Source organism: Cheilinus undulatus, linkage group 3 (genome assembly GCF_018320785.1).
Source record: "Cheilinus undulatus linkage group 3, ASM1832078v1, whole genome shotgun sequence".
In the NCBI taxonomy this organism is placed as follows: Eukaryota; Metazoa; Chordata; class Actinopteri; order Labriformes; family Labridae; genus Cheilinus; species Cheilinus undulatus.
In genome coordinates, this window is record NC_054867.1 from 44,292,748 (window position 1) to 44,436,926 (window position 144,179).

Consider the following 144,179-nt stretch of genomic DNA (forward strand, 5'->3'; position numbering starts at 1 on the left):
TTTGATCACTCAAGATGCAAGCATAGACTTGATAGGACAGCATTCAAGGTATGCCATTGTTTTCATCAGCATACTTTCCACAAATTGAAGTATTAGAAGTGCAATTAGTGTTTTACATTCATGTTTTTTTATTATATATGTCTAATTGTTTTAGTTTAGAGATAATGAATATTATGAGTTAAAATGTAATTAATTTATTGTCTCAAACTGAGCTAAGTGCTTTTGAATTTTTGTCTACTAGACTAAAGCTGAGGACAGAAAAATGACTAATGTGACTGAAAGTACTTAACATTTTAATCTAAAGACCAGGACTATATTCTACATTAAAACCACCAGGGATCTTTATATTTTTAAAAACAGCCAGTAGGTGAAATTTACCCATTATTTGAGTGCATTGATTTTCACAAAGAGCAGTAATTGAGAACAAGTTATAAACCAAAGAAATTGAACTGTTTATTTACCACACAGAGAACAGGATCACTTTTGGATGATCTGTCACATCCAATATCCACTTAGGACTGATCGCTCTGTCCTGAAACTTCCTCACCACCAGATTCCTCTTTAGTCAAAACTTTGAGCAAATGTTTACATTTCACAATAATAAATGTCTCTTTTTGCCTGTGATATTCATTTTGAAGGTTGTTCTATGACTTCTGTTTTAGGAAGAGCAGCAGTAGAGAGAAGGTATTTCCATGGCAGCATCAATAGTTTATACTGGGGTTATGTTAAGCAGAGGGAAAAGCAATGCTTTCTTATTGGGTAAATTTTACCTACATGGCGGGAAAATGGACATTTTGAAAATCTTTCTTTAAAATTTCATAGATACAAAGTTAAATGTAATTACCCTATGGCTGTTCTGGTGTTAAAATAGCAGCTGTAAATGCACCCACTAGCCAGTCAACTCACCTGCAACCCTAGTTTTTTAACTCCTTGTATCAGTCCTAGGCTTTGTGAATGTGTCCCGTATCTGAGCAGTCCAAACAAACAGGTCACAAAAACTCACCTCCCATGCAGGTTTATCAAAAAAGACAAAAACAAAACAAAACAAAACAACAACAACAACAAAAAACAAACACTTGGGCTACTTAAACCAAAAAACTTTTTTTGCTGGCTGAAAAGATGTTTATTTCTGCTGCAAAAACTGACATGTACATTTGGACTTTTGCAGGACCTCCTTGGCTTTTACAGCCAGCCTCAAGTGGACACTTGAGGAACTGCAGTTTATTGCTACTCTATGCTGGCTTCACTTTTCAATACTGTGGGTAAGTGCTTGATTCAAATTCGGGGCCTCAATATCAGGTTAATTTAAACACTCTTTTTAATTTGGAAAAATACTTTACCTACAAAGTTTGAAAAATCTAAAATGTCCTTACAGACATTCAGCTAAAAAAAATCACTAAATATTTTCATTGTGTATGAAAGTTATTAAACGTCGTCTCTGTTCTGTTGTTGATTATGAAAATTATTATTATTTTCTTCAGTGAGGGAAACCTTCACAAAAACTCGCCAATTTCAAGATGCAGCCAATTCCCAAAACACTGCAGTCATGTCCACCCATTCAGGCTCGCAGATTTCATTACATTAGTCCTGTTATCAGTGCTGACCACCACTGGACCAGTTTCTGACTAGCTCATGACATGAGAACATCTTGCAGACATTTGTGCAAGGAGCTCTCCTGTGTGATCATTGAGGGAAAAAGCTCGTTTCAAGGCACACATTTTTGAGCTTCTAGTTGTCAATGTATTGTACAGTTCAGCTAAGATAAGGCTCAGTAGTGGTGGTGATTTGGCTCACATTGGCAACTCTGTAAGGGAGTTTTCAGTAAAAAAAACTTGCACCCTTGCAAATCATACTTTAGGTCAAGCTGTCTTTGTGAGATCTTTAAATCCTGGCTTTTCAACAGCACTTACTAGAGCCACGTCTTTGGTGATGTATTGAGATACTCCTGCCGTAATCTCGTGGCATGTTTTACAGACTACGTGTTTTGTTTGCTGTCTTCCTTTTGGAATCTGAACCAATACCAGATGACAGATTCAGTGCTGTAATCTTTTGGAACCACATCATCCATCTCCATCTCAAACGTCTGTCTCATAACTCACCTTGGCACTGCATTTACTTTCTTCACGATGATTTCCTCCCTCCCCTTCTCATACAAAAACATGCGTGTATGAAGGGCAGTTTTCTAGATGGTCAGGGGAGCCAGCTCTCTGCTCTGTGAGAGAGGCATTAGGAGATGAAAAAGTGAAAATAATGAGAGAATTGCATACTGCTGTCCCAAAACTTGCATGAAATTGTAAATTAGTAGTTTCATTAATTCTTTCTGTTAGCAAGTGACTATGGTATAAGTGGGTAAACGACCTACCCCAGAGACAAAGAATTGATCAACTTTACATCACAGATATAAATGCCACAAGGGAAAAGAAATCTTGCCTGTAAAAATTGCTAACAGCTGGCCTCATTAGTATTACAGCATTTTTGTTTCTGGTACCAGAGGCATCAAGCACATATTAGCTGATGATAATAAACAGAGTTTCCTGAAGGGTTCTAACTAACAATTTCCACATAGGATGACTAAGTACCACAGCTCTGACCAAAGCTAATTTCTTTGGCTAAATGTCCTCAGAAGTTAACTTTACCTTGTCTATGGTGCTGTTGTAGCTCTGTGACCCACTGACCTCCTGCTGACCCTCTGCTCTCTCTGCAGGATGAGACATAATGCTGATATAGTGATGATTTGTGACCGGGAGTCCGTGCATTGTGTTGTATTTTGAAAAGTACGCTTATGACTTCCTTTTTGATGCTTTCTGATCAATGGGAATTGATGCAGTTTGGCAGTGGCCGGCGCTGAAAACAGACATGCAACATATCTTGAACGGCGCTCTAGGCACTCGCCGCTGCCGGACTGGAGGGCCAGCTGCGGAAATGCTCTAATAGACTAGAGAGGGAGCGATGTGCACTGTAGGACGATTCATTGGCGGATCGCGGTGTGGTCGCTGTATGTGGAAATCTGAGGTAAGACTGATGCGAACCGTATTGTTTTTGTTTGCAAAAACCAGCCTCCAGTGGTCACTTTAGAAACTACAGGGTTTTTTTTTTTTTTCTTAGATAATTTCTCCACCCTGGAGGTTGCAGCTTAAACTAAAGGCTTTCTTTTACACATTATTTAAGGCTTTGACGTTCCAAACAGTCAGCCTGAGACCTCTTCCATATAAAAGCCTACAAAGGAAATGCGTTGTATATGTCACCCTGCTTCACAACTGCTGCAATAAACAGGAATTCTGACAAAATAGATTCTTATGTATATTTTCCTTGAGCAACTTGCAGCAGCGGTGTGAAGCAGCTCTCTCCTGAGCTGTCCAGTATAGAAAGTGAGGTTTATATTGATTTCAGATGGCAGACTGGGACTTCATTAAGTCAATTTAATTAAATGTGAGGCTCTTAATTCTGAATGGGAAGCACTGTTAAAACATAAGCAGAAGCAGTGCAAACCTTCAAATATTTTTCAAACTTTATCTCTGCTTCTTCAGTTAATTGGTACACAATAATCCCCAGGGAAATGTTCATCAAGCATGGATGAATGTCAGGATGTTTAGCTACATGTTTTATCAGCAGGCAGCATCATGTTAGAGTTAATGCTCCTTTACAACATACAGTGTACCTCCTGCTTGACTTTCACATTTTATGTTTAATTAGCAGACTCTATAATCTCTTTAATGAGGCGACAGCAAAGATCCGTCGCTCCTGCAGCTCACCCCACCTTCTGCTCTCTCTTGAATAATTCACGACTTACATGTTAGTCGCCTGTAAACAAAAAAGGGAAGAACTATTTTCCTTTTAATGCTACTGCTGCTGAATCTGCAGGAGCTTCACATCAACTGCTGCTGTAAAGAAAAAAAGAAAAAACAACTTCCCATCTGCCTCTATACTGCAGCAAAACCAGCCCAGGCAGACCGGTAACACCCCCTCACCCATCCTCCCCTCTCCTCCTCCCTCCATTTCTAGCCTCTCTGGTCCTCACACCTCACTGCACACTCAGGTTCCTGCAGAGTTCCTGCAGCAGAGAGACATAGGTTCTCAAATCGAGCTTTGTGAGAGCCACTGCAGACTGCTGGTTACCATCCTAACCTCTCTACTCATCGATCCCCCTCCACTCCTCTCCCACCACCCTCCTTCTCTGCCTCCTTTTTCCTCCTGCGTCTAATTCTCAAAGCTCAGCACTCCCTGTCCGCCTGTACTGAGGGGAAAAGTGATAGAGCAAGAAAGAAAGGAGGAAAAGGAGGAGGAGCGGTGTTGTTAGTGCGCCACAGAAAATCTAACCCCCTCCCTTCTGTACCCAATTGATGACAAGGAGGGTTTTTATTGAGTCCCTCTTCAGCCAATGAGCGAACATTGCCGGGAAATACAGCAGAGGAACTGCACCGGCACTGATGCTTGTGCTGATTTCAGTGTGTTAGAATAATGTTAATCTGTGTGAGTGTTTCCTTGAAGTGAACACACCTCTGCAGCATCAAGGAAAGTCCTTTTTCCTTCCAGGGGGGAGGTGACACTTGGACGTACAGCAGTGCTGTTTGTTTTGAGATGTCTTTAAAAAGTGGGATGAAGCAAAGTGCAGATTTTTAAGATACTGTTCTTTCTCTCTTCTTCCTGAGTCTCTTCTCTGCATCCACTCCTTCTTCAGGAGGCAGCACATCTCTGTTCAGGGTAAGCAGCCTTTTCTTTCTCTCCGTCCAAAACAGCATCATCGGTTTAATGGGTCTGTTCTGCGTGCCAGGTTGTCACAGAGGCACCTAGCCTCATTACGCTGTTCTGTCTGAATGAGAGGGAAAAAAAGCTCTGCATAGAGAGAGAAAGAGAGAATAAATGGCTCTGGGGTAATTAGAGCAGACAGTGTTAGCTGGTCGACTCTTGTTTTAATACAGAGAGTCTTAAAGTCAAAGCAAATCTGCAAGAGTGGAACTTTTACAGCATGCAGGTAAGTCCTCATGGCTGGTGCGTAGTGCTGCAGTATAATGTTACATATCAGAAACAAACGTGTGTGTGACGGGGGAACTTGAGCTGGGGATTTCTTGCACTTAACATACTAGTCAAGCCAGTTTTGATAGTTTCCTACTCCATGGATGCACAGAAACTGATTAAAAGTATGTTTGATTTTTAAACACATAGACATGAATCACCCTTTAAAAACATAAATAGTTTGATTTAAACCAACATGAATGGGATTTTTTTTACCCCCTTTTCCATCTTTATTTCCTCTCTGGGGCATTTTTTATAACAGCATGTCAGTCTCTGGATGGATGATGAGAGTCAGCTCACTGTTGTACAGTGAAAGCTCTCAGCGAGAGTGAATGTGTATGTGTGCAAAGTCAAATGTGCTGAGCCTGCAGGAGTGAAAGGCCCACATAAGAGTCTGCAGAGCTCACTGTGTTTATGGGAAACTGTTTCGCCTTAATAGCGATTAAACTAATGAATTTATACTATTATTACAGCCTTTCTTTAGCTGCGTTTCAGTGATATATCCACCCGACTGGCTGGAGTGGAAGGTGGTAGTCTCATTAACCTGCGGTTAAATGTTGCGCATTGGCCTCTGATGGACACTGATTACATTCTAGCCTGGAATTTGTTACTATGTCTTGTCATTTAAGCAGTATGCACTCTTCTTTTGGCCTCACGGATGTCTCCCACATGGATATTTCTCCATTTTTTGTCTTATTGATCACAGAGAACTCCATTTCCAGGCACAGATTTAGGTGCATGATGCCATAAGTTCCCGTGCTGATTATGATGCAGTAGTGTGAACAGAAAGGTGATGCAGTGTGGTCTTTGGTCCCTGGGGGTGTTTTGAGTACATGACGGGGACATTCCTAAGCGTGTGAGCCAAATGAGTAAATGAGGACTTCCTTTTTGGCATCAGTAGAGGTGAAGTGAGGGGTGTAGCTGCAATACATCCATACTCACACAGACGAATACTCATTCTGACTCATGCAGCTTCTTTAGCACTACATTCTGCTCTGTGTACCTGCTGTGGTGCATTAAGACCTGCAATGCATAGTATATGGTTGGATATAAGAGGTTTTCATGTATCAGACAGCCCAGTTACTGTACAGTGAATGTATGACCTAAGAATGATAAGATTAGGGCTAAATTTAAAACATATTTAGAATGTTTTCCCTTTATTTCCACTTGCATCACACTAAATAAAGCACTTGCATAAAAGACCATTTAAAGTTTACTATTTTATATTGTATTAACTGTGTTTTCTCTCTGTTTTTATCATTTTGCATCTAAAGCTTTGCCGTTTGTTTTCTTGCTGTATTTGCAGTGAGCAGGACACTCAGGGATGATTAATCATACTGCACAACTCTGCAGCCTGTGCTTGGTGTTTAGTGTTAAAGTCAGCGTTACATTTCTTTGATTAGACTAAATGCTAGGTAGGGTAAACATATACTGCCTAATACTAGCTCTTTTGCATAATGGCTTTAATAATCACATAATCAAAATACATCTGTGCATCCTCACAGAGCTACCAGAATGGCTGAAGCTTTGCGCCCTTGCGTTGTCATTCCCTGAGGCCAAATGTGACTTCTGCGCATACTTGTCTTCTCTAGGGGTGTAACAATATTTGCATTCATCCCAAACGGTCATGATTTAGAAGTTATACTTTCTGTCACACAACAAATACGTCTGAACGGAGAAAAAAGGCATTTGCACAAGGCCTCTATCCACAGCCCAATCCAGGTGGCGGTAAAGCTCGTAACAGTTTGCTAACTGCTTTACTAAACAACAAACAAAGAAGATGCAGGCACAGCAAAACCCAAAAAGAAGAAAATGTTCATACAGTAGCAACCAGCAAGAAGACAAGGCAGAGCTGCAAGACCTGTCAGGTTCTTATATCTCACCTCAACTTGTCTGTGCTGTTTTCACAACAGCCGCTGGATGTGAAAGCAGAGAGGATCGTAATGTTACTGATGCTAATTTTAAAGGCTATGTGTGGGTAGACAGTAGTAATGTTAGAAGTGCTCAAGCCTCATTGCAGTGTCCCTTCTCATGTTTACATAAACCAGTCTGTAGACTTTTAGTACAGCTTATTACTTAAGACCCCTACACCTGTTGCTCTTTAACAACTATGTGACCACACTCTTTATAAATCATAAACAGAGCGACGCCTGCGATCAAGTACAGGCAGACAAGTCAAGTACACTGATTTAATTCCTGACCATAGACTGTAGAAAGAATATGACAAAGCCTGTGTGACGTCAGCTGTTTGATTACCATAGGCAGACCCAAAGAGCTTTTGAAGCTAATCCGCAGCGGCTTCCAGATTGAAATGGCTGCCTCAACTGAATTTTGGATCAACCTAACAGCCTACTAATCCGACTTTCTGTCAGCTAGCTAGTATTCTGGTTGACAGAAAGGTAGCGTCTGCCTGTCAAGCTATCTGTCAATCAAATGAGATGTGCTAATCAGTGCACAGTGAGGATTTCCCTCAGTATAATTGAAATGATTGTAGTACAAAAAATTGAGCTAATGAAATATATTTGGGTTTTTTTTAACCAGGCTGTAAACCAGTTTATTTCTAAAAAAAAAAAAAAAAAAAGTCCTCTATGCATCATTACACCTCTGGTCTTCACCAAGCAATTATTATAGGTGCAGAAAACCAAAGCCAACACTACATTTTGCAGTACTGAGAGCGGCCACTAGAGGCTTTTCCCAGAAGAAGGTAAATTCCCATAGAGCCCCTGTGCATGTAGAGGCTTAACCTTACAATAGAGAAACCCTTTATAAACAAATGCAAAAAAATATACACAGTTTTAACATGCATGTAAGCTGTCTCTAGGTCTTATTGTAATTTTTCCTAACTTTTTCTACGCAGACGTTTTCTTTTATCAGCAATAAGTGACTGTTATAAAGTCAGTGCTATTCAATCCCTTTTTGCCCTGCAAGTCCGCAGTTCACAAGCTTTCTTAGTATTTTTCCCTCAAAACTTTTCCAGTCAGTTAAACTACAAACAGAATTTTGGACACTTATTACATATTCCATGTTTTCTTAGTAGAAAACAACATGGCTTAAGCCATTTTCACATGCACTGCTGAAGATTTTTTTCAAAATTTCAGGCTCGGTGCCCCTGAAATCTGCCAGAGCTGCTTGTTTATACATGCAGCTCACAGCATGAGGCTGCCACTGGTGGATCACTATTTATCAATGCTGCATGTATTTCTACTTTCCACTTCACAGTTTCAACAAAAGACAAGAGAAGAACACACTGGTGAGCAGAAAACACAAGGAAGTAGTTTTAAACTAGAGAAAGAGATTGCACCCGCTGTTTGGTGGTTGCAGTATATAAACATCATGGCCCATGAAACATTAAAGCACATCATTACAGAAGCCCTGGAAGGACATGCATTTATTCTGTTATACTTTATTTCCTTAACCTTGCATAGCAGATGGATACACCCATTTCCGTGTTTCTCACTGGTGACTCCATCTTGCAAAGCTCTTGTCTGAACCATTTGGGCCTGGTTAGAAAGTGACAGGACCAATCAGCGACGAGGGGCAGTGCTTTCAGGCGCGGCAGAGTCGTGACATAAGCAAGCAGCGAGAAGAGGCCGGTGCAGATATGGCGGAAGACATTAGCGTGGATGCTGCTAGAGCCTAAGTTGTATCAGAACTTGATGGCATTTCTTCATTAAAAGAACAAAGAACAGCAGTGAGCTGTTTTCTTTTCAAAAACGACAAAAGCCATGTACTGATATGTCTACAGGTTTGTGTTATGCAGTTCTGTATGGAGTTTGCATCTCGGTAACAGCCACGTCAAGTGTTTTGTTGCTCCGATTGGCCTGTAAAGATGTGACAGACGGAACGTTCATCCAATCACCCTCCTTTTTTCAAAGGCTCTGCCCTTTGCCGAATTCTGTGTATGACTGGTTTCCCAGATGGATGTGTGAAACACATCCATCTGGTGTCTCAGGTTATCATTTCCCACAGTAGCAGGTAAATTCTGGTTGTTTTCATAATACTCTAAGAATAAAACACACTGTCATGGGAAAATCAGCTTTGCTATCACAAGATGATGAGATAAATATGCGGAAATCTCTAGAAAACTGCCCAACATTTTTTCCAGGCACCTATTTCCATTGAACAGAGCTCTGTGACCAACTTTAGCATCATGACTCACCAGTTTAGAACCACTGATTTAAGTCACATCTATGCATATGCATCATTAACAACAGGCAGAATATTTGTTTCCATTCAGTTCCATTCTTTGCACATAAATTAAGGAAGGATAAAACATGATCTTTCTGTCCCACTTTGCATCCAAGCTTCATGTGCATTCAAACCTGAGTGACTTTGGCTGCTGTGGTTTCAGTCGGGACCAGCGGTGTTCCTATCCTGCTTGCACTGCTCACATCCAGCTCAGTGAGATGCAAATATTAGTTGCAGCAGGGAATGGTCATTCAGCGCATGTCTGACCAGGCCTTAATATTTAATAGACAGATCTTGCAGTTATACGGAGCCCTCTTTGAGAAGTTTCCACATTACAGCCCCTCCTGGGGAGAGGTGAGCTCGCCCAGAGGACTTCTGCTGCTTGATGGTTCATGAAATGGGATTCTTTGCTGCAGCCCATAATCCCATCCTCACTAAACTGAGCTCTCCTTCTTTCACGGGCTGTCGAGTGCATCAATGAACACAAAGCACACAGTTGATGTTTTCAATTTATTCTCTACAAGCACTAATGCTACAGTCCACACACTGATCCTGGTTGATGTAATGACACCGTGATATGTTTGTGTTCAGAGACGTTTTGACATCTGTCACAGCGGTGTCAGGGGAGATTTTTGGTGGACTTGAGAGGCTCCCCCTGAAAGTTGCTGAGCTGATGTCTGCTCCTGCTGCAGTGCGTTTTTTTTTTTTTTTGTCCATCAGCACAGCACTTCCCTGCCTGAGGATACACTAGATTTGTTTAACCTGCCTAGAGAAGACGGGGTGAATCATTATACGATTTAGTGTCCAAACCTCTGGCCGTTTTTGACTTCAGCTGTTGTCAAACTGCCATAAAATGTCTGCTTACCGATGCAACTGCAGTTTTTGTATCAGGATTAAAATGAAAACTTTGACCTGGTGGTTTTATTCCTCAGTGAGTTTAATAATTGCTTGTGTTGGTTTCAACCATTGACCTCCAAAATCTAAACATTTAATCCTTGAATCAGAGTGTACAGTTTTGCAAAGATTGAAGAAAACCCTTTAAGTATTAGTGAGGTATTGCTTTCTCAAGCAAGGGATGAACATGAGTCCCACTGACCTTAACTCCTGACCACTGACCTCTAAAAGCTGATCAGGTAATTCCTGAGTCAGAGTGGACATGTGCACTAATTTTGAAGAAAATCTCTTCAAATGTTCCTGAGATAATGTGTTTACAGGCAAAAGATGATCACAATACCCAATGACCTTGATCTTTAAACTTAAAATGCTGTAAACACCAAAACCTGCTGATGCATGATTGGTCAAAACAACTCATGTTACAAATGTACTACTAGCAGAAACAAGTGAACACACCCTGTGTACATGTGCTACTTTTGTTTTTAAGATTCTCTTTTATGTCAATTAAACTAAATATTTATATGATTCTGACTGCTGTAAAAAAGTCAAGTCAAACTCTGTATAACATATTTCACACAGAGATCAGAACAGTATGCCTACAATCATTCAGTTAATCAATTTTACTTTCAACAGCACTGATTCTTTACTTCTGTTATCTCCTTTACAAACAATTCTAGACCACACACTCTGTATTATTGACTAGGGTTGTAAATCACCAGTTTCGATATTTTGGACAATGATACGATATTTTTTCGATATCACAAAATCTGCCACGATACGATTTCAATTCAATTCGATATGGGGCCCAGGATCAATATCAGGCGATTTTATGCAAAAATTTCACATAGTTAGGAAAAAATAGTTTCTGCCATTAAATTATAGACAGGTCTCTGAATTTAATAAAAACATCTTTAACAAAAACAACAAATACCTGATTACCTTTAAATTAGGAACACAATTATGAACATTTATGTTAAAAACATGTTGATTTAAAACAGCAAACATTTTCAGTGCCAAACATTTTTATTTCCTCAAATCCTCAGATCATTCTAAAGCACCAATATGTTTTTTTCTGCAACTCTTTATAATAATGATCAAAATGTTTGGCCTGTGTTCCCATTTTAGATTTTTTTTCTTAAACTTATTCACACACATGTGGACTTCAATATACATTTCTGCTTTATATCAGCCCTTCATACTTTACCCAGGGGCCTATTATTGCAGCAGATAGTTCATTTTTGTAGTTTATTCATCTTATGAGATTTAAATAAGGTTAAATATGGGGCATATAATGTTATAGCAATGAATTATTATTATTATTTTCTTGATCATTGCTACCTTGATTTTAATAAATGGAGAGTTTAGACTGGAGCAAATTTTATTATAAAAGACGCTCTTGTGATGAGCAGCTCCATAACAAGACCGATGCTAGTTAGCATCTTGCAGCTAGCTTGTTGAGGACACTGACTGGGGCGGAAACTGTCAACAGGTGTGGTGAGGGGTGGGTTTAAAATAGCAATGAAGCATCGATTTAGAGCGATGTTTTGACTTTCCATCGATCTGATTGGATCATTAATCAACCAATCAATATATTGATATACATCATGAATCAGTACACCTCTATTATTTACAGTGACCCAGCATTGATTGACTAGGTTTGTATGATTTTGTGGCATAATATTAGTATAAGCAGATGTAAGTCTTAGGAGTGTAAAGGTACGTGTATTCGTACCGTACCGATTCGGTACAGACGTGCACCGAACAAATACATGTGTAGCCAAGCTCACATACAGACAGAAAAGCAGAGCGCAACTCACACTGTCCTGACAACCACAGCAAACGACAGCAGCAGCCTGAATATTCCCAGTAAAAATGTCCTGTTTAGGGACACTTTGTGGTCCAGTAAAATACAACAGTGGACAAAGACAACAACACTAGCTCTGACATTTTTCAGGAGCTGTGTCGCTAAAAGCACGTCGTCCAGCGGACCAATCATTTGAAAACGCTCTACTCAAGATCGCCACTGTTAGGAGGAGGAACAACAAAAAGTCTCACCAGCCAGTTACGAATTTTCTATTCTTTAAGATCTTTTTTTTAATGACAATTGTGCTCTGGCTCTGTGAATCAAATTAACTTTACCTTCAGCTATCAGCCTCGGAGGAGGGGGGGAGAGGAGACTCCTTCATGTCTGCAGCTGTGTCATAAGTAAAGTTATCCTCAGATTTCACAAGGCTCTAACGTCTTTATCCGCCAAGATAGGCTGTGAAAAGTTCTCCAAAAATTTGTAGTAGGTACCATTGGTTAAAAAAGTAATCCATTGCTGAAGTCCGTGTTGAAATCAGCAGGAAAGACGCTAATTTACATATTTAACAAGCTAACGAACGGTTGTATAATGAGGCGTTCAAGTTGACTGGGAAATTTTAGTATTTAAAGAATGAGTATAAATATGTCAATATTTCAATTTAAAAAACCTAGTAAATCAAAAATATATATTTTTTACTAATATTTTTAATCATTGAATAACTTTTGGAAGGAGGTTGCTGAATTATTAATAATTTAAATGTAATTTAGACAGCCTATGTATTTTAATACAATTTAATAAAAAAGATAAAAATTAAATTCTATTTATTTGCTTCAATTACCGTACCGAAAATGTACCGAACCGTGACTTCAGAACCGAGGTACGTACAGAACCGAAATTTGTCTGTACCGTCACACCCCTAGTAAGTATTTCTGGTAATTACTACAGCCAGTATATCAGCTGTACACATTGGCAGAATGTTTAACTGCACCACAATGCTTTATTTAAGGCAGAAAGTGCAAATACACCATAATGCATCATCTATATGCCAGATTGCTTGAATGCCCCATAATGCATCATCCTGCAAGGTGAAGTTGAAGACATTTGAAAATACAGAATGACATGCAGCTTTGTAAATTCAAAGAGAATTTCAACACTTTTTTTGGCAATGTATATCTCAACAATCAGTTGATTGTTAATGAAAAAAATCATAAAATTAATAGACCATTAAACGGATTGTTGTATAAGCTCTACTTAGAATGCACTGATTGACTTTTTAGACAATTGAATGCCAATATCTGACTGCTGAAGCAGCACTAATCAATATTTTGAATTAGCAATAGATCACATGAATGCTTGTAGTAGCTGAGATACTGTTCTTGGTGTCAAACCTCTGTTGACTCTGCAGGGCATGTTTTAATGCACAGTGAGAGCTCAGTGTGGTGGTTTTTATGTTGTGTAACAGTGGTAGTCCGGTTCCCTCTTGTAACTTTGATCAGTACTATTTCCAAGCAGGAAAATAAAACCATAAATGTACTGTACACTACTCTGCAGGCAGATCATGTATGCACGGTATTTTCATGGTTAAATAAATAATTCATGTTTTTAGATAATTATTGTAACATACTGCACTGGTATGCCTCTTACCTCAGTGTAGACTGCAGACGTCAGTGGAAGTTAAAGCTCAACCTCGGTATTCTCATACAAAAGAGGATCAGTATTTTTCAGCAGATCAATAAAAAGCTTTTCATTGATGAATTGGTATGCTTAAGAACCAAAATAAGCAGCAGAAGTCAGCTTAGCTTGTGTTCTTTGTATATCCATCCACATGCTGTAATGCTGTGAAGAGAACAAATGGAGAAACTGATGTCAGAGGACATAAAGGAGCATTTCAACTCTTTAAGTAAAGTTGGGGCCTGTTTCCACAGACATTTTTTTTTCCATTTGCTTATTTTCAATACAAAACTGATACAGTTTCAGCAGACAGCATCCTGAGTCCAAAAAAACTCGATCGGCAACAGCTGGGGTTTTTTCAGAGTGCTTACTGTACCCAAGGTTGAAACAGTTAAACTTTAGTATTACTTCTAGTGTGGGCATCAAGAGGCCATTTACCTTAACCCTCTGACGACAGACAAGAATTGATGCAGCTTATAATATTTTTGATAACTTTTAAACCACAAATTGTAGCCTCTTACTTTTTTTCCTCTTGGAGGTCACCGTTTCACCTTTCCAATGACTCGACCCATGTCTCAGCAGAATTATTCTTTATGTAACCATTCATTCATTATTTGATTTTTAGGCTATTTAACGTTCATTAGATTATGAATTTTATTAGACCAATCCTTTTATAGTTTCACACACACAATGGAAATTGTTTTTCTAGTTAGTAATTTAGGAAAATATTAAAATCATAAAACAATAATCAAACCTCTTATTCGTTAATCACCAGTCTGATATAAACTTTATTGACCTCATGACGGATCTAAGACATGTTTATTAATGACAGACTCCTGCTGTCAGACTATAATTCTGAGTGAGTATTCTCCAATGAGAGGGCGTGCTGTTCTGTAACAAGATTTCTAGGAAGCCTGCTCTTCGTCCTCACTCATCTGTTCTCAATTCTCTGTCCTCTTTCTCCTGTCCTCTGTCCTCTGAGAACTTTAAGAACTTTGGGACAGCCCTTGAAATGATGGGTCAGAAAATGCTTCGGTTTGACAGAGGAAAGATCATTTAAGAGACCTAAAAAATATCCCATGTCTCCTCTTTCTCACTAGCCAATCAAAACCTTGAAGAGGTGGGATTTTCTGGTATATGCTATTTTTACCACTCTAGCAAAGTAGTGTTAGCTCTGGCAATCTATTTAAATCGAGTCTTATCCTTTTAACAGACTGTTACATAGTTTAAGTCTAATTTTAGTCCATTAAAAGTTCTTACATTTTAGTTTTTACTTTTAGTCGAGGCATTTATTTTCTGAACTCATTAAACCATGTCTTAATAGTTCTTGCTTTGTGCACTGGGGCACAGTCATGTAGGAATAGAAAAGGGCCTTCCATAAACTGTTGCCACAAAGTTGAAAGAAAAGCATTGTCCAAAATGTCTTGGTATGCTGAAGGATTAAGATTGGCCTTCACTGGAGATAAGGGGCCTAGGCCAAACCAAAGAAAACAGCCCCATACCATTATCCCTCCTCTACCAAACATCACAGTTGGTACAAGGCAGTCAGGCAGGTACTGTCAAACCCAGACTCGCCTATCTGACTGCCAAACAAAAAACAAGATTGATCAGTCCACAGAACGTACTTTCACTGCTCCACACTGTGCACAGCTTATGGGCTCACATTAATGCCAGTGAAAGTTCAGAACTCTTCAGCTATGGAATCAGCGGAGTGTTGGCGACTTTTACACACCATTCGCCTTAGCAGTCATTGACCACACTGTGATTTTATGTAATCTGTTTTGTGGCTGAGTTGCTGTTATTCCTACACACTTCCATTTTCAAATATCCAGCAGGGATGAAATTTCACAAACTGTCTTATTATGTAGATAGCATCCATCACAGTACCACACAAGTTACTGAGCAGAAACGGCCCATTTTGTATCACCAGTGTTTGCAAATGGAGACTGCATGGCTAGGTGTTTTTTATATAGTCCCCTTAATTCAATATTTAACATGTGGCCAAATACTTTTGTCTATATAGTGTACCTTCTATGCACAGTGGGAAAAAAATCATGCATTGTTAATGTCCCAAAGTCCAGCTCCAGAGTTTTCATCACCTTACATATCTATTTTTTTGCTTATCTTAGTCTTGTCTTCCTCAGAGAAAAAAGGAAGTAGACAAGCTTTTTTTAAAAGAGAAATTGATCTGACTTATCTTTTAGTTGGTAAAGTTTCCAGGTCTACACCTGCTGAAAGTGCAAGAAAAGATTCCTTTGAGTTCCTGGTGATTTTTCTGTAATGAAGTAACATGTTAAGCCCAGAGAGCTGTTTAAAGATGACCTTATGGATCCTTTACAGCTAAGCAGAAGTCAACTTTACTAACCTAGCAACTAGGGCTGGGCAATTCATCACAAATTAGATTAAATCGCAACATCGCCCACTGCAATTTTCAAATTGCAGAAGATGCAATATTTCTTTAACCTGAAATTTGTGTCAAAATACCAGATTACAACTTTTTTGGCATTTTCTTCATTTTTGTATGTTTTTCTTATTGAATTCGAGAATGACATAAAAATGATCATCACCTTCATTACAAAAACTCATATCTGATTTGCAATATGAGTAAAAATCATCACAATAACTTATTATTGTTGAGCCCTTCTTTAATGTAATATTGGGTTTGTTTTAAAATAAAATGATTTAATGCTTGTGTTTGTTGGAAAATACATAAGGTGAGGAACTTAGAAATAATCACATATCAAATCGCAGTCACAATATTGGGGGACAAAATCGCAGTTAGATTATTTTCCCAAATCATTCAGTCCCACTAGCAACAATAAGCTGGTGAGAATGGCTCTCAAACTAAGGCTGTGGGCAAGCCAGCCCAAAAAGTGCCGTTAATGGACTCAGGCTCTGAAGCCTTCTGTTGGCTTTAAGAAGTTAGGGTAGAAATATATGTTTAGAACAAAGAGAAAATTACACTTAAGTTTTTTGTATTGGAGGTCCACTTCCATTGACACTAGCAGGATGCTGACAACACTGGAACAATCAGCAGATGTTACCTTTAAACAGGGATGGCCTGCAGACAGGTTACTTTATCAAACATGCTGCAGTGTGCATGAAATCTCGAAGTATGAAGTGCTTCTTTACCATCAGTGGTAGACACTGCACTTGAAAAACTGATTACATAGTGCCCTCAGCTGGTCATAAGGAGTCCTACACCCTAAGCAACTGAGATGCAGAGGCCTGAAAACCGGGGCCAACAACACTAAATGGGATTTTTGATGATGAACTAAAAGTAAAATTAAAAGTCTTGTATTGCCTTTAATGACACGTAGAGAGGGCCTGCATGCCTTTTTGTAGCTTCATGCAGAAAACAGAGCTGTTTTTGGGACTTGCTGATGACAGGATTTCTTAATGATGCCACTTTGTCTTCTCCTCTCTCCGCACTGAACCCTTGACAGATTTAGAAATTTACTGGAGCAGAAAGCTGCAGATGCCCAGAGTGACACATCTGTTTCTTGTTTTTTTGCTTGCTTTTGGACTGTAGCGACTTGAATAATACAGCTCCAAAGTTTCTATACCCACTTCACTTTATGTCTGTTTTAATAAGGCACAGAGGATGGTGAGAAAATGACTGCTCACTGTTTAATTAGGGAGAATCTTGAATAAAAACTGATGGTTCTGCAGCCGGAGGAAAGAGAGGAAATGTAGGAAGTAGTTGCAAAAAGATCAGATAATTACTTAGTGAACTTGTGTCCCTCTGGCTCCTCTTTATTCAGTGTTTTCTCCACCATAATGCCCATAACGGTGCGGTACGACAACACATCCGCCACTGTTGGAGATGTATTCCCTCCTCCCTCCTCCCTCCTCTTGATTTCTAAATGTCACCCTCTCTCGGCCTGATGCTCACTCCCTAAATGCACCAATATCTCGTGTGAGACTGTGAGGCTATTTTCAGCACCATGAGGAAAAAAGGGAGCAGGGTGTGGGTAGAGGTTCAGATCTGTTTGTTTGTGTAAGGGGTGAAAGTATAGGACAAACATTCGGTGCCTATGCTAGAAGGAAAAAGCAAACTGTTTCCTCTGGTCACACTGAGAAGTTCCTGCAAAACATTGTACCATCAGCTCCAGATGACCATATTTGACAAATGTATGCAACTTACTAGACTGCAGTTATTTTCCTGGTTTCAGTTACAGCCATTTATGAGCTACAGAAAAGAAAAACAAACTGAACATGCTTTGTCTCAGTATTGTAACATGAAGAATACAAGGTCTAATTGTCAGAGTCTCAGAGTTTCATATACAGACCTTTGTGGCTAATAATTCCCATTTTTTTAATGATTTGACCACCAAAGGGATATGATTGTTGGCGTTATAGTTGCAATAATTTGCCTTTAAGCTCATGTTCAATAATTATGTCACAGGGGAAATTAAGAGGAAAGATGTTGTACAGTTTATTGCTTTTGTGAGTTTTACTCTTGTGAATTATTTTATTTTCAAGTTGTCTCATGATGTAAGTGGATGGAAATATACTGACATATTGATGCGTTGATTGTTCCAGGTGGACAAGTTTGCAGACATTTGGTTTGTGTGACCTTTACAGAGTTCAAAAGTATCTGGAGAGCTTGATTAATCTGACACACTGGATAAGCTGTAACATATCTATTGCACGGGATATATTTCACATACATGTGGGCAACCACCCATTATCTGTGTTTGGGAATGGTAGAAACTTTGGAAAAAGTAGTAGGCATGCACAGCCCAGTAAGTATTCTGCATTAGGGATGGGAACAATTAATCGATGATCGATTAATTGGTTTTTAAGAATTTGGTCGATTACTGGGAATTTAGTCGATCTCATGTTGGCATTTAATAAAGAGACTAAACACGTCTTACTCTGCACTGCACAACAATATCTACCATCATGACATTGTGAGTGGGTTTTAACAAAAGCAATGAGACATCTTACCCATCAGGGCAAGAGTACCTTGATGCAGACAAGATGGCCGACATACAGCCAATCCATACCAGAAGTCTCAACTGGAAGTCCATACGTCTAAGGTTAGGCTTAGGCATTAGAGCCCGAGTGGTTGGGTTCAGGGGAAGGTGATATATTTGAGATCCAGCACCAAGAGTTAGGCTTAGACTGACAAACACTGACAGCTGAGTCCAACATGAAGAAGAAACTTCCGATTGGGACTTACGGCATGGATTGGATGTATAGGGACGCCCATGTCGGCCATCTTGACTGCAGTTGGGTCCCTCTCCATCAGGGGGCGATTTAACTTAAGGAGAGAGGGAGAGGGCAAATAGAAGAAGTACTGGAGCAGCGCAATGCATTATCTCAATTTGCCTGAAATGCAAAATGAAGAGAGTGAAGCGAAGTGTGGTATGGTACTATTTAACTATTTAAAAATGGCAGCCAACTGAAGCTATTGTTTGATGTGGTTGTTTTGGGGTTTGAATAGTTTTCTTGAGATGCTTACAATTTTTTTTGCGCATCCCCATAATAGGTAATACAATAGACCATGCCTTGTTTATGTTTAAGGCTTTCAAAGGTTGAAAATAAATAAATCATTGAGAAACAGACTCAGTTACCTGTTTTTGTTATGTTATGTTTTTATACATACATAATGATTAATCAATTAATTAATCGTTAATATTATAGATATTTGAGTTGGCAGGTTTCTTCCGAATGCCCATCCTTATTCTGCATAACTTGAGTTCGACAAGTAGCTGCTGTTGTTGTTCACGATCAGTGGAGCCAGTTGATAAATCAGACTCATGCTGAAGTGAGAGATGAGCGAAAACTTTCCTGCTCAGAAAAACTTTCAGTGTGATTGTTTCTCTTCTTTAAAGCTCGAGTATGTAACATTGAGAACCGTGTAGAATCAACTCTACTCCCCCTCCTTTCCTGTTCTTCTCCGTGTTTGAGCTCCCCAGCTCTGCCCCTCTTCTCACATACCTCCTCGCGGATGAGCATGTCCACTGTGAATCGAATACTGGCAGTGGCAAAGCTCTCATGGAGTGATTTTGCTCCGCTTTTCCACTGAAATCAATGGCCGAATTACAGGCAAGAAAACACCCTTAGCATGAACAAATTCTACACAGGACAGGACACCGCTGGTAACTCTGCCATTGTGTCAACTTCTTACTTAGCTGAGAGGCAGAAGTGCATCTACTACCGCGGCCAATAGGAACGCTCCTTCTGACCTGAGCCGTGATTGGCTGTAAGTGCTAGCCTCCTCACCTGTCACCTTTAGATTTGAGTCTCGACTTCGGAACAACCAGGAACCCCGAGGATCTAAGGCTGCGGGTTGGCTCACAGGGGGTTAAAAGTTCTTGTATATAAACTGGAGCCGACCTTTCAGCGCTTTAAAAGTAATGAGTAAAATCTTAAAATCAATTCTAAAACTAATGGAAACCATATGTAAAGATGCTAAAAGGAGGGGTGATGTCTTCTGTTCAAACCAGTGAGAAGCCTAGCCGCTGCATTTTGTACTAGTTGGAGGCGAGAGAGTGATTTCTGGGAGATACCGGAGAGGAGTGAATTACAATAATCTAATCTGAAAAGATGAAAGCGTGAATTAGTTTTTCCAGGTCCTGTTGAATCAGTACTGTTTTTATTTTGGAGACAGTACATAATTGATAGAAGCAAGATTTTACAACTGATTTTATGTGATGATCAAATTAGTTATTATTGTCAAGTAGCCCACCTAAATTTCTGCCGGTGGGTTTGATGTTCGTTGCTGCTAGGGGACCAAGGTGGCTGTTGATGGATGGGGAGTAGTGGGGATTAAACAATATAATTTCAGATTTTGCGTTGTTAAGTTGCAAGAAGTTCTGAGCCATCCAACAGTTTACATCATTTAAACACTCTATGACAGCAGCTAGGCTTCTAGGGTCCCTTATGGAAATGCCACAGCAGTAATGTTGGCTTGACTCTCAGTAATTTGTTGTTTAAGTGTAAAGTAGACAATAGTGGAAGAACTCAAAGGCAGATGACTGAGCTGTGAGAGTTTCATTAGCTGTTCTATTTCATCTGCTCTGCTTTGGTCCCCATAACTAGATCATTCAGAATCTGGATCTCTAGCTGACTCTGCATCTTCACTTCTCATTTCTCCATATCAAATATTTCCTTGCAGTGGGCTCATTGCTGCAAATGGTGACTGCTGACACTGATCATGCTCACATCTTGCTGGAGAGGTTGAGTGTAGTTTTACTGCAAAGCTGAAGCTGTGTTTTCTTAAAGTTAGCAGAAGCGTGAATATTAGTGATTGAACCTTAAAATTCTTATACTGTAAAAGTTAGAAAAGTTTAAAGAAATAAACTCTGAATGCTGAATTTCATTATGTACATATTGGCTCATTGTGGCACAACCATGCTTTATTGAGTCACATAAATATAATAGTACCAACCTTTATGTCCCCTTATGAAGTGCAGCTGTTTGACTTAAAGAATGCAGTATCAATCTGTAGAGAAATGGTCAGTGTATAGTTTTAGTCATTCATGTGTACACCTCCTAATTATGAACTAATCAGATGTATAATCAGTCAGAATAACTCACTGGGTCACCTTTTGATGTTTGTATGCAAAACTTGTGCTTTTCCTGTTATGACAGTCAAAATAACAGAGGCTTTTTTTCCAGCCTCATATCAAGGGATATGATTTTGTACATAAAATATTCAACCAATTAATTTTAATGGGTGCTTTTGTTGCTTAGAGGTTTAGGGTAGCTCTCTCCTCATGTGTCTTGTCATCTCTTTACTCATAAATCTTTCATGGAGGATTCCCAAAGAAGTACATCTTTGAAGCTTTTTTTTTTTTAATTTCACAGTCTGGCTTATTTCTTGATTTTCAGAAAATAAAAGTTACTGATGACCCTGAATTCTTTTTCGTTTTCTGTGTTTTTGTTGTCCCACAGCTCTAATAATGATGTTTGTTTGCTTTGTTGATAAGCACATATTTGGAGCTTATCCTTTCCTTTAGCTGTCTTTTAAGCTGCTTTACCTCTGCTCACTTAGTAATTCCTCTGACAGTGAGTGATGTCACAGCCCTACCATCCTTTACTCAGCAGACACACTCAGTAGCATTATCATGGCAGTAACTCAGTTACAGTGAAAAGCTGCTGTCAAAGCACAAGAGTTTGTATTTGACAGACATCCACCCACTCAGCAGCATCTTAAAGAAATGTAGCCCCAGTATGCACTTTCAGATGAACATATATAGGAAGCAAACATACTGGTGCTGAGATATATAGAGACCAAAAATCATATCTCTGTGTTTTTATCTGAATGGCAATGCATGATGTATATCAATATTTTTTCTCCGCAAAGAAAAAAAAACAATTGTCTAAAAATCCTATACACTGTATAAATTGTCCAAAAATAATAGAAACATTTACATATATTGAATTTGTCAAAAAATGTATGCTCTAAAACACCATGTTTTCAATGTGATAAAATCTCTTATTTCACTGACCAATGGTATGGAAAAAGTAAATAAATATCAGTCATGTTTGTAGCAAAAAGAGACACAGCATCTGCACAAATACATTGGCAACATTTGGAAAAGTGGGTCTAAATTACATAAATATGTTGGCAACATGTGGCAATGTGAGTATGAATGACGCAAGTGTGTTCGTGTCAATAGGCAAAGCCAATAATAATTGCAGGGACACATTGGCAATATTTGGAAAAGTTGGTTGAAATGCACTTACAGCTTTGCAACAATTGGCAAAGGGAGACAAATTGTACAAATACATTGGCACATTTGGAAAAGTGGATCAAAATTGCACACATGCTTTGGTAATATTGAAAAATTGGTCCATAGTCAGGAATTATTGTGGCAGCAGTGGGCAAAGTGAGTATAAAATGCAAAAATACATTTGCAACTTTTAAAAAAAAAGTGGTCAAAATTGCACAAATACTTTGCAAACATTTGGAAAAGTGGGTCTAAATTCCACAAATATATAGGCAACATTTGTAAAGTGGGTCTAAATTGAGGAATTCCTTTAGTAATGCTTGGAATAGCATCTAAATTGCACGCTCGTGTTGGAACCATTTGGAAAAATGGATTGAATTTGCATGAATAGGATGGCAATGTTTAGAAAGCAGGTCTGTCTTGCACAGCTAGGATGACAACATTTGGAACGGTTGTCTGAAATAAAAGATTACACTGGCAACATTTGGAAAAGTGGCTCTTAATTGCACTCTTATGGTGACAACATTTGCTTATGGCAAAAATTTGAAAGATGAGTCCAAATTGCACAAAAATATTGGAAACATTACATAAAGTGGGTCTAGATCGCACAAAAATACCATTTGGAAAAACTGGGTCTAAATAGCACAAATATGTTGCCAACCTTTGGAGAGGGCTGAAATTGCACAAGTCTTTTGCCAATGTTAAGAAAATATGTTCATATTGATGAATTATTTTGGCAGTGGTTGGCAAAGTGAGTATACATTGTCCAATGCATTGGTAACATTTGAAGTTGGACAAATATGTTGGCAATGTTTGTAAAGTGGTTCTTATTTGCACAAATAGGTTGGAAACATTTGGAAGCAGGGTCTGAATTGAAGAATTTCTTCTGCAACATTTGGAAAAGTGGGTCAAAGTTGCACAAATGAGTTGACAGTGTTTGGAAAAAATTGCCGGTATTGAACAATTCTAGGGGAAGCATTGGCAAAGTTTGTATAAATTGCAAGAATCGCTGGGTAACCTTTGAAGAAGTTGGTTGGTTTTGTATAAATACTTTATAAAAATTTGGTATGGTGGGTCTCAATTGCACAAATATGTGGGCAACATTTGGAAAAAATGGGTCTTAATTGCAAAAATAGGCAGGTTATGTTTTCTTTCTGTTAAAAATGAGTAATAAAATACGGTGGGTTATGTTTGGGAAGCAAGTTTATTGCATGAATAGGTTGGCAACATTTGGAATGTGGATCTGGATTGAAGTATTTCATTAGCAACATTTGGAAAAGTAAGTCTAAAATTGCATGCTTGTTTTATGAACATTTGGAAGTAGGGCTAAATTTCATAAACACACTGGCAAAATTTATAAAAATTGTTCCAAATAGCACAGATGTGATAGAAACACTTGGAAAATGGGTTTAAATCGCACTAATATATATGCAACATTTGGAAAAGGGGGTATTAATTGCAGGAATATATTGGTAACATTAAGAAAAGTTGGAGGAACTGGAAAAGATCAATGATTTTTCCCATTCCTGGCCATTTCCACCTACTTTTCCAAATGTTTGCCAATGTATCGTAAGCAAGTAAGAAGGAATTTTTCTGCTGTTTTTTAATATTAAGAGAAATAAATTAGTCAACTGTGGATGTCTAGGTCTCCTATTTTTGCTCCTGTTATCACACAGGAATGAATGCTTCTAAATAGATTCAAATAAATGAATAAATGATAATTCCCCTTTAGACTAAATGACCGATTATCTTGAGGTCATTAATGATAATAATAATAATTATATATTAGGCATTAGGTCTGGCATCTATTATTCTTTGCCTTTCTAAAATCAATATAAACTCTACTGATGTAAAGGCATTGTCTTACCCTATATCACATTTAACAAGACATCACTACATCTTAAACCTTGATAAACTGCCCAGTCCTTACACATACAAAAATAAACAGCATCACCCTGTTGACCAACTGCTTTTTCCAAGACACCCAGACACTGCAGCTGATGCACGGGGCCAAACAGAACCATATGGTGCGTTTTGTTTCCTGTTGTTGACGCTGCAGTTTAATGGGCCAGAGTGGAGCTGGTCCCTTAAGTGTGTGTGAGTGTCTGTGTAGAAAAAGAAAGTAGAGAGATAGAAAAGGCCAGAGAGATAGAAGTAAAGGATGAAAGCAGAGGAGAGAAAGAAGTGAAGCATGTCAGGAAATGGATGAAGAGTGTCTGCAGCTGAGTGTCGGACAAACTGCCTTCAGCTTTGTGTTTCTCCGTTACACCCCTGCATTGCAGCACTCCCTGCAGGAGCTTAGAGGTTGCAGTGTTTTTTCCACATCCCCTCTGCTGCCTCAGAGGAGACAAATCATCTCGATCAAAGTGTCCCGGCACACTTTGGCACCAGCTGTTCTATGCATATGTTTGATATCGGGGGGCTTTGATAGCCGTTTACGTCGCTCTTATTGACGTCCCAGCACAGCACGGTCCTGGGGCCTGACTCATCCTATTGAGAGGAGAGTGGCTCTAGCAAAGAGAGAGGGAGATGTACTCATTCACAGATTCAGGGAAGAGCTGAGTTGGAGTATCCCATGATGCACTGGGAGTCCAAGTGAAACCATCACACTGCACTAACAGTTCTTTGGCTGCATTGCGACCTTGCACTGAAGTCTGCTGAGCATAAAAGCTGCTGAGTCAGGAGGTAGTGAGTTATTGATTCTGGTCAGGAACATTAGCTGATTAAACCTGGTGACCACGCTCCAAATGATGAGCTATTATTTTCAGAAAGCACCGACCTAATCAATCACATTTTAAGAATTTACTTTATACAAACAAAAACTATTTCTTATTTTTCTTGATGCATGTTTGTTAAAATCTTCTGACATTCTAAGTCTATAAGCCATTATTGTATTTGATGTTATCTCAGATACATTTTATAAACTATATTTAATGAGCAGAAGAGGAACAACAACTTGCATACACATTAAATGAACATTTTTATAGCAACACGTTTACTTGGAGGATGATCAGATGGAAGTTCTCTCTGTTCCATTCATTATGGGTCAATGAGAGCTATAAAATATGTCTTAGTGAGCATGTGCTCCTCTGAGGAGTGAACTACATAGTCAGAGCTCAACATGCAGCTGTTGTCGAGTCAGTACACAGGTGCTTTTTGACCACAGGGGCGTTCCTCAGGAACTAAGAATCTTTTTAGGAACTCTGTGCTTTTTGATTAGAGAGACCAGGCTCTCTTTCCCCAGAACTGTGGGGGGTAGGGCTGCAGTGCTCAAAACTTCTGATTGGTAACCAGCCAACAATGCTGCTGACTCAGAGATCAGTGATTCTCAACTCATGAAGCATCAAGACTGCCACCTCCCTAACCACAAATCATGACTCAAATTTCTTAAATTTTCAATCATAACCAAACAATTTTAATGAAAAATTGGGAAGTTTGGACTTGAAGTAGAACAAAAGATGCAATGGAACAAAGAAATGGAGGTATACATTTCAAAATAAAGCATATTATGAACTAACTGCTACACATTTTTACCCAGGCAAACATCCGGGAGCCACTGAAAATGGCTTTGTGACCAGCTTTTTGTCCCAACCCACCAGCTGAGAAACAAAGTCTTAGATGACCACAAAATGTCTTCAGCAACCTTAACCAAGTCCATTTTCTAAGTTTTTATAAAGCTTTGGATAAGCAGGGCCTAGATGACTGAAAACATACAAAGATTTGATAAGATAATGATAATATATAAAATATGATAGTAATGCAATAATAATATTTTTTTACATATAAAACTTTATAGAGATTATGTCTATTCCAGGACCCGGAGCTTTGATGACAACAAAGATAGAAAAGATGTAAAAAAGAATATTCTGATTTAAATTAAAACTACAAATACAGTTTCTGCCTAAAAAATATTGTTACAATTATGTTAAATATTAGATCTTTCGTAACTGAATTATTGTTTTTGATTGACTGTGATGGTGACTTTGTCTTCCTGAAACCTGGCTGTGTTATAATGCCTGATTTACATCTTCCTGAAACTTTAGTCCTTGGTTCACAGACAATAGCTGGCCAAAGGAACAATGTAGTTCCTGGAAGAGAAGGTCCGTTGACCTTAAGGAGCATCTCTGTTGTTGGTAAAATAAACTTTTTCTGAAAGTTGTCAGGAGAAGAGAAAAATCATCTTTGTTAGCTTCTTTGCTCTTCTTTTAATGAAGCCTGGCGTTGGTACATGGAGGACATGGCAGTCATACGCCTGGTCATTATCAGCCGACGGCCAGCTGATCCTTATTATCGCTTCCCAGCTCCCACAGCCAATCACACCTCATATCTCTAAATACAGCGGGGTATTTAAACACAGCATACTTTTCATTAATCCCTGTTTGCACTAATGCTGATGCATTAATGCTAACCCTGCTACTGCAGGCAAAGCTTAACCTCCTCCACCCCAGCCTCCTCCTTTATAGCATAAAGCTTGCTACACCCTCATGTTAAAATTCATGCTACTATGGATGAATTGATTTTGAACTGTTATCGTATTCAATACCGTTGTCATTAATGTATCCATCCATATGGAGGTTTCTAGCAACACACTGCCTGGACGGTCAAAGCATGCTGCTTGACTAACCCAGGGAGCATTTTAGAGCAGAGTCTTCTCCTCCAAGTAAAACTGTATTTCCATTTTGCAATAAAATGGTAAAATGTATGACGAGAGTGTTCCTGACTGAATAAAGAAATGTTGTCAAGAAGTGATGAAACTGCCACTATAGCTACATCAATGTTGATCTCTATACCAGCCTCTTTTGTATTCAGGCTTGCAGCTTATCTGTGGCTGTAGCTACAGCCTCTTTCTCCTTAAATGGCAATGATTGGCCCGGCCATTTTCTGACTGGGAACAAAGTGTATAAGCTTGAAGCTTTGTGAGATGGATCCGCCTGATGTCAGACATGGCGTCTGACCAATCCATCTGCTCCGCAAGGTTAGCACACGAATGAACGCCTGAGCAATTGTTGGTTTGTTGCTTATTTAAGGGCACTGCTTGGACCAGGGATCCCCCTAGATCCCAACCAAAATCACTACAGGATGAACTAAAACCTCTTGTTTTGAATTATATGGAAGCTAAGCGTCCATAAATTTTTCTTATTCCATTTTTCCAGCCTAAGAAGTCTTTCTTTGGGTGTTTTCTTCACCTATGTATCTCACTATCTCAGAATAAACAGGTTTTCCTTTTGAAGAAAGTAAATATCAGTTGATTTCTTGAGATAACTAAATTTATGAAAAGCTTTTTTACTTGCAGTTTATCAAATCTTGAGATAAAGCTGTATTTAACATGATAATCCAATCCAAAAACTGGCCATCTACCCCCAGGGGGCACAATGCCATGACAGGAGGAGCTGAACAGTTGATGACTTCAGCACTGCAGTTCATTGATGCCACCTCTGATTTAACAGTGTGGTTGCAGTTCTATTCCAAGACATTGTCTACATTTTGGATTAGAGTGGAAAAGGAGTACCCACTGGTACTCAGGAGAACTCTGGCCACATTAATCCCTTTTCCAACTTCCTACCTGTGTAAATTTGGGTTTCTACTGTTCAATCAAGACAAAATATAAATCAAACCTGGACACTGAAAATGCATTGAGTGTCAGTCTCGCAGCTGCATTTGAGATTTGAGAATACGTACCACAAAAGCCCACAGTAGTCACTGAAATTATTGAAGGACTGGAAATAAACATCTGAAAGACATTTACTTAGTTTTTATTTTCAGGGAATTGTCTTCAGAGTGTGAGATTTTAATCCTCCATCTCAGGCGATGGTTGTAGTCACTTCTACAATTTTGAGGTTTTATGTTGCAGTAAATTTTTAAACAAAATTGAAACTTATTCACTAAAATTGTGACTAACATTGTGTTTGTTTTAGGTTAAGTGTACCCATTAAGCCCACCAGAATTGAAGTTCATGTATTTTTCATAGATTCTAAGATGGTTTATAAACATGATCATTTGTTAAAATGAAGAATTAATCTCTCATTTGAAAGTATATTTTTTACTTATGCATATTTCAAAGAACAAATTAAAGAAATTTTATGAATAAAGTCAAAAGTCTGGCATGGGCTTATATGTAACCGAAGCACCATTTAAGCCCATCTGTGTTCCTAATAAGCCCACGGCCACATTTATTGACAGAAATTTAAAAAATTCTTACATATTTTAGGTAGTAAACACATATTAATGCAGTAACATGCTATACATGTTAAACACAATTTATTTTTTGAACTTGGATTTAATGTTTGGCTTGTAAAAATGGACCTCCACAAACATGACTAAGTAGGCCTAAAACTAATTTTCAATGGTTTCAGAATTTAACATTTCAGTGAACATTTTATTTAATATTGACAAAATTTGATTCAATATTGACAAAATGAAAAAAAAAAGTGTTTGTTTTTAAAAGTATTAAATGACATTATAGTGCATCAACAATATCTTATTGAACTTGGATTTAATGTTTGGCTTGTAAAAATGGTGATTTTAGGACAGTTGCTGTAATTCCTCCTTTTTCTTGGCATTTTTTCTCACTGTAAACAAATTATTATGCAAAATTAATTGACATAACGATTCTTTTGAGCAGTGTGTGATCTGTGGTGTACTGGTGTTAATGAAGTTAGTGAGGTATAACAACATCCAACACAGGATTACAGTGAAAAGCTATCAAACCTCAAAATGTCATTATTTCCTATTGAAACACATAAGATGTGCTTAAATGGTTCTACAGTGACTACCAGGGAAATAAAGATAATATGTTCTCACCAAATATCTTGTTCAAAGTTAGCTTACGCTAGCTGTTTTTTGGGTCACTGTACCATTTAAGCCCACCTTGGAAAAAAGACATTTTTTGAGAATATTTCACCCACCCAAACCATTTTCTGTGTCTTAATATGAAGATTTATGTAAAATGAAACAGAAAACACTTAGTTTGTGTACTTATCATTTTTAATCCTTAAGCAGTGTGTCTATCAGTAGGGCTACATGTATTGACTACTGATTCGCTCGCTACGCTAGCTAGCATGACTCATCTTTTCACATAAAACTAAATAGTAAGAAATGACAAAAAACTACCTGTTTATACACAAAAAACAAATCAATAATCTCTCAAGTTACATAATATGAATGTACTTAACAAGTCAGTGGCTGAAAATAGTTGAAAAGAGGTTCTTTCTGAGGGGTCCCAAAACACCAAAGTTTTGAGGCGACTTTATCTGAGCCTCCTTGAGACTGCACGAATATAGGCGAGCCTTATTCAATATCGACAAATGTGATTGGTGTCAAACAAAAACTGACATATGATTAAGAAATTGTGTGATTGGACAAAATAATGTATAGCATTATACAGGCCCCTCTTTTTTTTTTAAATTGACTTCAAAGTTGCAAGTGGGCTTAAATGGTGCCTGGGCTTAATGGGTATGCTTCCCCTACTTCTTCATATGTTTACTCATCGAAGTCGTGAGCAGGGAGGGGTCTCAGCAAAAGGGGGTCCCAGCTTTAAGAAAGTATGTGAACCACTGATCTGTAGGCCAGACAACAGAATCTCATGCAGCCATAGTCCGAACTAATGAGGTGTGTTTGGTCTGTTTCAGTGTCTTTTTAGAGCTTTTGAGACCGAGGAGAAGAGATATAGAATTTGAGAAAGAACTAATATTTGCTATAACAGGAAAATAAATTGAATAAAATGTGTAGATGTCCACTGAGGGCTTTCTTGAATTCATTCTAAACTTAGTTCTGTACCAGGCATCTACTGATCCACTCCCACTACATTAATGGTTATTTGTTTGGCAACATTTCTGTCCATTTTTTGGTTAAAATTTTGTTTGAAAATGCATTCTGTTTAAGTTATAGTCTCCTTTAAGTTATCTAAGTCACAGTTGTTGCCAAGGTTTCTCTTTGAATCATGCAAATTTACAGTGAGTGCTGCCATGCTTTGCAGAAGGGCCATTATGTAATTACTGTCTATAGAAACTGTCCATTTAAATAGCTCTGTTGACCAGTGAACAGAGTCCTTTTGAATTTAAACCTCAGAGTTTAAAAGGTTGTCTTCTTTGTGAATTTATTTAACCAGTTTGAACATCTGTCTAGACGTCTTTTGTTCCTCCGTCTGTCACTTTGTGCCAGTAATGTAAAAGCCTCTAAGGTGTAAAAGAAGAGCCTCTGAGAAAATTTGGCTCCATCTAAAGTAAAACAAATCTGCCTGCCAACATCTTTTAATCTGAGTCATTAACATGATTAACTCAAAGAAACCTCTGCAACCTTGACACTGCTGCTACATCAACACATTACCTAAAATAACAAACTGTTTAATTTTTAATCAACAGTTTCTGTAAGGAGTGAACAAATAAGGTTTTATAAGTAGGTCTAAGAGGTCCTAGAACATGGATCCTGTCACGTCCTCACATAATTAAACTTTTTCTAAATTGTTTTCATGTCTTTTCAGATGCAGTAAGACCAGAATACAGGAACAGGTCCAGAGTAACTTTGGTTCAGCAGTACATCCCACCATGTTTGATTTAATAACAGATATTTAAAATTGTGAGACATGTCCAGCTATTTTTTAGGTTACGGTCTTTCAACATGTGAGAAGATCCGATTAAAGTTGATTTTTTAGCCTCCTTTTAAACAGGTAAACATGACAAATGCAGTGCTGCTCACTACAGGTAGTTAATAAAAGACTTAGTAAATAAAAGACTCACACCATCGGTATGAAGAAGGTAACAATAATTGGGAATGGTGTTGGAAATGCTTCTTTAATTTTCATGAAAATGGTTGTTTATTCAGAGTGTAAGGGCTGAACTAGTGGCAGAGAACTCTTACTGTGTGTTACAGCCTACATAAATATGTAAAATCTGTGCTACAGCTGGGTTTTTCCACAGCCTGATGATGCTAACCTGGCATGCTGGATAGACTTTCACGTTTCCATTGCATGTAAAATGTCTTGCATCCATCTGGACTGCCCATACTCTGTGTTTGGGAAGGGCAGAAAGCGTTGAAGAACATTACGGAGGCAGACTGAAAAAAACATTCCGTCTGTCTTGTGTATTATTGACCAATCAGAGTGACAAAGCATATGACATTAGTGGGCATGTGCAGCTCCAGAGTGAACTTGCCACAGTAGCTGGTTGTCAACTATTACTGGAATCAGTAGGTGAGACAAATTCATGCCATGGCCAGTTTGGAGAGAGCAAAAACATTTTTCCCATCAAATAAAGCTTTTAGTACAGTTCTTTGCTCTTCTTTTGATAAAGGAATGTGGTGCAGTTTTGATCAAAACGGAGCATATCTACATCAGCAGCCCCTGTATATAGACTTTCAGTATTACTACCGCCTCTTTCTCCTCAAATGACACTGATTGGTCTGGTACTTTCTCAGACTGGACACAATTGTATTTTGGAGTCACAAGATGGATCTGCATGATGACAGACATAAATTAAGGCCTATCCATGTGCTGTGCTACGTTATCAAGCTGCTCAATGCACACTGATTCTTGGAAGTCAAAATATTGGTTGGGAATCACAAGGAATGGATGAAAGTCAGTATGCTGAAGTTGTACATAGATCTGCAGGTATCATCAGAAAATCTCTAGGTACATTGGATATGATGCTGCCACTTAATGGAAAAGACTTTTTTTTTAAAGGTTGACAGATTTACCTGGCATAGAGGGGCTTGATATCACTATTTAGTCCTAAAGACCTTCTTCCACATGCTTTTCTAAATGAAGGCCTTCAAGAGTCTTGAGGTTCACAGCTGTTTCATGGTGGCTGGGTCAACAATCTTGGATCAGAAGCAGTATCTAACGGCTGCCAAATTGTTTTGGCTTAAGTATGTTTTTAGAGAAGGGCAAATACTTAAGTAGGGTACTTTACCTAGCTGCAATACAAGCTCTCCTCTATAAAGTGATATTACAAGTTTCTAGAAATACTGCCTCTGTGGTTAGTATTTATGTTGATTTTAGCCAAATATGTAAAGTTAAGTAGCTAAATGACTGCTCCCTGTCTTAGCCAGGACACTCTTGTAAATAAGATTCTTGATCTCAGTGAGGTTTTTCCTGGTTTCTTTACACTTGCATTGTCTGACTCTGCTCTTACAAACTTTCGATGGAGGTTTTTAATCATTGTTTGATGCCGTTTCTCTGAGCTTTTTTCAACTCTTTGCATTTATGTGTCACAACTTCTGGGACTCAGAAGAAGCTCTTGTTTTTTACTTTCCATTTTGACTGTTTTGCTCAGAACAAAACTTTGACATCTTGATAGCACTTCACCATGCAGAAGCCATTTCTTGCCTCCCATGTGGAGGTCCTGGGTGACATGCCATTATCTGCAAACAACATATAAACCTGTGTAACGAACAACACTGTGTACTACTATGCATAAGCTCTTATGGCTCCACAGTTACCCAGGACCTTATCAGTACTATTATCTGTTCTGCCAGCTTCTTTCCAGGCAAATTTAGGCTTACATCTTCTAACTCTGTTCAACAAGAAGAGAATCATTTATCCCTGACTGCACATATATCTTTAAAAAAAGGGCATATTATGAAAAGCATGCTTTTATTTTTTGCACATATTTTCTGGAGTGTCTGTGAACCCACAAAATGGGAATAAGCGAACTTAGTCCTTTAGCTGTGGTCAGTCTATGTCTGAAACATGAAATCTCAGGGTCTTTGTGCCCATTATTACATTACTTTGAGCCACTATAATAATGCCTGCCACTTACCTGGTATCTCCACCCATAGATCTCTACCCACAGCCATGAAAGCACAGAGCTATGCTCTTGTCTGCACACCCCATGGAAGAGAGGGGCGAGGGGAAAAGGAGCTCATAAGCATCAAAGAGACAGACCACAAAGCCAGCTGTTCTGAGAAAGGCTCTTTAGAGCTGGTTAATACAGGGTCAGAAACCTGCTCTGGGCCTTGATCCATATTATAATTGACCAAAGCCCAGCACAGGCGTTTCATTTAGACTACAGGAGACTGATAAAGTAGACATGATGTGCCAGCTTAAAGCACTGGAAGTTATCCAGTGTACTGTAGTTAGTTGTATGTTTTTTGTATAACAGATCCAGCAATACAATCTACAGCTCTACAAAAACAATCTCAGGTCTAAAATTGCAACCAGGCAGCTTCGTCTTCCTAACTTCACCCCTGTCCTTCACCTTTTCAGATCCCCTGATGTTTTTGACATGCCCACTCAGCGCTCGCTTTCATTTTAGTTTAGTGTCTTGCAAATAGATAGCAAGGTCAGTTAGCTCATTAACACTCTCAAACACTCACAGAATCAGACAGAGAAACATCCATTAGGCTTTACAAGAAAATTGTACTGTGAAGGCCACATTGAAAAGTTTAAGTTAAACTTTTTGGGTTATAATGCTTGTAACTGTTACTTTTACTAAACTTGACAAAGCTACTGAATATATATGCTGTACTCACAGCTTTGTACCACATCTGAATTTAAAGTGGGGTAAATGGTTTGCTGTGTGATGCAGCATTTTAATGTGAGATCCCTGCCCCCTGCTGGCTGAAGCGGCTCATTGCATTGTAACCTGAAGTAAGAGGAGCCACCTCACACTGACTTCTGACAGCTGCTGGCTAACCATGAGCACACAGGAAGGTATTTCCCCAAGGAGACAGAGAGAGGAGAGGAAGAGAGGGAGGCATTTGAGGAGAAAGCTGGGGAATAGATTGAAAGCTGGAAATGAAAGGGGCTCAAATGTGTGCTAAAGTGACTCATGAGGGACATTTACATGCATTTGTCAATTTGAAATGCAAAACTGATGTAACTTCAGGATATAGAGCATTAAGTTTTTAACCAAAATCTTCACATAATACATGTATTTATTAGTGACAAATCAGCTGTTACATATTGTAACTGATCTCCCATGATCACTACAGCTGTATTTATGTTTGTTTTGTAACTGGAGATGATACTTTGCAATCCACTCACTTCCAATTATCATTGACAAGCCTCCTGAGGGATCATTGAAAGGCAGACAGGTTGACCTAATCATTCACGGTGTCCGTTGTTCGTGCTGGATGCCTTTAACGAGGGAGACTCTCTCCGGAGGGTTATATCACTCTTCTGAGATCAATTTTTGGAGATCCAATTAATTGCATGAGCTCAGTGTGATGCTACTGTGTGGAGCTGATGTAGTAAAGTCAGCACAGCCCTAAGAGTTCCTACGATCTCGCCCCTCCATCTCTGATCTTTGCAAACGGTGGCTTGACTCAAACACAGCCCCTCCACCCCTAAATGCTTGTGCATATTGATCTTTTACAACTGGCCTCCAATGCTAGACCAAAGAGTGGCGTGCTGCAATCAGCTGTGTGAGCAGCATCACAAATAAGCTTGGAGGGAGAGAGAGAAAGAAAGAAAGACAGAGAGAGATGGAGACAAAGAGGTAAAAAGGCTGCGTGCATGAGCAGGGAGAGATAGAGAGAGAGTAGGGAGGTGTGTGTGGAAAATGGGGGAGATGGTGAGCACTGGGAGAGGAGGAGGAAGAGGAGGAGGAGGAGGGGTGTAGTGCTGCAGTGGAGAGAAGTGAGAGGAGACTGCAGTCTCTGCTTATGGGAGAGATCAGACTATGTTACCACAGCTCTGAGGGACTGAAGCCCATACAGTTATTGATATTGGATGGGCCTCCTCACAAAGGGGAATACCACATCTGACTGGTGAGTTCTGTTTCGAAGATCTTTATTAGATTAAGATGCAGTTATGTGGCTTGAATAAAAAATCAAATCGCACTAGAAGATTGCTTTTCCTACAGCATCTTTTCTGCATTTTCAAACTAAAAGACTCATTGAAAACTACAACAATGCAGTGGTTTTCTTTAATACCTGAATACCGTTGTGAATCAGGATGTGTCACTGCCCTTTTTCCCTGTTGAGTGATGCTGGCCAATGTTGAGCTGTAGAAATCAGGCAGATAAGGACTAAGTGCTAATTACATAAAGGTAAACACAAGGCTTAAACAAATAAGGGAGCATATAGACCTGTCCTGAGGTGTTTTGCAGTCCTAACCACCCATCATTTGAATGCAAAGAGAGGAATTTGCTAAGTTTTGGAAGTTAGAGAGCTGACTTATTCCTGAGTTGGATAAGGAGTGCAGGAATTTTCTGAAGTTTTTGCTCATTTTGTGTTTTATTTGCTGCAAATATTTCTTTTGCAGGCATAAAGTTGTGTTTTTTGGTGGTGTGTGTGACTTGCAGCTAAAATTGAATCATAGCCATCATACATCACAGCAGAGGAGAGCAGTCAGCATGCATCTCATGCCCGTACCCACTGCTCAGGCAATGACTTGACTCTGGCCCTTGTCCAATTTCTTATTTGATTGGATGGTCACCTCAGCTATAGTCTGGTTCTGGGCAATTCTGGACCTCTGATGGACACTATCAGGATTGCTTAGCAACAATAATCTGCAGGCCCACAGCATACAGGGCCTCTCTCTCTGCTCCTGTTATACTATATGTGAACCGCACAAATCTGACCACATTTCCTTTACCTTGCAGCAAGAGTAGTCCTCCCTCAAATACTGGTGCTGGAATGCAATACTTATTGATCTGTTTCCTGTGAGTCACAGAAGATGTGGTTACATCATGAGTGCTGATAGAGAGGTCTGAGGTCTGTAGCTTTACTGACATGTTATGATACAGATGTCCTCACAGGCACTCTCAGATTGTCTGAATTCGAAAAAGAAAAAGTCAGCAGTTAGAATTCAGTGTAAATTGTCCTTATTTGATATATTAGCTCTTCTGTAAGTGTTTGAAACTTTGAAACCCTGCATGTCTTTGTTAAAGCTCGAGAAAAGAGATCATTGATTTTTTTTTTTTCCCAGTTTCTACTTGAACATTTTTATACGTGCAACAAGAAATATAAGATATGATAAAATGATAACTGGTTAGTGAGACAGAAAGATCAGGTACTGTGATAGATGTGAAAAGACAAGTTCTTTTTCATTTTTTTAACAACTGTATAGTAAATAGTTTGACTTAGGAAGACTTAAATATTTAGTGGAATGAGCAAATTTGCTTTAAATCAGTATCTCTGCATGCTTGGAAGACTTTCTCTCCAATGAGCTTCTGAGTATCAACACATTACACCTTCTTCTACTTAATAAGGGACTGATTTGCAAAGGTATAAACAGTAAATTAAAAATATTACTTTATCTGTTGACTGAGTCACAGTTGCCCTGAGTGTCTGTATAGGAGGTCCAGAAATATTAAGTTTTGTGATATCTCAACACTGTCTCCTTTTTGTAGCACTCAAGAAACTTCATGCAAGTCTAGCAGCTTTTCACAATAACATATCCAGGGCTCGAGACGGCTGTTTTGGCCTGTTATTCAAAATTCTCTAAAGTACAGGAAGCCATATGTTCTTGCTCAAGGTCTCCACAGTCCATCTTAGCATCTACGAGCAGGCTTTTGATTGGGGATGCACATTCATATCAGTATTATATGGGTATCTACGGAGCCCGGGAGGTGACATGAAAGTGTTTTTTTTTTTAATACAAATGTGCAATGTAGTATCTCGCGCGTGCGTTTTATTATCTCGTGTGTGCGTTTTATTATCTCGTGTGTGCGTTTTATTCATATCTCGTACGTACGATTTCTCAGCATCTCGTGCACGCCTTTTATTTTCATGTCAGTGCGAGATACTGACAAATCGCACGTACAAGATATGAATAAAACGTACGCACGAGATACTAAATCGCATGTACAAGATAGTAAATCGCACGTGCGAGATAATAAAATGCACGTACGAGATAATAAATCGAACGTGTGTATTTAAAAAAAAAAAACAAAAAACATTCATGTCACCTCCTGGGCTCCGTAGGTATCAGCAGGTGTTAGCTAAAAAAAGTGAGTTATTGTGTCAGCAGATATGGGAATTAATGCCAATAGTTTGGCTATGAAATCTGTTCTAAATATTAGCCACATGAACCAACCAAACAGACCTGCAACAGCCAAAGTCTTTTTCTTCATTTATCATGAATATGAATATGATTGAATATGATTATTTATTATGACATGTGCTGCTGACCTCTTGGCCAGGTCACCCTTGTAAACGAGGTCCCGATCTCAATGGGTTTTTATCTGGTTAAATAAAAGTTAACTAAAGATAAATTTTAAAAAATCATCATTCTTTACTCCTTAATGTGTGTTTTAATTTGATGGCATTTGTTGATTTTTTCATCTTCAAACTATAAATTGTGTGTTTAAGGACTTAGTTTTAGGTCTAAACTACATTCAAATATTGATATCAGTATTAGTTAAAATTAATTTGTAAATATTGGCATATCAGATATCAGCAAAATTCCAGTATTGTGCATCCCTAGTTTTGCTCATTCTGTAATTACCATCCACATTAAAAGTACAGTGTGTAACATTTCGCCTAGTAGCATTTAATGGAACAAACTTGAAAAATTAAACATAATGTTCATGAGCAAGTCTGTTTAGATTAGTGTTATTTCACAGAATATATACAGTTGTTTTATTTATATCAGCTTTGAAAAGGCTTTTATTCATACATAGGGAGTGTCCCCACAACAGACTCGGCCATCTTGGATTTTTGCATCTTGCATGTTACTGCAGTACCAGAGAAGGGACCAAATAACAAATGTCCTTTTTTTTAAGTTACACTGGTTTTGGTCACGTAAAATGAGCTTTGCCATCTAGAATCTGCCTGTCGGATGTCACTAACATTCCTGATTTTACTCACTGTACCTTTAAAGATTTGGAAAAATTAACACCAACAGTAATTAATAGATAAATGGATTAACTGACGTTTACCCAGCTCTGCTAATTTGGTTTTCTCCTGACAAGCCATTGATTGAAGGTGAGCTACTTGCATTTTCCCTCTTAGGCCACATTTACATGACAGTTTCATGTGTCTGAAAATGAACAGTTCTGAAAGCGGGCTCTAGAGTGGAAACTGGAGAACAGTGCCATCACTGCTGTTGTGGAAACTGGCAATAAGAGTTCTGCTTGTGCCGCTCAGTCCCAGTCAACATTTTCTTCAAATTGAATCACTTTGTAGTCCAAGGTTTCCTGGAGTAGCAACCTGACCTCATCATCTGTTCACACAGACATTTGTGCATCAACCATTTTTGTATGTTTACAGTCCAGCTGTGCACATGCTTGTGTTGTTTCATTACAAAGTCACACTGCCAACTACTGGCCTGGCATGTACACTACAGCGTTTTTCAGTCTTTTTTGCACATACTGTGTACCAAAATGCAAAAAGAAGTGTATGGTTGTCATCAAAATGTTGGAGTGTAAGCATGAATCCTTTTTGAAATGTAAACGAAAACTCACAGATTCTATAGTAAGTGTATATATGTATGTTTTAATTTCTCCTAAATTTTGTGCAACTTCATTCAACAGCAAAGACTGGTGGAGAGCAAACCAAGATACATGTGAGCTATGATTTTAAAAAATCTGGGTTATTTGCCAATAGGGGTGTAACGAGATCTCGTGCCATGGGATCTTGCGAGATCAAAACATCACGAGATGTCTCATCAAAGTGAAAATCATCTTGCGGGATCAATATTGACCTGACATCAGGAGCAGCAGCTCTCCTGACAGAAAACAAAACCTAACTGGAAGTTATTAAAGATCACAACAATGCCATGGACACTTTAAAACTGTTGGTTTGCCAGCTCCGACCCCCACCCCTCCTCCGCGTGCGCTCCTCGGGCCGTATATGATCTGCAAATGAATAGTTCATTATAACCATCCGAAATTATGAGATGCTGCTGCTTGAAACCTGTGAAGTCTTCGCGAGGTCGTGTATGCGCCCAGACTCGCTCATAGTGCCGGTATCTGTGACTTTGTAACTTTGATTCAGTCGCTGCTTCGTCATGTCTCCTTCTCATCTCATCGTCTGCCAGTCACACATCCATCAGCTGTTGGCTGTGCTATCATCAATCAGAAGTTTGACATGAGTAGTGAAACGGGCTGTTGTATACTGCAGGAGTAAACTTAGCATAGAAAAACAAACTCAGTCTGAGCACCATAGAGTCCATTGTTAGCTCCAAAAAGCGAAGTTCTAGCTCCAGTTAAACACACCCTGTTTTTTGTCTGACAGCAGACAGAGCAGAGACACACACTCGCTCACCAACGCACACTCATTGACGTAAACACTCATCTGTGTGTCGTGTCCAACATTGTTAAAGCTCATATGAGACAAAAAGACCACAAAATGATCAAATAAGCTATTTCTCTAAATTACTGTAAAAAAACAAACGTGTTATTGATAGAAATATTTCTTTTGAGTATTTTAAACATGGATGTCCTTAAAGAGGGTACGAAAATGTTTGATTTTGCTGATGCAGCTGTGTTAGGTCTGTTGTAAATAGTTTTTAAATTACTTTTAAAATAATCTAAATGCTTTTTTTGGTATTATTTTATTATCATTGTAGCAATGAGTGTATAATGTAGTAAAATAAAGATGTGATAGACTATTAAAATGAAAAGTTTGATTTGAAGAGCATTAAAATGTACAGTTTCAGCACAAGAGGGGTTAGTTTAAATATTTCTGAATAGAATGCTTCGCAATTATGACTTTCAGCTGCATGAAGGACATATTTTCCTCTCATAAATTTTTTTCCAAAATTAAAAAAAAGTGTAAAATCTCGTCTCGTTTCGTGTCTCATGGGCCCAAATCTCATCTCGTCTCGTCTTGTGACGAGTGTCTTGTCACACCCATATTTATTAATGAACTCTCTGTCTTAGTATTCTGTTGTTACAACCTGATCAAAACTTTTTTTTTTTTTTTTTTTTTTACATTTTTTATGATCAGAAAAACATCACTAAAACTTAAATGAGCATATTGTATTAGAAATTGGAATGATAAAAAAACATTGCAAAATACAGTTTGTAATTCTTTCTTTGTTGCTTTGGCACTGTTGAAAATCAGATGAAAATTTTCTGGCTTTAAAAACTAAGATTAACTCATTTTTCCTGGGAGCAATAAAACTAAGGTGCTCTGAATAACTGTTAATATTTAAACACTCATGCGTGATTTAAAATGCATTTATGCTGAATAGTGTATGCATTTTCTTTCATGTTTGATCTTCTGTGTTTCCGTTACACGCCTGCCTGACTCGTACTTGTAAGGGCAGTGATACTGAGCTGTAAAGATTAAAACATTTCATGACCTTTTCTGACAAACCGTTTTCTTCCTTTCTTCACCCTAAAGCAAAAACAAACAAACAAACATAGGGATGCTCTGCTGCAGAACCAGTAAACGGTTGTAAACTTGCCAATTATTTGTCAGCCTCATGTTGAGCTGGTTAGAGGCATGAAAGCATAAAGACTGTCCAGCTCACTCACTATGTTCATTACTGAAAAAATGATTCAGGCTGCTTGAAGAAATGCATGATTCTGCAGTAACATTAGTCTTGCTGATGGAATTCATCCACTAAATTGCTTTTGCTCTAAATGTCTCATTAGTGTGATGTTGCTGTCTGCTTTAAGAAATCTAATATACGACAACAAAGAGAAGCATATTTCAGTCTCTGCACCAAATTATATTGCACTGATTCTAATTTAATTCAAACTGAGTCTGTGCCACAGTTGTCAAATGTGTCCAATTATCTGCAACGTATGTTTTTCTCTGTTTTGTGTAAAAATAGCGAGCCTCATTTACACCAGAGCTTTCACACCTTCCTACTCAGCAGGGAGTCTCAGCAGCAAGCTGGTCATTCATAGTTTGGTTATGCATGGAGAGAAGAAACTGAATATTGGCAGAACTTGCTTGTTTGAGGCTGTGAGGAGATTTGACTGTGTCAGCTGTTTGCAGTTGGTTGAAGTTCAAAAGAATTAAAAAGTCAAGCATTTAGAAATGACACCTGTTTAATTATTTGGTTGGTGTGGTGTTGCTGATTTGATTGGGAGTCACAGTTTTACTCAAACAAAGTTTGGGTGATTCCATCTATCCATGAATCAGGGACAGATTCATGGATAGATGGAACTTTTTCACCCTGGTAAGCTATGAATTTATACCAGACTTTGAATCTAGATGCAGCCCATGGGTCAAAGACATCTGATCATCCTGCCAGACATAAAGGCATAACTAGATGATACCCTAGTTTTTTTGAATCTCAATCTTTTGCCCTGTAATAAATTCAGAACAACTTCAGAAGGTGCAGACCAACTATACAGATTCAGTTCAACTGGAGATGTGCTGCCTGTACTGAGTCTTCTCAATATAAAGTTCATTCCAAGTGGATGAGTTCTGAAACATTATGTGCCAGTCTACATTTTTCTTTAAATGTGTTTTTGAGCAAATGAGGAAGAAAGACTGTAAAAAATGACTCTGCTACTAACAAAGATTAAAACATAATTTTATGATCTGTTGTAATGCAACTCAGTTTAGTAATGACATATGTGAACTACATTGCAGACTGTAGTCTCTGTTAACAGACTAATGCTCTCCTAAAAGACTTCAACCTGTATGCAGCTCACAATGGCATGCTCATTGCTGTTTTGTTAAAAGCAAACACTTGTAATGGGCCTGTGCCCTCGGCTGACATTTTTTGCATTGCCAGTGAGCATAACCTTAGTTTTGCATCTTTTTTTAACAAACTATTACTGTCCCCTTTAAACAATAGACATCTACTTTCTTTGTAATGGCATTTTTTTAAGTGTGCACTTAATGTTTTCTTTTATTCAAGAAAATATCACCAAGAAACTTTGAAAATTATGTAAACTAGTAATTTCTTGGCATTTGCAGCAGCTGTAGACCTGGAAACTTTATCCTTGAAAAGACAAGTCAGATATGTTTCTCCCCTGCCATTGCTGATGGCAAAACTGGTATTATACGTCCCTCCCCATGTTAATTTTGATTGGCCAGTGAGGGAGAAGTGATATTGTCAAAGACAGAGCTCTTCCATGAGATGGACTTTTTCTTTTAACTGAGAAAAAAAAGCAGATGCACAAGGTGTTTTTGTGCAGGACACTGAGTGCTGAAGAACCGGGTGGACTGCATTGTTTTTTTTTGTTGAAAATAAGTGCTGCCATTGCTAAAAACGGCAGCTATAGACAAAGGCCCTATAGGTCATCCCTGTAATACTGGTTTTAATCAGGCTGGGGTCCATAAATACAGTTAATGGGCATGCCAGACTCGCAGAGAATGTGAATGGACTCAGGTAGGATCAGGCTGGATATTTTGAGCCCAGCCTAAGCTCTGTAGCTCTGTTGTGGAAGAATGACCCCAAGAAAGAGTGAAATAATACTCCCTCTGGGTTTATTGTTCTCAGCTCTGTGCTTACATTGGTGGGATTGCATTTCCCTGAGCTTGTTTATGTTTCTTTAGAAGCTCCAAAATGTTTCACACATATTTTTTCACATGAACTCCTTCACCAATCTTTACCCCTGCCACTATTATGGGGAAGAAAGTTGGGCCTGGCCAGTCAGGGACGCTGTATGCAGAGGCAGAGTTCCATCGATAAAAATAAGATTGACTTTGAATCAAAGGACTTTAAAACCAAAGAAAATACTTTGTTTGGTCTAAAGTTCAATGAAATAGGAACCAAATCATTTTTTGGGATGCAAATCTGAATGGAGCTCAGCTTATCTGAATTGAGATCAACAGAGGTCCTACCAAAGGCCACACTTAGTGTGAACAATGAGGAAGGGTTAGGTGGGGAGGTGTGGGCAGCGTGCCCAAAGCATAGTGGAGGTATGGTCCTGAAATGCATTTTCACAAAGATGGAAAAGAACTGTCTGCTTGCATATACTACTATCTTAACAAAAAGCAATGGAAATGGTGGCTACCTGGTTGTTTTGGCTCCCAAATGGCAAATGGCAGCATATTTGTATTTTCAGAACATTGGTCTCAATACAAGGTTCTTTTCCCTTGTTTGAATTTTGAATTAAATTGCCATTTGTTTGCCTTTTCCTTGTCTAGTTGCTAGTCCAGTTACTAGCAGCTTAGTGCAACTAAACTGCTTACACAACCTACTAAATTAATCAAGGTATAGGGTTTTAAGTGAGAGACTGGATAACATATTTGCATTTTTGGGAGAGTAAGATGAGATTCAATCGTAGTCCTATGTCTCCACTCTAAATTTGAGGCTACTAACTGTAGCCCCTTGGCTTTCTCTCCTTATTGTCCATTTTCTTTATGCATGGCATTTGTATTTGTGCATCCTTGGGAGACATAGAGAATACCTGCATGTTATCTCTGACAGTGTTATTGTTGAGTGAATTGTTGAGTGTTGTGTGTTGGCTGCTGCATGTGCACTGTGTATTGTTGTCAAACTGAATTGCCTTTGGGACAAATAAGGTTGTATTGAATTGAATTGGAAGTTTAACAATCATTTTAGCTTCTTTTGAAATCTTTAATTTATTAGAGACTTAACTGATGTATTTCATAGCAAGTTATTTCCCTGATTTGCTGTCTTTATTCTTAGCTGTCCTGGTGTACCATCTAACTAAACAAACTATAGATTTGTTTACAGTGTCTGTCAGTCCTTCAGCAGCTGGCTTCCCGCCTCCTGTTTTCCCGTGTCTTTCCTGCCCAGGTCTTTCTCTCTGACCCTTTTGTCTTGGCGGGTAACTAATTCAAAAAGGGAGAGACACTCACATCTCATTCTTCATTATGACAGTAAATTCTCACATCATCAGCATAATGGATGACTTTACTTCATTCTCATGGCTTTTATATCTTTGAGGATTTCTAAGTTGAGAGTTTTTGCCCATTTCTAAACCAATTTTTGTTTAATCTCTCACTAAAAATGAATATTGCTGTTGTTATGACTCCTTTAACACTTGTTTATGCGTCCACCTATCTGTCACAGAGTTAAGATGTTTTAAGCTGCTCTTGATCTCCTCATCTGTTAAACTAATGGGATCATCTTAATTTATTAGTCAGGATCTCCACACCAGGAATAAATCATGAATGAAGATTAAAAAAGCACTTTAGTAGCAGTGAAAGAACTCATTGATTCAGCTCTTTTGCGCTGTTGGGCATTTTTGCTTGAGGGTATTGTTTAGAGATGATTTGGTAAACAAGCTCACTGACTCTTTTCCTTTCTTTTCCCTGCTTTAAAGGTATAGTATGTAACTTTTGACTCTGTAGATGTGCTTTAGCACCAGTCTTTCAGACTAGATGTCGTTGTGGTGGTTCAAAAACATGTGCTTTGACTTGTCGTGTTTGGCAATACTGCATTTAATGATCTTAAGTGTGTTGAAGCATTTAAGGAATGTTGGTTTTAATTCCACTGTGGGAAGAATGAACATATAAATACTGTAGTCACTTTTTCATATTTAAAAGCTCAGTGTCTCTGCTCTTCCCCTCTGCTGAGCTTCAGAGACTTTTCTGACTTTTTATAGCTACCTGAAGGCTACTTAAACACCCGCCATCTTCACAGGCAGTGCTTCCTCTATGTGAGGCATCTGATTGGCATCACTTGTCGCTACCACTGAGACAAGAGAAGCTGCATGGGTGAAGATAGATCAGTTATCAGAATGATATAACAGGTACGTATGGGTCGGATTGGGTGGCACTTGGATCCGGATCCAGACTGCGGTCCTCTATCTAGTGACCTCAGATTTAGTGTCATCAATTAGCCTAAGCATGATGTTGGACTGATGAAGAAAGCCCAAATACCCAGAGCGAACCCAAACATGCCAAGGAGACCATGGAACTTAACAAAGAAAGGCCCAGACTGACTGTGATTTGTATTAGGACCCTTCTTGCTCTGAGGCGACATCTTTAACTGCACTGATTCAGTTCTTGTTTATCTGACATGTTTTAGACCAGTGGTTCTCAGCCTTTTTTCCATAAAGTCAACCCTACTTGTATATAAGAAAAACTGACACCTCCAAGACCCATACCAAGAAAAATAGTGAGACTTTACTGTTAGAACTGTTTCATCGAAAAAACCTAAGAAAATAGGTCTGCATGCATGTTCTTACAAAAACTATGTAATGGTTTTAGTTGATAAATTCAAATCTATTTTGACAGCCGCAGAGTAGACAAAGCCCCCTAGGGGCTTCTGGATCCCAGGTGGGGAACGGGTGCTTTAGAACAGGCAACGTCTTTTCTTTGGTTCTGGAAGTTAATTCGTTCTCCTGCATTTACAACAAGAGTCAGCCATTGTGCCTCAACATTTAGCATCCCTGAGTGGGCAAGGCTACCTCTCTCAATCCCCACATGGTTACAGGGCTAACATTTGGACAGGAAGGTGTTCATGGGAAAACAAAACATGTATGAAACATGTCTGAGCTGCTGAGTAAAAAATAAACAAGCTGCAAGAAGTACTGTCCAATCAGTGTGAACACAATGCTGATAACAACAAACCCAGAGAGGGCTTTACTTTAAAGTCATTATTGAGCATTACACAACATTAGGATACACACTTGATATAGGTTACATTAATGTTTAAAACATCAAATACTATATCATTCACAGGTATTGGGCTAAAGGAAGTAGTTAGGTTAGGCTTGCCTAAGGATTACAACAAAGGAAAGATTAGTGAGGAAAGATCCTCTTTCGGTATCTTCAAATTTTTCATCAGACTCTAAGTGGGGCAAGCTTTCATCCTTCAACACTTGTCTGCATTTGACAACTGAACTGTTGGTGTTTTTGTGTAGATTTGCCGCAGACATCCAATATGCCAGCTAAGCAATAATTGGTCTTTTTATCTGTGAGTTTGAGTCAAGCTGAGACTCTGACTGTTCTCAGAACTTGTCAGGAACTCCAGTCCTGTTTGTTATTTCCCTCAGGTCTCCTTTTTCTTTATTCTCTTTATGAGGATGAAGTAGATTCATAAAAACCCTGGAATACCCTGTCCTTTATGCTCAAGTTAAAACATTTTCTAATCAGCAGATAAATATTGCCTTGGTTTGCTTTAACCGCAGTGAATGACACCCACATGCATTTTTCCAGTGACTTTGTAAGCAATTTTCAGCCTCTGACGCTTATATTCTGTCTGAACACACCTCAAGGCTCAAAACAGCTTAGCATGCTGTCTTTAGGGAGTCGTGTTTTAATGTGAGGGTACCAGCAAACCACAGCCAAGTTGTAGCTAATAAAAGCAACACTAAATCACTGCTGTTTATTAAAGGTTAATGTAGGAACAATTCAGCGTATTACAATTTGACACTGTAATTCATGTTGATAAGGAAAAAAAAACAGAAGACACAAGTTCTTTGGATAAACATTATTATGCCTTTGCTAAAATGCTCACACTGACTCAAGGATGACTGTTTATATTATCTAAGGTCAAAGGTCACAGTCTTTCAGCTCCCTTGCTTGTGAACACAATATCTCAAGAAGACTTTGGGAGATTTTCTTAAAGCTGTGCACCAAGTTTCACTCTTACTCAAGGATGAATACATTAAAGTTTGGGGTCAACCTGAAATATTTCAAGAATGCATTGATGGATTTTTTTCAAATTTGCCACAAAAGTACAGCTGGATGTAAAGCTACATTAATTCGATTTTGAAGGTTAAAGGTTGCTGCAACCTTCCGTATTGTCGCAGTGAACTTGCACCCTATTGTAGCCCCTTAGCAGCCATACTCACTTTACCCACAACCACTTTCACTCTCTGGCAGCTGTGGCTCAGTGAGGCTTGAAACTGCCAGGTGGTAGTTTGAGTTTCTTTTGGAGGCAACAACCAGCTAGCCTAAGCTATTCCTCCATATTTACAGTGACATCAGAGTAGCATCAAATTTGCTTTTTCTCCTGGAAAGTTGGTAGAATTCTTTTTTTTTTTCCTGTAGAAAGTTAATATGATAAAAAAAAACAGAACTTGTCATTTGGGGCTATTTTTCAATCTTCGCCCTTGTATGATTGTCAGTATTGATGCTAAGTTATGCAGGAGGTTTATTAGGGCTGCTTACTTAATCTGCTTTTACTGATAAATATTTAAATGCATGACTTTGTATCTTTGCTTATACTAATTTTACTTGTCCATTGCTATATTATCTTGATGTCACACCTCCTTCAGAAAAAACATTGCAAACAGGCTGATATGAGCTAAACAGCAACAAGCGTCTTCTGATCTTTCTCTCCTTATGTCTGTCCAAGACCATGCTCTGCTCTGTAATCAGAAAAATCTGTCAGTCCCAGGGCTAAAGTACAATAATAGAATGACAAAAAAAAAAAACAGGAAACAGTGAACTTACATACATATATTGTCTGCACACCCTTCATGCTTTGCTTTTCATTTTTAGTAGTTACCACTGATTTAACCTGCAAATATAAATCATTGTTTACTGGTCAACATTGCTGCCTAGTGCTGTGTGAAATATAGAAATGTTAGTGGATGGAACAGCCACAGGACAAAGTCCAGTGCAGCTGATAAGGTATGTCTTTGTGTTTAATATTCAGAGTAGTACTTTCCTGAAATATGAGCCATAAGGACAAAATATATGCACTGCAAAGATCAAGTGAAGATGAAGTACTTCTCCTGGCATCATGCACTTTTGAGGTCATGCCAATTCACACTTTGACTCATCATATCCTGTCTCTCTCTGTCTGATCTGTGTGTTTCAGGGACGCTGCACCTAGTCTTTGACAATGAAGTTCAACTTGTTCAGAAAGCCGCAGGCTATGGCGGCAAACGAGCCCACAGGTGCCACCACCGCTACCATGGCTCCCACTGCCCCTCCGGCTGTCATCTCAACATCTGTGCCAGAAACCTCTGGCTCCAACAACACAGAGATCAACAAGAATGACATGTTCGAGGAGATCAAGAGCAAATTCTTGAATGAAATTGATAAAATCCCATGTGAGTAATGCTGCAGTGCAGCCTCTCTTTCTGCTAAGATTCGATTTACTTCTAAAAGTCATCAGTGCTGCTGTTAAATCTCAGTTTTCTCTTTGTTTTCTGAAACCCACAGTGCCGCCCTGGGCTCTGATTGCCATCGCTGTGGTGGCCGCATTGCTCATCCTCACCTGCTGCTTCTGCATAATCAAAAAATGCTGCTGCAAGAAGAAGAAGAATAAGAAAGGAAAGAAGGGCAAGGATGGCATAAACATGAAGAACATGCAGGGTGGCGAGGTATGACACTGTGTGCCCCCTACATGCTAAAAAAGCTACGTTACCAGGCTGTGCTTGGTGATGTTTTTCCTTTTTTTTATTTCAAATTCAATTAAAAACTAAAGCATTTATTGTCATGTATTAAAGCTATTGCAGTTAAAATGTCTCCAGCTAACCACGTTTGATCTCTTACCAGCAGCTTTTGTAGCCCAGGCTGTAGAGGACACAAGGAGAGCTCTCTTCCCCTGCTTTTATTCGATGTTGTTTTGGTGGTCGTTTAAACGTGTGACGTATTCCATTGTGGCGTGTGGTGAAAAATGGCACACTTTGTTAAAGGATGGCAAAGAAAAATGAGCACTACGAGTGGAAAGTTCCTTCAAGTCTCACAAGTTGCAAGCACAAAAAGCTGCCTCTTATGATAGATGAAGGCATGAAACCTCCAGTATTATTGAGGGATTTTGAAAGCGAAGGATGGAAAATCAGAGGATGAATGATGGTAAAAAAGTTAGTGATTCAGTCAGGGATTAATCATAGATCACCATGACTGCAGTGCCTGTTAATTAGATCAATCAATTACTTGTGTCCACATTGAGAATGTATTATCCTCAGCTGAAAACAAGCGTGTCATTTCTCATCATGATTGTGGTGGTGGTGGTGTTGACTGCCCCTCTTTTTGTAGCGTGTTTGGTGTCTTGTGAGTTGAATCTCTTCCTCTCTCTGCTCTCCTCCTTCTTTTTGTTCCCCGCGTTGTGTCTGTCTTGTGTGTGCCTCGTGTTTCTTGACTGTGGTGGACTCCCGCTCTACGGTAGGTGGATAGCTCACGGTGATGCTCTCTGACCCCCCGGGGCGGAGGGGGGTTTCATGGAATGAAAGTCTTAGCTTCCTTGGCTCCTTTTTTTTAATTTCTTTTTAGCCCTCCCCAACTTTTGATTTTTGTTATGACAGCTTGAGAATGTAACAATGGAAAGCTATGATGTGCTCCATAAACCCCAGAGAGGAGAGTCTAACCATCTAACACATTGTTCCTGGGACAATGTATCTGTAACTCACACCAATATGGAACGTATTGGACCAAGAGATGATATGCAAGACACTTTTAACACTATTAATCTGTGCATGTGATAAAGGGCATGGTTGGTTGTTTGGGAGACATGAAACGGTGATGATAAACTGCATGAAGAGCCAAATATCTGCCAGTTTTTCTCTTTGATTGTAAGATACAAGAAGGAGGTTGGATACAGAGACTCTGAATGGCCTGAAAAAGTAAGAAAAAGTTTTCAAAGTCAAGGCCACCTTTGCAATTAGGCTTTAAATTAGCTACAATAATAGCACTGCAGCAATAGGACTCTAAAAATTCAAATAGCTGGCTGTGCCCTTTAATCCTGAACAATTTCCTGTAATAATGTTGAGCTGGAAAAGAGAGGCATTTTTTTGGTGCCACATAAATTTAGAGGCAAAACACAGCATGCATTTGGTCTTACCTTGAAATATGAAAGTTTGATGCAGGGTTGAAGAAAATAGCAAATTGCAATCTTGTAAAAGCTGTAGGTTGTATCAAACCCATCTCCTTGCACTAAGTACTCTGTCCTATTTGGCTTTTATTATTTTAATCTGCACTGGCCTTCGCTCTTGTGAGCTAGTTCCTTAGGGGATTTGATTGAAACATTTTCTCCTTGTTCATTAAGTGAAATCAAAGCCCTTTGAAAAGGGATTTCTACACTATTACTTCATTTAATCAGATTTTTTTTAATGCATTTACCGCCCCTCTTAGTGGAACTAGCATGCAAAGCCTCTACTGACTCTGGCTGTCACTTACTGCACAAGCATGTTGAAGAATTGATGCAAAAACACTGAGAGGACACGGTGCACAGATTTTCCAAAAAGTACAAATAGGTATTGATATGGTACCAATGAACAAATCATAAACCCCTGGTTATTATCACCAGGGGCTGTGCAGGTAAGCAGTAACCAAAACATGTATCTCCCATGTTAAAAAACTCCTGGAGCTCCAGTGTCTGTGGCATGCTGGCTGTTGTGGGGAGCCCTGTTTTGGGATGAGTGCTCTGCTGACTTTTTAACACCATGTTTTGTCTCGTTAACTTGACCACAGAAACTTCAGGATGACGATGATGACGAGGGAGAGACCGGACTGACAGAGGAGGAGGAGAAAGAAGAGGAAGAGAAAGAGCAGGAGAAACTGGGAAAGCTGCAGTACTCTATTGATTATGACTTTGAGAACACAAAGGTCTGTGGCCACTTTAAAAGCCATTACACAACCTTTTTGGAAGCATAATGGATAGTTTAAGATCTGTGACACGACAATGATTGGTATTTGAGTCTGTGGCTCATTTTCTGATATTTTTAAGCCCATACATGCAATTTCACAGTGCTCAAAAATACAAAAGGCACCAATTAGCTTTCTTTCTGAGCTAGATATTTAAGGCATGTGTCCACAACATCAATCACAAACTCAGCTTTAGAGCTGCACGCATCTCACCAGCTGTTACTGATGGTAGGCTACAAAAGTTGACTTTTGCTTTACTCTGTGGTATCCGTAAAGCGTTTTTTAAAATTGCTCTGTGCTTTGTATTTCCTTTTTTGAGGAAATATCGTACAGAAAGCATGAAAACAATCTTAGGAACCCTATCCTGACATAGACAGCAGCATTGATTTGATTGGTCAGTGAGAGAGTAGTGACATCAACGAGCACAGCGGCACTTTCCACCAGGCTGCTGAGAGCTAAAAACACTGGTATATACTAGCTTTGTATTGAGAATGAGCACTGCTAGCACTCAGATCATGGGCTGTAGACACAGGCCCTGAAAAGATTGTTTGCTGAATATAAAGCAGGTAAGGTAAAGCACCCTGGTTTATAGAGCACCATTTCTACATACAGCAATTGAAAGTGCTTTACAGAGCCATAAACAAGGTATCTAGAACATCCAGAGCTTCAAAAGACATGACATGAAGTAAAAGAAAGACATTAAGATGTAAACATATTAAAATACCACATCAAAAGCTTTAATATAGTAGTATAGTCAGCCTTGTAGCTGGTGTCCTGGAGCTTGATAAAAGTGTAGCCGTGCTTTGCTCAAGCTGAGATAACAGTTAGCTTGCACAATGCTAAACAGATAGACATCATTAGCTGAGCACTGTGCATGCAATGCTAACAGCTTAGCCAAAGCTGAGGGGGGAAATGTTAGCTTAAAACTGTTCAAGGCTGAATGACTTTAAATTTCTCAGATCTAACAATATGAAATGAACTGTTAGTCATACTTTAAGCCATGTTTTGCTTTGTGTGATTAAACGTACTGGACTAATGTTTAGACTGGACAAAGCTAAGCAGAACGTTAGCCCTGCACTTTCTACACCAAAAAGCTTGAAATCTAATGTGTGAGGAGCTGGTGGTCAGAATAAAGAACAGCAGAGGGCAGACTGCTGGTTCCTCATCTTTATCCTACATGAAACTAACTGGCTGCCAAATAGATTACTGCAAAGACGAGACTGATAACAGCTTGAACGGCTTTTTATCTCACTAACCAACTAAATAAATAATGAATTAGATAAAATCAGAGATAAACCCAAAGTATTAAACTATTGGTCTTGCTAATTCTGTCATAAGGGGTTTATGAATTCACTAACCATGCAAGCATCAGATGTTGCATCACATTGTGCAACATTACACCAGCACTGTCCATGCTGCATCAGTTACACTAAATATTTAATTCCCTGCTTATAAATTTCCATTTTCCCTCATTCTGTATGACATCTGATGCTTTTATTTTGAAGGTAGAGAAACAGAAGTGTGTTGTTTTGTATGGACAAGCTTTTGAAGGCAGCGAGCTAAATAGTTTTGACTCCATGTTGATAGACCACAACATTTAAAGCACAGAAATAGATATTATTCCTGCACCACTATCATCACTTTGTATAAATAGATCTGTTGAATGAGAAAAGTGGAAGAAAATGAAGGAAATATTCCTATCTGGTGCCTGGTCATCTACCTCTCTTCTTCTTCATTGTCTATCTCAATGTAAGCGGAAGAGAGGAAAATAGAAATGGGGGGATGGGGTAAAAATGGTGCACTGCACCATGCTGCCTCGCTCTGCATCATCTCCAGACTGTTAGATCACTTCAGTAGGAAACAGTTGAATTAGGCTGATTTGTGGTGCTTGCTCACATTGCATGCTGTTAGGACACACTGTGAGTCTTATCACTTCAACATAGTAGCTGCCTAGAGAAAAAAAGGAACATATTCAGCAAAAATCCTCAATTTCATCATTAAAATAATGTTATTCTCACTGGCATGTGGACTGTGTGTTTCATTAAATGAAATAATGAGGCTGTAGGTGCTGAATAAAAAGGAAAAATCTTTATTAATAATCAACATAAAACAGCCAAAGGATGATTTTTAGGTGCATTGTGTCTTTGATTTTCCAGGCGCAAACATTTCCTTGAATTATCTACTCAGAAAGAATATAAATTTGTAACTGACAGCTTTGTGACACAAAAAAAACCTTTTGACATTCAATATGTTTCCATTGGAGCAGGAAGCCTGCAGTGATTGATTGCAAAGCTTAAGTTGTCAGATAAAGTTATATAACTCATCCTTGCAGCAGTGACCCTGAAAGAATGAAAAATTTCAACAAACTTTTGATTTAATTTAGCGTGATAAAACTCTGCCTACCCTTCTCTGTCCCTTACTTTATCTTCCAGCTCACAATCGGCATCCTTCAAGCCGCAGACCTCATGTCCATGGACTCTGGAGGAACTTCAGATCCTTATGTCCGAGTTCTGCTCCTACCTGACAAGAAGAAGAAGTTTGACACCAAAGTCCACAAGAAAACGCTGAACCCTGTCTTCAATGAGACTTTCGTATTTAAGGTAAGTCTTGTCAGTTTGTGACTGCTTCCACTTCCAGACTTTGTTGCAGAAGATGTGTGCAGCTATCTTTCAAGGCTGCTCTGTTGTCAAATAAATCGATGCAGCTGTAAACAGAAAAATATCAAACATGTATGAATGATCCTTGGAGGGTGTGAATTTACATAAGCTGCAAAAAATCACCATCTTCACCACTGCCAGTGTGTGAGTGTAACTGCTGTGTGCTGCCACAGAGTGTATACTCACTGGGCTGTGCAGCTCTGAGTACATGCTGCTCTTTCCTTTCCCGGCTAATAAAACCCTCTGAGACTTAACATGACTCTGGTTCATGCTGGAAGCTTTTCCTGTCTGAAAGTTTGCTGCTGCAGAAAAAAAACACTATCACTGGGCCTCATCCTCCAATATCTCCTGAAGATATTTCTCAAATTTGTCCTTAAGTTCAAAAGAAAAACCCACACTGAAAGCATGACACATTCTTAAACTTCTCACTTGTGTTCCTAAGTTGATGAATACTGTGTGCTCATAAGGTGGAAGCACATGTATGTTTTTCCTTATTAGCATGGGGAAACACCCCTTTTATGCCCATATAAGGGCATGAGGCTGCAGGGCTGTGTGTAACCACAGAAGGCTCACAGAAGTTAGAAGAGAAGTATCAAATTCTGTGATCTTGTGCAAAGACGTGTAGAGTATGCAATCACAGGCTTGTTTGAGGGGATTTTAGAACTTAATTTAAATGAGTTATCCCTTTCTATGTTTTAATATTGCAATATAAAGTTTAGGCCACTCTGCTTTGGTTTCAAAACAAATTCCTCTAAATAAAGGCTGATGAAAGAGGCCATTTTTGAATGAATACTTTTGTGAATACTTTCCTCTTTTCTTCTTTGACATGAGAATTTTTAATTAATTTCAAGTCTAGACAGATGTCTGCGAAGGACAAAAGCCTGGATTTCAGTTGGCTGCTGCAATTGATGTTGTTCAATACTGTCCTTGATTTATAACTCAGATTACAATGTGACTCAATTTAAGTTGTTTTTGTAGGTCATTTGTGCATTTGTATTGCACAGCTTTTACTCATTCACAGATTTTTGGTGCTGCAAAAAATGTGAAAAACTGATGTGAAGTTAATGCAAAATCTTTAAAGTCATCTTTACCTCCTGAGACCTGAGCTTTTGTTTGGAATGCATTTTAGTTGCTCCCAAATATTTGGGATCAGTAGGACCTGAATTTAAAAGCTCAGCCTTGTCTTTGAACAGGAATTTCTTGGAAATTTCCCTTTCCAAAATCCACATAAATCTCCTAAAATTGCAAAGAAGATACCCAGATTTTGAGTACAAATTTTTAAATATATTTTCAAGAATTTTGTCATAAAAAGTACCCAAAAAATCTGTAAGTTGTTCCCAAATATTTCAGTGAAACTTTATCATACAGCTTAAACATTCCAATAAAGTTTTTTCTCAAAAATACCCCTGTAGATTCCTGAAAATTTTCAAGCAAACCCCCCCACCCCCCACCACCCCCTACATTTCTTAGCAAATTCCCAGAAAACAAATGCTTTCCCCAAAATTCCATGTTAATGACAAAACCAAACATCCAAACATATTTCCAGAGATTTCCATTAAAAATCTTTAACAATTCTGAGGACCCCCCCTACAAATAAAAAAACAAATAAATGTCACAAATTTCAATGAAAAGCCTGGAAATGTCCAAATACCCCAACCATTCAAAGAAGAAAAAAATTAAAGCAATTTCTCCAAAACATCTCAAACCTTCACAAAACTCTCTAGAATATAAACAAGTCCCCAAAATTTCTATGAAAATACTTGAAGATTTTTAAACAAATTTTCTGAAATATGCAAACAGAAAAAATCTGCCATCATTTTATTCAAGTTATTTAAACTTCAATGGGAATTGAGGCCAATTTTCTCAAAAGTTCTAATAGCAGAAATGATTTCTATGTGGCAGAAAAGCCCAAATGTAATGTCCTCATATGTACATGCTGGGTCTCAGACGGTTAAACAAAATTAATCACTCCTGACTTCACTCATACAGTCATATCATCTAAAAGAATAAAAGTTTGTGTATTTAAAAACAAATTGTCTTTCCATCAGATTCCCTATGAAGAGCTCGGTGGGAAGACCTTGTGCATGTCTGTTTATGACTATGACCGATTCTCCAAACATGACGTTATCGGTGAGGTGAAGCTTCCCATGAACACCATCGACCTGGGACGGCCGATAGAGGAGTGGCGGGATCTGGAGAGCGCAGATCAAGAGGAGGTGCTGTCAAGAGTTTTTAAATTCAGCTTTATGATTCAGCAATATTTCTTTAGAAAAAGTTGAAAAAATCTGAAAGTTTAATTCCAGAAAATAACCAACCGAGGTAAAAACTCTGACTCTCTCTGCCTTTGAATGTAAAGCCTTGAAATCCTCTGAATCCAAATAGATCCTTTCATACTGAGAAGATTAATTAAACACCTTCATTTTATCCTATAATAAAAACTGCAAGGCATGTAGTGGACAGAATGTAAGAGTTTTTACTGAATACATCATCCTAAACTGAAAACATGCAGCATTCTCTTTGGCTGATGAGCATGTGTGCTTGTCATGTCTGTCTCTTCTCTCTGTGCTGACCACTCAGCCTGAGAAACTCGGAGACATCTGCATCTCCCTCCGTTACGTCCCCACCGCTGGGAAACTCACTGTTTGCATCCTGGAGGCAAAGAACCTGAAAAAGATGGACGCCTGTGGGTTATCTGGTAAGAATGCTACTATTATTAAATTTGTCAGCCACTGGTGTTTATAACCCGTGTACCCTCTGACAATGTTTCACGAAAGAAATGGCTGGATTTTGCAAGATTATTCAACTACTAATAGGGTGCAAGACAGTAAGTGGAATGTTTTTTAATACTCTCTTAGGCTGTGTGATGAACCAGGCATAAACTTCACTCACTCACCTGAGCAAATTTGGTCTCTCACAGCCACTCTTTTTGAGTATTGAGCTCCAAAAATGCTGAAATATAAAAGCAAATAATTTTACATACTGTTGGTAGACAAGCTACACCAAAGACATCAATAGCAAGGCTGTGGTTTAAGCCAGAAAGCATAGCAACATGGGGATAAGTAACTCAACAAATCAATATCATCACAGAAATGTTTGATATTGATTTGAGAAATTCTTACAAATTTTTCACATGGATAAGTAGTTTTTTTACCAACAAAAACAAACTTATTTTAAAGTTTTTTTTGTGCAGCTTAATACAAACCATCCTACCATGCATTTGGACATCATAGTGCAGAATGGCAACAATAAAGGGGCTGCACTGCTCAAGTCTGCAGTGCCCCAATAAAGGGCACTCAAGTTACACAAGGTACCAGTCCTAGCCACCGGAAACTCAAGAAAATACATTGAAAACACTATTTGCACAATTAAAGTAATAAATAAGTGCAAATGATGGCAGGTAGAATCATTAAGACCTAAAACATTAAGCACGTAGAAAGAATGGTCTGCACACTGTGACTCACTGTAAGTATTTGAAGATGAAGACAAGCCTTGGTCCTGAGAGCCTTTATTAGAGCAGATTTATGTCGAAAAGGGAACGCCAGAGCTTACATCGATTTTGAACAAAGCATGGTTGAGCTGTGACATTGCAGTACTCCTGGGATTCACAATTGTAATTCCACAAGGCCAGAGCCAATAAGTACAACATCTTTGACAAACAGGAAAAAAGAAATGTGAAAATAAATAATGTTGTTGCTCTGTCCTCACAGAGGACATAATAGCTGATAAATACTGCAGGAAAAGGGGGAAAAGAAGTTTATGTTGATGTTCTTTTCAGATCCCTATGTGAAGATCCAGCTGCTGCAGGGGGGCAAGCGCCTGAAGAAAAAGAAGACCACAGTAAAGAAGAACACCTTGAATCCTTATTATAATGAATCCTTCAGCTTTGAAATCCCACTGGAGCAGATGCAGGTATGGCACAAACCAAACCAGCACACCTCTAAGATAGGCTCATCAAATCTAACTGTGAGCAACTCAGCACTTTTTCTCCACTTGAAGACAGAGATGGCTCGCTGCTAAGCACCACCCTCTGTAGCTTACTTCTCTGTTAATTAAAAACATGAGGTTTATTTACTAAACAATAAGCCGATATGATAGTTTTGTTGTTAAATTTCCCATAATGCGGGTGGAAAGCTGTTAAAATGGGCCTTCTGTGTTTGCCATGCAAGTTATCCCAGCAGGCTTCTAAAACAGCATGGCAGACTCAGAAGTCAGAACTGCACTTTTTAGTGCTTTTCGGCGTCAGAATCAGCTTTATTGGCCAAGTACGCTCAAGCAACAAGGAATTTGACTCCAGTTAGTGTTGTTCTCAATTAACAGGACTAAACATTAAATATGAAAATGAAAAGGACAGAGAAAAATATACAAATTTAAAATTTGAATGTGTACAAGCTCTTTTGGGGTATTTTCACTAGTATATACCATTGCTGGTAATTGAAAAAAATAACCAAGTTAATCACAGAAATACACTGTGATTAATGATGATTAATCATATATTGAAAGAAAACTACTATTAACTTGCATGTTTTTTTTTAGATAAAAGAAGTACAAGTATGGTAAACAATAGTTTTAGATGTTATGTAACATCTCAGCTTAGTTATAATGGTTTGTAGATTACAATATCTTAACTCTCTGAGCAATTATATCCTCGAACTGCAAAGATAATCAACAGAGAAACACATCAAGTACAAAATAATGTCTGCTGCAAAGTGAAATTAAACTGCTTGACATGAAGCCCCTCGTCTTCATCAGTGTTGGTGGGTCTGAAGTCTAAGATCATTTACATTAATTACTTCTCCCTCACAGAGCAAAATTCAATGATGAAATCAAAACATTGGTTTTACTGTTCAGTGGATACACCTTATGGAGAGCTGTTTTCAATTAACAGTCATTCGAAAAAACAGAAGTAAACAGTGCAGACAGAGGAAGCTGTGCAGCACTTTTGTGCCATTGTTTCGATTGATTGTCCCCTGGTGGTAGAATTTAATAAACTGTGCATTTAAAGGGCTTTTAAAGTCATTTACAGCTATACTCAGATGTTTCAACTACAACAAAATCAAATGTTCTCTTTTACTGTTCAGAAAATCTTGGTGGCGGTCACAGTGTTTGATTACGACAAGATTGGTAAGAACGACGCCATCGGGAAGATCTTCGTGGGCAGTAAGGCGACCGGCCTTGGCCTGAAGCACTGGTCCGACATGTTGGCTAACCCACGCCGCCCCATCGCCCAGTGGCATGCATTGCAGCCAGAGGAGGATATCGACGGTCAGCTGGCAGCCTTGAATGCAAAGAAGTAACATGCTCCACCAACCAGCTAATGCACTAACTCAGAAACCTAAGCCCCGCCCCTACTTTGCATGAAAACCCACGACTTACCAAATGACAACTCGTCATGAAACCTGCTCAGCAAAAAAAGAGACGTCTTAGAAACCCGCTCACTATTTTTAAGCATCACATCTCACCCATTAGTGAGTGCTGGGAGGAGTGGCGTTGAGTAACCGGGTGACTGGTTCATGAGTGATCGACTTTTGGTCTTTCTTTCTTTGAAGAAACTTTGAAACTGATTTTTAGGGTGCTGACACTGAATGAGAAGAAGAAAATGCTGGAAATAAAGCTTTAGTTTAGTTTAGTTTATAGAGCATGCTTTACTTACCTCCCCTCTTCTCCATACTTCATGCCCAGTATTGTAGCTTGCTATTAAGTGTGCTATAACTTGCAATAGAAAGTACTGTAGTATTGGGTTATTTCTTGCATAGAGTCTGTTTAAGTCTATAAATGCAAAACAGATTTGAGAGTGAATGAGATAAATGTCACTAAATGCTGCAATTCATGTTGCAATATATTTTCAAGAGAAATCACTTTAAACGATCGTTTAATCAGCTCATGTTTGAGAAGGAGTATGTAGAATAAACGGTATGGCAGGGATGACACAGTGGTTCAGTTTAAGTTGCTTGTTTTCATCTATGCATTTAGGGACAAACACATTTCAGTGTCTTCTAACAAATCTGATGTAGGATAGGAGAACAAGGGTGCCTTTCCTGATATGACACTTTAAAGAATACACTAAGCTCCATTGTTTTATTTTGAAGGGAACCTTAGAGAGAGTAACTAATTCAAAGGTAGTCAGGGACACTGTGAATGTGCCATCTGAGATCTGTACTGAGCTGTGTGACCACTTGGATGTAAAACCTTACCCGTCTGACGGCAGAGTAAGGACACTAGAAGGCTAACCAATGATGTTCAAACCAACTATGACTATGCTTCTTTTGAATTCTGCTGTTGCTTCCTAAAAACAGTGCCATCTAATGCATTTTTTATTTTCATATCCATGAAAAGAATACATTTTTCCTTTTTTGAATGTGGTAGTTTACAGAACATGCTGCAGTGCACTTCAGTGCTTGTGAAATAGATTCAGGATCACAGAAAAAAAGTTTTTATAGAGAATTGAATCTGAATTGTAAGTTGTAGCTGGCACTTTTTAAGAGAACAAGAATTCACATAAAATTGCATATTTGTAAAGTCTCTACAGGGCAAATGCTTCATCAAACTTAGTATATGATAAACATGTCTGGGATCATTTGCTTGAACCAAACAGAACATGTATCATGCCTCGCAGTATTTCATGTCGTTTGAGTCGTTCAGTCATCAGCAACAAGCTTTGTAAAGCTGGAGAGACAGACTACTGCAATGTGGTGGTGTTAATACATCATCTCAGACATACAGCGCTAGAGTGATTAGAGGGAAGGAGGCAAGAAATGGCTTTGGGATTTTGATTTTTATATGCAACAGAACACCTAACTGAATTTTAACTGACATCTTGCAACCCTTCATTTAAATAGATATTGTTACTGTTGTATCTCCGTTTTTATTGATTTTTCTATTCTATAATAAATCAGTGCTATTGGTCACCATTGACATTTGTCAGTGGATTTTACAAATTGAAAGTATGAGAACTAGCTTGTGCCTCAACCCTGTAACTCCCTTTGATTGGAGGACCTTAAATGATATTTCTATTCCTTTTTTAATTGGTCTCTAACATTGTAACTACTCGGTTGCTCAATCTTGGTAAAATATTAATTTAATGAAAACATACAAGTAACTAACTATATAGAAAAGCATGATACCAACTATGACAGCACGGTATTTGGTTTACAATTTTCCTGAAAAGTGACTTTTTTGAAGATTAGAGGCTTGCACACAAAAATGATATTTGTCTTGGCACATGGCATTTAAATGCTGAGCAAATATAGATATACCATTATTAAATGATGCAAAGGTTAACTGGTCATTTTTGGATCTAAGTAAAAAAAAAAAACCCTAAACAGTAGAAAATTCACCTGTAAAGTTCAACTTCAAAGTTAAAGCTGCATTAAGTAACCAGCCTTCAGAGTTACTATACTGATTTCCAAACTTTTGCACTCATTGGTACCTCTGCCATAGCTCTAAAACAGAAAGTGAAAACCATGGCCCAGGGTCCACCTGCAGATCATTTTAAATGGACTCACAGCAGAGTAAATTTAAAATGAAATATGTCCAGTTGGGAATGCCAGATCTGCTTAGAGTGTGACATTAGACAATATGATCGGCTTTACATTGTTATGATGACGTTGGCGATGTTGTGATTGGCTGTATGTCAGAGAATGTAAGCAACTAGTTTACAAAAACTTGAAATAACTTGTTTGATTAAAAAAATTGATATGTATTAGTACATTATTTAAGCAGAATTTATCTTTACATAGAGTATTTGTGTGGGTTGTGCCATGGTGGTTTTGTATAATGTAATCAGTTCAGCATTGCTAGCAGGCTAACATTGCTAGCACTGAGAAATGAGTGCTATGAATTTATATTTCATTGGTGTTTTTTTTAAATCAGAATCTGCCTTATTCGTCAGTTGTGATTAAATGTACAAGGAATTTGACTTAGATAAGCCGTGCTTGCTACATGCTAACAGTTAAACAATAAATTTAGATGTGCAAGCTTATGGTAACAACACTGCAGTGATTGTTCAACACAACTGCAAAAACTGCCACAAACACACTTTTGTTACCTCTCTTGTGTTCTGCAAATCACAACCTGCCATGTCATTATGCCAACATACAGCCAATCATGCTTTGTAATATCACTGGTGCTGCTGTGTTTTGTCTGTAAACAAACATTTTGACCAGATTTGTTTACATGCTTTTTCATGCTTCAATTGAAATGAAAAATGGCTAACATTTGCAACCAAAACAATAAAATCTTGATTTGTAACGCCCCTATGAATAAAGATGAAAGGATTATAGAAGCAAATACCAGCATGAGGTGCCTGAATTTGCTCCCCTTACTGCTCTCTCCAGGTCTAAGTTTTTCTTTCAGAATTTCCAATTACTTAGCATATCCTAACCTACCTTTAATTAATTTTACCAACTAGAATACAGCAAAGATGAGGTATATCAAATGACAATGTCAACCCTGATCATTTTCTTTCTATGGCCCTTAGTGAAAGAAGTGTGAACACCCTTGAAGGAGGGTGCATTGAAAGGTTAGAAGAAATTTGGAACACAGAAACTGATATGAAAGAGAGAGAGAAATGTTTAATTCCCCTAAAACAGCATGTAGGAGCATAATGGATACAATAGGTTACTGTATTCCCATGATAAACAGTAATCAGTACAATAGCTTGGATCTGAAAATGAAGAAAGTGTTTAATGTTATAGAAATGACCAGAAGCAGCATCACTTCTCACAGAATTTACTTTTAAATGATTAAAAGTGTACCAAAACATTCAGCTCATTCAACTAATAGAAACACTCGTCAGCATCAAGGATGATGTTAACAACAGCATGTCAAGTGTTGCACCTTTGGCAAATCACTCTAGCTTGTTAAAGGCATTTCAATAATTATACACTTGAATATATATTTAATATTAAAAACAACATTATAAATCAGAGTTTAAATGAGAGACATAACTCTTAACATTATTCTGTCTAGATCTCTGACAATCAGCGAAAGTTAATCTCGATGGCAGAGGGGACTTTAAGTAATTCAGAACACATGGTTATTCAAGTCCTTCAATCTGATTGGTATTTAAAGTTCAATTATAAATTAGGGCTTCAGTTAAATTTTAGAACCAGGCACACAGTTGCAGATAAAATCCAAACTATTACAGCTGTTTTTTGCCTCTATAGGTAGTCGTCAGAAGTAAAAAAATGTTCCTGCAGAAGGATGAAAAGCAGCACACTGATTGGTCCTTCACAGTACTACTTCTTCCTATTGTTAACATTATGCATTGCGCAAACTCTTGTGAATAGGCTACAGCATGTATTTAAAAGACGATGTAAATAGTAGCATGTTTTGAAGAGGAACCATGATTATATTGTGTATGTGTGTTTGTGTTCTGTGTCATTTTTTGATAATAAAACAAGAGTAAAAAAAAGAGTATGCACTGACTGCAAACTGTGTATGTGTTATTGCTGAATGAGATTTAATGTATGTCTGAATTACTCATGTAAGGATTCACGGGTTTCTTTAGAGCGAAGGCAGGGTCACATTGTGCAATATATATGTAGAAATAACCCTTCAGTTGTCATAATAGTGCATGATTGTGTGGTTTTCTGTCACTGTATGTGTCCACTGTGCTAAACTGGATTATGCTTGGGCTACAAGTCATGTAATAACTATAGTTTGTCTCTGCTTGAACTGTCTTTATGTCTATTAAGGAGAATATTTGCCAGCTCCTTGATTTTCTATCTCAGTGTACCGTAAGTGTTTCCTTTATTTACTCCTGCCAGAAGTTGATTACTTTTAAATACAAGAATTGATCGACTTGTAGCCCCTCTTTCTTTACCTCATTGAGTTTTACCTTCACATCTCATTGCTTTTCAAATAAACCTACCCTAGCGTGTTACACTGAACCTTTCACATGAGAAATGAGTCAATTTACATATGACAAACAAACGTAACATTTAACTTTATCATAGTTTTATCTATGCTGGATTATTTATTTGAATTACTTTCACAGCATATTAAGGATGCAGCAAAGCCATCAATAAACTCCTCATTACATGGTATCTAATGAGTGAACACAGTCACACTAATGGATTGCAATGAGATGAGCCGGTGTTGTGTCACTTGTGCATGCTCTGAAGTAATGATGCTGTGTTTACCATGACATGTTTAATGTGGGGATTATTCACTACCTTTTGCTTTTAGAGTCAAGTCAATTTACCATCCACCACATTTACACAGTGCCCATTTTCCTCTGATGTCAACAATGAAGCTAGTGTTGCTATAAAGTATCTAGTGCTGTATCCCAGGTTTATAAAAGCTAAACTAGGGGAATTTTATAAAATCCCCCCAAAGAAGTAGGACTTGTTGTACTCAGCAAGAATATAGAGTTTATCTGAATAGATGAAGGGCTGAATTTAATCACCCATATGGTTTGGACAACATTTCAAGCTCCTATCTTATCATTAACTAGCTTAAGCACACACTAGGGCAGTGTCCAAATTCATATTCTTCATACCACTTCTACTACATACTAAATATATATTAAGCTAACAGTTAGTTTGCCATTCCACCATAGTAAAAATCCTGATATCACTGCATCATGTGACCTCTTTCCATTCAAAAACAAAGTCATTCGACTAAACAGTTATTTTAACAATATTTAACAGGGTTTAAAATGCAAACCGATATGGTTTATTTTTAAGTCACTATAGTCTGAGAGCCCAAATACTTTATGGGTGAGTCTAGTACGACCAGTGAACTTATGTGTCATAGCCTTATTAAAAATTGTGGCCAATCTAGTTTACATCAGGGATTTCTTGCATACACAAAATAAGCATGCTATGAATTTGGTTGCACTACATTATCAATTTGTTGTCACATTTTACACAAAAAGGGTTTCAGACCACCAGCCAGCTAAATTTACAGTGTTCCCAAACCAAATACTGCTGTAAGTATGCTGTATTACAGTACCCTGACTTAAGTGCAGTACAGAGCGCTTAATCACAGCGGGAAGTGATGATGGCAACAGATGTTAGGCAATTATAATCAAAAATAGACGGCTATTTTCAGTCACCATTAGATTCACGTAACCTGTATTTTATGTTAAAATTATCTGCTTAAAGAAAATGTTCTTGTTTGGGGCTTAAATGCCCTTTTCTTGATTGAAATATGCTGCCGTTGCTAGCTAGCTAGCAGATGCTAACATAAGCTAGCGTGCTATCATGCTAACAGTACAATAAATGCTATGTCACTGATTCAAAGAGTCCATTGTTTCACACCCAATTCTTGGACTTTTTAAGAGCGTTAGTAGAATATCGGATTTGAAGTTTTTTTTTACGTATGCACTAAAAATATAGTATTTATCACAGAACTATGTGATTTGGGACACTGGTAATCTAGCTGGCTACAAAACCGTAGGCTAGCTTACACCACAACAGGCCTAGTGCCTACTTATTGTAAAAACCTTTTTGACATTTGCAGACTATTTCAGTTTTATTAACATATTAGGATTCATAAGAACACTTTTATTTGAACAGCTTACAAACCTTACAAGCCATTAAAATTAGCTTAAAGACAACAGTGTAGCTAGCCTACTCACAGGGTGATATCAGAGGAAAATGACAGCTTTGTATATTCAGATATGGATCATTTTTCACACGTACACAGGACATGAAGAGGAAATAGCATTGACTTCATTTAAATCAATATGTTAATAGATGAATAATGCAGCACAGTTTAATTATATTTATAAAGTTCACATTAAGCTAGCATAGTACTCATTTTCAATATTTACATATTTTCCCCTGGAAAACCAATACTCATAGAGTATTGTAGCAAATGTTTGTCATGAAAACACATTGACAGTTTACTAGTAACTGCTATCTTACAGCGTCTTTGTCATGAACATGGAACTAAAAATATGGGAAAGGGTTTCATTGGACATAAAACATACCCAAAGAGTCAGGATAGTTTAAGGGAATTAAATACTCTTATAAAACATTTTAGGCCACCTTTAAACGATTTTTGTTGTTGTGAAAATTGTAAAAACATGATTTAGCCAGTCAGAACTTTAAGAAACAAAGCCCCAACATTGCGGAAATTTTATTGTGAAGAAACACCTCATGCCACCTTGTGCTAACATATGATTAGGGTCATCCCCTCTCATCTTCATGAACTGCCATTTACATTCTTTTTTTTATCTATTTATAAAAGACAAATTTAGCCTTTCTGGTCCCTATTTTTCTCTTAATAACCTATATGTCTGTTCTCTGCGATGCAGGCAACAAAATCCTTGTCTTCCTTCCAAAGCCATCCTGAGCACAGAGCAGACCCAGACAATGATATTCACAATGCAATACTGCCAACCTGCTGCTTCAATAATTGTGTCTCTAGTCCTCCGATGTGAGCATAGCCATGATACAGAACATCCAAAGACCTGATCCCCATCTGCGCCATCATTCAATTCATCCACTTCACAAACAACACAGACAACAGAAATGCCCAAAAGTCTTTCTTGTTTTTGTCTTGTTGTAGAGGTGTGTCAATAGTTGTGCCTTTTCTTGTGATCTGCATGGTTAATTTACGTATTTTTTTTGTTTGTTTGTTTTTTAGCAAAAAAAAAAAAAAAGAAAAAAAGTGGGATAAGAGAAACAACCGTAAAAATGTGCTCATAAATCACTTCTGTGGAACTGAATGACTCATGGGATTAAAATGATGGGATGGTTGGAATACGTCTGTGTGTTGTCAAACTGTAATCATAGGAAATAAAGGCATTTTAATTAGCCTGGTCCGGTGTGGTGTGTGTATAAGGGGCTGGATGGTGCTTTTCCACATAGGGACAATAGATGGCATCAGACACCAAATGCTATGCATTATTAGACCATTAAACTTGGCCTTTAGGTCCACATCCATACTTTTTCACATGGCACCGGCACAGCAATGGGAGCCTTCTGTGGTTAAATCTCTTGCTTAAGGACATACTGACATGTGACTGCAGCCCTCACAGTCACCCTGTAAACACTAAAACCTTCTCTCTTTATGTACTGCAGCAGCAAAATTATCTTGCTTCACATTCAGATGATTTAATCAGTCCAATTTAAAATTACACATCCAGCACTGTAAGACGTAGTTGACATTTCTTATAGTGATTTTAATTGCACTAAAGTTTGTTCTAGAAGTGCTGCACATTATAACAGGACACATTACTGTGACAGTTAAAAACACATTAGCTTATCAAATGAAATAAATACTCTGCATAAAACACAATACTTATTCATTACAAAATGTGTTTAAGCTCAGCCTACAGGCTGGATTATAATGCTTGTGATTAAAAAAATGATACTCTTTGTACAGTGCATGTTTAAAGAATTATAGTTAAGTACAGAAATAACAGAAAGCTCAAATGCAGGTTAATTCACGGTGCATATCATTCTCTAAACACCTAAACTAGTTCCTTGATGGTGAATGGGGTAAGTGATGGCTGCTCGTGTCAGTCTTCATCATCAGTGTGTGAAAGTGGGGTGAATGAATAAATGTGACCTTCAGAGTAAGAATAAGTCTTTTGCATGGTCAGACAAGTAGAAAAGTGCTATACAGGCTGAAGTCCATTTATCATTGATATTTTTTAAGTTCCTTCTTTCAGTCAAAACAGACTCGCCTTAAGAGTATCCTCCTTTTCTGTGAGAGAACACATAGCTTGAAGTAGAAATAATAACCCATAAATAATCTTATCTTTTATTTTAACAAAACCACTAAGTTTCTTCAGATTTGTCAGCTGTCTGCAAACAGGATTGACTCTGTTCGTTCTCTACTCGTTCAGTCTTTTCTACAGAAGCTTAGTGACACCTAGTGGACCTTTCCGCAAACTGCATCATTCAGAACATCAATAACTTTGAAACAGTATCTGTTAAAATTATGGGTGAGTGACAAAAATATTGAACTTTTTTGGGATATTCTAATTTTTTGAGATGAACCTGTATCATAAAGATAAATAACAAAATCAGCAGTATCTTAACAATAGACCACATATTGTATCTGAATTTACTATGACATATAAAAATAACAATAATATTCCTAAATAAATATATAATGAAGAATATTGTCCCATATTCCTCTTGATTTAATTAAAAAAAAATCTAAATAAAAAATAACATACAGGACAAGAAGTTCAAGAGATCCCTCAGATAAAATCTTTTTTCTTTGAAAATTACAAGTATTTGCTCTTAATTTAAACTGAAGTAAAAATAAAAAATAAATGATAAAACTAATCATACAATGCGACCAGACACGACATTTTACTTTGAAAGTTAGAAGTATCTCCTCCTCATTTAATATGAAATATAAATATACACAGAAATTACATTAAGTGCGACAAAACGTGATCATTTACCTTAAAAATGAAATGTATTTTCTCTTCATTTAATGTGAAATATAAACTTTAAACAAAAAGTAAGGAAATTTGTGTTTGGTATATTATTTTTTTGTTGTAACAATGCTTCTTGGCAATAAATTTTATACCGTTGGAAAGCCTGTTTATTAGCCTTTTAAATGATGCCATATTTGTAAGGATCATGCATTTGTGGGATGAGCAGCAGAGCTGAGTATGTGGGTTGCGCCCATGAAAAATGTGCCAAATCTTCTCTGCCAATGCCAAACAGCTGATTCTGCCATTGACTCTTGTTTGGTGTTTGGTGGACTGGATAATTGAAGTTTGAAGAAACAAGGCATATTTATATATTTATTAATTTAACAAACAGGAGCCTCAGTAGTGTGTGGAAGATCCATACACAGCTACAACAGCCTGGCACCTCCTCCTCATGCTGGTTGCCAGTATGGTCACACACTGCTGTTGGATGGCATCCCATTCTTCAACCAGCATTTGTCGTAAGTCAGCCAATGGTCACTCTGGCACCAACAGCACACCTACCCACTCTTGGGGTGTTGTCTTCTTGGGACACCCACTTCGCGGGCTGTCTCTGACATTCCCCGTTATATGGAACTTGGCCTTCAGTTTGGAGATGGTACTGGGGTTCAATCCAAACAATGGCGTAACTTGGTTTTCTGGAACAGCAGCTTGAAGTTGCCCAACCAACAGGCCCTATCCAGATCAGTCAAACGTGGCATGCCCATTCTTGAAGCAGACATCTACTGACCACTGTAGCAGGGCCCACGCTCACATGTGCTGAGAATCAGGCACCTGATTGGCAGCACATGGGGGTACCAGAAGCTCAAAACAAGAGTCAACAGCAACAGCAAAATAAGCTGTGTGGCATTGGCAGAGAAGATTTGGCACATTTTTCATGGGTGCAACCCACATACTCAGCTCTGCTGCTCATCCCTCAAATGCATGTTCCTTACAAATGTGGCACCATTTAAAAGGGTAATAAACAGGCTTTCCAGTGGTATAATATTTATTACCAAGAAGCATTGTTACAACAAAGAAATAATGTACCAAACACAAATTTCCTTTATTTTCAAAATTAGAGCAAGGGTGCAGGACATCCGTATGGTCTGTATGGCAGAGGTCTGTTTGTGGTCATTCTACTTCTTGTTGTAACCCCTTTCTCCATAATTAAGTTATAAACACTGGTTTTAATAAGTCATAAAGTTTTGGGGGGTTATTTTGCAAAGCTGTCAGGGAGCTCGCAAATTAGACTGTCATCCTCTCTGTGGCTAAACCAGAAGTCCTGTGCTAAAAGTTATGAGGTAAAATAAGGTTCATTTTTTAGCTCAATGACTTTCATGCATTAAGGAGTTTTTATATTGCGGTTGAGGAAGAAAAGCCTGTCATTTGTGACATCATACTTCAAGGTAAAACTCTTAAATCAGAGCTGACTCTCCCACCATCCTGAAAAATGTAGCTCATCCATCATCCTCGGTCCCTGACAGCCCCAAGCCAATTTTCAAGGTCTGCATACGGAGTGGACGAAATATTGCGGTTTCCATGGTAATAGGTCTTTGAAATACCGGCAGTATTTTGTCTGTTTAGGTATGCAGAGGTTTTCTTTATTATCAGAGATTTCTCCTGGACAAATGTGCTCAGAGTGAAGAAAAAACACAGGAAGTGGTGGTTTTGGCACCTTTATGTAGGAATGTCTTCTGAATATACAAAATGAAGTTTAATTTAATGCATTATCTGTCCAGGAATGTGTCACTCAGGTTGATCCAGTACAATAATTCACATTTATAGCTGATGTGAAGTGTAATCATTCTCCCAAGTGTTACAACAGACTATGGAAAAACAAAATTACTGTAAAACTATGTACATACATTCTACCAAAGGGCAAAAATATGGCTCCTGGTATCCATCACACTTCGTCTTATCTTTCCTGCTTTCTGTCTCACTTTGACAGTTTAGTGATGACCCGGATTAAAGCGCCATTCTCGTCCTTCAGTCTCTGGTTCTCCATCTTGAGCTCGGCTTTGACCTGAAGAAAGAGCAGCACATCACTAAAGTGGACACAGATGTAAAAAGCATGCTGTTCACATCCTGGAAAATCATATGATTGGAAGAAATGCTTAATTTTTAAGAAGTTAAAACATCACATTGTTACATTGATGTTCTACAGGTATACTTTACTGTGTGTATGTTATATTTTGTGTGCAGTCCATCTTGTTTTGTGTTTTTACAATGAATGTGCGTTTTTGTAGTATTTTAATATGCAGTGCATCATATCAAACTTACTTGGCTCAGTGTAAAAAAGTAATTGCCCTAAACCTAAAAACTGGTTGTTCCACCCTTGGTGACAACAATTCAAGCATATAACATCAATTCAGGCAGGCCACTGAGTTTTGCACTGCCATATAATTGAGATAATCTGATCTCACATTAGCTGTTATCCGCTGACAGCCAGCTGATTCGCTCTCGGTATGCTATTGGCTAATTGCACTCATGCTTCCATAATTGAACTCTTGCTTTGGTTAAGCTTTGCTGCTCTCTCTGTAAGCCACTTTTTGCGACCCTCCTCCACCCCAGCTCCTCCTTTATTCTGCTTCTGACTTAATCAACATCTTTCTGTTGTCAGTGATGCTTGCTCTGCTTTGGCTTTATTGCTGCTTCTCTCCCTGCCTTAGGCCTGCCTTGTAGGCAGGAGTGTGTGCTGTTCCTACTTGATGCCATCCACATAGGCTCATGGAGGGGCAGAGGGATCCCAGAACAGCCACACCGCCAAATGTAAATAACAGCAAATCAAATAAAGAAATAAGTATAACCGCAAATCACATGTGTTACTTGACAAACTGTCCTGCAAGAAAGCTTTTGGATGAGTCTTTCACATCACTGTGGAGGAATTGTGGCCCAAACTTATTAGCAGAATTGTTTGAATTCAGCAACATATGAGGGTTTTCTAGCCTGAACGGCCTGTTTGAAGTCATGTCTCAGCATCTCAATAAGATTTGAGTCCAAGCTTTAATCAGGCCACTCAAAAACCTTTTTCTTTTCTTTTTAAGTCCTTCAGTGGTGGACTTGCTGGTGTGTTTTGTATCACTATCCTTCTGCATAACCCAAGTGTGTTTGAGCTTGAGGTCATGAACAGATGAACGGACATTCTCTTTCAGGAATGGTGGCAGAATTCATTGTTCCATCAATTATGGCACAGGTTCACATCCCAAAGCAGCCCCAGACCGTCAAAATACTACCAACATGTTTGCCCTCCTGGATGAGTCGTTGATGCACTCTTGGATTAATTTAGGTAGGCAGGCCACTCCTGGGAAGGTTTACCACTGTTCCAAATTTTCTCCATTTGTGGATAATGGCTCTCACAATGGTTTGCTGGAGCCACAAAGAATTAGAAATGGCTTTGCAACCCTTTCCAGACTAATGGATGAGTTTGTTTTTTATCTGTTCTTGAATTTCTTTGGATTGCAGTTTAATGTTATACTTTTTTAGACCTGGCTTACTTTACTTTGTCAGACAGGTTCTATTTAAATTATTTCTTGATTCAGCAGGTCTAGCAGTAATCAGGCCTGGGTGTGGCTTGTGAACTCCTCAACAAACTTCATTTTGTATTTATTTGGGATTATCTTTGTGTAATATTAGAATTTGATGATCTGAAACACTAAAGTGAGACAAAAATATGCAAAAAAAAAAAAAAAGAAAAAAAAAAAGGAAGAAGAAATCAGGAAGGGGCAATTTCATTTTCCCTGCTTAGCTTCATGAAGAAGTGTCATGTGATCTGGATAAATGCAGACAATGTTTAGAATAAAACAACATATACACATGGGTCTGAGTGACACACAGACACAATTGGACCAGACTTTCTCATTGAGAAAAAAAAAAAAGTAACAGTGCTTCTCTGTTGTATTGAGCGTCTATTTTCAGAGCAGCTCCCAGTGTTTGTTTAGAGCCCCCATTCACACACAACAAAAGCTTTTTGTTTGTGTCCTCTTGGGCATAACACAGCCGACATTTGTGAAGGTTAGGCCGTAGATGAATCCTGATGGCTCACTCGCTGCTGTGTCAAAGTGCTCACACATTCCTCAGGCAGCGGAGCAGAACGGTGACAAATGATGTCAGCTGAAACATGTACAGACAGAGCAGCTCACACCACGGCTCTAAGTCCCTCAGACACTTTGCACTGCTCCTGTTTGTTTGTTTGTTGTTGGTCTCATGTCAAATAACCTTAGATTTCCCATGGGTCAGAGCGCTTTATATATTATAAATGTTTTGAAATTTCTGTACATAAAAACAATGGAAGTGACAATACAACCCCAATAAGTAAACACTGATATAAACAGAATTTGAAGATGAGTTCAGTCGGCATCAAGGGAGCACCAAAGTCACATCCAATTCACGCTAAGGAGTAAAACAAACCCTTAATCCCAGTACCAGTGAGCTGCTGTGTGGCCTTCTGCATATAATAAAACCAGAATCTTTTATATCTCAGTGGGATCCAAAAAAAAAAAAAGAAAAAAAACATCTGATGAAGCATTTGGGGCCCAGACTCAGAAGGACCACCAGAGCTTACCACAGACATACTCCCTCTGAAACTGCTGATGCTGCACCAATCCATCCATCAATCTCCATTTACCCTCACTTGTGAACAAGACCCCAATACTTGAACTCCTTCACCTAAGGCAGAGACTCACTCCCCACCGAAAGGAAGCAATTTTCCGGCAGAGAACCATGGCCTCAGAACTGGAGGTGACTTTTGGCTGCTGAGCCAAACCAAGCTGTGCTGATTTACCTTTCCACCCCCAGTTTTGCCAAGAATGGTCCTGCCCTAGAGCAAGGCCAAGTTAGCCAGCCCCAGCTCCAAGCGTGCTGCGCCAACATCAAAGCAGTTTCACAGGGTGTGATTTTAAGTTTTATCCCTAGCTCTGCTCGGACTGACTACAACTCTGTAACGGTGGTGGTCTAATGCCAGCAGTCTCTGTGCAACTGAAATGTTTATGACACATCAAACTCAGGATTTATGTGCTCATACTGCAGACCTACTGCAGTAATTGCGCCTAAGTTCTCACCCTGGCGAGTGAGATCAAGACGGACCATGTGCAGATCCAGGATTACAACTTTTTTCTGTACCTACAAAAAACCAAAAGTTTGACCCTTTCCCCTTCTTATAGACAAATAAATTCTATAATTTATTAATTGGTGCTAGTAAAGCATGCCGATCCTGTTGCCCAATCCTAAAAAAAAAATAAAATTGTGTTAATTTTCTGTTATCTAGAGACCCTTAAATCAATCATCAGAAGACTTTTCTTTAACTTGTATGTAAGAAAATTCTCTCTTTTTGATGATGAGCATGAATTATTGTTTGTTTATTGATCACAGAGAGAAAGAGAGAGAGACAGAGAGAGAAAGAGTTGGAAAAGAGCGGTGAATGGCGCTGTCAGTCTGTCAGTTTGATTTTTAAATGGGACATATTATGCAAAAATCACTTTTTCAGGATTTTTTAACCAAAATATATGCCCCTTGCCTGACCACAGTCCCCTCACGCTCCAGAAAAATCCATTCCCTCCTTCCATCTCTTTTTCCACCTTTCAGAAAATATGAACTGAAACAAGCCATTCTCAGATTTCCCCTCATGATGTCATATGGGGAGTTAGAGCCCCCCCAAGGATTCTTTAGCCCTCCCCTCTTGGAAGAAAGTTCCACCCTCCTCTCCTGATCAGCTGCCAGCTGAGAGGAGGATCAGGAGAGCCACATCCATTAAGCCATATCCATTTCCTGAGAGGGGCGGAGCCAAAGAGTTCAGTCAGATTTAAAGCCACAGACACAGAAACATCTCGTTCTGAGTTGGACTGAAACAGAGAAGTTTTAAGACATGCAAAAATCAACCACTGGAGTGCACTGAAGGCTTCCCACACAAGAAGTCCCGCCCCCAACTATGACACAGTGCCAACCGTATCTTTACAGAGAGATTCAGCCTCGTTGGGATGCTCTTTTTTATACCCAATCAAATAATTCACATGTTTCATAACGTTTCAGCTTTTTAGGAAAGGAGTTGCATATGCACAATAAAAAAAGACTGAGCAAGCAATGCCATACCTTTAACTGCTCCTCCATATCTGAAATCTTCTTTTTTAAACTCCAACTTTCCTTTGAAATCAGAGGAGATGTCATGGATTTCAATTGGTCAAATTAAACAGAGAAAATGTGATAAATAAGAGTACAATTGGTGAGGTTTTACCTTCTTTTCTGCTTCAAGCATGTTGGAGCTGCTGTCTCCTGGTCTTTCCTTCTGCAGTAATGAAATAATATTAAAACAGATTTCAGTGCTTTGTATAAGTGATCCATTATATATTCATTTGTTTTCATTACAGTTACAAATGTGGCTAGTGTTTAATATCCAATAAACCACGTTTACACACAGAAGCTCACTGTTCTGAAATGTTGCTGGCAGCCTTCAGTAATGGATCTGCAGCCTCCTTTAATGACTATAATTTTTCATGTCATATTACACTTAAACCTGATATCATCATAGGGATGTACAGCAGATATTTCACCCCGTGCTGGCATGAAAAACACAAGTCAATTCTGATGATTATGACTGTCAGACACCTGCAAGTACACTGTAGTCACATCCTCCATTTCCCTCTGCTCTTCAGAAATCCAGACTGACAGGTTAAAGAGGTGACTGTAACTGTACCTACCTGTGCTCTCTCCAGCTGGTCCTGGATCACGGTGAGTTCCTGTTTGCTTGTCTCAAGTCTGGACTTCAACCTCTGATTGGTGGCCAAAGCCTTTTCATACATCTGTAAAACATGCACTGGTTAGGATTTTCAAGATAATATTTGATGGTTTTCACAACACACAGACCAACAAAGTCAGTCACAGGCATCTTTCAAGTGACAGGCCTAGTTTTGAATTTTTGAGCCTGGGGCCTTTTTTGCAAGGAAATTACTCAATCTTTTTTTTTTAGATTTTGCTTGGTTCATGACTTTGTGCTGTCATTTACATGCTGCATTGGATAACCATCATATTCACCAGAGGTTCACGTGTGGTTTTGACAGCAATCTACCCAAATTTATTGAATGGACTAGCATGATTATGTCCTGATATTACAGCCACTCTGTGGATGAAATACTAGTGTTGAAAGATGAAGCTAATTCGTAAATGCAAAAAGCTGTAGTTCCTGCAGTGTCCACTAGAGGCTGACTGTAGAAGCACTAGAAGTCACATACACACCCCATGGTAAAATAGCCTATTGATTTTTACAGGAGAAACAGGCATGTTCAAAAAAGATTTTGGTTTCAATGATTCATGTTTTTACGGGCACACACTTTACAGGAGATGAACTTTAATAAAACTTGGCTTTTGGTTTTAGGAAGAATCCAAGTTCTGCCTGATTAGGACCATGGATGCTGTGACTGTAAGCCAGCAGTGTAGCTGTTCTCAAGGAGGTTAAGGCTTAACTCAACTTCTCCTTTGTATGTTTCTACAATGACCTAAAGTTAGTGTGAGACAGTGTTTTTTGATATGGTAAACACAATCATAATAGGGGACAGTCTTTACCAAAACACTAATGACTAATGCTGGTCTTTGTTATTATAATACAGAGACTACAGAGAGTACAGTCTAGACCTGCCCTATCTGTAAAGTTCCTTTATAATTTTGGATATGTATTGGCACTGTATGAAGACTGATTGATTGATTGAGTCTTACACTTTTTACCAGTTGTGGTATGAACATGATTACTTTTTGCTATTTCTATGCAAATCTCATGCAATAAGAGTGCGTGCACTAAGTGTGGCTAACATTGTTCATTAGTATGTGCTACTCTGTGTACATGTGGACTATTGTTGTTATTGTTCTAAATGATCACTGTTAGACAATTTTCCCATAGGGGTCAGTAAAGTGTACTGTAGCATAACACATTGTATTATATCATAGTGTATCCTTTTGTATTGCACCATATTGTTTCGTACAGTATTGTTTTGTATTGTTTGGTATCATATCATATTGTATCATACTGTGCCATATCTTATCGTGTTGTATTATATTGTGTCCTATCTTTTTGTATTGCAACTCATTGTATAGTTTCATATTGAATTGTGTCGTATTGTATCATATGTAGCGTTACATAACAAGACAACATATCGTGATGTAACATATTGCCCCCCACTAAGTCTATCAAACTGACAGATGAACTGGAAATCTGACCCATAAACAAAAATAGGTGGGAGTCATTTTCCAATGAGGGGTAAGTGAAATAAAATATTTTGATTTTCCCTCTCACACACAAACCAAAAGCCCTGAAACAAAATGATCTCTTTTTCCTTAAACTCAAACACAACTAGAGAGAGCCAACTGATGGTGTTGACCCTCACACACTCAAAACCCAACTCAAACTGAGCAGCAGCCTGCTCCCTATATAGCCTCCCAGCCCTGCTGATTACCAACAGCTCTCAGCTGGGGGCAGCCACCTCAGGTGCACCAAGTTTACCTAAATGAGCAGGGTGAATTCTCACTGGGTTTTGTAGGGAAAAAACTAATCTAGTTTCTTAAAAATCTAAGAATTCATAACAATATCGTGATGTAACATATCGTGATGTAACATAACGTGACTAGGGCTGGACAATTAATCAAAAAATTAGATTAAATCGCAATATGGCCTGCTGCAATTTTTAAATTGCAGAAGGTGCAATATTTCTTTAACCTGAAATTTGTTTTCAATACCAGTTTATAATTTTAAAATTTTCATGCAATCATCCACAGGCAATTTTTTTCAGAATAGTCTAAAAAATCCTCCTTTTTTCTACGTATTTCTCATTGAATATGAGAGTGACGTAAAAATTATAACTCCCTTCAATACATCAACTCCTATCCAAGTTGCAATACGAGTAAAAATCATCACAGTTAGATATTTTTGAAAAATTTTCAGCTCTAGTTTTATCTACTATTTTGTTGGTTATAATATATAATGATTTGTTGCTTGTGTTTGTTGGAAAACAAAACATAATATAAGGAACATGAGATATAATCGCATATCAAGTCGCGATTGCAAAAATGGGGGGGAAAAAATCGCAATTAGATTATTTCCCCAAATCGTTCAGTCCTAATCGTGACCACTCCTGACATCACATTGATACACACTTAATGCATGTCTAAGCCCTCAAAGTGCTGCTAGCATGGCTGAGATGCTTTTCTTGCATTGATTTATTAATGTGCCTTTTAGCATATGAGCGATTTTTAGAAAAGCAATACAATATTATGATGTGTTATCTTGAAAATTCAGATTTTGATATGACCTGAATATCTATTGCTAATTTAAGGGGAGAGTTGGAAAAAGTTATTAACATATGATATCCTTTAATCTCCCCTTTATTTATCAAGATAAAGGCATTAAAAATAAGGCAAAATAATCAATCAAACTTTATTTATATAGCACTTTTCATATAAGACAATGCAGCACAAAATGCTTCACAAACAGAGAAATTAAAGGAGATAAAAGGAAATATGACCCTAACCCACTCCACCCAACCCTCTAACCCCCATCCCCCCTTCCCACAATCCATACACAATATTGGCAAATACATCATAGATAAAAGACACAACAAGAACAGGAAGTTACCAAGTAGGGACGGAGGAAACGCAATCTTAAAGGTTTAAAATGGGGAAACTCTGGAGGGGAAGGTTAAAGTGTAGAATAGAATATTAAATGAAATAAAAATGAATTTAAATGAAATAAAATACATTAAAAAGATGCTGAAATATGAAAAAAACACAAAAAGGTGACTAAGGGAAAAGCTCAAATAAGAAATTAAAACACTTAAGGAGAACTGGGTGAAATATGATTAATAGGATAGGATAGGATGACAGGATAAATGACTAAAAGATCATTCGAAGTTAAAACAGAAGAAGATAAAACCTAAATCACTAAAACAAGTTAAGATGAGGATATTAATTTTAGGTAAAAGCCATCTAAAAATGTAGGTCTTGAGTCTGCTTTTAAGGATAAGACACTAAAGGTTTGTTAGTTAATGGCCAGCTAGTCTTTTTTACTTCCTTTGTTCTGGAAACAGAAACTGAAGTCACATGCATTTTTATACCAATGCTAGCTGTATCACTTACCTTTTTGTAGTCGTTGTTTGCAGTCTCCTCTTCTGCTTTTTTCCTCGCAGACAGTCTGTTCTCTCTGCGTTTGAAGTACGACTCGGCGTGGTTTGTGGATGTGTTGTTGGAGCTGTCAGAGGTTCCTGACGAGTTCAATCTGACAACAAGAAGAGGTATTAGCTGTACAACACTCATGATTGACTCAAAGTTTAATATCACAAACGTATTTTCTCCCAGGTGATGATTTGATATCTTGATGTAAATTAAATCAGAGGATGCTTACCTAGACAGCCTCTCATGCTGAAACAGAAGAGAAATGTTTTACATCAAACCAAAGGAAATAAAAATACAACAGCAACAAAGTATTGGTTCACTGAAAATCAAACAGACTTGATCACTGGGTTGACAGATCTGGGAAGTTAAATATGTGAGCAAACCCATAAATTAAGCATTTTAAACCCTCTCTCTGTGTAATAGCTGAAGCATGCATTGGTGAATCACAATGGGCTTATTTTATAAGATGTAACTCATCACAAAGAGCATTTATTATCTTTACATCCACTTAAAAGCAAACGTCAAAGACTCTTTGAAGTGACAGCACCATGAACTCTTCACTGATTTTTTCTTCTGTTTTCCAAGAAAAGGTTTATGGCAGTCTCAAATACCAAGCCAAGTCAAAGAAGGAGAGAGGAAATGATCCTTAAAATAAACTGACAAGCACAGATAACTAAACACATCCAAAAATGGTAATAGCTCTGCCAGTGGCCCTCACAGTTTGTTCATTATAGCCTGCTGACGTTGGAAGAGTTCGAAAGTTTCCTCGATGAGAGATTTTTAAGTGGCAGAGCAGAGGAAAAGATAGCCAATTAAAGCTAACACTGCCTTAAAAAGAAGAGAAATGTGGCAAAATAAATCACAGTGAGTGACAAAGATTTATTTCTGATACCATCAGTAAGAGTCAGACAGAGTCCATTGTGATAAGCAGATCTGTATTAGTTACAAAATAAAGACTAAGTGTACGAGACAATGTTGAACAAACAGTCTGGTTGAACAGCTGTAGTGCTTCTTGGAACTGAACTCTCTGGACCTCTACTGTTAGTTAAAGCACTGTTCTTCCTAACTACATTCTTTTATTCTGTGTTTTTGGTGACAATAGTGAGGAGTAGTGTCTGACATAATGGTGAAAAATCTCCCCTGATATAAAGTTTAATTTGATTTATATCTATACGTAAGACCAAAACACAGCAGTATGTGACAGCCATCGCCTTACCTTCCCTAGATGGGCTCTACCCACACTCTCCTTTGTTCTGAGTGGAATCAGCTGTTCTGATTCAGAGCACCTGGGCATGGTGCTCTCAGGGCATGAAAGACCAAACCTTTTGTGCTGCTTGATCTCTCTTCATGTAGTCCAGACCCACCCTGACCAACACAGCCACTTTTACTCATTGGTTTAATTTTTATACTTAGAATTTACAGTCAGTTAGCGTGTCCTCAAATTTGTTATGCCCCTTGAGTGAGGTGATGACAAATATGATCTCTACTGTAACATACTGAAAAAAAATAAAAAATAAATAAAAAATCACTGTATTCTTGGTGCACTGCGACAACATTACTTTTTTACCATAGGCCTTGGTGATTTTATTGTTATGCAAAGGTAGGCAATTACATGTGGCCTTGTTCACCATGGGACCTCAAGGTAGAAACTTGGAAAATGATTTCTTTGTTTTGCTTTGAAACCCTATACCAGGGGTCATCAACTCCATTTTCACAAGGGCGCCAGGTTTTTCTTGATCAGCGCTGTGGGGGCCGGACATTGAAATAAACCGACATAAACTCGTCTTTTCCCTTCTAATTAGCATACTCTTGTAAAACTTTTATTTCCTTACAAAAATAAATGGAACTTTAAGCCTTTAACAGTGAGATTATTCCATAGACTGTAGAAAGAATTGGACAAAGCCTGTGTGATGTCAGCCATCTGCTCCCAATACGCAGACTCTAACTACTTTTGAAGCTGATCCCAAGCGGGCTCCATATTGAAATCGCTGCCCAACCGAACACATTAAGTGCGACAAAACGTGATCATTTACCTTAAAAATGAAATGTATTTTCTCTTCATTTAATGTGAAATATAAACTTTAAACAAAAAGTAAGGAAATTTGTGTTTGGTATATTATTTTTTTGTTGTAACAATGCTTCTTGGCAATAAATTTTATACCGTTGGAAAGCCTGTTTATTAGCCTTTTAAATGATGCCATATTTGTAAGGATCATGCATTTGTGGGATGAGCAGCAGAGCTGAGTATGTGGGTTGCGCCCATGAAAAATGTGCCAAATCTTCCTTGCCAATGCCAAACAGCTTATTCTGCCATTGACTCTTGATTGGATAATTGATCACACTGATGTTGGATGGCATCCCATTCTTCTACCAGCATTTGTCACAAGTCAGTCAGAGTGGCTCTGTTGGTCACTCTAGCATGAGTAGCACGCCCACGCTGATCCCACAAGTGTTCAGTGAGGTTGAGGTCAGGATTACAGGCCATTCTCCTCTAGACCAGTGGCTCTCTACCTGGGGGTTGGGACCCCTCTTGGGGGTTGCGAGACACTGAGAGAGGGTCTTCACATGCCTTAATAAACCTTTTTTTTTCTCAATTACAGGTTTTCCATTCTACACTTCTGCCATTTTACCAATTTCAAAACATATTTGCGACATAAAATCCATTTTTGTCACTTTAAAACCCTTTCCACCATTTTTTATCCTGCCTGTTTTTGCCACTTGTAAAACCATTTCTTTCAACGTCCTGCCTATTGCTGCCTCTATAGACACATTATTGCCACTATTAACCACTTGTTAAACCACCCATTTCTGCACATTTCTGCCTATTTTTCTGCCTCAGTTACAGTTCAAACCAATTTTTCATCTCATTTCAAGCTAATTTTCCACCCACTTTTACCACTGTAAATCCCTTTTCGGCCAGTTTTTAATCCCCTTTTACCACTTATTATGCCTGTTTTTGCCACTTCAACACATTTTTTTGCCATTTTTATCTAATTTTTGGCACTTCTAACCTATTTCTGCTACTTTCAAAATCTATTTTTTTTGCTATTTTTTCCCATTTCAATTTTGTTTTTAAGGAAAAGGATTTCCATTTTAAGAAGTGTATTTACTTTGGCACAACAGAATAAAAAACATATTTGTTTATTTGATAGTTGTGGTTATGCAGGTTAAAATATGAACATCACAGCTTAACTTTACTGTTGACCATTTACTGTTGATTTTCCTGACCTCCATTGCCCCCCAGTTCGGCTGGGCTCCAGAAAGCCCCCTCCTTTATCTGCCCTTTTGGATGGCCTTGGCTGCACATGACTATTCTATAATATGCATGGCTATGTTCAACCACCTTCAGGTACAGTGGGGCTCCCGGTCTCTTGTACCTTTATTTTGGAGGTAGTCTCTGATAAACCCCGCTCTGTTGGGGCAAGAGTTGTCATCACAGAGGATAGAGTTCGGCCCTTGACTGTGGAGATATGGGATTTCCACTGATTGCAGACATTAATCTCCCTATCTCTCTGCATTGAGATTGCCTCCAATGATGACAAGCCTCATTTTCCAGCAAAGGAGATGCCAACCCACACCATCACACTGCCTCCACCAAAAGATATTACTCTATTAGTCAAGCAATCAGCATAGCGTTCTCTGCTTCTTCTCCACGTTTTGACCCTACAATCTAACTGACAGAATCTGGTCTCATTGTTGAACATAACAGCAGCCAATCAAAATCTGATTCTCAGCACCTGGGGGTACCAGAAGCTTAAAACAAAAGGTGAGTAGCAACAGCAGAATGAGCTGTTTGACATTGGCAGGGAAGATGGGCAAATTTTTCATGCACACAACCCATATACTCAGCTCTGCTGCTCATCCCTCAAATGCATGTTCCTAACAAATGTGGCACCATTTAAAAGGGAAATAAATAGGTGCTCCAATGGTAAAAGATCTACTGCCAAGAAGCATTGTTACAACAAAGAAATGATCTACTAAACACAAATGTCCTTACTTTTTTGTGCTAGTCCACAGTTCACTGCCCCTGTTGCCCACCCCGATGATCTGATGTCATAGTTTTTTTTTAAATCTTGACAATAACTTGCAAGGTATTCTTGTTTTTTTTTAAATATATAACTTCCTCATTGGAGCGTGCCTCTAGAAAATCTATCGCTTAAATTGCCAGGTAGCCCTAACACTTTTCCCAATCCCTCCTTTCCAACAATAACTGGGACACCCCTACTCCTGGACGTAAATTTGCAAAACATAGGAGAAGGGCTAAGTGGTAGGGGTAAGGAGTGAACTGGGTCTGAGCCAAAGTGTTGCCTTATTTAGTCTCTTAGCTGTCTGAACCCATGCTCTCTGTCTTTAAGGAAAACGAACACGTCTTCCTTTTTAGTGTTAATATATTCATCAATGCTAAAAATCAGAATGTATAAACTTGCCTGCTGCAATCACTTCTGCATTCATTAAAAAAGTCCAGTCAGTATGTACCAGATAATTTTATCTTGTTTTGAACAAACTTCTGAGAAACTACGTGCAGTTCCATTTTACGTTTAACTTTATTTTTTCAAGTGTAAACTTATTGTGACAGTCGCATAATCTCAGACAAAAAACAGACTAAATCACATACACAGCAAGTGGATTTCTGTAAAAAAGGTTTAAGTTACAGAAACTATGTGTAAACACGGCGATAGGCCTCTGCTGAGACATTTACAAGACCTCTGGATCTTCACCAGACTCTGATGTCAGCTCCTTTAAGGCTCTCTGTGGACGCTCGGCTCTGCTCACTAAATGCTCATTAATGATATACAGTGTGCAGACTTGGGGAAAGCTCTGGTTTAGATTAAGCGACATCCCTTATAAACAGATGCTGATGGAAACTTTATTTTTTGTGACATTTGTCCAGAGCCTCTGTCACTGAACTCTCTTCCAGCTTCTCTCTATCCCATGAGGAACTTCTTCTCTGCTGACCAGTTATTCCCAAGTGGAAAATGTGAGCTTCCCCGAGGACTCTCCATGAGATAAACATCCATAAATACTGCGTCTGAGTTCCCACAAGCCAGTCCTTACTACTCCAGCCCTCCTTCCCTCTGTTCCCTGTCATCCTGTCTTTCACCCTCTGCTCTCTTTCTTTCTCTCTCTCTTCCTGTGTGCCTCTCTCAGAGTCACTCTGTATATTTCCCCAGTGGATTCTTAGTTCACATAAACAGAAAAGATTAACAGCTTATTACAACTTTGCATGGGATCTTCTTGCAAGTTTTGTTTCTTTATGCAAATCAAAATACAGTTGAGTTCAGTTTATTAAATTAGATGTTGAGTTGTGAAGAGCGTTTTAAGACATGTCAAGGTCTTATGAGTGAGAAAAACATTATCTTTGCTGTTGGTGGGGTGACCAGGGCTGTACTGGGGATCTATAGCCTCCCTGTCAGGCTGCTTTGGAGAACAAAGCAGGGTACTAGACTTCTTTTTCAAGGGCAATTTTTTAAAATCCAGTCAAGTATAATGCCTACAAAAATTGAAATCAAAATGCGTCTGTAAGGGCAGAAACCACATTATATCTTTTCAATTCCCATTTTCACTTCCTACTTTCAGAGCAGCTGACCATTTCGGTGTTTATTATTATAACCTGACACAAAACATATTGCATGTGATATATCTCATATCCATGTGGGCAACAGCCCTTACATGGTGTTTGAAAATGGCCAAACCTGTACAAAAGGTCTCAGGTTGCCAGTTTACCTCAGTAGCTAGAGCAGGCAGCCGCATGCAGAGGCAGAACTCAATGGTCCTCAGATTGACTCCCAGTCTTGGAGCTGCTTAGTGCATGTCTTCCCCTTGCTCTCTCTCCCCATGCCCCCTGTCTTTCTTCAGCTGTCCTACCAAAATAAAGGCAGTTCACTATCAGTTCTTTGCTCATTTGATAAAGAAATGTCCAGCTTGGATTAAACTGCCGTAAAGCTGCATCTACACTAATCTCTTCACCAGCCACCATTGTTTACAGGCCTGCATTACAACAAAACCACACCAATAGCTGCCTAAATGCTCAAACAATGCTAATTAGTCCGGTCATTCTCTGACTGGGAAAATGCGTTTCAGATTGGAGCTTTGTAAGCTGGATTCATCTTACGACAGACATGAAATCAGGTCAATAAGCTTTGCAAGGTTAAAAATCATAGCTGGAAGTCAGTTTGCACCAGGAAGTCATGGACCATCTGGGCATCTTCTCCAGTTATTTAATATTTGGAAGCAGAAAACAAGATAGCTGACAGTGATAAGACAACCGTTGACGGCTGAGCCTGAGCTTTGGTCAATGTCAGGTTAATGGGTTAAGCATGGCTAAAGTTACCTTGGATGGACGTCTTTTCCCACTTTGTTGAGAAACTCACAGAAGTTTGTACTCTGTGGTCATGCCCAGGAGTCTCCCACTGTCTGCTTATGATAGCATGGATTCTGGGCATTTTTAGTAGATTCTTGTTTGAATACAGAGCTGCTTTAATAGACAGATTGAAGACTCATGAACTTAAACATGGAAGAAGGAAGCTGTTATGGATTGGAAAGGAAATAATGTGAGAGTAAAAATATTAATGTTTGATACAACATTTGAGAGGCATCTGGCTGCAGACCTCTATGGTGGGATGTTTTGTGCTCATCTGTTGCAGACCTCTGCAACGGGGCGACCTTGACCAAGGGGCAGAAAGTGACGTACTAACCCTTACTGGGTTTTTCCATTGTTTGTGGTGTGTTATTTTTAGCTGTACTTCCCTTCCCCCTACCCCTTCCCCTAACCCTAACCCTAAAACTCTGGGTTTTCTGTAGTTTGGAGTGTGTTGAATTTAAATTCACCCCCCTCAGTAGGAGTTTCATTTTTATTCATAAAATTCTGCTGTTGTGAAAAATAGCCACTTGCTATAACCTCTGACAGCACGGAGAAATATTCAGTATGTCATTCTGGGTCTGGCTTGGGTAATGAGTGTCACTTCCCGCCCCACAGTCGAGGTTGCCCCGTCATAGAGGTCTGCAACATATGAGCCCAAAACGCTCCCCATAGAGGTCTGCAGCCACATCCTTCTATGCAAACTTCAGATGCCTTCTGAATTGTCTACTGAGCTGTCTGTAAGACATTTTTAAGGGAAATGAGACATGAAGGCATAGGGGTGTACTAATTTAACATCACCAGGGTTGCAGGGAGACACTTGCATGGCTTAACCAAGGGATGTCAAACTCAAGGCCCGGGGGCCAAATCCGGCCCATGGTACAGTAATACCCGGCCTGCAAGATCATATCTTATTTTTAGTATAACTAGCCCACTGGCATGAGGTCTGCAGATTTCCTCCAATAAATACATGTAAATTTAACCTTAATAATTTGAAATATCCTTGTTATGTCATAAAAATCAGAAAAAGTAAAGACTAAAGATAATTAGATAAAAAGCCAAGAATGAAGGAAAAGAAGTTAATTTGTTTCATTTCATGTTTTCAATTTTGCATCTCACATGACAACCTACACTTGTGATTTCTAATTTTTCTCATATATGTCCTTTGCAATTCATTATTTAGACTTTTTATCTCATACTTTAAGATTCACAATTTTAAATTTTAGGTCATATATTGACCTTTTAACTCCGATTTTGAATTTTATCTAATTTTTTTACAATTTAAACTCCCAACTTCTACTTTTAATCCCAAATTTTTACGTTCTAGACTCACAATTTGAAATTTAGACTCACATTTTGACCTTTTAAACTACACAGGTTTAAACTAATACGTTTGACTTTTTATCTCAGATTCTGAGCCTTTAAACATAACATTTTGGCTTTTTTTTATCTCAAAATAATTTATCACCATTGTTTTTTTTCATTACCAGTGAAAATAAGGTTGACCTTTTATGTTTAAATGTTGACCTGTTAGGCTCTCAGGTCAGCCCTAAATTCTGAATCTGGCCCCTTCTCTGGTTGAGTTTGACACCTCTGGCTTAACCACTGTGTGCTGTAAGGGAAAATAAAACAGGATAAATAACTATCAAAAAAAATAAAGTGCACTACTTGTGAAGCTTAGTTAATTATGATTAATGCGATTAATCCTGATTGCCTTTAGAAAGAATAATACTGACAGCCTGTGCTTGTATGGCTGGGTTAGTATGAACTCTTTGTGAATATTTTGTTGTTTATTTTAATTAAAAGCAATGTAAATTGCTTCAAGTACTTCTCTGTTTCTCTTTACTTACTTTTGCTGGTTTTCTGCCACCGTAATACGATCTACAGCTATGACGTAATCATGGCATTTAGTCCAAAGTGGTCAATTTAACCCTCCCTAACTGTCATCTAGCAACAAAAGCAATTGCATTAAAGTTTGTGTTTGTTTTTATGTTGCTTAGTATTAAATTACACAGGGGAAAATAGATTTCTGCGGCAATTCAGCAGAAAATATGCAGAACAGAATTAAAAAAGAAGAATAAACTTGATTATCTTTGCTCAAATTTGGCAGAATTTTGTGAAGGAGTTTTAAAACATGATTTCAGAACCACTGGGAAACACAGATGAGCCCTTTCCCAGTTTATCTCTAAGAAATATAGAAAATAAATAGAGACCAGTATATATCAGGCAAAGCGGTTCATGATTAGGTAATTGATAAAAGAATAAAAAGATGTTAATTCTCAATTAATATATGAAAATAGTTGCACTAAACCATCTAGAACTTCAGCAGTAAATGCAATTATTTATTGATAACACCATCTTTTGAGAAAGTCTGTTTTACTGTACTTTTTTCTAGAATGTTACTTTATTAAAGACATTCTTGCAAATGGCATAGTGCCATACACTTTTCAAGTGGATTTGAGGAACTGCTGCCTGAGAAAAATTTACAAAATGCACCACTTGTTCCCCAAAATGAGGCAAAGCGGTCTCCTCTGGGTGCACACTTCTTAAACATTGATGCAGAGTCTATTTAATAAGTACAGCTTGTGTACAAACATCCACGAACATGCTGTGGATTGTTAAAGAGATATTTCTTTGACACTGAATGAAGTCAAAGGTTAGTGTTTGCACTATGTCATCCCTGGCATTTCCTCTGCATAAACAGACAGTGAAAAGATAAAAGACCATTAGAGCTCACCCTCAGGCTCTTGGTGGTGGCAGCAGATGAAGTTGGAGAGGAGTCAGAGACTGACTTTCTGATGCGTGTCTGATCCTTTTGGTGAGAAAGTAGAGATGACATCGCTCCTCAGCTGCTGGCCCCAGCATGCAGCTGTAGTCTGGTCCCAAGAGCCTCCAAAAAAGTTTGTTTGAGAAAGTTCCCCCAGAACAAAATAAGCACCAGAAAATATAAAGGGTTGTAGTAATGACGCACTCATATGAAGATGTGATGGAGCTGTGTTAAAGTGAAACACTGGTGAGTGATGGTGAGACTCTGGATGTCTGATGAGAGTGAAAGAACAGCACAAGTGTGAGAGCTGGGGGGAAGTGGTGGGACCAGGGAGGAGGCGGGCTGTTTGTGTGTGTGTGTGGACACAAAAATCTGACAGCAGTTTTGTTCATGAGGGCTCCCCTCTGGGTCATTCAGTAGTGAAGGAAAAAGTAAAACCACATTTATGGGAATTAAGGTGTCATCAAGGTGTTAATTATAGGTTTACAGAACTTTTAATTTATTTATTTTGATGCAGGGGAGATGGAGTTAGACATAGTTCCACACAGACTGTGAAACTGGTGTAATATGTGGGGTAATGTATATGCAACTCTAGTGCATTACTGCTTAAATAAACACATTTATATATGCCAAACCTGTTAACCTGTCTGTGATTGGCTGATGATTCTATTTTGAACACAACATTTTGTTCCAACAGACCTTCATCAGGTATGATGACAGCATCAGGACATTTCTATATAATGTATATAAGTGATCATCAACTGGCAGCCCAAGGGCCACATCAGACCCCTAGAAGATTATTAAATTCAGAAAAAATGAGAATAAAAAATATGTTGTTGAGTTTTGGTATCTTTCTTTTCTTTTTATCACTATTAAATCAAAAACAAAAGATCTTTTTCTTACATGTGTTTCACTTATATCTTCACACAGTGACCAACCCAGTGATGTATGTGACAGCCCCAGAAATATGTAGCCCAAATATCTTAATCGCCCCATTGTGGCTGACTGCAGAGCTGGCCATAGCAAGTGATTTCTCTCTTTAAGGCGATTAATTACATACATTAAAAAAATAAATAAAACAGACTTTAAAAATAAAGTGTTAATGAGACTGATATGTGTAGTTTATTGTAAAAATCTTCCCACAGTGTCTGTTGAGTGTGTATCTGACGAAGGTCTGTTAAAATGAAATATTGTGATCCTATAAAGATATCAGCTAGGGTAACAGTGGGCAGGAGCTTTTTCTGATTGTTTTCAAATCTAACCCTCCTCTGACACACCTATCACGCATTCAGGTGATTCAGGAGAATTTTTCCATGGTTTTATGCCAAACATGTGCAATAGTGTGTGCATACACTTGCTGTATGAGTACATTTTGTGGTTACCAAGGGAGACCTAAACATAATTTCAGTTTTTAAATTTGGGTGAAAACAGGTCTAGATAACCAAACCTAAATTCACTTATTTCAACCTGCTCAAATCATGGCTATAGCTTCAACATGCCAGGGCAATGTTTTCTCTTTTAATCCTAATATCTGTTCAAGCCAGCGTTCAAAGGTGAACAGACATTTTTGGACTTTGAAAAGACTTTCACTCTTGAAACAGTTTTGAATGTCTTTCCAGCATTGGTAATAGTCATTTTGTAGACACCCTTAAACAATGCTCATGGGGTAATTGCAGTTATGCACTACACATGCACGTTACCTCCAGTCTCCATATGTACTTTAACCCTTAGAGGTCCACTGGCTATTTTGCCATTTTGTAAATTTTCTTTTAACAAAATAAACCACTCAGAAAATGTATACCATGCTCATGGTTAGTATAAACTTTTTCAGTACTACCTCAACTTTATAAAATGAAAACTATGTAATTTTTAATTTTAATTTACTGTATTATGGCCTCCAAAAAACTCAACACCCCACAAAATGTTTTTTTCAATTGTTCTTTAAAACAATATATTGTCATTTTAAAAAGAAATTACAAATATGCTGAAATTATGAAAAAACTACAAGTGCCAGTCCTGTACAGCATGCTCCACTGTCCCCTATGTGTAACATGAAGTTTTATATTGAATTAAAATGATCAGATTTCCTGTTTTACTTGGTCTATTGACTTCAAACAAAAACTGAAAGAAAGCTTAAGATCATTCACCTTGCAAAGCAGATGGATTCGCCCGTATCTCTGTTTCTTACTGGCGAATCCATCTTGCAAAGCTCCTATCTTAACCGTTTGGGCCCGGTTAGAAAGTGACAGGACCAATCAGCGTCAAGGGGCAGTACTTTTGGCCGCGGCAGAGTCGTAATGTAAACAAGCAGCAACCAGGGGACGGTGCATTATGGTGGAAAAGATTAGCTTGGATGCTGCTATTGCGCCAGTTTTATCAGAATTTGACAACATGTCTTTGGTAAAAGAAGAGCAAAGAACAGCAGTGAGTTGTTTTCTTTTCAAAAACCACAAAAGTCGTGTACTTACATGTCTACAGTCGCCATGGTTCGCATTGTGGGGTTTACTCCTTCAGTAGGGATGCAGCTCGACAGTGGTTATGTCACGTGTTTTGTTGCTCTGATTGCCACATAAAGATGTGACAGACAGAGCGTTCATCCAATCACCCTCTGAGTTTTTTTTTTCAAAGTCTCTGACCTTTCCCAAACACTGTGTATTGAGAGGTTTTCCGGATGGATGTGTGAAATAAATCCATCTGGTGTGCCAGGTTGTAGGAACATGCTTTCCACATGAAGTGAGCTCAATGAAAAATGTGCCTTTTTTTCATGCTGTCATGTGACAAAAGTAGCTCATGATGAAATCCGGTCAGCATGATCATGGACCCTTAGAGCTACCTGAGACGGTAACTTTACTTCTGGCTTGTCTTGGTGCAAATTCACTTAGCCCCCCTTTGTGTTTTTTTATTTATTATGTTTTCTTTGCCTACTAATGAAGCCCTTAATGTGTTTTTTTCTTTTGAAAGGTCCTTATGTACATTTTTGTGTATGTGCACTATCAATCTACCAAGGGACAACAGAGGGAAATCAGCCAATTACCATAATCTGGCATGTTTACATATTAATGCTCATGGGTGTGCTCTATCACTATTCTAAATAGATAGATGCAATAACATTAAAACATATAATAATATTCTTTATGATTTCTCAGAGCAGGCATTTTAGATTGGCTAATAAACTATATGTTGGTTTCTTTGCAACAAACTGGTTTACAAGTGTTTTTCTCTGTGCATGTGTAAGTTAAATGTTTTTTTTCTATTAAGGGTAAACAAAATTGCAAACTACAGAAGCCCAAGGCAGACATGCATTTTCACACTACTCAGGTGATAACGAGTGCTTTGTGGTTATTTTCTGGTTGACCTTTAATCTCATTATCTCGTGTCGCAAGATAACAGCGTTTGGTTTCTCATGGAAATGACTTAATTTTCTGTTGATTTTCCTAAGATCATGACTAATAGTCTTGTTATAGGATAACAAATCTGCTGTCCTTATCATTATTCAATCATTATCTATCTCATTAACCTGAGATAACAAAGCTTGTTCTCTTACATTGATGGGGTAATTTTCTGGTGATCTAGAAAACAAAACAATAGTCTGTTCACCATGATAGGTCAGTCCACAACATGCCATGCAGCCATTGTCCAAACTAATGAGGTAAGCTAAACCTATTTCTGTTTGTTTTGTTCTTTTGTAACCATAGTGACATGAGATAAATGAGATCAGCCACGAAAAGAACTAGAAATCCCTTGGTATCACTGGGAAACAGTAAAATGTAAGAATGTTATCTTAGGTCTTCTGTGGTGGTAGTATTAATAGTCTTAGTAGTTCACCCTGGGATATAGATGCCTTATAGTAAATACATCTGAAAGAGGAAGTAAAACCTAAATAGATGCACTAGAGAGAAGCATAGTTGAGATAGTTTGAGGGTTAATATAAGACTGTTTAAAACACTATATAAAAAGTTCAGGATGGTTAGAAGAACACACTGTGCTTCATCTGATAATTGCCTTTAGATCTCTTGAACTTAATGAAGCTGGAAGCTGCACGTGTTGACAGTTAAGGCACCAACATACCTTTCTGTGTATGTCTCAGGACCCAGCTGCCTGGCCATTTGTTTGTAATTTATTTTCCTTAAAAGGGAATCTAATGGACTGAGCTATCTGTGTGTAACTCATGTTTTAAATACTTAAAGAATGTGACAAATGTATTTCATAGTGGATATGTATGACAATGAGAATTAACAGAGAACATTTGGTTTGGGTAAAATGGTTTGAAATGCATCTAAAATACTCTGAATGTTGGGGGAAGTGAGAAGTGTGAGTGCTGAGATAGACCAGGCGCTTTGTTATAAGTCTCAGCTTTCACTGCAGCTCTAATTAAGTCAAGTCTGAGTAAGACTTGGCTTTAAGAGCAAGCTGCACCTGTACCTGCTGTAATTTAATAAATAAGACAGTGAACTTTAAAGTGAGGCTGATTTAGTGCATGTGGTGCAGCACAGGAGATTCTTGGAACTGCTTTTCTGACAAAACTGACTCATGAAAGGTTTTTGCACATTAAATGCATCTTTTAAAAACTTAAAGTAAACTTCTCATGAAGTTGTATGACATGAAACCTTAACACTATGCCAACATAGCGTTACTGGCCATTTTATTAGGTATACCTGTTCAGTTGCTCACTAATGCATGTATCTGATAAGCCAGCTGCATGGCAGCAACCATTGCATTGCACGGTGGTTGGTGGTCTCGCAGGCTTTTACATTTCAACACCAAATCCAGACCCTACTATTTGAATACTGCAGCAGTAATCAAGACTCATCCAATCAGGCAATGTTTTACAATCTTCTGTTGCCTAATTCTGGTAAGTTTCTGCAAACTGTAGCCTCAGTTTCCTGTTCTTAGCTGACAGGAGTAGAACCTGGTGTGGTCCATGCTGTAGCATAGAGCTCATCTGCTGCAAGGTTTGACACACCATTCCTTTAGAGATGCGCTTCTGCATACCTCGGTTGTAACACGTGACTATTTGAGTTACTGTTGCCTCTATATCAACTCAAACTAGCCAACATGTTCTCCTCTGACCTCTGCCATTAACAAGACAAATTTAGCCCAGAGAACTGCTGTTCTTTGGATGTTTTCGCATTTTCAAATCATTGTCTGTAAACCATGGAGAAGGTTGTGCATGAAACTGTCAGAAAACAGATCGGCAGTCAATGAAATATTTAGACCAGCCAGTCTGTTACCAACAACCATGGCAAGTCAAAGGCTACTACACAAATTCAGCCAGATTTTGGCCTGACTCCAACGTCACAGCTAGTCGTTGAAACCTTGGGCCTGATTTTGCATGTCGGGAGTGACAAACACGATTGTAGTGTGACATAATCAACAACACGCCCAAGACGCTCTGCGACCACAACTCCGTAAGACTAGCATGTCAGAATTTTTCTAGCATCATAGTCTAGCGATGAAAGTCCTGATGCCTACCATCAGAAGAACATTTGTTCTTCATTTTTGCATCATCATTTACAAGAATCCCTAATTTTTCTCCCTTTGGGGGAACTAATTTGTACTTTTTATCTTATTAATATTATCACATGCATATCTTAATTTCTATCTGAAGGAGATCCAGCCCATATTGTCCTCCTCTTCATACATCCATTACTTCTTCTTTAACTAGCAAAATGCCGCTACAATCAGAGTGCTTCTGTTGTAGAGTGACTGACAGTCTTTGACCCACTCCACCAAAAAGAGCACTAAACTGTGAGCTGTATAGATTTATAAAACTATATATACATATCAGAATTTCTTTAATTGTTTGAAAGTGTTGGGACTCACAAGACAGAAAAACACATTTGTTTTCATAATTTCAACATACATTTCCATCTTAAGTGGTGGTACAGTGGTTAGCACTGTTGCCTCACAGCAAGAAGCTTCATGGTTCAAATTCTTGTTTAACAGGATCTTTCTGAGTGGTGTTTGCATGTTTCCAGAGCATGTGGGTTATCTCCATGCATCCTTGCTTCTCCCCATAGTCCTGAGGTAAGATTGTTATTTTAATTGGTGGTGCTAAATTGCCCATAGGTATGAGTGTTTCCTTGTTTGTCTTTGTATGCCAGTGACTAGTGACTGACTAGTGACCAGTTCAGGCTGTACTCTGTCTCCTTCCCAATGTCAGCTGGGATTGACTCCAGCCCCTCCTGACTCTAAATGGGGTAAACAGTGTGGAGAACAGATGTATGGTTGGATTTCCATCTCTAAAGCCAGCACAAGCAGCTGAGTGTTCCTGTCCCTGCTGTCACTCTCTGAGGTTTAAATTTCTTAAGTCTTTTTCTGAGCCATCATGATGGACACTCTGTGAGGCTGTTATGTGCACAGCCTGTGGATGCACATGCTCTATGCTGAATTTTGCCTTATTTTTGTGTCATGCTGCTTTAACTCTTTCTGATACACAAAATATATCAGCACTAAATGAGGCTTTCGCTTGAACCTGCCTTTATTTTTCAAACATGCAAGTAATTTATAAACTAGACTGGCTGTCTTTAAGTTTGGTTGACCATTTTAAACAACAGGACAAACAGTAGCTCTCTTAAAGACCCCCTCTTAAAAAACAAAGACAGCCCAGTGTTTCCTTCAGTACACTTGTTGCTTGTCACGATCATTGGTAGTGATACTTTGGCACCACCTGCTGGCAAAAATGGTACGTTGACCTTTTCACAAAAGGGCTCCATGACAAGAGATCAGCATGTACCAGGGAATCATATGTACTCACATGTACAGCACGTACACATGTACCATAAATAACTTTTGCACTTGAGTTAAATTACAAGCCATAAGGACAGTCACACCAAGTTTCTGGATACTAAGACAAAGAGTTGGCATGTTTCTTGTTCTCATCTTGTTGTAAGTTGACAAAATCCAAGTTTGTTTACTTGTCTTATGGCTTTTTGGTCACATACAGTACACATTATTTATTTCTTGAACTTGCTTAACAAAAAACTGATGCATTGTTATTCCCAGTAACTGTTGCTTAACTATGATGGTTACATGTAAAAACTGGATTTAAAAATTTGAATAATTCACAAGACACAAGAATGGAATAAGCCAAAAAAGACATTTTACTGGGACTCTAATCTTCATTGTAGATGAATCTTTATTTTGGATTGATCAATTAATTCTTTAGTATGCTGAGTATAAAAACAGAGAAAAAGGTCAACTAGCGTTTCCAAAAGCCAAAGATAACTTCAATAAACGTTTAACTTTGTCCATGAGCCACAGTAAAAAACACAACGGAGAATATTCCTGTTCAAGCTGCTAAAATTATAAAATCTTGACTTCTTTTTGAAGAAAATAATGTACCTATACTATCAGTATGAATTCATCAACTACATGTTGATGCATAATTAACTTCCATTAAAGGTATGAAAAAAAATCTTTGTATCTTTTTGATCTGGAAAACTCTCAACACAATCAAGTCGCTGAAAACCAAACAGGTAGGGCTGCTCGATTATGGCAAAAATGATAATAATGATTATTTACCTTGATACTGAGATCTTACTTAATAAATATCATTAATCATTGATCCTACAACATTTACATTAGTGCACAAATTTAACAGGATAGAAAAACGTTTTTGTATTGTCTTGAGGAGCAGCCAGAAACATCTTACAAATTCTACATCTTTGAATTGCCCCAGGTCTGACTCCTCAAAGCAAAGCGGTTTCATTTAAATGAGGATGTTTGACCACTTTCTTAACCAACAGCTGCCATTCTGTCATCTTTCTTTAGCTCTCAGCCACAAGGCATGTAGCACAGTAATCATTTAACCTTTATTATCTGCTAATCGTGGGAAGCTAAAATTGTATAAAAGATGATTAAATTGATATCTTCACACAGGAAAAATCCCCCTGAAAAATTGCATTTACTTTAGGCATTTTTTTCAGGTGCAAAGGACTAACCTGACTAACTGAATTAGTTCAGAATAAGCTGCCTAAAGTGTGTACTCTAATTTTTTCTTTAGATTCTGCCTGTGTGACAGTGAGTCTTTTAAGCATCTAAAGTCCTTTTCTGAGAGCACAGACCTCCACCTGTGGAGGGGCACAAGCTCAAGAGACTCCTATTTTGTCATTAAGCTAATTGAAATTGAGACTTAATTAATCTCCCAGCACTAAAATCAGGTGGAACAAAACAAACTAGAAATCATTTGCAGTGATCGGTTAAAGCTGGTTCCCATTATCTATATAAGACTTAAAAAATAACAGTCTTCTTCACTGGTGGAGGATTTAAGGGTTAACTATTAATCCTCCTCAGTCTTGTCCATAGTGACATCACTATTTAACTCAGCTGGTTCCTCCTCTAAAGTCTCCCAGCTTGCTACGCCTTCCACAGAATTGTCCTCCTCCATAATGTCATCATCTACTGTCTCTTCTGTCATCCCCTCCTCTGCTGTCTCCTCAGATATTTCTTGCTCCCCACTCTGTCCTGTCGTGTCCTCCTCCTCTTCCTCTTCTGATGTCATTTCCTCTTCTGTAACTTCTTCTTCCTCCTCGTCCTCTGCAACATCCATTACTGCCTCCTGATCCAGCGGCTGTTCTTCCTCAGTTTCTTCCTCTGATGACTCCTCTTCTGCTTCATCCTCTGCTAGATCCTCTTCTTCATCTTCTTCTGCAACATCCTCTTCTTCTTCTTCATCTCCTTCTGCATCTTCTGCTTCATCCTCTTCTTCTTCATCTCCTTCTGCATCTTCTGCTTCATCCTCTTCTTCTACATTTTCTGCTGCAACTTCTGCCACTTCTTCTGCTTCATCCTGCTGCTCAGCCTCTTCATTTTCTGCTGTGTGCTCCTGTATTTCAGTAGTATTCTGTGCTGTGCTGGAGATGACCCCCTCTTCTGCATTGCTCTCTTCATTTAACTTTGGTTTCAAAGACCAAGATGGAGTATGAGCCAGCTGAGAGAGACATAAAAGTTTTATTTGCATCTTAAAAACCAACACGTTGAAAACTATCTTATAAAAGTGATCCAGTAAGAGGCATTTTTTCACAGCTGATGATGGTTTTCCTCTCAACTATCTGTTAATGTATTCTTGTATTTTATTGTTGTTTTTTTTAGCATTTCTTGTAACTGAGTCTATATATCTTTGAGCTCTGTTTTAAGGTGTCACAAAGCAAACTTTCTCTTGGGGACAATAAATTTTAAATTGAAAGCAATCCATCACCAAATGTTTTCAATAATCAGATATATTAAAGACAAATCTCAGTTAAATAAAAAAAGAGGGATGATACCTGGTTGTGAAAACTCTGAAGCTGTGCCATGACGCTGCTGTGGAGTGTCTGTGAAGTGAAAAACTGCTCGTTCAGAGTCATCTGCACTGCATTCAGCATCTCTTTTAGTGCCTGGGCCCGCATAGCCTGTTCAGCCTTGATAAGCTCTCTGAAAAGCACACAAATTACAAAATAAATCACTCTCCACATTGTAGCACTGTTTAGAAACAGATAAATTATGTAAAGTGAAACTGAGCTCACTTTATTGCAGCAATCTCCTGATTGTTTGTATGAAGTGCAGTTTTATGAAGGTCCATTGTGTCTTTCAACCCTTCCAGCTCTGATGCTTGTCCCTGTATCTTTGCATTAAGAGCCTCCACTGATGCAACCTGCTGGTCTACTTTGGAGCACGCATTGGCTACAGCATCTGTGAGCTCTGCAACATTTTCAGAAAGTTCAGAGCTGGAGGTCAACCCAACCACAACGCTCTCTTTCACAGCCTCAAACTCCTTGCTCTGGTTCTTGAACAAGCCCTGGAGAGTTGTGACAGACAGGGAGACCTGGTTTATTTCAGCTAACCGGATGTCCATCTCATCATGGAGGTCCAAGATCTGTGAGAAGAGATTGGAGTTCTTCAGCTTCTCTGATGCAGCCTGGGCAACCTCAGCCTTCTCCTGGGCCTGTTTGTGAGCCTTCTCAAGGGCCATGATCCTCTCCTCAATATCAGAACCTGTCTAGAGATGGAGACTGTTTTTGAGCCATGTTGCTTGAATGAGATAAAGCATTTGAAATCCAGGCTTGTCTTTGCATAAAGTCCCACAAAGCTCTCTTTTTCTGCTACAGGTAGGGTCTTACAAGGTGTTGTCCTATTGATAATGCTGTCTTAAAAAACAGTAAAAAGCCAGTAAGCAAGATTTAAAGTGAAAATATACATTAAATAAAAAAACAAAGTAAGATTAAAAAAACACATAACATTACGACCTATGTCACAGAAACGAACACCGCTACAGTTACTCATAGATAATATTTCTGGAAAGTATGAAATTAATAGCCAATAATTAAGAATATTCAAATTAACCTCTGAGGCTGTAGATGTTAAAATGTCTAAAACGTGACCATGAAGCTGCTCACGCTCCGGATGAGCTATAAATAAAAACAGGTGCTACTTAAGCATCAAGTCAGCCACGTTCAAAGTCTAACAATCTCAGCGCCTTCAAAATAAATGTCTCAGAGCAATAAATTAATTTAAAACATCTTATACATAAAACAAAATTCAACTGACTTCAAAATGTGCATAGCTTTTGTCATGTATAGCCATTCTTATCTGCTTATCTCCTCAAAAATAGTCGGTATTTAAAAAAACAGAATCGTATTGCCTTTAATTTGAAGAGCAACCGTTAATTTTCGCTCTATCTTGTTCTGTTTAGCCGGATTCAACCAGTTACACAAGAAGTAATTGACAGGCGTACCGCGTCGCTGAAATTACCTTCTAGTAAACCAGTTTTGGGTTAAATTTCTCCCTGATAAACGGTATGACAAAAAAATACAAACTGAAGTGTTTAACATAACATATCTACAGTAAGCCAGGTCGGCAGAAACCAACGGTTAGACAGTTAGCTAGCTAACTTACCTGTTCGTCGGTCGTGGCCATCACCTGCTGGAAGTTTGTGATTCTCTTTTGCATTGTTGTAAAAGTGTCGGACAGTTGCTCGATGCTCTGCTGTTGCCAGACACAAAACCACCCCATTATGCTGACCCCGACCACGAAGATAGTTATGAACAACAAAGCTGAAGATGTATATGAGCTCAGCCTTCTCTTGGACTGTGGTGCTGATGGCTCCAGCAGTATGGAGGTGTCGTCTGTCAGCGGCTTCTTTGCTTTACGCCTGGCCATGGCTGCAGAGAGGGACAGGACGGACCTGAGGAGGTATGTGCTGTCAGTGAGGTGGATTTGGCAAAGTGTGCCCTGTTGTCTGATTTTACTAAGATATCACGTTGTGTACACTGCTAGACCCTTTGACCTAGTCAGTCATTGGACCCCCATAATATTCACAGCAACTGTTGGGGTGGTGGGGGGCGTGCCATAATATTATATAACTGTAGTTGTGAGTGAATAGCTCTGCTCCACCACTACAGTAACGGGAGAAACACCCGTCCAAGGCAATGAATAAATACACAAAAGCATTAGCAGAACCTCACAATTGATTAATGAAATGATAAAAATCAATTCCAGTTGAAGTGATAACATATACAAGGAGCTTAGTTAATTTAAAGCTGCTCCTAATATAGAGAACTTAAACTACAGTAAGTGCTACAGTCATATTTTGTGACCAGCTCATTAAAAATTCCTGCATGAATTTTACCTGCACTACAGCAAGAGTGATAACTTGTGTGCCATTAAATTGCTGTATTTCTGTCTAACAAAGAAAGGGACTAGAAGTAAAGGTGCTCAAATTTGGTGTACTTGAATGAATGTAAATGTACTTTATTTATATAGACCTTTACAATATCCTGAAGATGACCAAGATGCTTTACATCCATCCATTTTCTATACCACTTATCCTGTTGGGGGTTGTGGGGGCACTGGAGTTTATCCCAGCTGTCATTGGGCGTGAGGTTGGGTGCACCCTGGACTGGTTGCCAGTCAATCCCGGGGCTGACATATAGAGACAAACAACCAGGCACACTGCAGCCAATTTAGGCCAACTAAGAGTTAACTAATGAGCATGTCTTTGGTGGTGGGAGGAAGCCAAAGAACCCAGAGAGAACCCACTCATGTAAAGGGAGAACATGCAAACTGCACACAGAAAGGCCCTGACTGGGAACCGACCCAGGGACCTTCTTGCTGTGAGGCAACAGCTCTAACCCCTGTGCTGCCGTGCAGCCCAAGTGCTTTACACAAAAACAACTGAATAGCATTTGAAACACAGCACAAAACAAGTTCCTTAAATAAAAACATAGAAACATTAGTAAACACAGACTACAAGAATCAAAGTGTCACCACACTACTAGGTATTAAAAACCATCCTAAATAAATAAGTTCCAAGCTTTGATCTGTAGAGGCCAAAGTTAGACATACACATATCAGAGGGAAGACTATTACCAGATTTTTCACCTTGTATAGTCAGTCAGTTCAGTCACCCCAGTGTTTGGATTTTGGCATGGCCACTTCCAACAAAAGTTGGTTTGGTGACCTCGAAGCCCTGCCACATTCACAAACAGTTAGAGTCTCAGATAAACAGGATAGGGCAAGGGCACAGAGAGCTTTAAAAACAGATATTAAAAGTTTGAAATCAATTCTGAAATGGGCTGGAAGCCAGTGAAGGGAAAAGAGAATTGGAGTAATGTGCTCTCATCTTGTGTTAGTTCATTGACAAGCTGCTGCATTTTGCGCATAAGAGCTTAAGCAGTTGTCAGTGTCAATTTCATAAGGACTGTGTCCATCAAAAGAAATGGGTCTTTGTGTAAAATTTACATTCATAAGTCTTGCAGTGAGACCATAGCCTTTGTGTTTTACACATACCTTCAATCAATCAGTCTTTATTTGTATGGCGCAGCCAATTCATAACCAATGTTATCTTAGTACACTTACTAAACAGGGCACATCTGGACCATACTCTTTGTATTACTATGTTAATTCCACAAATTGGACATAATCCGTATCCACAGCATTCTGTGTGGCAACACATGCCCTTGCTCTCTGGGTCCATTTCTGAAGAGCAGCAGAGTGCAACCCTACCCCTCAGGCTTTATAATATCTCATGATATAAACAGAGTCCCCTGTGAGAGTAGCACATAAACAACAGGTCACTTTGCCTTTCTGAGGTTGATTTGCTGTTCCCTTTGATATTATTTATTGAATTTTTGAAAGCTTATCTTTGGGACTTTTTTTTGACAGGACAGCTGAAGAGATACATGAAAAATGGGGAGAGAGAGCGTGTAAGGCACGCAGCCCCAGAGGACCACAGCCTCGTTGTATGCACACCCACTCCACCAACTGAGCTAAAGTGGTGCCCCATTCCATGATTTTCTGCTTCTACAATGGATGGTGAGTACATTTTGAAGTTAGAAGGTTTATGTTTTCTTAAAAGGATGTGTGGTGTCAAAAAATATCCTGTGTTTTTTTACCACAAGAAGTAACTTCTTTAGTCCATAGCGCCATGTTACCTCTGTGACTTTGTGACTGACTTATGACCTGTGGCTTGTGCCACCGATTCTAACTTTATGTTGATACAGCGATGAGAATTTAGATGCTTTGTGTGTTCTCTTCATATTTCTTCAAAATGTATCTCAATCAGAGGAAAGCCATGTAGCACCGCCTGAGGCGGACCTGCTGTCGAATAACATTGATTGATTTGATAGGGAGAAATTGCTTCAGAGAGCATATCACTGCGTAGACAGAGTATGTGGAACTTGAGGATAAGTGCAAAGAGGGATATGCAGAAGAAATGAGATGGGTACAGACAAACAAACAAACAAACAGACAGATGAACAAAAATGAATGAGATAAATTTATGACTGTCATAGCCAAATCTATCTGAAATGTATTGTCTTCGATGATTAAAAAAGCTGTAATAATGGCAGCAGTATGTGTAAAGTAAAACCCATGTATAGTAATAGACTTAACATTCTTGTTAAAACTTAGTAACCAATGGAAAATTAGCAATCATTGGGGCAGCATGAAAACAGTGCCAGCAATGCATGAAGTTGTCTTTGCAGGTATTCTGGAAGTAAAAAGAAAAACAGTAGCCAGGGATATCTTTGATTGATTTAATGCAAGACACTAAAACAGTAACAGCTCTGTAATTGTAACTTGACATAGACATGTTAGGAAAGTAAACAAAGCAAACATTAAAAAGACAATTAGTGCTGTCTTTCTTTAGCAATTTAAGACTTAAAAATTACAATACCCTGTACTAAACCTAGTGCAACATGAGTAGTCTACCAAACAACACAAGTGTTGCATGCATGCATCCCTGCAAGACATGTCTTTTAAAGTTTACCAAACAGCATCTTGCATTTTCCCGCAGGAGTTTTTCTCTTTTGGAGCTATTCAAGACATTTTAAATAGTTGTGCATCACACTTGTAGCAAATGAAGCACCCTATAATTATCCTGCCACTCAATTTTGAATGATATTTTTTTATTTTAAAACACAGTACTGGGTGCAGTGATTCAGTTTTTGTCCATCATCTGCAGCTATTCTTCACTCTGGGAAGAAAAATGATCATACTTTTACACAATTATTCACACTCTGTTCATTGTGATGTCTTATAGGCCATCTGATTTGCATTTCTTAAAAAAAGGTATTAAAGGTATTACCTCTGACATTCAGCATCATTGAGGACTCAGCTGCCCCCAGTTTATTCTCAATGACGACTTTGTATTCTCCGTTGTCTTTGGGTGCCACTCTTAGTATCATCATTGAGCACACTCCACAAACATTGGTGATGAGGTAGTTGGTGTTTGTATTCAGGGAAATGTTGTTACGATACCATGTCACATGTGGAGTAGGATCCCCCTTGACTGCACAGCTCATGAGGCACTCGTAACCCTGTGGAGCTGTGCGCATCTTTAGGGGAACTATAAATGATGGAGGTGACTGGAAGTCCAAGCACTTTGTCTCTGGCATTTTGATTTTGAACTTGTCTGAAACACATAAACAAAATCAATAAATACATTTAAAAATCAGGGATGTAGAAGATAAAATTATCAAACAGAGGATTAGTTTTTTAGGACTTGAAAAAATTTGATGTGAAAATCATGAGATGGCATTGGTAGGTGATATACTTCAGAGATTCAGGCTAAAAGACACACAGTCAAGATACATTCAACAGTGTGAAACCTGTAATGATCTGAAAGCCTCCATAAGGCACATTTTAATTGACTGCAGTTGCAAACAAAGAAGCTTTGGTGACACTTTAATTGAAGTTTTATTCACAAGACTGACATTATGCTGTCATAATCATGACATGACACCTGTCATTAACATGAATAAGGCTTGATGAATGTTGCCATTAAGTGTCATTCGCTAAATTATGACACCTTTACTACACAATGAGTATTTTTTTTCAAACTATTAAACAGACACTTGGCCATAATAGCAAAATATTAGTCATTCTTATTCTTCATTAAAGGAATGATTAATAACATATTGTTGTAAATGACTGTACAGAGGCTTGACTCATCCTTTATTGTAAGATTGTTCTATATATTCCTTTGTTATGTGTTATGATGATATGCATTTGTTTATTCTCCCTAAATGACAGGAATCCTCTCCAATTTGAAAACAGTGTCAGGTGACTTGGAAACAAACAATAGAGCAGCTCTCTACTAACCTGTCATAGAATGTACAGTAATGCTTATGCCTAGTTCATGTATTGCTGTCTACTGAAAAGCACCCCTGGTAATTAGCCTCTTTGGGAAAATCAAAGGTCTAAAGAAAAACTTTGGGACCCTTGCCACTGATTTTCAGGAAAGCCTAGGCTAGTTCATTCAAAATGATGTCTCAACCTAAAGTTAGTTGTGCATTTATAACTTAAGCACCTTCAGCCTCATGTTTTCTAATGGTTTCTGCAACAGGCTGGGGTGAGGAGGTAATAATTTTTCTGTTTTTGTGTGAGCAGCTTGTGGGGTGTATGACTTGTCATGTGTGATAAAATCTAACTCGAGAGTCATTGTCTGAAAGAATGCCAAACTTTCTCCTTCCGTTTCTTTCAGAGGCAGAGAAGTGAAGGGCGGCTGTGCACAAAAGGCAGTTAAAGTGATTGGAAAGTAAATTTGGAGAAGAAAAGCAGTCCTGCCAGTCAATCTAAGGGACCAAACTAACCTTGAGCATATCTATATATTATCCTGAGAAGCTGTTAAAGACAACACAAATGTCCATATCAGCTGAAGAGGACCTTAAACGGCTTTCCCCTGCCAGCAGAGGTCTGAACAGAGATTTTGTGAACAGGTAAGTGACTTAATTGCAAAGATGTGGCATGCATAGCTGCTTTGTACTTAATCTGCTTGCTTCTACCATAAGTGCAGCACATCGTTGTGTATCGGTACTTATTTTGTATTCAAATGACAAAATAGTCATAACAAGTGAGTCCTCTCTTTTGCTTTACCGAAGTTCAATCCTCTTACCTCTGCAGTTTGAAATGAATTCTAAACTTTGGCATGGCCATGGTTTGTACCCTAAAACTTGACTACAAACCATACCTTAGGTGGTTTTCTCTCTTACATCATATTAACTTGGACCTTTTCCTAATGTCAGTTCTCCTAATTTTGTTTTTAATTTCTATACTCTCATAGTGTCTATGCTCTCCAGCCCCCTCTTTTCATTTTCTTCTTGTCTGACAGTCAGGATTTTGTTTATAAAAGGCTTTGAATTGTATCAGCGTGAAGAGCAGTTGTGTAGATGTCAGTCATGTTGATTAGGTGTGGAATATATTCCAGAGATTCTCATCTCTGGTTCAGCACTGTGTAAGTTAAGTTAACCAGAACAGCTTTACAGAGAGAAAAAAGCACCTTGAAATTGGTGTAGTTAGCCATGACAAACACTGAACCTTAGTAAATAGGCCTAAATAATGACTTAAAGGATTGTCATTCTCCGTGATTTGTTTCATTAACAAGGTGCATAGATGTGAAATGCATTTTTTACAAGTTTATTATTTATTCAAGTCATAGCTATACACTGCCCCTCCTGAGATCTGGTTTGATTGGCAATGATTTTCAATTTGAGGAAGTACTTTACAGTGGGATTTTTTGAAGGAAACTTAATCTGTGTTATTACATGTTATCAGACCTAGCACAGACAAACAATCTTTTACTGTGTCAAGGAAAGTGAGGACTGATTTGCATGTCTGTTCGATCAAAAAAAGGCACAAACCTTTTTCCTTTTCGGTTTTAAATACAGGGGATTCAGAGGGTGGAGAAAGACCCATATCATTTTTAGCAAACACCCTGAAGTTGTACTCTCGTCCGGGCAAGATGTTGACAACCGTGAACTTATTATTAAAGAGGTTGTCTGACGCTGTCCTCCAAGTGCGTTTGAAGGAGTCACGCTTTGATACCATGTAGTGTAGTCTGTCATCCCTCTTTTCATCTGGAGAGGGGGCCCAGGAAAGTGTCACTGTCCCTGGGATGTTCTGACTCAGCTCCACTGGACCAGGAGGCTTGGGATCATCTACAGCCACATTAAAACAGAGACAGTGACACAAATATCTTAAAGTTTAGTTAGTTTGCTAATTTTCTACCAGATTTTTCACCATTTAATATAAGAGGGTTCTAGAAGTTTTGATGGAATGAAAATTCATGAATTTTTGAAGAGTATTGCCTTGAGCACTGTGATTCACCTGTTACTCTGATTTCAACATTGACGCTCTCCTGGCCGACAATGTTTTTGACAGTTATGGTGTAGATGCCAGTGTCAGATCGCTCAGATGTAGGGATTAACAGTTGAGAGCCCTTGTCGGAATTTGTAATTGTTACATGTTTTCCCACTGGGACACCATCTTTTAGCCAAGAGATTTCTGGGAGTGGGGAGGCCTGAGAACAAAAAACCAAGGAAACAGAAAATCAGATGGGCCCCCTCTAAAAAGGAAAGGAATATTTGTCAATGAACCACATAGTCAGAAAAACAGTACCTCAAAACTGATGTTTAGGCGGACAGTATTCCCAGATTTTACTACCACAAATGTCTTCATGTTACGATCTTTAAACTTTGGCCTCACTGTGAAGGTAAAATGTATATTTCTTTTATTCAAAATATTATCAGACTGTCTGGGATTTGTAAATTCAGTCTTAAGAATGATATGGATTGTTTCTAAGTCAAGCCTTTATTAGACTTATTGTAATTAATGAAAGTAGGCAGCATACCATTTAAGAATGGTTAACATTTTATAATTGTTGGTACAACTCATCCTCATATGCAACTTTTAAATTATGATATACTGTTACCAAAGTACCAACTGTCATAAATGCTGCACTGGTCTATTACATGACCATTTTTTCATCAGATGCAAACATTTGAACATAAGGTTCACATGACAAAATAAAAACAGACCAGCAATTTCAAGTAGGCCTCACGCGCATGAAAAGTCACCTTGTATCTCTTTCAGTGGTTTATTTGGATATATTTCCACTTAAAATGCTGCAACGCTACTTAATTTAGAACTTCATGTTTGACTTTTTCATGCTGGCTCTGAAGTTTAATTGCTGTCTCTTCAAAACAACAAGAATGACTTTTATTTCTACGGGTATGAGATAAAAAGTTCTAAAAAATAAAAAAACTTAAAGAAAATTAATAGCCAAAAAGCAGACTATATTCTGAGAGCAGAGCTACACAGTGTTTTTGACATTTGTAGGACCAAAGGCAAAATGAACTCTGTGCAAATGTATTTTGAAATCAGAAACTACTTAAGCTGTAAGGTTGTGTAACATTTTGCAAAAAATAAGCAAACTATTTTGTCAGTTAAATTTAAAACTGTCAAGTTCTTAATTCAAAATACAAATTTACTCACCAGGAGGAGGCATAGCAATAAGGTAATTGTCAAAGCCGTGCGGTTCTCCATCACCTCCATAATTGGTAGCAATTACTCTCACCCAGTATGCGGCCATCGCTTTCAAACCAAGCACAGTGTAAGACATGAGAGTAATGGGGATGGCATTACAGCGAGTCCATTCAAGGCTTTCTATTAGTCTGATCTCCACATAGTACCCTTGGGCTTCATCCTCAACCCCTTTTACCTCTTTAGGTTTAGTCCAAGTGAGTGAAAATGTGGTATAATCTGAAGACGTTAACTTCAGGTCTGTGACCTTGCCTGGGGGTTCTGAAATTAAAGTATTGACAAGTTGTAAGGGCTGCATTGCCATACTTTTTATTAAACCGAGATACAAACAGCGTTATGTCACATGACATTTTCACTCTCATAAATGTTAAAATAAGGCAGCCTCAGGTTGATAAGAGCTGATTGTAAGTGCAGCACTTACTCATTGGATCTCTGGCTATTACCGTCTCACATGGAATACTGGGCTCTCCAGCACCAGATAGATTGATAGCAGACACCCTAAATTCATATGCAGCTCCTTCAAAGACATCTTTCACTCCATACTTTGTATCTGTGGAAAAGGAGGACTTGGTTATATCACTGAAAATTTTGTTGATGTAGATGGATAGAAGCAACCTTTTATTGCAACAGGGTACTTCCACAGCTTGTGATACAAGTCACATACCTGTGATAGGCCCTCCTTGGTTTACAAGACTCCAGTAATTAGTGCCTTTCTTATTCTTTTCCAAATTGTAGCCCAATATTTTGGTTCCTCCAGTGTCGCATGGAGGGCACCAAGACAGATTGATGCAGTCTTTAAAGGCACTCACCACTTTTGGTGCTGTTGGTGCTCCAGGATATCCTGTGGTAGAAGCAGAACAGAATATCTGTTTTATGCTTTGTGTTGTGCTGTAGTTCTTTTTTAATCTCTGAATCAAAGTAAATCACCTGACTCCAGCACCTATACTTCATCTGTCTAATGCATTGTCCTGGATTGGTAGAATTTATGGACTTCATATGTGTTTATATCTGCACACATTTATTTGTAAGCCTTTGGGTACATGCATTTGAACATCTGCATAACTACACATATGTAAGTGTATGTTAGTGCTTATAAAAAAGTCTGTTGGACACATATGTCTGCTTTGTGAATGCAGTGTGATCTATTGATCGTGGGACTTTGTTTGTAATGTTCTCTTTTAATATGTTTTGTCCAGTAACTGTGCTCTTGTAAAGCACTTATTATTGCCTTGAGTCTGAAAGGGGCTATCTGAATGATCTTGTCTTGCCTTTCTCAGACTATTCTGGACTTTGATGTGGTTGTGTTTTTACCACGAATCACAATCTTTTTTTATCATTGCCTTTTAATTCTATTGTCTTCTGAAAATAATAGTATTTCGAGGAATAGCAGCAAAACCAACCCCTCTACTAGCTTAAATTAGGCTTTGAGTAAAGACTTACTCAATACGCCAGCTGGTATGTCGTCTGTCTGCAGGTAATCACTGATGCCTTCTGCGTTTTTGGCTCTGATCCGATAGCAGTATCTCCTTCCTGGATCCACATCTGTGTCTTTGTAACTTGGGTTGCTGCCAGGGATCTCACCTAGGTTGGTCCATTTATTGCGCCCAACCTGTTGGCGTTCTATGATATAGTTTGTGATTGGGCATCCACCATTATCTTTTGGTGGCTTCCATTTGTACTCAACAGATGTTACAGCACTTTCCATAATATCTGCAGGTCCCTGAGGAGGTGTTGGTTTGTCTGTTGAGGAAAAGACATCAGATTAAAATCGCTGTAAACACCATTTATCACCTTCGACACTGTAGAAAGTGTAATACTTGCCATATTTAGAATTTACTTACCAAGAACAATAAGTTTGGAAATTGCCTCCAGTGTGCCAAATTCATTCTTTATTTTGATTTTAACATCTCCACTGTCTTTCCTTTGGCACTTGGTAAGACGTAGTTGGCTCTCAGTAGCTGATGTCTCGATCTTCACATTGAGGCCAGGCAATAGCTCATCATCATTCTTAAACCACTGTATATTCATTGGTGCCCCACCTGAGAATGGCAGCTTCCATTCTGCATTTTCTCCTGCCTTTATAATGACTGGCTTTGTGAATTCAGCGAGTGCCTCAGCATCAAATTTTGGTGGGTCTTTGATGTAATGGAAAGAAGTTCTCAGAAACTTTCAACTTTTTAGACATGATGCCACTTTATCAATCAGTCAGTCAGTCAATCAACCAATCAATAAACCAATAACTTTATTAACAGTTTTATACTGACCTTTAATGTCAAGTGTTGCTTCAGATTTACGGCCTTCAGCTTCAAAGCGGTACACGGCAGCATCATCTTTGCTGCAACAATCAATTATCAACTTATGACAGGCACCGTCTTTAATAATTGTGACTCCATCTCCATTTGTGAGCTTGCAAGAAAGAAAAATCAGTGTTAATGAAAACACCTGAAGTCAACATATACAGTAATGTATAATACACTGGTCTGTATGTCTTTATAAGCCAATAAACAGCAATATCTTGATTCTAGTTTAGTTTATTTCTGTCAATTTTCTTTTTCTGTTCAAATGACAATCACTTAGTTAATTCTATTTTAGCACTGAAACCAAAAGTAAAACAAAAAAAAGACAAAACAGAACTGAAAAGATGTAGGCTGAAGCTTTATTCACCTCCCCATTTTACACTCATTTTTAATCATCTTCCTTATACAAGCATTAAAGAAAGTGAACTGCCACAGCATTTGACTCACCAGCTTTCCATTTTTATACCAGCGTCCCTCAGAGGTCTCACTACTTAGTTTGCAAGACAGCTCTGCCTGTTCCCCAGTATTGGCCATAGTATCTGACAGCCCACTTACAAACCGAACACCAGGATCTGCAAAGATATAAAGAAAAAGACAGTAAGCAGAGACAATCCAGTGGACTGTACATTGTGTTTGGCAATGTAAAAAAGAATCAGTTAATAGTGTGTAAGGAGACAACTCTTTCCTCTATGGCACCTTGTGTTGTACACTTAAATTCTTGTTTACTTTGATTATGAGTGCCCATTAAAAAAAGCATTAAAAGACCAGGGAGCTTAAAATGCATATAAAACATTGTTTTTAGTGATGGGTCTCTGATCAACAATTGTGGACCAATTTTATAGTTCCATTTAATGATAAAAAATAATGTGTCAGATGAAAAAGCACAAAACTAAGCTTAGCATTAGTTCATTCATTGAATTGTCTCCTTGCAATGAATGAACTAAGCTTAGCATTAGTTCATTCATTGAATTGTCTCCTTGCACTCTCAACTAATCGCAGCTCTTTTGGCAAGATTGCCCATGTAAGTATGAGGTCCTTCCTATTGATCCCTCCTTTACTGATGTGGATCACACTGTACTGCTGGTGGTTTAGCTTTACTTCCAACACCCCAGCCTCCTCCTTTATAGCTTAAAGCTTTTGTTGCACACCATATCTACTTTATGCTGTTAACGAGTGATTTAAACTAAACTAAACTTCATTTTATAAAACATGCATTGTCATTAATCTATCTATCTATATATGGGGGATTTCTAGCACTATGATCAAAAGAAAATCAAAGCACGGTGCTTGGCTAATCAGGGGAGCAACTTTGAACTAACTTAGAGAAAGAAAGTGGTTTTGGAAAATTATCTCACGGTTCTTGTAACTGTCTTTATAAGCATAACAAGCAAAGATTTAAACCGCTTCATGCTGCTCTGTTATAGTTTATTTTCTAATGGTTTCTATGAAGTATGTCTCTCTCTAGTGGTCGACACGCAGAACTGCAGAGGATGTTTTTTTTAAGTTTAGAAGTTTGTGATTAAACTTGGTTTAATTCTTTATTTCAGTTCAACTTCTGCCTACATTTTTTAGATCATTTCACTTTGGCAATAACAGCTACTTTATTACTCTAAATATTTCATGGTAAAAGTTTTCTATACTTTCTGAAATGCTGTCCAAAATGTTCCAAGTTATTCAAATTTCCAAATATTTTAACAAGAAAATACCATTTATACCATAATTTAAGAGATTATTAATATATGGATGGTGTCCTTTACCTACCTACCTTCCACTGAGCAGAATCTTGCTACAGTTACTATATTTAATTTGTTATTCTAAGTCATGACCATCTGTCATTGTCCAGTCTTCCAGTGGAATACCTGGGATTAATTTTCAGACTTTCTTAAACAATTTTCAGAGACCACAGCTGACAGTATATAGTATTCATTAGCACAGACACGTTTATGATTTGAGTTTTAACATTAGCCCAATCCCTGTGTAACGTAGTGACACATTTTTCTATTTTTAAATAATGCAATGATATTACCTATGACAGTGTCAGGAACCAAAGGCCCAGTTCGTGAGCGCTTCTTTTTGTTATCATCTGCCCCATCTCCCCCTTCTTTATGTTGATCATCTCCATCAGTCAGGTTCTTCTTATTATTGCTATCTCCATCAGCCTGATCACCATCAGTCTTCCCAGCAGACCCATCTCCAGACCCTTTACCAGTCCCATCACCAGAACCATCTTTTCCATCCCCCTTTCCAGCCTGTGCTCGTCGGGCTGCTTCTAAATCCTCTTTCTCTTTTTGTAGCTTGGATTGCTGTTCCAATGCTAATTTAGCCAGGTCATCTTGATTCCCAGTTTGGTCGCCTTTACGACCTTTACCTTTGTTTGGATCGGCTGTACAGAAATAAAAATAATAAATTAATTCATAAAATTAACATTGCTAATATCACACCTTCTAGTTTAGATGGGTATTTCTCTTGTCAGTACTTCCTCCACTATGAAACCCACCTTCCACTGTAAGGGATGCACTACTGGAAGTTATTCCAGCAATGGCATAATATGCTCCATTGTCTGCCATTCCACAGTCTTTTACTCTCAGTGTATGAATTAGTTTGTCCTCCGAGACAGTAATCTCATATTTTTCCCCATTTTCAAGCGAAGAATCCTTTGTTGACCAGTTAATCCTGTTCAGTGGTGTTGATAGGACACACTGAAAGATGGCATCCTCATTTTCAACCGCTTTCACATCCTTTATCTTTGTTGTGAACTCCACAGCAGGCACTAAGAGAAGTAAAGGTTAGATGATGATTTATTGACTTCTCATTCATGTTTTATCACAGTCTGAGTAGTAGCAGCTTACCTTGAAAGTCAGTTGATAACATATTTGACTCTTCAACATCAACCTGGTAAAATCCAGCATCTTCTGGCTGAGGATCTTTGATGCTGAAAACATACTTGTTCCCAACTTTCTTCAGGCTATGCTTTGAATTTTCATCATCTCCATATGGAACACTTTTTCCATCCTTTTAGGAAAAAAAGCAATTATGTATGATTTTCTGAAATTATGATTTTGTATTTTTGTTTTTCAAAATAGTTTATGTAGTAGATGTTGGAACCCATATCAGCTCACCTTGTATAGGTTAATTTGACTGTTAGGATCCCACAGTTTCATCTCCAGGCTAAATTCAGCTCTCCCGTTAGGTTTTACTTCAATTTGTTTAACGTTTTCCACGTTTTCTGCCACCTTAAAAATGAAGTTATTTATCAAACTTTAGCTCTTAATTGTATTGTTATAGGTGCAAAAAGCACACTTCACACCACAACCAGAGGTTAAAGCCATAGAGGGAAGTAAAATCAGCTGTACAGACAGATGATCTAGACTTGATGTACGGTTTGTGGTACATTACCTTTGCCTGCTCATCTTCCCTTTCTTTTTTCATTTGGCTGAGTCTCTTCAACATCCAACGAAAGTCTGTAACACCAAAGTCAAAACAGATCTTTTCATAGTCCTTCTTTGGTGCAGAGAGAAGCAGTTCCCAGAGCTTTGGATCAATTTCCCCTTCCTTTTTTGGTGGGAGTTGTTTTTTTCTGGTGACTACAACACTGAAATAAGAGGAAAGCAGTCAACTCAATTCGGATATACAGTACAGTAGACAGTAGACATCGATTTAAAAGAAAGAAAGATCTTACGTTTTTTTAAGCATTTTTCTGAAATCCTGTGTTTCATCATTTCCTGGAGTAAATTGGACAGAAATAGGAATTAGCATCCTCTCAATTTGACATTAATATTTTATAAGCTTTTATATGGTTCACTACAAAGCAAAGAAACCAAACGGAATCGGTTAGATAAAACCAGATGGATCAAATTAACCAGTAGATCATTTTGAACTTTAAGAAAGAAAGATTGTGCTTTGCAACATTTTGCTTAAAATTTGAACATGTTAATGTTAAATCCACTTGATTACTAACTTGTTTTAGATCAACAGAAAATAGTCTTTATTTTCCTTGAAAACAAGGGTATTAATTTACACATGACCAGAGGAAACCTTAGTTGGTTAATTAATCAGGAAGCTTCTATACCTGTCCTGCCTTTCTTCTTCATACCAGCTGGAATATAAAGAAACAAAAGCACACAGGTCAAGTGTGAGAGAATAGTCAAAGCTCTGTAGTTAATTATGCTCACTTTAATAAATGTATAATGATTTTATTTTAATGTTAGAATCAGTGCCCTACCTTCAGCAACACTGAGAGTTGCACTGACGACTGCCTCTCCATACTCATTGCTAGCAACACATTTGTAGGTGTCTGCTAGATCAGGTGTTACGGTGAGCATCTGAAAGAAGTGATGCAGGGGAGAAGTTGCATTTTTTTTGTGAGGCAAGCTTTTTACACCTTTGTATAGCACCTCAAAGCACGTCAAATGTTCTGTAGCATAGCCACCTGCCACTAGTTGGGGCTGTACCCCAAGTCAGTGGCTACTGCCCTGATGTTGCACTATGACTAAGAAATACACAATAGTACAGTAAGGAATGGCATTTTAGCATGGTGCAATTTGGTCGTATTTTGTTCTGAGATTAACTTGTATGTAGGCTGTGTCAGGTTAAACTGGTATATCAGCTGAGGAACAGTGTAACCACTTCTTGTACAGGCTTGTGGTGTTTAACCTGAAGAAGGACTAAATCCTACTGGTGCTAAGAATGCAAATGCAAGCCAACAATTTGCAAAACTATTTGATAGCTGGCCAAATTCACATCCTAACTTATGGTGAATCAAACTCTGGTGCACTCACACCTCGTTTCCACATACTGTACCTATGGTTATGGAGGTAAGTAAACAGGAATTCTATTCATTCCTATGGGGATCTCTGGGATATCTCGGTATGTCTGACGTGCCTGCAAAGCTCCTTACCTCCGTAATATTTTTGTCTAGATTGGGACACAAGTACGTTGAAAAAAATGAACTTTTGACATAGATTTCGGAAAGAGACCATATGACATCGGGCTAGCTGACCAAGATAACAGGCTTTGACTATTCATATTTATCAGCTTGATATGATATGCAGTCAGATTAACTACTTTTATATGAAATATGTGAGGATTTATCTGTCAATATAAACTGCTGTATGATTGATAGTGTCAGATATGTTTTAACATTTTAGTGAAAGTTAAGAAGAGGTGATCGGATGAAAAACTGGTTATTTAACATAAACAAACTTTGAATGGCTAAACAAGTTGGCTAAGCGTGTTTGGTTGTTCATATGTCCACATATGAAATATGTACAGGTAATATTAGTCCTGTTTTAGCTCAGTTATTCCAGTAAACATATATTCCAAGCTACTTATTGGCAAAAAATGGACAATATAATCCTCTTTCCAATGACAACAGGTAGTTAATCAGCTTTTAATCCATCCGTTAAAAATGCTCTTCCTTGCATTTGACACATGGAAGCATCACCCCTATATTTACACATGCAAGGATGTTCACATGTAAAAACAAGGCATCAGATGCACTGTCAAACCAATCAGAGTTCAGATCTTTGGTTTGCACCGGAAATCATTTGCCCATTCACATTACCCCAAACCAGACCACTTAGTTGTGAATGCATCCTTAGTCTCCCATTGACAAGAAGAATGAGCATTTGCAGCAGAGTTCCTTAAACTTGATTGGTTTACAGAATAAAAATATTTCACTTTAGTGTAGTAAATAAAGTACTCTGGTTTAATTCAGATCAATGGGTGTGAGAGTCAAGAGATAGAAATTGTGATATTTGAGAATGAAACTGAGATTTAAAACATTTAAGGCATTGCATTTTTGCTGCTTTCTTACCTCAAGAATGTGCTCCTGTGCCCTGTCATCAAATCTGATGATGTACTTCTCTGGGTCATTAATTTCACCCTTATTTCGCCCCCATGTTACATTTGGTGCTGGATCTCCACTAACCATAGCTCTAAACAGTGCTTTTTTACCTGAAAATTCAAAATACATACAGTCAAAGAGTTACACAGCTATGGATTGTATTCAACAGTGTTATAGTAATGAATTTTTTACCCTCTTGAACTGTCATGGCCATTGGCTTTCGAGTGAAGTCTGGTGTCGATTTTCCTAAAGGCAGCTGCTCAAGAAACTGAGTGATCATTACTCCGGGGACTCTGGACCTTCTCTTGATAGCCACTGTTAATACCAGAAAACAAATAAATAAACAAAAATCAGCTGTTTGATGTTTAAGTAGGAACACAAATGCTCTTAAGTGTCAGCAGAGCATTTATTAGGCTACATATATTCACTAACTTTCATACTGGGAAAACACACTTGGGGGAACTATGGAATTTGACATTGTTCAAAGTAAAATTGAGTTACATCTTATTCATACACTATACCAGAAAGAAAGAACAATAGTGAGATCTCTAGTTTGTTTGTTGCAACAGGATAATAGTGTACTTTGCATACCAAAAAAATCAAATAAGCAGTACTTTTATCTTTGCTTGTAGTTATGCTAGAAATGCACAAGATGTCAGTATTTCCATTCTCCTTGTAAACTATTATAGGAGCCACATCATGGCCAAATCTTAATTTTGGTGCTCATGAATACCCATTTTTAACGTTTAATCTTGTCTTAAAGGAAGCCTGCACTTGGAAAAATAGTCAAAATAACTTTTTACATATTTCTTTGTATTTTAATTGAATGAAAATACCTCTAAATTTAGAAATAATATGTATATTTGTGGTACTTGATAATCATCTTTAAAATAATAAAACAAAAACAAGTGAAGAATTATTTCTAACAAGTTTGTTCCCCAAGGCATCAAGTCAGACTAATACAAGGCCAAGGAGGAGAGTCCATTTTTGCTCAGACCTAACCCATACCCTTAGCAATTTTAATCCAATCTTCAGGTGAAGGAGACTGAAAAAAATGGAACACTGACACTTTTTTGTTTTTTTCAGTTTTCCTTTATAGGATTTCAACTGTAGGATGACTCTTCACAAGACACAAAGTTCCCCTTACAGCTGGTAAAATCACTATCCCCAACTGTTGCTTCTTTTTTTGCACAAGCATCACACATGCTGCAGTGACTCAGAGCTGCTTCATTCACCCTGGGCTTCAACTTTTACTGCTGCAGAATATGCAGGTGCAACACAGCTTATCACTCTATAACTCTTTCAGGCATTAAAATTCCCAGTAGGGTGCTGGTTTAGCTCAGCTTGTGGAGCAGGCGCTTGTATACAGAGGCTACAATCCTCAACACTGGTTGTGAGAACAGTTCCCAGTCTTGGCACTGTTTGGTGCATGTCTTACCCCTCTCTCTCTCTCCCTGTATATCCTGCCCCTTTTCAGCTGTCCTGTCCCAATAAAGGCAAAAAAGTCCTTAACAAACTCAACAAGACCAATGATTAATTTAGATTTGAAGACTTAGGGAGAAATAATTTGTCCTCTGCCTAATTAAGATACCAGAGTTAATGATACGGATAATTTACTAAATCTAAAGTCAAGATAAGGGAGATTAGGGGTGCACAATCTTATCAGCATAGCATCAATGTAGGCAGATAGTTGCTCTAAAATGGAAACATCTGTAACGGCATAAAATTTCAGCTGATTTCTGCCAGTATGTACTGTATATATTTTGGCTGTACAATGAAAATCCAACATTTTGAATGTATGTTAATTGTGAAATGGCCATTGTGTTGTTCCTAATTATAGGGATTAATTAGAGAAAATTTCAGCATTATCAAAATTTTAACAGCTCAAGCTTGTCCATCCATTAAGTGATGCTCATCTGAAATGTGAGGAATAGCCTCAAATTAATAATTCATAAAAAGCTCATCAAATCAGAGCATAAAATATATTTTAAACTATTTAGTATTCATTTTCATTAAGATATACATTTCATCATTAGGTTTTAACCATGATACCCATTGATTAAGTTCCTCTCAGAAGTCCCTGTACCCAATAAGCTACATGTGAGGAATATTTTATGTAATTATAAGTATCGATATTGCTATCTAACTATACATATCATTGTCTTTCTCTTTCTAGAGATATAGTAAATCACTGAAAAAAAAACAGTTTGTGAATGCAGTATTTTGTATATGAAAACATTCCTTTCTTGGTCATACCACATCTCATCATCACCAGTTGTAGTTGCATATAAACATTGAGAAATGGATGCAAAGCAGCCAGTAATATAATAACTGTCACATGCACACACAAACAAGGAAGAATGTGGAACAAAAGGTGTTTTATTCTACTCGACAGAATTACCTGCAATACATTATTTCTAACAATGTCAGAAAGCATCTACAAAGTGAAACTAGGTCCTCCACTTACTAAAAAGCAAATTGCACTTGCACTGACAAACAGTTCATAGTGCTGGCTAATTATTTTAGCCCTCAAAGTGTGCATTACTTTGAGATAACCCATTCTTTATCACTTTCTCTCAGCGGCCTTACTCCAGTTAGAGGGGATATACTGAATATTCATCAAACTCTGTCATCTCTCAGGGGGCTGGTTTATGCTCTTATATCATCTGAATGCAGAAAGGATTCTTGTAACCTTGTCCCTCAAGCATTGATACACACATAATCCGAGCCTACTTGGACAGTAAGTCAGTTATTTGCTTCTGCATACCAAACGCTCCCTGAAACTCTGTTAGATTTGGACAACAGCAGGCTGCAGTAGACTTTCAGTAAAAATGTTTTCCGGTTTGAAGCTGATATACCTTTCATAAACAGTTTTAAGCCACAAATAAGAGGCCTCTTAAATGCCCCACTCACTCCTGGTTTCAATCTTTGTCTCTGAAAATGGAATCGTATCGCATACTGTTCTTATCTTATATAGAGGTGGAAAGTTACAGTACATTTACTCAAATTTTTGTAATTGTGTAGTTTTTTTTGGGCAGTTTTTGAAATTGGTACTTTTACTTAAGTAAGTTTTAATCTGAGTAACTGTACCTTTTTCTTGAGTACAATACTCATACGTTTTCCTCCTTTTGTTGCCTGCACAGTGGCACACAGAGGGAGAATGATTCCTCATGACATCCCAGAAACAGCTGTTGTATTTTATCATAGTGGAGTGACTACCTTACTCCTTGTTCAAGGGCATTTGAGAGGAGATTCTTCTAAAAAACACATATCTTGGTATTTTGTGTAATTTTGTGTTAATGATAAGAACATAACATGCATCCAGCTGTAACCACTTAAACCATCACTTTTAAAAGCCACTCAGACTTACCTTGGGCTTTCGGTTCCTGGTTTTTGGCGGAGCGCATATTGGCGTTGATTCACTCTTGACTTTTGTTAGATTGCTCCTGAAATACAACAAATAATGGTCGCAATTTGTTGTAGTTATATCAGCATGTATTGTGTTTAAAGTATTAACATGTTATCAAAGAGTTTTTAGAGGTTCTGTCCAGAACAGAGAGTAAGATACAACTTTTATCAATTTGTCTGAAAAAGTACTGTGGCATTCACATGATGGTGTTTTAGACAAATTTCTTCCCTATGACTAGGCCCGAAACATCACATGTGGTGATAATCTTGATTAAATAGCCCTTGGAGCAGCTTCTGGTGTGCGGACTGATTTACCTGTTTTATTTGACTCACTCTTTTGGTCCAGCACCCAGTTCTCAACCTCATGGGATGTGCGTGCCATCGAACTTTTTTGATTTTTCCCTATGACTTCCACCATTGACATCTCATGACTATTTATTATTCAGGTGCAAGGAGGTTAGCTGGGGTATGGTACACTTTATGTCATACTGTCCTCAGATTTGATACACGATTTGCTATTAACTATTCTTTCATAGCATTTTTTTATTAACAAAGTTAAATTGCTTAATAGTGCAGTTGTAATAGTGCAATACCTAAATAAACCACTAAGGAACACTCACATGCCAAAGTGGATCAAATGATCTATGTTTAGATCCACTGAAAATAATTTAATTTACAAATAACTTAAAAGTTATAAAATAAGTTTTGTCCTTATGCCAGTTTGAGTTTCTTTTATAGTCAAATGTTTATTGAAAATCATTAGACTTCACATGACCATTCTCTAACAGCTGGAGTCATGAGAAACCAGGGAGACCTAAAAATGGGGTTGCTGGCCAGAAAAGGCTGGGAAACCATGCCTTGGACGTTCTCCTCATGTATCATCTATGTCACCATATGACATCAGCCTGTCAGAGTTGGGGAGGTGTCTTGACTCCTGTGTGACTCGTGCAGACATTTGGAGACATGCTGGGACACAGTAAAAGGGGAATGTGTAATCCCACCTAATGGCTGACTCTGCCCGACTGCCTGTGGGGTCAAGTGGCTGTGCCAGCGATTTTACTGCTCCAAGTCCAAACATAGACAGGAGCAGAATGTCTTCGATTCAAACTGCTAAGCTGATGCTCATATCTGTAAATCTTTTTTATACCACAAACCCTTAAAATTTATGTCTGCACAGTGAATCTCTTTAGGTGCCTTGTTGTTAACAGCCAGCCAGTGACTAAAATAAATAAAAAAATGTAATGCAGCCTGCTTGTCAAAAGTGATCATGAAGATTTTTTGTGTATTTCAAGGTTAAAGGCATTAACCTTTTTTGATAATGTTTTTTTAGAAAATAGTAAAATGTTTTCAGAAAATATGAAATAAAGAATATTTAAATATGTAAACCAAGCCCTTAGTGTAACAAAGTGCAAAAGGGATACGTTTTAACCTGCTTTACTTGTCACTCATCAGACCTCATGGTAAAGAAAAATATCTAGCATTGATGTAAAAATGCAAATTATGTTTTAGATGAATGCATTATAAAATTATGGCAATCAGGAAAATTGCATGACTTTTACATTTATTGTGTTTGAAGAGAAACACTGTTTAAAGATGCTAAAGGACTATAGGCACTGAATACACACAACCCACCAAAAAGGCTATAATGTTAATGCTTGATGTGTCACATGTACTGTGCTGCACAGTAGTCATACTCCTGATGTGCAATCATTTGTTAGTCATGGAAAGTTGGCTAGGAAAGTCCACTCTTTACTCAGTTATGGCACATGGTTTAACATGGTTTAATCTCAGGAGTCATATTGATTTTGCAGGGTTTCAGAATCCTACACACTTTGCTTCATAATTCTTTGAAATTTAAAATTTTGTAGAATTACTGACTGCTAGAACACAGTATAGTCTAATGCCATGGCTCATTGAATGTTAACATAGCAACAGTAATACCTATTAAAAGAAGTATGCAAAACAACTTAAAATATGCCATCCTTGTGTACTCCACTGTGTTTTGCATTGTTAGGTATACTTTGAAAGTCTTAACATGCAACTTTTACCTTCCTATATAAAATATCCATATTATTTGCCTTTAGGAAATGTGTATAAAATGAGTACATTTAAAAGCTATGCAATCACTTATAAGCATTATTTTCAACAGCAACTACTGCAAATACAGGACTACCGATGTCTCTCTGATGCTGAAGAACAAGCTAAAGTCTCTGCTGCTTACCAATACTAATACTGATGCCTATCAACACCAACAAATTATGCCTTTCTGTCATCTGTTTAAATATACCTAGAGTTGCCCTAATTAGTACTACTGGGCTGCACCTGTATAATTACAAATTTTCACAATATTAATAATGTTTTCTTAGTTAAGTTACTTGACACAATTCAAACTTGTAAAGTTTCCCTGTTAAAATAACACAATCAGACTTACTTTTAGTTCTTTGTGGCAGACTCTCGTCGACAGCTTGAACTCCTATCACTATGCAATTTTCAAATGTGGCACCTCTTTTTGTCCGGTGATAAAAGTGTGGGGCATATTAAAACCCATACATGGGTGAAATGTAGTTTCTAAAAAACCCATATTACAGCAGTGGTTAAGGGTTGAGGTTTCCTTTACCCTTACCCACCCCTATAAAAAGTGATCACTTTGCAGCTGGCACTGGAAACACAATATGACTTTTCATTCAATCTGGTTTGTGACATTCACATTCTATCACATTTACACCATAAAGAATTAGATTTTTAATTGTAAATGGCAATAGATAAAATTGAATTGATGATCATGGTTGAGGCTTCTTGCTTCTAGGTCAACAATAGTGATGAACAGTAATTTATGATATTTACAAGTCAAAACATCTCACTCAAGGTTTTGACTGGCAGCTTCACAAGGTCTCACGTAATATGATGACCACACTATGTTCTTTATTGGTCTATAAACATTAACATGAGATTTTTTATTTGGTAAAATAATATCTGCACGGTATAAATGAATTGGCTGTTAGAATTTGCTTAGGCGGTCTATCAATGGGAAATCTTACAGCAGAATGACTTTGGTATTAAGTGAGTCACAGTGGACCTTTGATAGGATTATCAAAGATGGTTGCGTATGCTGTGATGGCATTTTGGACTCAGAGCACTGAGTTCTATGGGGTTTACATTGTCAAAAGGTTAAACAAGCATGACTTGAATACAGACGGGTTAAATTGCCCCTTTGACCTCATAAAAGACACTACCAGGTTAGAAAAAGCGTGATGACACAAGTTGATAATAAACACTAATTTTACCTTTGACCTACCGAAGGAAATAAGGTTCACTCTTGAGTGCAGCACTTTAACAATCAGGGTTGGTTTCAGTAACTTACAGGCCTCAGGCAAAGACAATTAAAAGGCTGTTCCCCATTCATCTAAAAAATCATGGGGAGTGAAAAAAATGTTTTGAAACATCTGATTTCAGGTAGAAAAGTCAGGGAACTATAGGACATACCCAAATTGTTACTGTGTAAACCTGAATACTCAACAGCAGTTGCTCATCAACTCTTAAAAGAGCATCATAAGTCCAACTCACTACATTACACACATGGATTATTAGTTACTAAAAACACCTAATGTATCAAAAATATACATGGTAAATTTTATGGAAATTTGGATTTTTTGGGTTTTAGTAGGAAGTTAAACATTTCAGTTCCAAAAAAAATTTAATTTTCTGGCTATTTGTGTTTTCAGGCTTTAATGGGTTAATATGAACACATTTTGGGGCTGTTCAGGGGGCTTGAGTTTTGCTGTTAGGGCCAGTGGACTGTTAGGACTGTTTTTTTTTTTTTTTTAAGAAATCTAAATCAGTGTTGATGCTTATTTATCTGCCCTTGGCCCCATATTTATTCTGAAAATATTTTCTTAATCATTGAAAGTATTTTTTAGATGAATCATACCTCAGATTTGATTCTCCTTGAAGCAAGAGCCCAAGGCAGTTGCCTACCTTTCCCTAATGGTGAGACCTCCTACGTTCACAGCTGTGTATAAATGTATGAAGAACAGTGCTGCATCATTTTAGTCTCATCAGAAAGTAAATCACATTCAGTTTAAAAAGGCATCTTTGTTTTTTGTGTGTATTAAAAAGCCAAGTATTCCTCAGCAAAGATAGCATTATGGTTAAATGTCAAGAATGAAATTGTTCTATGTTGGCCTTGTTAGTCAAATACAGAATGTAAAGTGAATGCAGTGTTATCTCTTATGTATAAATACAAGCAGTTAAAACTGTTGTCTGACAACTCTTTCATGGTGATACAACTGTGCTTTTTAATTTGAGGTTCTATGGATATACCATTTTCTGGTAGGCTCAGAAACAATAATGGGCACATTGTTCCTCTGAGCTGAATGTAATATTGTGGTATGAGTGCCTATCTGGCCCCTGTTTTTTTCTGCTTGTGAATTCAGGAAAGGTTGTTAAACAAAAGGACAAAACATAAACAAAAGAACAAAACCCATTCTTGGCAGTTTTTAAAATTTATTTCAGTTGTTAAAAGAACCACAACATTGACAAATGCCTTTGTATTTTAATTTCTGTTTTCACTTTTTCAAACCTGTTTGTTTAAACCAAACGGCACATGTGAGTCAGTTTCCTTTTAAATAAATTATTATTCATAACATTTAAATGGTTTTACCATCACTTTACATAAGCAGGCACACTTAAATCACTGCTTTGGAGTAAATGATTATTTTCCACTTGCTCATTTTTCAGAACCACACCCGAAAAGGAAATGTTCATAACATTTTAATCTGTGAAGAAAGAAAAGAAATACAAATTAATATTATTAGATTAAAAGTTTTGTTATGTTTAAATTCCATTTTTTGTGTCTAACTTACCTTTGACAATAAGTTTTGTAGAGCACTCTGCCTGGCCAAGAGAGTTGACTGCAACAACCTTATATTCACCACTGTCTTGGGATCGGACTCTCAGGATGTACATGGAGCACACACCAAATGAGTTGGTAATGTAGTAGTTGTTGTCTGAATTTATGCAGGTGCCATTTAGATACCAGGATACAGAAGGTGTAGGGCATCCTCTGACAGCACAAGTCATGTACAGCTGGTAACCTTTTGGTGGAGTGTGGACTTTGAGAGGGACCAGAATGGATGGAGGCCTTTCGAAGCAAACCCCTGATGAATTAACTCCATTCGAGGTAATTTGAACTTGTTGGCAAAATCAGAAAAGAGAGAGAAGCACTGTCAATTAATCGAAAATCCCCAAAATATTTTGGCTGAGCAACAATATTACCTAAGACAGACCTCAACCCCATTGAACACTTGTGGGATCAGCGTGGGCATAATGTTCGTGTTAGGGTGACCAACACAACCAAACCATTGTTAAATTAATAAATTGTTAAATTGCCAATATGTCTTGTTTTAGACTTTAATCATTCAATCCACCAAACAACACCAAACAAGAGTCAATGGCAGAATAAGCTGTCTGGCATTGGCAGAGAAGATTTAGAAACCCATGTATTCAGCTCTGCTGCCCATCCCACAAATGCATATTCTGAACAAGTTTGACACCATTTAAAAGGGAAATGAACAGACTTTCCAACAGTATAAGATGTATTGCCTAGAAGCATTGTTAAAGCAAAGAAATAATCTACCAAACCATATTCAAATTTCCTTACTTTTGTGTTAAGTTTACATTTAACTGTTAACTGTTGATGTTTTGTTTCTTTAAGAGCCTTGTGTTTTAGTGGTCCTTGTATTAAGTCATTAGAATGTTTATATCTGTGTTGTAATTGAAAAAGTCAAATGCAGGATCTAAAACATTCAACTGTTGACAGTCATTATACCACAAAACCAAGCAATTTCTCTTAACACTGCTAACTGTAGGGTTTGGTTCACTCTGGTGCAACAACAAGCACAACTAAAGTTGACCAACTAGGATTACCCACCTCTGTTGCTGTTGACACCCCATGTTGGTGACTGAGATGGATCAGAAAGACCCATGTCATTTTTGGCATAGATTCGAAAATGGTACTCTACTCCTGGAAGTATGTTGTTGGCAGTGTATGTGTTAGAGAAGAGGCGGTCTGCCACAGTCTTCCACACTCTGGCGTTGGAGTCATGTTGAGACACCATGTAATACAGACGGTCATCAAGCTCCTGGTCTGGAGAGGGAGCCCATGATACCAACACTTTTCCTTGGACTGTTTGCTCCAGCTCCACTGGTCCTGGAGTCTTTGGTTCATCTAGCAACAAATATGATCAGATGAAGACTTCTCTATGCTAGAAAAACAGAAATTGCTTTACATTTCTGCCCCCATCCCACCCCCATTGATTTTGAATTAAACCTTTACTCTTACCTTACTATAGAGGCATTTCACTCTCATGTGGACTATGGCATGATTGCATTTGCAAGCTCTTGGGAGTTGACATTGTTATAATTCTTCAAGTTGCTCAGAATTATGCTTGAGAGTTGTGTTAATCAGGGTTTGACTTTGGATTGCCTATACATTGGTGTGTCTTTGGCATTTAATTGGCAAATATTATCAGGATATTGTCCACTGTTGATGTAACTACTCTTTGCTGGTCAGAGACAAGAAACATTGAAGCAGTTAAACTAATTCCTCTTGTCTGAGAAGTTGTTTCTTTATTTTAGGATAAGGGGCTAAGACATTGATATTTTTGCACAAAAAAATCCAATCATTATCGTTCTCAAATGTTGCTTTTTCACAGCTTTTCTGTGATAATCATGGTGTGAAATCCTGTTTTCGGTTCTTACCTGTCACTCTAACCTCAATGTCGAATGAAGCCTCACCCACCGAGTTTTTGGCTCTGATAGTGTATATGGCTGAGTCTGAACGCTTTGATGAGGGGATAACAAGTTGAGACACTCCCTCTGTATTGATGACATTAATCCATGGAGATAGTGGCTCATCATCCTTATACCAAGTGATCTCAGGAGGAGGTTCAGCCTGGATATTTTAATATAAATTGCAATTTAAAGTGAGATAAATTGTGATGCCTGCAAAAGTCAAGTTAGCGACATTTATAAAAAGACATGAAAAAAGTAAGACATGGCTTGAGTGGGTCGATAAGTTGTAAAGTGCAACACTAAAAAGGTCTGGATTCCTTCCAAAGAAGGAAGTCTTGATGTGAATACTGTGTTCTTACCTCATAACAAATTTTAACACGTGCAGAATTCCCAGCTCTAACAACAATAAAGTCCTCTGGATCTTTAAAACAAGGTCTCACTGTATGAAAAAACAAATAATATTAAATAGGGAACACACTCCAGATAGACTGGTTAAACTTCTATCATGTACTAAGAAGGAATTTAATTACTTACTATTGGGATTCTTTGCACACACCATTGCAGAGGGGGGGCTTAGATCTCCTGCTCCTGACTCATTTATAGCTGAAACTCTGAACTCATACTCTGCTCCTTCAGTGACATCTTTAACTGCGTACTTAACATCTAAAAAGAATAAAGTGTAAAAAGAAATGTCATGACTTTTTTTCATTTTAATTAAACACAATAGTATGTGCAACTAGTATAAAACCTTCTATGGGTTCATTTAGGGCATTCAGGGTAATCCACTGATTTGTGTCCTTCTTCCGTTTTTCCAGTTGGTAACCAATGATTGGTACTCCTCTGTCATCCTCTGGAGGGGTCCAGGTCAAGTTGATGCAGGTCTTTGAGGCACTCACCACAGTCGGGGCACCAGGTGGTCCAGAGAGTACTTTGGAATGACAAGTAGTCAAATTAATCAAGTAAGGTCATTATCAATAATTAAGATGTCAGAAAGACATGGAATAAATTAAGGACATCTACATTTCATTCAAACTTTTTCTTTTAGGGATAGAGGAAGTATTCTACCAAAAAAGGATGGAATTTTTAGTGACAATACAGTTTCAGTGATAAACGATTCAAAGCAGTCTCAAAAAACTATCCAGAGGCATTTTCATTTATTACAACCTGGGGGAGATTAACATAAGATTTTCAGGGGAATGCCAAATAAGACTTCTTTTTTTATGCTCACTCATTATGCCAGCCATAATGCTATCAGCTGTCTCCAGGGCGTCGCTCAAGCCCTCAGGGTTCTCTGCATAGATACGGTAGTTGTATTTCTTTCCATGTGTCACATTCCTATCTCTGAAGGAGGTCTTGTCAGCTGAGACATCTCCAAGTTTTGTCCACAGACTCTGACCGGTCTGCTGGCGCTCTATGATATAGTTGGTGACAGCTGAGCCTCCGTCATCTTTAGGAGGTTTCCATTTTATCTCAATTAAAGATGAGGTCGACTCAACAATCTCCACTGGACCCTCTGGTGGACCTGGCCGATCTGTTAGTAGAAAGAGGAATTTCAGAATTTTCACCATAAATTTTAGGCATTGATGTTGAAGTCCCACCTAATGTAGGACTATACAATTCCATGAACTTTTTACATTTATTTTCTCCCGTTACTTTTCTCATTAGATTTCTCTGCGTTATCATACCAAGCACAATAAGCTGAGAAGTGGCCTCCACAAATCCAAAGGGGTTTTTAAGTTGGATCTTTATTTCCCCTGCATCTGTCCGCAGACAGTCTCTGAGCAGTAGCCGACTGTGATTTGGCTCCCTTACAATTTTCACTCCTCCTCCATCTTTGATCTCAGTATTATCCTTGAACCAGCTGACAACCAAAGACTCCTGAGGAGGAAAAGGCATCTTAAAAGCAGCATTCTGGCCCACTCTTATGATCACAGGCTTGGAGAACTTGTGGAGGTCATCAGGGTCAAATTCTGGTACATCTGTGAAATAAGACAGTTTAATGCTTAGCAACTATTGTCATTTTGTGTAATATACTTTATAGTCAGGAGGAAATCATACCTCCAACTGTGACCTTCCCCTGGGTACTTAGTTCCCCCGATACAAAACGATAAACTCCAGAGTCATCATCTTTGCAGCTTTGAATTGTCAGTTTGTGAGAAGTTCCATCTTTGGTTATGATGACCCCACTGCCTGAGTTTAACTGGAAAATCAAAGAGGGGAAACTTTTATGCAGTACTCGGCTGTGAAAAAATATATGAACAACAACCCAAAGACAAAAAATCCCTAATTGTTATGCATGTACTATGTAGCTGGTACCATTGGTTCCCTTTAGCCCTCTGAGCCTTTAGCTGCTTTTAAACCAGTTTGTCTTTCCTGGACTTTTTGTCTTAAAGAGCTAGTGGACAGTCAAGCTCTATACATCCCTTTTTTCAGGACAGCCTGGGCTTTAAGAATGTGTATGTTGAAATAATGTCACTTGGATTTTTAAAAAAGTTATGGGACTATAAAGACAAAAGAAAAAAAAAAGTAGAAATTTAAACTAAGTATGACTAAGTATTTCCACTTCATTGTATTAGCTAAATTTATTCAATTATTCAAAGCATTTCCTGTCTTCAGTGACACAGAAGGCCACATCACAGGCTCTCTTGTCTCTCTTTCGCTCCATTACAAGCTACTCAGACAATCTCCTTAATAGCACTTTATAGCTCTGAGAGTAAAGACATGGCAGTTTGGCAAAGCAAGATGTGACAACGGAACAGCCTGCCATTGGTTGTCACAGCCCAAGTGACAAAACAAATATGATGGATAGCATTAGCTTGAAAAATTGATTAAAAAATGAATTAAAAGAGTTCAACATCAGAGTTACTGGTGTGGATTTAATCTTGAAATGCCCTTGAAAGTCACCCAAGTTCCAGGCTCACTAGAAAAGCTCCAGTAGGGCTACAAAGGCATGAAGGCATGCTGTCATTTGAACGGCAAAAACGGAAGGCTTCCAGAGGGAAAAAAGTAAGTAGCTTTGATTAATGGTTAAAATAATTATCTGACTTTATCTTACCTGTGTCTCTTCTTGGCGTATACAATAACGTCAGTCTCAAAGGTTAATGGTGAAAGCAATCAAATATTTATAGAGTTCACTTATTTGACTGTCTTAAATAAGCCTATTAGAGATTTTCAGACAAAAAATGTACAATGTACATATCAGTGATATACCATGGGGATTTACCTGCTCTCCATCTTTGAACCATGTGCCCTCACAGTCTGTATTCATCATAACCACTAATTCAGCTGGCTGTCCACGAAGACAATAAATATCCGATAGCCCACAGGTAATTCCAGGTTCTGGACAACAAAAGTAGAGTTACTCTCCATTTTGCACATTTATGGATGAGAGCAGGAATTAGATGAAAAACTGCACATATCCTCCTAAATAATGGCCATTAGTATGCTACTTAGATAAATTAGTTGATAGGTTCATTAATGTTAGTAAAGGGAAATCTAGTGATTTATTAAGCAAATGAGCAAAACCTTAGACTACAACAATGACTTAAAATGTTTTTGAATTGAATACATTACATAATCCCCGAAACTAATGCAGCACCTGGTTGAAATATATTAATATTGATGGTTTTTGGTTTAAAAGACTGATAGATCCAAGTTACAAAGAGTTAATGTCAACAAGAGCATGCAAGACAACAAGCAGCCAACATTAAACTTTCTCACTTTGTGAACACATATCAGGGGGTTCACCAGACTTCCAAAAGTTGCAAACATGTTTGAAAAGTGAGTAGCATTAGGTATAGTAATGTATAAAGATAGTGGTTATTAAGGATCCCTGTTGTTTTTTTACATCCTTACATATTTGACTTAGATCGGGAGTGCAGATTTTTAATAATAATTAGGCTGTTACATTTGAGGTAAAACCATAATGCATTGTTGGTGAGGTACAGCTTTTTTTTTTAAAAATAATTCTTTCAAGCTAGAAGAGAGCACACACATCAGTAGTGTTTGTAGGACTGTCGGAAGGAGGAGTAAAAGGCTTCACACTGCAGAACTAACTCCAGTTCCAAAAAGTTTTGATATTGTGTAAAATGTGAATTAAAACAGAGTTCAGTGATTTGCAAATCCTTTTCAACCTCTTTTCAGTTTAAAACTGCATAAGACCAAATATTTAATATTTTAACTGATCATCTTCCTTTCCGTTTTTATAATGCAAATTCTGAATTTGATGCCTGCAACATGCTCCTAAAAAATTTTGGACAAGAGCATGTTTACCACTGTGTTGCATCACCTTTTCTTCCAGCAACACTCTGTAAGTGTCTATGGGACTCGAATTCCCATTGTTGCTTGATCTAAATCTTAAATTAATAAACAGTGCAGGGTTTCTGTTATACTTTTTGTTTCATAAAGAACTCTACATTCTCAATGGTAAACAGGTCTGGACTGCTTGCAGTGATGCTGTTGTAACTGCTGTTGAATGTTGTTTGACATTGTGCTGCTGAAATAAGCAAGGACATCCCTGAAAAAGATTTGCTATTTGCCCATGCTGTGCTGGTTGATGAATAATGGCTTTCACTTTGTATGGTAGTCTTACATTTTAGATGCATTAACAGACAAAGTTGTTCCCAAGCCCACATTTTACTATCCATCACAGAATGACGCCAGATTTACAAGTAACAGACATTCAGTATTGGCCCTTAGGTGCAGATTCTCTGAATCTTTTGGTGATATTATTGACTATATGTAATGAAAGACAATGCTGTTATCGAAGTCAAAATGCTTTTATTTGTCCAGCAAAGTTTCAGTTTAAACGTTAAATATACTATCTTTGTGCTCTATCTGATGGAATATAGGTTGAAAAGGATTTGCAAATCACTGTGCTCTGCTTTTACTTACATTTTACACAACACCACAGTATATTGAAATACATAAAGGTGTTTAGCCTGATTTATACTTTATTCTATCAAATCTTTGCTGTAACATATGCTGTAGATTTGTGCAGCCCTGTACCCATGCGGAACCCTGACATCCACCTACTCAAAAATGTGATAACTGTGCAGATTGCAACCCCTGTAATTGGTCTGTACATACTTTTATGAGATAAATAGCTAATGAAGAAAAAAACACTTAATCAAATCTACTTACTGACATTAAAAAATATTGGAGTGCATTTGCTTATCCATGTTTCAGTGGCCAATCAAGTGGCAAAAATTCATCTACCCTGCATCACCACTGATTCAGCAGCCATTCATTTGATCTCCAGTTTTGTCTCCTTTCTTTTTCTTGCAGTTAGTCTGATCAATTGTTGCCTTATGTTCACCACCTCAAAATCATAATATACCCCTTTCAGTTGCTTTGGTTTCCTGTACACAATCTAACAAAGAATGTAGCAAGACCAGAATTAAGATATAACTAGATATAAATTGCTGCTAACTAGCATTTAGGTAGAGTATGAGAGAATGATGAAGACACACCAGTGCACAAGTGTGTAAAGCTCATGATAGTGTTGACTACTCTGGTGCAACTAAGGTGTAGATTTGAGGCATAAGTATAAATCAGGCTTTATCAAGATACTTGTGCTTAACCGAAGATTAATTTGTTAACTTCAAAACTATTGTATCATGAAGGCGAATAGAGAGTTAATTTATTAGTATATTAAGGGTCAATATTGAGGTTATGGTTGTACTTTATTTAATACCACCTCCAGTATCAACTGGTTGGACATCTCCACCACCGGATTCCTCAGTTGGTTGGCCTAATCACAATAACATTATTAAGTAACAAACAAGACTGATCAAGTAAATGACTGAGTTTTACGTGATCTGCTGTCATCTCTCTTACCACTTCCAAGGTCTTCAACTGTTGTTACCACTGGAACTGGTAAAAATTTAGTCAGAAAGACTAATCAGATCCAGGATGAGAGAAACATTTTATATTGGAATGGTTATATTTAGGGATGCATGATATTGGATTTTTGCAGATATCTGATATGTCGATATTTACAGATCAATTTTTGCCGATACTGATACCGATACCGATACCGATATTTAAATCTGCTTTTTGGACAAGAAATTTCAGTCCTTTTGGACTCACTTTAAGGTTTGAGGATGACCAAGGAAACAAACTTAAGTCCTTAAAAACACTTCAAAGTTTAAAGAATGTGGATAAATTAAAAAAAGGCCTCAACTGACAAAGGTCTGTTGCTTCAGCCAAAAATTCCACTAATTTATTAGGATTTATTAATATATATGGGCAAAAATTTACAGTCGATATATGCTGAAATACTCAGGCAAAATATTGGATGTAAATATCAGCAGAAATTTTTATATCTGCCGATACTGATATTTGCCTTAAGCTAATGTCTGCCGATCTAATACCAGGCCAGTAATATCGTGCATCCGTACTTATTTTTGCAGTTTATACCATGTAAGTGTTCATGTTCAAAATTTAAAGGAAGATTTAACATCCTTTCCAAAGTTATCTTTGCTCAAGTTTTTAAGAAATGTCCTGTTAATTTCCTGAAATACAGTCAGATTTTGACCTGTGACTTCCCATGTCCTCATCAAAGGTAGCATATTTCTCTTGACATGATAATAAACAACAGAAAAAAAGAACTTGACATATAATCCCAAAGACAAAGACCATAGATCAAGACAGCTTACCCATGCTTAGCATATTCATTGCACAGGTAATTAAAAAATTGATAAACCCAATTTAGAAAACTTAAAATTATGAAAGCAAACAATCTTATAGTGAGCGTCACAGTGAACAAGAACTAAAGCCAGGCATTACAGTACAAATTACTTTTTGTCCACATACAAAACTTTAACATTATCAATACAGTTAAAGTCAGTATCACCTCTGTAAGCATACAGTTGTTTTCTGAGCATATCAAGTAACTTACCAGCGCTTGCTGGTGGATCAGCTGGTGCAGGCTCTTGTACAACTGTGAACCATATAAAATTGTTAGTTTTTTGCCTACCTTTGCGCATTTGAAATTATTTTAATTATCCAACAGTATCATTGCTGCTATAAAATAAATGTTTTATACATTATGGAAGCTATTACACCTCATAATGAGGAATAAATTGCTACATTAATCAGTATCAGTGCCTCCAGCACAGTTACATCATCATTTTAAGTCGAGTGTCAATTTTGAAAAAAAAAAAAAGATTGGTCAACATAAATCTTGCCAATGACTTAATAATCTTTTTTGATTCAAAACCATGTTGCATAAACTTTTGATTGATATTCTTACCTGGTTCTGGATCTTTAGGTGCTTCAGGTTTAGTTGGAGCTTCAGTTGGTGCTGGAGCCTCAGCTGGTGCAGGAGCTGGAGGTGTTTCAACTGCTGCAGTTTCTTTTGCAAGCTGAATCTGTTCTTTTATTTCCTCTCTCTGCTTCTCTAATTTTACCTGTTGCTCTTGAGCAACCCTCTGCAGATCCATGCCAGAGCCACCCGCCCTTGTTGTCTTCCTTGCTGTTTTTTTGCCCTTTGGAGCATCTTTATCAGCTGAATTGGACATAGACATACAATGGTAGTGAGTACAGTGTTTAAAATAACAATATGATGAAAGAGGATAGAGCAGTAATTATTCTGCATGCGTTTCATTTATCATCATTGAATTTTATACTAAAACTCAAAGTATAATGTCTTACCTTCAACGACAAGCCATGCATTGCAAGATTTTATTCCTGCACAGGCAGAATAAATTCCTTTATCCACCACCATGCAGTCTTTGACAACAAGCCGGTGAATGAGTTTGTCTTCTGAAACCTCAATATCATATTTTTCCCCTTGTTCAAGTGGTAAATTCTTGCCAAACCACATAATCTTGGAGAATGGATTTGACAGGACACATTCAAAAACAGCGTCTTCTCTCTCCTTGGCCTTCACTTCCTGAATTTTCACCAAGAAATCCACCATTGGAACTGAAATATAAAAAATGAGTAATTTTAGATTGAAATACATTAAATCAGTCTACATTTTTTGGGAGGCATGTCTGAAGTAATTTAGTTAAACTAGATTTGTTTTTGGCCATGCAACAAACACACCGGTGGCATTTGATTTATTTAGGGCTACTTATTGGCTCTTGCACAAGTGGAATACTTACTTTTAAAATCAGTGGAAAACATATTTACATCTTCTACATCAAGCTGGTAAAGTCCAGCATCATCAGGCAGAAGGTCTCTCATACTGAAAATATACTTCTTCCCAATTTGTTTAAGGCTGTGCTTCATTTTTTCCCCCAACTCCTTTGTGTATGGCACCATTTCTCCATCCTGTAGATGAAATATGAAATGTCAGTTGTTCTTGGTATGCTTGAAATTGGGATTGTAAAAAAGTATCAATCTCACATATATTCCATGAAGTGTCTTCCATGCACAAGAGATAATCTGTCATTCCACCTAGCATCTATCCTGGTTTAATAAAATGGCAAAACTGCAGTCAGAATCTAAAGCCCACTTGTTAGAGTTATTATTGTAACTTGAAGTTTTGTTGTTTAGAAGAGTCGTGAGGAGATGTATTTTGTGTTTTCACCCTTACCTTGTACAGAAAAATTGAGCTGCTTGGGTCGATGAGATCCATGTCAATCTCAAACGACGCTGTGCCATCTGCATTGACTTGAATAGGTCTCAGGTTAGAGAGGCTTTTGACAAACTAGGAAAAACATTAAGATCTGTAAATATCAAGCATTGATAAAATGAGCAAATTCAGAATACAAAATGATCATCTGCTGCAAGAGTCATCATTTTGATGTTAATCTAGCATATGTGTACATATGATATCACTGGATCTGGTTGGGGAAAAAGAATCCATATAAAAATCTCATAAAAAAACCAACCGCAGCTTGTTCTTCCTCTCTTTCCTTCTTCATTTCATTGAGTTTCTTTAGCATCCAGCGAAAGTCAGTCACTCCAAACTCTGCGCAGATTCTCTCATAGTCTTTCTTATCAGCACTTAGTAAGAGCTCCCAAAACTTAGGGTCAATCTCTCCTTCTTTTCGCTCACCCTGCTCAGATTTTGGACGGATCTTACTGGAAATTTAGGAATGGGAAGCACTTAGTTGAAGTACAAAGAACTCCATAGAACAAAAGACTAGTAATAACACAAACCCACCTTTTCCTTTTTAATACTTTCTTAAAATTCCCATCTGTAGCTTCAGCTGCTGGTTGTGGCTCTTTGTTCTTTTTGTAACCCACTGAATGCATAAAAGAGGGTACCCATTATATTAATGTGACCAAGTTATTCACATACAGGGTTGACTAAGGGCCAATCCCATTTCCACCCCTTGACTCTTATCTTAGCCCTTCCTCTTCTGAAGCTAGGGCTAAAGGCCAAGGGCTTCATAGCCCTTAAAGATTTTTCAGGACCACACTTGAAACTGAGGGGTTTGATGAATTTTCCAACATGCACCGATTTTACTTTGTGAAATAGCACAACAGACTATGAAGGAGGTGTATAAATCTAAGTCTTTCCAGTATTTATATTTGATTATAGAAAATAAGACTTTTTTTTTTTTAGCTCATTTAATCTTTAGCTACTAGGGATGGGAGGGATTGTATTTTCTGTATGTAAACGTGTAAACGAGGGTTATTAACTGTTTGAACATGAAGAAGATCAACACAGAGATCTGTAGTATGAACGGGATGGTCCAAACTTTATATAGCCACCCCCATCAACTCCTCCATGGACCGAAACATGCTACTCTGAGAACTTTGATGTGTGAAACTTAATGTGATTATATCTCCTGCCACCTATTTTGTTATTTGTGGGCGTATCTTCACTGGCATCACCCACGGATGGATAACTGGTGCTAATTGCTTATGTATTTGTTCTGCATTTTGACTCATATGTCTCCTAATTATTTTCTATCATTTTAAGAATTATTTGTTACTGAGTATATTCAGTTAGACAGTCATGGACAGTTCTAGCACATGCCACGCAAAATCAGTTAAAATATTGCTGCTTGAAATAATGAAAGATTACTGAAGTAATAACGGTTGCAAGTACTAGAGTACTCGAATACTCGTGTCCATCCAATTGACTGTGCCATATTTGATGAGTGCATCTTGTTTATGTCAAATCTTGTTGCAGCTATTTATCTGCAATGTGTGATGACATAACATCAATCAAATGATGTCTCGTTTCTTAGGGGAAATGTTTTCCCCCCTACCCCTTCCACTCTGTTTCGAGGGGCAAGGGGAAAGGGTAGACGACGGGGAAGGGCTAAGGGGTGGAAATGGGATTTGCCCTAAAGGGTGATCGATGCTAGAATGAGTGCAACAACTTAATAGTATAAATGGTACTAGAGTTACATTTTAACTTAGAATAGAAACATCCTTGAATTAGAAGTAAGTTCAAGAGAGCACTTGAGTCTCAAGGATAAAGGAGTCTGTCCATATCAAACTTTTTTTTTTTTTTTTTTTTTTTTTTGGTGGCAGCACCAACAGCCTCAGTTTCAGAATACTTCTTACCAGTCCTCTTTTTTAATATGATACCAAAATGGACTTCTGCCTCCCTTGGTTGTATCCATCAAGTCTTTTTGAAACACTTCTGTGTGCTTATTATTTTAGTTTATTCGAGGAAGTATCACAAAGAAAACATGAAAATATTGTCATGGAATCCTCTCCTGGCGTTAGAAGCTGCTCTGGGCCTGGTAACTGAACAATTAAAAGACAAAATCAGGCCAATTTCTTGTCCATAAGAGTTGAAAATGCTGATATTACAAGTCCTGCCCCTTCTTGATTTTGTTTGTTCAGTGAGGCAGTAGAGAGAGCACTGTCAATGCAGTGGCATTTTTGCATACATGTTGCTGGGCACTGAAAACACTGGACTACAATAGTTATACACTGAAAATGAGTGCTGCCAGCACAAAACTGATGGCTATGGGCAAAGGGCTCAAGCCAGGATAGACAAGTGAATGAATGCATACCATAGTTTTATAATATTAACAGTAAGCAAACTGTCCATACCTGCAATAACATTCAGAACAACTGTGACCGTGGCTTGTCCGTATTCATTAGTTGCAAAGCATTTGTAGGTATCAGCTTGATCCGGCATTACATTTGGCATCTAGAAGATACAGGACAGGATATGCATAATGTAATTGATCTGGTAGGCTAAGAAGGAACTTTTGTCAAAGATTTGTACTGCACAGTGGTTCTTCCTAATGTAACTCGTCCTGTCATCTACACCTATTGTCATTAGCTTGAATACCTGTTATTCAATGATGGTTATGACATTAAGAATGTGGTCATATTCACTATTGCTGGTTGAATTATTTTGCAGCCAGGTGCAGCCAGCAGCTTTATCATAATCAAAATCAAAACAAGTAGAGTATAATGGATTTGAGTTGGTAACACATGGTGGAAAAGTACCACTGAAGACTTTCCACAATGCTTGATTTGTAGATGTTCTCCTTATGTATAACTGCATCCATTTTAATTAATTTGCATATCTAAAATCAGCAAATCAACAGGAGACACACTGATGCTATTCCATTGAAATGTCTTTGTAGAGTGTACTTCTCTCAGGATTAGTGAAATCCCCTTATTGTTAAAAAAGTAAATGACAAAGAAAACTGAAGGATTACATTGATGTAATCAAATAGCTGCTGCTTTATTTCTGTTTCCATCTCTTTCTCTGTCTCGGTCTTGTTGCTATTTTCAACACAGTTTTACATTGGCACCCTCTGCGGCATCCTGCTGCATATAATCACTGGGATTTGATAGCCCATATCACTTGCCTCAAATGTGTGCTCATTGGAATTTGGATCAAATTTAGTCTGGTATCTGGATGTATCAGACACATCCCCGTTGTTTCTGCTCCATGCTACTGATGGCGTTGGGTCTCCAGTGACAATGGCTTTGAAAAAAGCAAATTTTCCTGTGGATAAAGAAACACAAGGTCACTTAATTATCTTGGTGCAACAACAGGGAACAAAAATGTTGTTAGACTGAATTTTAATTATAACACTGAAATTCTCATTGAAATATATACTTGTAGAATACATTTATGCAGCTGGAAAATTTGACTTCTGCAACATACACTACCACATTTGTGATTATCTTTTCACTTTGTGTGGTATTGAATTAAAGTCAGTGTTTTTGACTCTTACTGACTGACACTGAAGTCTGGCTGTAAAATGGCAGGGCTCTTCTCCTACTGGCATATTACATAAAGTCATGGATCTAATCCATTATGCAGAATCATGGAAATCCCACCTTGGAATATTTTGTTATCATAATGTTAAATATATTCTTGTGCTATCAGTCCTACCCTCTTGGATGGTCAAAGCAATTGGCTTGCGGGTGAAGTCTGGATGGCTCTTTCCCTCTGGCAGGGTCTCAACAAACTGTGTTATCATCACCCCAGGGACCTTCGATTTCTTCTTGATCCCCACTGTCAGCATTAGAAAATGAAATGTCACCAACAATACATAAACCAAGCTGAAGAAGACATGGCTGTGGTTTTATATCGCTCTCAAAATCTTTGGTTGTTCTTTATCAATTTATCACTCATGTAATCCATGCTAAACCCATTCTAATACACAACATATTAGAATGTTCAATGTTACTCGTATCAGTTTCTTCCATTCAGAGCTTTATCTATGTGACTCTGGAGTTGAAGGCTCTTTTGTGTCTCCTATTAAATTTATTTACATTTCAATCACGTTATCTTTAAACCATTTCCCTTGGGAATCCATGCCTAAAATCCAACCTGAGAGCAGATATGTAGTAATGCACCTACATATCCAGGCACAGAATAAAGGTATGTATGCTCATACTGCATAATAATAGTAAATCCATTGCATATCAGTTGTTCATGCCTCAGCGAGCAGTAGGGGAAAGCCAGCTGATGGCTTCTCTCTTGTCCCTTAAGCCTACCTTCTTTACCAAAGCAATTGTCATCAGCAGGACCTGATAAGGAACATGTTAAAGAGCACATATATATCAGCATGGTATTAACATCGGGCTCATGATAAGACTGTCAAAACTGAGGTTCAGGAAAAGGAAATAATGACCAGTATTTGGTATGTTTTATGGGTACAGTGTTGGATTTTGTGTATGAAGCTTGATCACAAAACTCCAGGTATGGCATTTTAGTATTTTCAGCATTTTTGTTTTTTGTCTATTCAATAGGAAATATGCATGGTAGGTTATCAGTGCATAACGATACATATAGATGGTTTAAATGCTTATTTTGCGATATGGACTATGTCTACTTCTTAGTTAACAGTTGGTTGATTACTTTATACTTAATATATATGGCATCTTCTCAGCCTGTTAAAGACTAAACATGCTGTTTCTAGTCTATATTTGGTAATGGACAAATTTTAGCTTTTAGTGAAATTTTTTTTATTGATCTGAATAGTGTTCCAGCAAAAGACAGTTGATTAAGGCCTTACAATAAATAACTCACCATCACAGATATCAGATGGAAATCCAGAAATGAAGCATACATTTTGTTAAAAACATGCTCTCCCCTTCAGAATCATTACAAATAGATTTACTTGATGACCTCACCCTATCATTCCTGCAACAGTCTCCTCTGGAATTGTGCCATATCATCATTTTCTGTTAAGGGGATCAAACGTACTAAAAATAGCTTGATCACGTATCTTTTATACATCCATTCATTAAGTTTGCTGCATATCCTGACAGTGTCGTTTGAGGGCTGGAGCTAATCCAAGCCGCTAATGGACAGAACGCAAGGTATGCCTTGCCATAAAGATATATCTTCATGTATATACCTGAACTATGACATCAGCTGTAACATCAGTTCTAGTCCATCCTCTAGTTTCAGATCACTGAAATAATTTGCTACGTGCCACTTCTATAATAAACTGCTATGGCTCACTTGAAACACATTTTTCTCATCAGTGCTTTCTGGAGAAGACATTGTCACACTTATTGCATACCTTGGCCAGTGGCTGTCCCATCCGACACTACCGATCTTCGAAACATCTTGTGTCCTTTCAGATCCTGGATTCCGCTGGATTTTCTAAGCTGTAACAATTGATGGACGGGATATAAGTTCAAAATGATCGACTCGTGTGTCAGGATTTGAATATAATGGGTAGCTTTGAAGTTTTTTTTTTTTTTTTAATTAAGCTGCTTCCGTTGAAAAGATGGTGTTTGTTTCATGACTGAGATAACGTAGAGAATTGCCTGACAGCCTCAAGTCATGGCAAAAAATTTCTGTTAACAAGGATAATATGATGTGATAGGATTGAATCTATACATCTGAACAAGTGTTTACTAGGCAGACTACATGGGTACGGGTATTTACTTTTGTTACTTTTGTAACATTTTAACAAGACATTTTATGACAGCACCAAATGTTTTGGCATGATTTTTAGAAGCACTGCAGAGAATTAACGTCAGTATTGGTTGGAAACATTTGTGTCCTTAGAGTGAGTGTGGCTAATGCTGTCTGAACTCTGAAACACTTTACTATGAAAACATTTCTCTTGTCACAAGATCAGCTCAGACTGTGAGTAACAGCCCCGCTGACGACCACTAAAGGCTATTAATGGTTTACTGTGTATACTGCTGAAGTAATGCATGACAGGGTTGTACATTGTACGTGATCTGAGCTCTACACATCTGATCTATTAGTAGAGCAGGGTGTGGAAAAAAGGTGTTAAGCTCCTTACACTTCAAGGTGAATCGGACGCATACACTCTTAGTAGCTGATAGAGAAGCTGACCGACTGACCAACTGACTTTAATGCTGCACTTCTTTGCACTGCCAGCATTGCTGTTAACCTACTTCTTCCTGCCATGATACCATGATGAAGTCCTGTTCACAAAATAATCCTAGTTTTAATGCATACTCAATATATTCAGTGAAACTGTACATATGACAAGATTCTGTATATAAATTTGAGTTATAATTCCACCTGGAATTTTAAAGTTTTCAATATCCTTTTTAAACACAAACCAAAAGATGATCATTTAAAATTTTAACCTGCATCACATGTTTGATCACAGTAATTTGCTCTGTATGCAGATTTCTGCAGCCAATAATAAAAAACCTAAATGCATGCATTAGTATTTTTATTTTATTTTCGGCAGAAGTACTGCCACACTCTACCACTGATAACATAAATATTATTGAACTTTGGAAGTTTAATCAGTCATTACCCTCTCGCATATAAAATAAATGGACAAACCAAGCAGTGCCCAATATAAGTGGCTGACATTCTAGGATGTCGATGGTCTATGGCTGTTGGAAGCTGAGTAAACTGGACTGTAATCTGATAGGTCACATGCTGCATAAAACTGTGAACATCCCATCTCGAACATCTTAATATGCTTGTAAATCACTGCTGACATGATGGTTGACTTATCCTATGTTGGAACCTGATCAGTATGGCTCTGTATACAGTATAAATCAATATATCGTAATACTCAGAGGTGAAAAGGAATAAATTGATTAATCTTTGTTACATCTTAACACCTCTTATAACTGTTTTGACAAGATTTTGCCTACTAAATCACTTGATGTACAGCACTGACTGACAGGCCTAATCATTTAACATTTCAAAGTGGTACTGTATATAGTAACAGAAAAGTGTTGGGATAATTATGCTGTAACTGTATACAGTAAATCCTAAATGTGATATGCACTTCACATGACCACAGATTGCATGCTTTTGACCTTGGCTTATTTTTGCCACCAAATCATGTGTTCTTCAGCACTGACATCAAGTTAAATTCTTGTACCCTCAACAAATACACTCATTTAGTGTGCCTTAAGGTAGCTTAAGATTTGTTAAGGTTCTTTTAAGTGGATCCTGAGCAAACAGCCTTCTTAGAGTGAAAGTCTCTTTTTATTGGTTTCATGTTGCCTGTGTTGCATGTTGCTATAAAGGCTATACAAGCTGCTAAGGGGACCACTGCTGAAACTCTGCACGGGACAGGACACTCAGAGAGTGAGAGCATCATAAAAATGATTCAAAGCAAGACTCTACCCTGGGCATGTTAAAGAAGCATACAGCTATCTATGGACTCAGTGTTGATGCTGATCAACGGCAGTGGTAGGCTTGCTTAATTTGGGTTACTACCAAGCTTGCCTTGGTTACAGGGAGATTTAGGGTTTCCAATGTATCATTTTCAGTTGCAGTAAAACCTGAGAAACAAGTCAGGAGGTGAAAGTAAAACTTAACAGTAATCTTAAAATACAGGTTCAAAGTACAGAAAGAAGAACAATGCCTCTGAAACTGTTTGTTTCATTCTGCTAGATGAGTAAAAGCACAGAGCTACATTATAGATGCCTATAGATGAATTGTGAACATACTGTTGGGCGTCTGTGTTGTAATTGGAAGAGTTAGTTTTATAGAAACTTTGCATTTAAAATAATAATATACATTTTTGTACCCCAGGCAGTGCCCTAGATAACTGATAACTTCATACTGAAATCTGTGAAACTTCATGCCGTAAATTAATACGAAGTTCAACAGACACAGAAGAGATGTAATTAAAGAAAGCAGGCTACTGAAACAGAAACATGGAATACTGTCTCACACATGAGATGAATGCAGCTCAGTTGTGTTAAAAGTCAAGCACATTCCTGTGCTTATCTTTTAAGTCCATGTTAAGAATGAATAAGCCACAGGATTATACAGGATTGTAAATGAGCAAGCTGTTTGAATAAACGTCTCCATCCAAGATTGGTTCCTTGAGTAAGATGAATGATGAACTTACCTCAGTACTTCTGTGATCCTCTAGAGTGGTGCTGCTTCTCAGTCTGATATTTGAGTGTTGCCTCCTTGGTCTCCAAGCTATTAAGACCTTTGAGGAATGCCGATGACTCTGTGACAAGCACCCACGTTGTCAGATATGGTGCCTGCCACAAAAGGGGATTGCTTTTTTTTTTTGGCATAAATCACAGCCTCCAGCTAATGGGAGGACAGAAAGCAAGGGTTGGTCATGGGACAACTATGACTGTTGCTTATACTAACAATTATAGCAGCTTCATTTGTGGTGTTTTGGGTAAAAGGTATTTTCTGTCTGAAAGAAAAAGGAATTTGACAATTTTTGTTTTTATTTTTTTTATCAACCTCCACTGACCACTGTCCTGCTTGGATAAATGATTAGTTTTCTGCTTACTTTGTCCTGTAAGTCTTTCTCCTGATCCAATACTTTTCATCTTTGGCAGTTATCAACAAACTTTGCAGATTACTGTTAGTAACTCAAACAAACTCGTGGTACAAAAAAAGTTAGATATAATTTTGCAGTTTTCCATTTAAATGAAATCATTCTGTGGACTGCTTGAATGATTTCAGATGTTAGACAGCTTTGTCAGGCCTGAATTTAGGTGTTGAAGAGTAAGAATAAGTTTGTAGTGAAAGCCAAGTGTTGACAGCTGAGCATGCTCCTGTTGACACTGTTAAGAAATTATGAGAACAACAAAATATCATGTTCATGTTAAGATATACTTTCCATTCCTATTGACACCTACCTAAAATAAATTGAGTTTGTTGAATGTTTAAGCAATCTGATCCTTCATGAGGCATAAGTTATTCTACAGACAGAAGAGAGGTTTTAATTCATTTTTTCTCTTTCTACACTTAAGTAGAACTAAAGGCATTACTACACTAACTTGTATTAAATGTTATGGATTGCATAATTCTGATGACAGAAGTGATTTTAGTGTTTTTTGAGTTGGGTGGGGTTCGGGAACTGCATAATAAGCATGTGCACTTGAGTCTTAAAGGGAATGAGATCATGCAGTATATAGTTCTTTGCACACTGAGTCTGTTTTTTGTGAATCTTTTGGATTCATACCCAAGACAATAAAACCTTGCACAGTGAGCCTCATGCATTTATTTCTATATTCCTTGTGAAACTGTAGTATGAGACATAACAGTCTCATACTGCAAAGAGGAATGAATTTGATTTTGTGTTTCTTCCACCCCTGAGAAAGAGAAAAGGGAGACTTTTTTTTTTAATTCTGTATTTTTGATAGAGGTATTTTATTTCCTTTGTTTGATTTCTCGTGAAGCACTTTGTAACTGAAGTTCCTGAAAAGTGCTTTATAAATGAACCCATTACTATTACTGAATCCAGAAGCCTTCGTATATTTAGGTTATTTGCCCAGGGTTGCTTCATGGTGCCGTACCACATACCAAAAAGTCTACTGGAGGGATGGCATTCATCTCTATGGTTTAGTTTTTAAGTTAATGTTTTATGTGGGAAAATCCACAGCATGGACACGACACAGAATTTGAGTGTACGTTCAATGTGAGGAACAGAGAGGGAAACCTTTTAAACAACTTGGATGGATGTGAAAGATTAAAAAATGATTAATACTGTTCAGTAAAAAAGAGGATAAAATTTCTAGGTCATTATTTAGACATGGTTGTCACAATATGAAATCATATTTCTTTTTAAATCTATGAAAATGTTGGACAGAAAACATAGACTAAGTGTGCAAAAGCATTATTTTGGTCTACTATATAGAGTCCCTGTAAAATGATAACTCTTTATTTTAGGTTTGTTGTATGACAGGCCACTATGTTATGAACCACCAGGCCACATTTCAGTCATGAAAAACATGTCTAAGTTTCTAAAATCAAACTTCAAAATCATGAAAATGAGGCTGTAAAATCTGCTCTAGGATGTGTGGGCGTGTTTGTTAAATGCGCCAAAGACAGACCCACTCAGGAAAAATATGATCCTCTTAAATAATAATAAAAAAATGCTTCTGGTCAGAGCACAGCTGCCTGGCTCTGTGCCAGGGCAGAGAGACAGCTGCTGGACATTAAGTTTACTTTTTTGGGTACAAATCTCTCTGTTAAAGGTCACATATTTTGCAGAATACACGTTTACAGGCTTTTTTAGAAAAAATATGTGGCCCTGGCCAGTCCACAATCCCCCAAGAATCCGAAAAATCCTTCTCCCCCATTTCTCCACCTTTCAGAAAATGTGTGCTGAAACAAGCCATTCTCAGATTTTCCCTTACTGATGTCATGTGGGGGGGTTAGCACCGCACCCCGGTTTGGTCGGCCCTCCCCATTTGGAAGTAAGTTCTGCCCTTCTCTCCTGATCCTCCTCTCAGTTGGCAGCTGAAAGGAGGATCAGGAGAGCCAAATCCATCAAGCCACATCCATTTCCTGAGAGGGGCCGAGTCAGGGGTGGAGTCAGACAGCTCATTAACATTTAAAGCCACAGACACAGAAACAGCTTTTTCTGGGAAGGGCTGAAACAGAGGGGTTTTCAGACATGCATAAATCCAATACTAGAGTGGGTTTTTTTCAGCCGCAAACTTCACAAGCATGTTTTGGGGACCTCTGAGACCAATATAAACTTGTGTCAAAAGGGTAAAATATGTGACCTTTAAGAAATTTTTAGTGACCTGTAGGCTGTGTGTGATTTGGGAGATTTACCTTACAATAAACAAAAACCCAGCAAGTAACTGGCTGTTATCTTTTGATAAAGGCAGTGAAATCCACTAACAACAGACTGTATTGAGATTTACTCAACATATTAGTATGTTAGGGGGCGGGGCAATTCCGCATCTTGACTGGTGATGTCATTGGCTCAGACAATTGCCCTGCTCCAATTAAACCAAGCCAGGAAAGATGTGAATAACTTCCTAATGGTCTAAATCTAGAATTCAGTCACACATAGATCTCAGGGGTTTCACATGTTTACAGGAACCATATTCCAACATATCTAGTGTGTTGAGACACAAAGTTTGGATTTTACTTTACAAAGACTTTAAATTTATTTATTTATTTATTTATTTTTTTTTATTTTTTTTTTACAGTCCATGGTGAGCTTTAGATATGAGCCAAGTCTGTCTACATTTTTCTATCTCAGAGCGTACATCCCAGCTGGTGCAGTGGTTTTTAAATGGCAGGTTTGAATATTTAATAAACTAAAATTCATCCAGCACCTTACAGCAGGCTACTGAAAACACAGAGCATAAACAGGTCACTGTATTAAATTTGTTTTTGGAGGATTTAGATCTGTCACTGAAGCATTACCACAACATTAGAAACAACCAAAAATATTTTGTGATAACTTCTGCATAAAGACCAAAAGCTTGACTTTATTTATCTTTAAAGTCTCCATACAGGATTAGATAGGATCAGAAAGGATCAAACAGTGTCTATACTAATGTATGTGAGCCAAAAAA

General features: G+C 38.0%; 5 protein-coding genes across 7 annotated transcripts; 1 reads left to right on the forward strand and 4 right to left on the reverse strand.

The window, feature by feature from the left end:
* The first annotated feature begins 4,436 nt into the window (after positions 1-4,436).
* Positions 4,437-67,675, forward strand: LOC121506876 (synaptotagmin-2-like). Of its 3 annotated transcripts, none has more exons than XM_041782853.1 (9): positions 4,437-4,701; positions 47,798-48,032; positions 48,145-48,305; positions 50,395-50,529; positions 53,001-53,168; positions 55,274-55,441; positions 55,803-55,920; positions 57,001-57,134; positions 58,304-67,675. In XM_041782853.1, exons 2-9 carry the CDS (start codon positions 47,822-47,824, stop codon positions 58,517-58,519), a joined length of 1,311 nt encoding a protein of 436 aa, XP_041638787.1. In that variant the 5' UTR covers positions 4,437-4,701; positions 47,798-47,821; the 3' UTR covers positions 58,520-67,675. The 3 variants fall into 3 exon arrangements, with proteins under 3 accessions (XP_041638787.1, XP_041638789.1, XP_041638788.1); XM_041782855.1 differs by having other exon boundaries at positions 50,404-50,529; XM_041782854.1 differs by lacking the exon at positions 4,437-4,701 and adding an exon at positions 34,838-34,962.
* A 1,602-nt stretch (positions 67,676-69,277) lies between these two features.
* Positions 69,278-87,196, reverse strand: LOC121506877 (protein phosphatase 1 regulatory subunit 12B-like). The gene is made up of 7 exons (XM_041782856.1): positions 86,856-87,196; positions 77,990-78,006; positions 77,725-77,863; positions 74,304-74,405; positions 73,841-73,891; positions 73,699-73,749; positions 69,278-69,637 (listed from the first exon to the last, which is right to left on the reverse strand). Exons 1-7 carry the CDS (start codon positions 86,955-86,957, stop codon positions 69,551-69,553), a joined length of 549 nt encoding a protein of 182 aa, XP_041638790.1. The 5' UTR covers positions 86,958-87,196; the 3' UTR covers positions 69,278-69,550.
* Positions 87,197-93,407: 6,211 nt separating this feature from the next.
* zgc:66479 (uncharacterized protein LOC327541 homolog) lies at positions 93,408-98,107 on the reverse strand. The gene is made up of 4 exons (XM_041782214.1): positions 97,761-98,107; positions 96,392-96,864; positions 96,152-96,299; positions 93,408-95,817 (listed from the first exon to the last, which is right to left on the reverse strand). The coding sequence occupies exons 1-4, from the start codon at positions 98,022-98,024 to the stop codon at positions 95,167-95,169; spliced, it is 1,536 nt and encodes a 511-aa protein (XP_041638148.1). The 5' UTR covers positions 98,025-98,107; the 3' UTR covers positions 93,408-95,166.
* Positions 98,108-101,335: 3,228 nt separating this feature from the next.
* Positions 101,336-117,235, reverse strand: LOC121507323 (immunoglobulin-like and fibronectin type III domain-containing protein 1). The gene is made up of 22 exons (XM_041783603.1): positions 117,199-117,235; positions 114,021-114,143; positions 113,799-113,938; positions 112,206-112,305; positions 112,053-112,079; positions 111,380-111,567; positions 111,103-111,216; positions 110,833-110,995; positions 110,481-110,753; positions 110,010-110,366; positions 108,431-108,555; positions 107,951-108,092; positions 107,528-107,821; positions 107,127-107,426; positions 106,351-106,527; positions 106,108-106,236; positions 105,639-105,947; positions 104,763-104,848; positions 104,472-104,664; positions 104,006-104,302; positions 101,452-101,778; positions 101,336-101,340 (listed from the first exon to the last, which is right to left on the reverse strand). Exons 1-22 carry the CDS (start codon positions 117,233-117,235, stop codon positions 101,336-101,338), a joined length of 3,906 nt encoding a protein of 1,301 aa, XP_041639537.1.
* A 4,771-nt stretch (positions 117,236-122,006) lies between these two features.
* On the reverse strand, positions 122,007-137,996 carry LOC121507324 (immunoglobulin-like and fibronectin type III domain-containing protein 1). Its single transcript, XM_041783605.1, has 22 exons — positions 137,951-137,996; positions 136,917-136,949; positions 136,309-136,431; positions 135,776-135,915; positions 135,003-135,102; positions 133,147-133,228; positions 132,872-133,064; positions 132,574-132,687; positions 132,140-132,308; positions 131,685-131,957; positions 131,284-131,538; positions 127,252-127,367; positions 126,087-126,228; positions 125,714-126,007; positions 125,257-125,559; positions 124,777-124,956; positions 124,563-124,691; positions 124,388-124,467; positions 123,996-124,188; positions 123,166-123,462; positions 122,099-122,425; positions 122,007-122,011 (listed from the first exon to the last, which is right to left on the reverse strand). The coding sequence occupies exons 1-22, from the start codon at positions 137,994-137,996 to the stop codon at positions 122,007-122,009; spliced, it is 3,594 nt and encodes a 1,197-aa protein (XP_041639539.1).
* Between the last annotated feature and the right edge of the window lie 6,183 nt (positions 137,997-144,179).

Coding starts and splice junctions, on each gene's coding strand:
- LOC121507323 (XM_041783603.1), bottom strand. CDS start 117,235: ATGCGCTCCGCCAAAAACCAGGAACCGAAAGCCCAAG. Junction 108,093..108,430: donor GGTATAAAAATGGAAAGCTG/GTGAGTCAAATG, acceptor CTTTCTTGCAAG/CTCACAAATGGAGATGGAGT. Junction 104,849..105,638: donor TATTGCTATGCCTCCTCCTG/GTGAGTAAATTT, acceptor TTACCTTCACAG/TGAGGCCAAAGTTTAAAGAT.
- LOC121506876 (XM_041782853.1), top strand. CDS start 47,822: ATGAAGTTCAACTTGTTCAGAAAGCCGCAGGCTATGGCGGCAAACGAG. Junction 48,306..50,394: donor AGAACATGCAGGGTGGCGAG/GTATGACACTGT, acceptor ACTTGACCACAG/AAACTTCAGGATGACGATGA. Junction 55,442..55,802: donor AGAGCGCAGATCAAGAGGAG/GTGCTGTCAAGA, acceptor CTGACCACTCAG/CCTGAGAAACTCGGAGACAT.
- LOC121507324 (XM_041783605.1), bottom strand. CDS start 137,996: ATGTTTCGAAGATCGGTAGTGTCGGATGGGACAGCCACTGGCCAAG. Junction 135,103..135,775: donor CCAATGAGCACACATTTGAG/GCAAGTGATATG, acceptor TGTATCTTCTAG/ATGCCAAATGTAATGCCGGA. Junction 132,688..132,871: donor GAGAGGAAGAACAAGCTGCG/GTTGGTTTTTTT, acceptor TGTTTTTCCTAG/TTTGTCAAAAGCCTCTCTAA.
- LOC121506877 (XM_041782856.1), bottom strand. CDS start 86,957: ATGTCATCTCTACTTTCTCACCAAAAGGATCAGACACGCATCAGAAAG. Junction 74,406..77,724: donor CAAACAACGACTACAAAAAG/GTAAGTGATACA, acceptor CATGTTTTACAG/ATGTATGAAAAGGCTTTGGC. Junction 69,638..73,698: donor ATATGGAGGAGCAGTTAAAG/GTATGGCATTGC, acceptor CTCTTTCTTCAG/GTCAAAGCCGAGCTCAAGAT.
- zgc:66479 (XM_041782214.1), bottom strand. CDS start 98,024: ATGGCCAGGCGTAAAGCAAAGAAGCCGCTGACAGACGACACCTCCATA. Junction 96,300..96,391: donor CAGGAGATTGCTGCAATAAA/GTGAGCTCAGTT, acceptor TGTGCTTTTCAG/AGAGCTTATCAAGGCTGAAC. Junction 95,818..96,151: donor TTCAGAGTTTTCACAACCAG/GTATCATCCCTC, acceptor TGTCTCTCTCAG/CTGGCTCATACTCCATCTTG.